Raw genomic sequence first — 144179 nt, forward strand, 5'->3', positions numbered from 1 at the left:
CGGGATGTGCTCGCATGCTGGCAACATGGCCATTCCACTTTTCCCAGGGGTTTTTGAGCTCACCTGGAGAGCAGTAGAGGTGCAAGTTCTGGCCACAGTGGTCAGTGTGGGGAACTGCAAGAGACCTTCTGAAGGCCAATAGCCCTGACTTTGCAGCAATGATGTGCCTACACTTCTATAAATTTGACCATGCAAGGTCAGGAATAACATTACTCCTTGTGAAAAGCAGGAGTACTGAAATCGACTTCAGCAGCCTTTAAGGTCAACATGCCAGGCTTGGTAGTGTGGATGCAACACTTAGAAAATTGATCATATGCACCTAAAGTTGATGTAAGGTCCTAATGTAGACCCGGCCCAGGGAAGCATTCTTACTGGGAACCATAAACTCAAGCCATTGTTTTGATTGCAAGCAATGTACATCTGCAAAAGATTTGTAAGGTGAAGCAGAATTCTTCTAGGAACCAGAAACAACCTTGTGTTACAGTTCACGTTGCACCCAGTGCTTCTCAATGTTCCACTGTTTGAAACTTTGATAGTATGTACATTAAAAAATAGTAGCAGGTTTCATTGAGCATTCAAATAAATCTTGCTTAGTGAATACATTTCTGACAGATATACATCAGTCAGTGATAATGCAGCTTACACATCTCTGTTTTGAAATAATTTGATGCATCTGTTGGCCTGATAAAACCATATCTCTGATTTCACCCTAACCCTTTAGAATGAACCTGCTGCTTTTCAAAAGAATTTATTTTCTGCCTGCAAAACCACAGTGTGTTCTATTGATCACTCAGATTCTTTTGATAGTTCTCTGTTGTTAGAATGAGCAGTGTTTCCATGAGTCATTCAATGAAGGTTGGATTCTCCTGACAAACAGTCAGGAGAGTCCTAGACAAGTGGTGTGCATTAGCCCTACTTTTGTACAAGATGCAATCCCTGAATAGGCTTGCAGTGAGACTACTTCTGATAATCTCTTTTCAGGCTGTCATATTCTGATTCTTGCATTGAAGTAACACCAGCAAAGACTCTGCTGAAGTTTCATTAAATAGCTCTGTGACGTAGTAGGTTGCTGGTTGCTAGGCTTGGGTTGTGAGTGATCTCCACTGTCTGCTGTCTGCAGCATGGCCCAGCAGGGCAGGGGATGAGTCATTATGTAAGGGAGCTTCGAACCTGTCTAACCAGTTATCTCCCAGGGAGCGGAATAATGGGAAGAAGGGGAGTGGAGCCCTGGCTGGGGGCAGGGCTGGAGGTGAGTTAGTTAGGTTTCTGGCTGGTATCATGGAGGAAGCAGCCTAAGCAAGGTGCTGGGATTTAGGGGCCCAGGCTCCCCCATCTCAAGGGGGGCTGAGGCATCCTAGGCCTGCCCTGTAACCAGATTACATCTGTGCTGTATCCTGGAGAAGTAATAAACTCTCACTATTCTACTGGCTGGTGGAGTCTGTCCGTGCCATTACGGGGGTGCAGGAGATGGGAAAACCCCAACACGCAGTCACAAGCTCCACCTTCCTTATTTGTTTTAAGTGGACTGTTCCTAGAATACTTTGTGTACTGCAGGAACCTGGTGAGATGCCGGTATGCAAGCATTCTAATGGCTTTCCTGCATACCACACTGTTGTTTCTCTTCCATCTGTCTGAGGAGTGAGGTGATTGTCGTTATGGCCTTCCACATTATGGCATCGTGTAGTAATATGGACCACAATGAAAATAAAGTGACAAGGTCAGGGTTTTATGGAGAAGGTTGCAAGATGATTTTGTGGGGTTCCGGTTGGCAAGGAGGCTCTTGGTTGGTACAGTTCAGGCTCTTGTTGAATGTGAGAAAGTTTTGGCATTTGGAAGGTGAGGATGGAGTAAGTGCCACTGGCAGGTGCTGATGTAGCCATTTAATTTTCTGGACTCACCACCAGAACCTCTCTCTAGAAGGCTATGGCTATACAGATTCCTCCTTGCTGATCCTCAGTGACACCCTCCTTTTCTTAAAAGCTCAGTTTTGGGGCCCTGCTGCAGTATTCCAATCCTTGGGCCATTTTTTATCTGAATTAGGAATACAATAGGGACAGGGTGGGGAGCCTTTTTTAGATTGGAGGCCACTGACCCACAGAAAAATCAGTTGAGGATCACACAAAAGTGAGAAGCAAAAATCCCCCCAAATCCCTCACTGATGTGGCCCCTGGCTGAGAAGCCACTCCCCACATCCCCCTCACACACCAGAGCCTAAGAGGGCCCAGGATTTTGTGAGCCCCCTCTAGGCTTGGGAGTGGGGCCAAAAATGAGGGATTCAGTGTGTGGGAGGAGGCTGCCAGGAAGTGGGCTTGAGGTGAGGAGTCTGGGAGAGAGGGTGCAGGAGTGGTCCGGGGGGGGGGGGGGATCTAGGTGATAGGGGGGTCACTCAGCAGGCGCAGCTTCCCAGGGATGCATATGACTCCATGTCCCCCACTGCTCCCAGGCATTGGAGGGGAACAGGCTGCTGTTCTGCTTTAGCATTCCCCAGCATGGCGATCTCACAGAGCTACTCATGATACTACTCGCACCAACTGAGCAGGCTGTGGGAGAACTTGGAGGGAATTCAAAGATGTACAGCAGGGGTTGGCAACCTTTTCCAACCAGAGAGCCAAACTACATCGACATTCAGAACAAGTAGTCAACAAAGAGCCAGTATAAGATTAAGAATGCCCATTTGCATGACTGAAAATATACGACTTAATATTATTGATAACTGACATGATGATTAACAATAGCATAAGTGAAATATTGTTCTCACAGACTTTATTTAATGGGACTTCTGTTGCTGCTGGGGTGCAGTTTGTGGATGTGGGAGTGTAGGAGTCAGAGTTGGGGTGTATAAGGGGTTCAGGGTTGGGATGTGTGGGAGGTGCAGGAGGCAGGACACTGGGGGTGGACAGTAGAGTATGTGGGGAACCTTGGGGCTGGATTACCTTACTTTGGGGCTGGGCTGTTGCACCCAGGCAGCAGTGGCTGGATGAGGGACTGGGACAGGATTGCCACAGCTGGATCGTGGCCTCTCCTCCTATCCATGCTGCAGCAGGAGGGGGGCCACTGCCAGCTGCCAGCCCCTCTCACTATTCCAGCTTGGAGCGTGCATGCGTCCCTTACAGCGCACCCTCTGTGGCCCTTTAAATGAGCAAAGTCCCCCAGCCGGCTCTTGCCAGAGTGCAGCCAGTTCTTACCAGGGTGCACCGCCTTACTTTCACCTCTGGTTAAAGGTGAAATAGACAAAAAAATACCATCCTGGTTGTTATGCGCTTTTAAAATTTTGAATTAATTTTTCATTTTGATTTAAAAAGTTGCATGTATTTTGAAAATGACAAAAGAGCCATATTTGGCTTGAGAGCCATGGGTTACTGACCCCTGATGTACAGGGATCAGCTCTGACCTCCCACAACACTGCTCTGTGGTATGCTTACCAACATAGCTTTGCTCTATCTGTTGATGATGGTGCTCACAATGTGGACAGAGGGACTAGCAATTTTTGTTTTGCTGAATTTTGGGTGTCAACATAAGTTTTATCAACGAAACATGGTAGCGCAGACATACCCTACTGATAAAGCATGTTCAGAACCACATACAATGAGAAGATGTTGTCCCTGCCATACATACTAAGGATGTTAAGGATGTGGGTAATTGGCTAATTTTGTAGTTGATACAATTTGTATCGACGACATGATTAATCTATAAGGGAAGGTTCTCAGTCCTGGCTTGTGCCAGGTCCGGGAGCTACCCCTGCTGCAGCTCTGCAGTTGAAATGTAGTAGGAGCCAACCACACAGGCAGTAGGGGTAAATCCCGGACCCTATGTGGCTTGGGACTGAGCAAGGCCAGCTCTGTCTCAGGTCCAGGACCTACTCCAGCTGCAGTTCTGCATTTTAAATATAGTAAGAGTGGCCTGACTGATAGAAGCAGCAGCATGGCAGGGAGGGAGGCAGGCAGCACTGCAGAGATGGTGCTGGAGGAATCAGTTTTTAAGTCGGCTCCTCCCAGCACCGGCTCCTGCTTTCCCCTCCTTGCTGCCTCTGATACAGAGGCGGAGGGGGGGGGGAGAGAGAATGTGAGTAGTCAAGTAATCGACTCAGCTACTCACTTACATCCCTAATACATACTTCCATTATGCTTCCTTTGCTCCGCCACAATAACTTGGTGGGAATAAGCTTCTACCAGCGGCTCTTGACCAATTTGATTGATGATTATATATTTGTATTACAGCGACATTTAGGAAACCCAAATGAAATCGAGACCTCAGTGTAGAGCACTGAGCACAGACATGTGAGCGATACAAGCCACAGAGAACATATAGTTTAAACAGACCAGACTGGCAAAGGGTGGGAGAAAGGAAATATTATTACCACCATTTTATACATAGGGGCTGTGTCTACACTGCACCCCTTTTCCGGAAAAGGGATGCAGATGAGACAAGTCAGAAATGCAAATGAAGCGGGGATTTAATTTTTCCCCGCTTCATTTGTATAAACATGGCTGCCGCTTTTTTCCGGCTCGGGGCTTTGCCGGAAAAAAGCGCCAGTCTAGACGGGGATCTTTCAGAAAATAAAGCCTTTTACAAAAGGTCCCTTATTCCTCTTAGAATTGGGAATAAGGGACCTTTTGGAAAAGGCTTTATTTTCTGAAAGATCCCCGTCTAGACTGGTGCTTTTTTCCGGCAAAGCCCCGAGCCAAAAAAAAACGGCAGTCATGTTTATACAAATGAAGCGGGGAAAATTTAAATCCCCGCTTCATTTGCAATTCCGACTTGTCTCATCTGCATCCCTTTTCCGGAAAAGGGGTGCAGTGTAGACACAGCCAGGGTGTGTCTAGACTACAGGGTTTTGTCGACAAAACTACATCTGCGTCTACACTACCGCTGAGTTCTGTCAACATAACGTCGACAGAACTCAGCAGTTTTGTTGCCACGGTTAAACCTCATTTTACGAGGCATAATGCCTTTGTCGACAGTTCTGTCGACAAAAAGGGCAGTCTGGACGCGGGGGTTTCTTTTGTCGACAGAAGAAGACCTCCAAGGAAACCCCCAGCTGGACAGTCCTTCTTCAGGAAAAACTTCTTCTTGTTCCTGTCTGTAGCCATGTTTTAAAGGCACAAACATCCCTGGCAGGCATTGTGACAGGAAGCTGGCCACAGAAGAAGCCTGTCAGCACACAGCTCTCCCAGCTTCACTTGCACGTGGCCATGTGTGCAGCTCCAGAGCCACGAGGCCCCCAAGGATCTTCAAGGGAGCCAGCCCTGGTGCCACAGCCAAGAAAAAGAGAGCCCCAGTCTGGTCAGGGCCAGAGGTCCTGACATTACTTGAACTGTGGGGGGAGGAGGAAGCGGTCCAGGCCCTGCACACCCGGCACAGGAACGCCAACATCTACGGCCGCATGGCTCAGGGGCTGTCCGATAAAGGGCACCACCCCAGGATACTGCAACAGGTCCGGGCGAAAGTCAAAGAGCTTTGGCAGGGATACATGAAGGCCCGAGGGCAGAGCTCAGCATCAGGTGCAACCCCGCTGCACTGTGCCTATGATAATGAACTTGATCGCATCCTGGGAGGCCAGGAACCTATGTCTGCACCCAGGGGCGGATGTAGGGCAGGGCGAACGGGGCGGCCGCCCTGGGCCCTGCGCTTAGAAAGCCCCGTGCATGAGCCATTGCACATGCGCATGGCGTCACTGCGCATGCACCGTGGCAAAGGGGGGGCCCCGCAGAATTATGCTGCCCAGAGCCCCGCAAAACGGTCATCTGCCCCTGTCTGCACCGGTACTCGTGCAGACAGGGTTGCACACACCGGTGCAGCAAAGCCGGCAGGAGGTCCCCAGGGAAGATGTGGAGGAGGAGGAGGAGCAGACAGAGGACACCCTGATCCTGACTCTGCAGCCTGTCCCGGAGACCCAGGAAGACTCGCAGGCATCCTCCGACGCTGGTGAAGGAACATCTGGTGAGTGCAGTCAGGGTCACAGACACAGAACAGGGGAGGTGGGAGCAGAGAGGATGCAGAGCAATGTTCACGTCTTGGCCCACCTGGACAGCTTGCATCTCTCTGTGCATGTGCAAGCAGGCGGGCAGGTGGTGGGTATGTGGGTGAGGGCCATGGGAGACCTAAGGTGCTGCAGGCCCATGTCCTACTGTGGCTGCACACTGATCTGGCCTGGACATCCATGGTGGGGGGGGGGGGGGGCGAGGATGTAGGAGGTGGAGGTGGACATTTTCCTAGCTACCACGGGGCCGAGGCAGCTGGCAGGACCAGACGTGGCCTACCAGTAACAACATTCCCATCCCTTGTTGTAAGGACTTGTGTGTGAATTCCTAACACTGATCAGTTCTCCCTCTTCTTCTCCACAGCCGAACCTGCTGCTGCTGACTGCCAAGCGACACCTGTGCCACCACTCAGCCAGTCCCACAGCACCCGCAGGCATTGGAAGGCCTATAATGACCTCTTGCGGAGGCATGTGGAGGTGATGGAGAACATTGAGGGGACCATGGCGAAAATGCAGGACACCATGGCCGAAAGAACCAGGGAAGAGGCTCGCTGGCATACTCGCCTGCTTGAGGACTTCCTCCCGCAGTGGAGCGCAATGTGTGCCACAGTCCAGGAGGCCCTGGCTGTGCCAGGTCCTCTTCCCCGGGGACTCCTCCTGACCATCCAGCTCCAGCCCCCTCTGACCCCCCCCTTCCTCTCCCTCAGCCCCTGCCACCCCTCCAGCCCTGCCCCCCTCCCCCCGCTAGAGCAGAGGATGGCAAGGTTCACAGACAAGAGGTGGCAAAGTCTTGCGGCCCGGGCGATATCGCCATTACCCTTAAGTTGTCTGCCCTCCCTCCAGGTTGAAATCCCTGCTCCTACCACAGTTATGAACACAGGTTAATAGTTCCAAAAAAAGTTTATTTTTTAACAGTTGTTGAACAATTCTATATTTTATAACAGTTCCTAATTCTAACGTTACTTGTTAATAAATATATTTTTCATATTTAACATGATGTGTGTGTCTTAACTGTTCGGAGGCTGATGCAGGGATGGATTATGGGAGGGAAGGTTTTTGGGATGGGGGGGCCCAGGCCCATAGGCCCCATTGTGGATACCTTGGGGAGTCATTGGGCTCCAGCTGAGAAGCACTCACACAGAGCCTCCCAGATGTGAACCCCCACCTGATGGGCTTGGCGAAGGGCAGCTGTCTGAGGCTGTGCAAACCGCCTCCTCTCCACTTCAGCCATTGGCCCCCAGCCTGGGAGGAAGGCCTCCCCTTTGCTCTCCACCAGGTTGTGGAGGATGCAACATGCTGCTACCACCTCTGGGATATTGTGTTCCCCCATGTTAAGGTGAGTTAGCAGGCACCTAAACCTTCCCTTCAGCCAGCCAAATGTGCATTGCACCTGTAAATGTGCGTGTGTCCAGTGCGCGTTGAACACTTCCCTGCTCAGGGTCAGATGCCCTGTGTATGGTTTCATAAGCCAGGGCATGAGGGGGTATGCCACAATGCAGACCGGCATCTCTATGTCCCCAGTAGCAAAGCTTCTTCCCCCAGCGAATGTTCCTGTCTGCAGCCTTTCATACAGGTGTGAATTGCAGAAGAACTGAGCATCATGTGCTCGGCCCGACCACCCCACACAAAGGTCCATAAATAGTCCATGGTGGTCAACCAGGGCCTGCAGCACAATGGAAAAGTACCCTTTTGCATTGATATACCGGGCGGCTCGATGGGGTGGTGCACGGAGGGGAATGTGCGTTTCATCAAGCGCTCCTCTGCAGTTTGGGAATCCCAGCCCTGCAAAACCGACCATGGTGGTGTCTAGGTCTCCGAGGCAGACAGTCCAGTTCAGCAGCTGTGAGTTGATGGCCCTCACCACCTGCAGAAATAGACACATACAAACACACACAGAATATGAAGTAAGAGGGATTGCCCAAGTCCTTGGGAGACCCTCCCCCCCCAGACCCCAGTATTCTCCCCCCCCCCCCAGTGATGGCTCCCAGTAGTATGGTGGTGTAAGGCACAGGAGCCCACCCACCCACCCTTTTTCTGTTACAGTCCTTTTATCCCTCATGGACTGTCCCCTCCCCCATCTCCGAGGGACTTACCTCCATCAACACGGCACCAACAGTAGATCTGCCCCCACCAAACTGGTGTCCCACTGACCGGTAGCTGTCAGAAGTGGCCGGCTTCCAAAGGGCAATAGCTACCCTCTTCTCCAGCAGGATGGCAGGGCGCAGGTGGGTGTCCTCTCGTTGCAGGGTGGGGGCGAGCCAGTTGCAGAGCTCCAGGAAGGTGGACTTCTGCATCCTGAAGTTTCGGAGCCAAGCCTGATCATCCCACTGCTCCATTACGAGCCGGTCCCACCGTCCGTACTTGTTTCCATCCTCCAAAATCACCTCTCCGGAAAAAAGTTCGGAGGCAGGAACAGTGCTGCTGCATCCTGAAAGAGGGGCTCCAGTCTGGGCTCAGGATCCGGACCAGACATTAACAGCATGAAAGTCTCATGCAGTTGCAGCAGCATTTGAAGCACTGTGGAGTGGGGCCAGCGCCTGGCCAGGGGCAGCTCTCGCTCCATGGCAAACAAAGGTTTGGAAAAACCTTCCAAAAAAAATCTCACTGCTGTGCTGTGCCAGGAAGCAGGGCACTCCAAGCAAGCACTGCAGAACCTTTGCTGTCCCTCTAGGAGGTAAGCAAGGCAGCTGCAGCAGCACAGCAACGGCTAGTCGGGGGGGTGGGGGGGAGGGTCCCTTTTAGCATGCGTCTCTGCAAAGGGCAGGCAGCAGCACCAGGAAGTACATGCTACCCCTGTGACCTGGCAGAAGCAGTTCCGGGAACTTTCTTCTGTCGACAGACCGTCCAGCAGTCTGGACGCTCTCTGTCGACAAAGCGAATAGTTTTGTCTATTTGTTTGATGTAGTCTAGACGCTCTTTGTCGACAGAAGTTTTATCGACAGATTCTGTCTACAAAACTTCTGTCGACAAAAGCCTGTAGTCTAGACGTACCCATAGGGAACCGAGGCACAAAGAGATACTGGAAGTATCCTGAAATAGTATCCCCTAGCTGCTGTCTAGTCCTACCCTTTGTGGCTTGTCTCTCCAGCTAGTCCATACTACAGATTTTCCCAAACCCACTGTCTGGGTGCCATTCCAGGCAGTCTTCCAAATCCAGACTGTGCCACTTTCCCACCAGCTATGCTGAGTTCCAGCCCAGGAACTCCTCCAATCAGTGGACAACATTTGTACCATCTGACACCTTGCTGCCATTTCCCTGGTATGTTACTTACTCTCCCACTGCAGGCTTTCCTTTCCATCAGCCTTGCAGGTGAACCCTTTCCTCAGAGTCAGGATGCTGGTGTGCTGCACCTGGGTTTCCTCTACTCGCCTCCCTAGAGAATGGCTGACTGCAGGTGCTCCACACTTCACCCTGTCAGCTCTCGTTTCCTGGCTTAATACAAGCCTAACCTATGCTGGCCTTGCAGGGCTTCATCTTGAATTAGGCTTGATGACAAGCCCTCCCTTTCCCCCACAGCTGTCCTCCCAAGTTAATTCGCCCTTTCTGATTTATTTTCAACCCTTCATGACACTCCATCATTAGGGGCAGTCATAGCTGTAGTGTATGAATGCTTCATGGACATTAACCAATTTAGCTAAACAAATTTTTGAGACACAAAATATTGGTTTTACCACATCAGTAAAATGGGAAAATGGGGTACAGAAATTAAGGCCAAAATTGTCATTGCTCCTAATATTGGATGCCCAGTTGTAGCCCCTATGGCCAGATTTTTCTGAGTACTTAGTGTTTTTATATTCAAGGCACAGCTTGTACCAATGCTAGTTAATTTCCCTTTCTAAAGAAGTGCTGGTATGATGGAGACGTGCACATACACGTTTGTCTCTTTTCTGTGCACATACAAACATGGCCCACATAGAGCATTACTAACATCAGGAAATAATTTGTATCACCATGGTGGTGGGGGAACCCAGCACCGCCCTGCAGCCTGTTTCGCTCCACCTCGCTGCCCTCTCCTGGCCCACTGTGCTCCGCTCCTCTGTGACAGCAAGAAGCAGAGTGCTCCAGCTGCAGGGTGCTCAGCTTCCCACCACCGGGGAGAAGCGAGGCACAGCGGGCTGGGAAGGCAGCACAGGGGTGGAGCGGAGCAGGATGTGAGCAGCACAGTGGGGTGGAGTGAGCACAGGCTTCCCCACTGCTGTGATGAGTGCGGGAGGGGATGCCTGCTGCTGCCCTGTGCCAGGCCCCTCAGTAATTCCCTGGTCCACTTTGCTAGAGGGAAGGGCAGGGAGGTGGGAAGGATCATGGTGGGGGTGGAGAAGGGGCCTGGCTTGGGGAAAGAGCAGGACAGAGGAGTTGCCCTGGGACCCCCAAGGACAGCTCTGCTGCCCCTACGAAATAAACCACACTGCTGTGTAGTGTGAATGACTCAGAAGGGTTGCCACATTTCATCCTCTTAGGTGGCTGCATTTCACTAGCCAGGGAGGTTCTTGGGCAAAAATGAAAATCCAGAATGTCAGTGCAAAAGTTGTGCTACAAGGCAACTGTATGGCCTGACAAACCATGGATGATTTCATCTATCTAGGCAGTAGAGAGGAAAAGACGGACATCTGTCCTAAGAACAGGGTTAGCAGTCTCAGACATGAAGGTCCTGCATAGGGACTGGTGCCAAAAGAAAACTGAAATTAGATTTAAAAATATGGATTGATCAAACCTGTTTCCTTTTGATCCTTGTATATGGATCTGAAACATGGAAGTTGCTTTAAAAAGACATCAAGAGGCTAGAGGTGTTTCATATGTGTTTCCTGTAGCAACTATTGGGCATAAAATGATTTAATTTTGTTAGAGGCCTTGAGAACTGGCCTTGAAAGGACTGAAGTTATAATTGGTCATAGCTGGCTGGCATTCTTTCATCATATAGCTCACCTTGGAGATAATGCCCCCTGCATAAGTATAACTGGTAAGCAATAGTTACACCCAAAAAAGTGATTCTTAAAGAAAGATTCAGAGAGAACAGGGTTTTTTGGTGGTAGGCTCATGTTAAAAAAAAAAGTACAAGTTCTACAGCTCTATTTGAAATAGTGCTATCTTTTGATTCCTAGTAGCACAATGCGGTCCTGTGGGATTGACAGTCGGAGAACATACACAAAAAACAGCACAAAAGGTGCAATCTCTCTCTTCCTCTCTCTCTCTCTATATATATATATTAGAGTGCGTCTGTCTGTGTGTCTGTCTGTGAGTTCATTTGTTCAAGAACTGCACCTAAATAGTAAGACTAGGACCATCACATTTGGCATTCAGCTTCCTCTTCTCTTAACTTAAAGCAAGATCAGGGTTTGGTTGTGCCAGGGCTGTATTCCACAAAATGCAAAGTTAGAGGCTGCTGTTTGGAGGGATGCAGTATGAGAGTGGCCACTGGGAGAAGCTGACTCAGCAAGGGAGTGAACAGCAGGGTTAGGGCTTTGCCATCTTGCTTGCCAGCACATCAAGTAAGTAGTCCCCCTGCCCTTGGCTGCAGCACTGGGGAGGGGGAGACCCCACATGGCTGGGGGTGGGGGAGAAAACACTCCTAGCAGCTGGGGGAGAGAAAATGTCCCTGGCAGCCAGGGACACTGGGGGGAGCGAGAATATACCCTTGGAATCCTGGGGGATACTAGGGGGAGGGGAGAAAAGCCTATGCTGGATGAGACCCCCTACCCTGAGCCCCTCCTCATCCTACAACCCTCCCTCTCACACACCCCCAGCCTCCTGCACTGCCCCCCTACCTATGATCCAGTTCTGACTCCTACACCCCACACAGTGCCAGCCCCCGGCCCTGAGGGATATGGGCACTGCCAGGTTGGCCTGCTAGTAGAGTTCATATTTTGAGGAGGGGTGTGAATGAACATGTGCAGACTCTCCCCCAAAACAAATGTGAGCTAATTGGGTTTGCATGTGCACATTCAGATGTGGGATTTGTGTGCAGTGGGAAGTGGGTATAAACCAAAGGTGCACTCAGCTCCAAATTTTTAGCATGTGCATTGTATCAAGCTTAGCTGTGTGTATTGTGAACTTGAAGTAGTTAAATCTTTCAATTCTCTGTCTTGCTGCTGTCGGTCTAGCTTCTTCTTCACTACACAGTACACCAGATTTAATGAAAGTTGCTGTCTTCAGAGACAAGATGCTGTCAGAAATAATTGCTTTCATGAAAGCAGTAGAGAGCTATAGAGAGAAGCTTTAGGAAGGCAAGGCAGAGCTGTAAAGATAGAGCAGTAATCATTAGAAGGACAGGGAAATGAGGGGAGAAAGGAGTAGAAAAAATAGTGTTAGTGCCATAGAAATGTATTTTGCCATACACAATTAGTAAAATGTTGTTTAGGAGGATATGGAATAGGAAGATATGGTTCAGAAGCTTTGCTTCAAATACAGTTCACCAACAAAACTCCTTACGTGAAAATAATTAAGCAAAGAAATGTACTTTAAGTTATCATGTGGGCACAATAAGGCATATTAAGAAGCCTTTTGTATTTAAAGAGTGTCAGTATAGAATTTTAAAACAATTTTACATTTGCAAACATGCCAATATCATCTGATTATAGGTTCAGTGACTGTACCTATTTTTAACATCATTCAGAATGGAGATTTTTAAATGGTGAATGTGGGTATAATATGTCCCACTGCTGTGTGTGTGTATAAATAAACAATCTTAGTCACCCTACACTGGTGAACCTCTGCAGCATAGTGGCTAAGATCGGTCAAAATGCTTTGGATTTGAGATTTCTCCCTTCTATGTGAACTCACCTGGGACCCTAAATGCAGTGAAGAATTCGTTCATGAGAATCCCTGGTATAGTTATTGCCTCTAGATTTCTGATTGGATAAACCTCCGGCAATTTTGTGAAGTAGTCTCTGGATATTTTGTGAAGTACCAGCGTGTCTGGGTCCCAAGCAAGGGCTCAAGAACATCAACAATGTGCTCCAATGGTGCCTCACAAGGTACTCTTGCTTGAATTTCAAGGTTCAATCTTCAAATCAATTTTCAGGTGGGTGCCGCTTGCCCAGTTGCTGTCTCCATTTGCAACCAGTTAGATGGCTCAGTTCTGCATCCTCAATTCCCTAGCTCTTTTAGTGTGTCTGGTCTAGTAACTACTAGGTAAGGGTATTTGCAAGTGCGGTATGCCTACATTACCCCGCTAGTTCGAACTAGCGGGGTAGTGTAGACATACCCTATGAGCCTTGGTCAATTACTCCTATACAGGCAGTTCCCGGGTTACGTCAGTCCGACTTAAGTCGGACCCCTAGATACGAATGGGGGGGGCCCCCCTAGTGTGGGGTGCCTCCCCCACTGTCGCCGCCTTCGGCTGCGCGGGGGGCGCTTCCCCCCAGCAGACCAGGGAGACGCGGAGTGGCTTTTCTCGCTGCGGAGGATGCGGGCGGCGGGACCGCCGAGACGCACCGCGGTCCCGCCGCCGGCATCCTCCGCGGCGAGAAAAGCCGCTCCACGTCTCCCTGATCTGCTGGGGGGGGGGGAAGCTAGTGCGCCCGCCCCCCCAGCAGACCAGGCTTTTCTCGCCGACACCTGGGGTAGAGCAGCTGGGGGGCTGCTGGGTTGGTCCCACAGCGCCGAGGTGCGGCACTACTGGACCAACCCAGCAGCACCCCAGCTGCTCTGCCCCAGGCGTCCCCAAGTCAGCCGCTGCTGAAACTGACCAGTGGCTGACTACAGGAAGCCCGAGGCAGAGCTGCTCTGCCCCGGGCTTCCTGGAATCAGCCGCTGATCAGTTTCAGCAGCGGCTGACTTGGAAACACCTGGGGCAGAGCAGCTGGGGTGCTGCCGGGTTGGTTCAGTAGCACCAAGGAGTGGCACTGCGGGACCAACCCAGCAGCACCCCAGCTGCTCTGCCCCAGGTGTGTCCGATTCAGCCATTGCTGGTCAGTTTCAACAGCGGCTGAATCTGGATGCCAGTTCCGACTTACATACAAATTCAACTTAAGAACAAACCTACAGTCCTTATCTTGTATGTAACCCGTGGACTGCCTGTACAGATCACAGATCCTATCACATGCTCTATAGTCTGGGGTGGCCAGCCCATTCTGGGCAAAGACACAAGATCTCAGTGGATCCAGTGCAAAGAGTTGGGACAAAGTTGTCGTGCAAAAAAAAGTTCTGCCCCTTTAAGAAAACACATTTAGAGGCTTTTTGGCCACATCGGGCTCCTGCTGGCTGATACCATCTTTAATTCCAAATCTTTAATGGCTGCGCTGGATGGCTCCCCTGCCCAGGTCAGCACAGGGAGCCAGGAGGAGAGGGCCATTTTGACGGGTACGGGGGCAGCTTTACGAGCCACAGGGGGGCTTTGCGAGCTGCACCTGGGGGGGGGAGGAAGAGCCACATGTGGCTTGTGAGCCACTGGTTGGCCACGGGTGCTATAGTCAAACATCCATTACTGCTATTCAACTGCCTAGAAGCCCTAGATCAAAACAAAAACTGGGTGAGGGGCAAGGGAGTGTGACCTTTGTACCTCCACTAAGCCTTGCCCTTTCAGCTTTGGTGTTCCCCAGTCATAGACAGTGACACAGGCAGTCCAACCTAGTGGCTGGAGTAGCAGCTGTCAGAATCTGAGTCAGGAGTTAAAGCAAAAGTCAAAGCCAAAGTCAAGAATCAAGAGGAGGCCTGGGATAGGGTGGAGGCAGGGCTGGAGCATGGCCGAGGACCAGGCAATGGAAACAGTTGGAGTAGGGCTGGGAGCAAGGCAGACTTAAGAGATTGCAGCTGCAGGTGAGTGAATTGAGCAGTGACCAGACAGTCCACTCCAGGCGTTAGCTAAGACCTAAGAACAGTTTTGGCAATGCAGCTCAGATAGCAAGGAGATCTGGCAAATTAGGGGTTTCAATTGCAATTATCTGAGTCATTGCAGGCCCTAATTCCGAACAGTCTTTGAGGATGTGTCCTGGAGTCCCTGGGCCTCGTTTCTTATTCACACTAGTTAGCAGTCAGTGCAAGCAGTAACTAACAGAGGCAGGGCTGCTTATTGCTAAGCAGCCAGTGTGAGAGGTGGTGGCTAACTAGCAACAGGTACCATGAACAGCTGCCTACATCTGTGCTTGCACTGCCAGAGCTCAGCAACTGGTCATCCTTGTGGCAAATGTGTGTTCTCTACTAATTTTGATGGATTTTTCCAAACCTTTGTCTAGTACGAGAATTAAACTACAGTATTTATTTTATGATTCAGGGTATCTGGCTTGTATTAAAATATTTGTCATGTTGGGTCAAATTCACCCCTTATGTAAAGCCATTTAAGCCAGCTGAGTTTCATCGGGGATGAAATTGACGTAGGGGCTCAGGAAATCTTGCTTGCAGAAGTAATTCCAACTGGCTTGCATATGAGCAGTTTGATGTGGACTGAAAATTGGCTGAGGGATTGTAAACAAAAGTGTAGCAATTTACTGCAAGGAATCAAGCTGGAAGGAGGTGTCTAGTGAAGTGCCAAAGACACTGATGGTATACAATTTTATTAATGATCTGGAAGAGGAGTTTAAAAGTGTGTAAAGTAAATTTTTAAAATAAAAAGTACTAAGACAAATAACCAAATAGGTCTATAGACGTTAGAAAATGACAGATAAAATGAAATGAATGTGAGGTTGGAAAACCGAGAGACAACTTTTGCCAAGACTGCAGGCATTAGCTAAGAACTCACAAAATCATAACTGGAGAGCAGATCAGTTCACCTGTCTGTTAGTTTTGCTCAAAATAGATGTATAGTTTTTAGAGTCTATGAAATGCTTGTGAGTATATGTATGCATTAATCTCACTCGTAGTGTCCATATGCAATGAGAAAATATGTGAGGATACGTGAACACTATCCAGTTTTGTTGAGGAAACTAACGTTGGCATGCAGAAGTCACCAAAAAAAAAAAAAAGTTGCCAAAGTGTGTTTACACTTGGTTCCCTCTGTCAGCAGATTGTGTCCATAACTTTAGATCCCCCATTGACAGCGGGAGCAATGCACTATGGGTATGTATCCCACAATGACTGGTGACACCATCTGTTGCTAGGTATTGTAGGACCTTGGAACTGGGTGCGGGACATCTTGGGACTGTGCAAAACTTCCTAGTGAAGACTTTGCCTATGTTTGCTTGCTTTAACCTGCATATAACTATTTTTTCCTAATTAATAAACCTTTAGATAGTGTGGCAAGGTCCTCACCTAGGCCTCTCACTCTGGAATCCCTTCTTCATCCACTAATCAACCAGAGACCCTTTCTGGTACAATCATTCATGTCTTTTATTGTTTGTGCCAATTTCCCACCACCTTCTATTTATAGAGCTTTTGTTCACAGCAAAAGCAGCTAGCCTCTCCTTCTGGCTGGGGCACACACTCAGCCACTCTCTGACTACTTCCTCTCCTACCTCCCTTCTAGTTGCCTTATCTAGCCCTCTGGTTAATGAGTCCCACAGCTGTTTCCCTCTAGCTCCTCAGGCATTGGCTTGCTCAGGTGGCTTCAGTTCCCCTTTTCAGCCAGGCTGTAGTGGCAGAGCTCTGGCTTAGCCAGCATATGTCACACACCTCCCCCATTATGAGCCTGCCCTGGCTCTCTCAGAGCCTCTACTCTGATGCCTCAGCGCTCCCTGCAGCTGAATGGGTAGGGTGGCTTGCCAATCCGTAAAACTTTCTTCCTCTGGGGTGGCTCACCCCCCTCCCCTTTTTCTTAAGGGGAAGTGTCTTGCTCCAGGCTGGGTGATCCCTGGAGACCCTGTTTGAAAACAGCCTCTCCTCTCTCCCCCCCTCCGATCCCTTTCTGAAGTACTCCTTCCAACAATCACTTCCCATTCTGTATGTATGAAACTGATTGGTCCTTCCTAAGTGGAGTATTTTGCATGTGGCTTATTAAACTTCATCCTGTTTACTTCAGACCATTCTTCTCAGTAGTGACAGATGGCAGAACAAGGAGCAGTGGTCTCAAGTTATGGTGGAAGAGGTCCAGGTTGGATATTAGGAAAAACTATTTCACTAGGAGGGTAGTGAAGCACTGGAATGGGTTACCTAGGGAAGTAGTGGAGTTTCCATCCCTAGAGGTGTTTAAGTCCCGGCTTGACAAAGCCCTGGCCGGGTTGATTTAGATGGGATTGGTCCTGCGTAGAGCAGGGGTCTGGAATTGATGACCTTCTGATGTCTCTTCCAGTTCTATGATTCTATGATAAGGGGATGGTTTGAGAACATGATCTTGGTAACTAATTGACCATTCATTATCAGTGGGAAATAGGTCAATGGAGGGATGATAGGAGTTACTATAGAGAACTTTCTGGGTGTCTGGCTGGTGAATCTTGCCCACATGCTCAGGGTTTAGCTGATCGCCATATTTGGGGTCAGGAAGGAATTTTCCTCCAGGGAAGATTGGCAGAGACCCTGGAGGTTTTTCACCTTCCTCTGTAGCATGGGGCACAGATCACAGCTGGAGGATTCTCTGCATCTTGGCACCTTCAAAGTATTTGAAGGCTTCAATATCTGAGACATAGGTGAGAGGATTATTCTAGGAGGGGTGGGTGAGATTCTGTGGCCTGCACTGTGCAGGGGGTCAGACTAGATGATCATAATGGTCCCTTCTGACCTTAAAGTCTATGAAATGAAATCGATGAAATTTCTCTAGTTTGTCCAGATCATTTTGAATTAGCTCTTTGACCAGGGGCTTAGCTTCTAGCCCCTTGACTTTCTGCAGGGCCCGATGCACCGAACTGTGGGTTCTGTTCCTGCCTGCTGGGCTAGAGCGCCCCCCATCCGCGGCTAGACACAGTAGTCAAGGCAGGGTACACCACAACACACTGCAGCACAGGGAGGGGCTGCTCTACCTCATTTGGGCTGGAGGCCCCAGCTGGGCTGGAGCAGACCCCCCCATCCTTAGTATGTAGGGTTACCAGGTAGACCCCCCCCCAAAAAAATACTGGACACACTTGATTGTGGGCGGGGGCGAGGATGGACTGGTTGGGAGGAGGGTGGGGCTGGCCGGGAGGAAGGGGGGCAGGAGGCGGGGCTGGTGGTGGGGGGGGAGGTCAGGGGCCGCGGGGTTGGCCGGGAGGAAAGGGGCGGGAGGTCGGACTGGCGGGGGGGGGGGGGGTCGAGGGCCAAGGGGCTGGCCGAGAGAAAGTGTGGCGGGAGGCAGGGCTGGCTGGGAGGTAGGAGGGTGGGAGGTGGGGCTGGTGGGGGGGGGTCAGGGGCCTCAGGGCTGGCTGGGAGGAAGGGGGCTGGGAAGAAGGGGGGGCCGGGAAGAAGGGGGGGCCGGGAAGCAGAGTTGGGGATGATCGGGGGTTGGGGGGGCTAGACGAGAGGAGGGGGGCTGGAGGAAGGGGGGTGGGAAGCAGAGCTGGCGGGGGGGTGCAGCCACTGGCCGCAGCCGGAGTCCAACAGGCCGCGCCCCCGGCAGGCACTCCCTCTAGTTGCTAGTAGAAGCTGAGCGGGGGCGGGGAGAGTGGCTGGGAGCCACTCGCCCCGCTCTGCTTCTGCATGCAGCCAGAGGCTCCCAGCTGGGAGGCGGGGCCGCAATTGGCGCTGGGAGCCTCTGGTTGTGTGCAGAAGCCGGGCGGAGGGAGTGGCTGGGAGTCCGGGCCACTGCCCCCACCCCACCTCACCCCACCCCGCCCGGCTTTTGCACACGACCAAAGGGCTCCCAGCGCCAATCACAGCCCCACCTCCCAGTCGCTCCCCTGCCCCCACCAGGCTTCCGTCTGGCGCTCAGCTGGAAATTCAGAAAATACCGGACATTGCACATGTATTTTCTGAATGTTTCTACCGGACAGAGGGCGCAAATACCGGACTGTCCGGTAGAAAACCGGACACCTGGCAACCCTATTAGTATGGGCTGCTCTAGCAAGGCTGGGTGCCAATTAACTGGTTACTTGGTAAGCATGCCAGTAAGGCAATGCTTACTGGTGAACAGGCTAACCCTTTACATCCCCAATAGAAACTGATATCTCAGGGCATATAATTCATTACGCTGATATTCCGTGAGAGAGGGCTGTAGTCTAGTGGTTGAGACCATTAGCTTGGAGACAAAACATTGTCAGGCCCAAATCTGTTTTAGCCTTTAGTAAACACCTTTATTTCTCTGCCACACAAAAGTAAGGAGTATTGAGAAGTAACAAAAATGATAGTCCTGACCTGCTCTGTTATGGCCAGCAGCTCCAGGGTCAAGGCCCCCCCCCCCTTAGTTTCATAGGTTCTGTCCTATTGCAGCCTTCCACTGCTGTTCAGAAAGCTGCTTGGAAAATTGGTTGGAACGACATGGGCCACCAGTGCCCAAATATTGTTTCAGGTTTGGCACTCTGCTATTTGGCAGTGGAATATAGCACTTTAGGAAGGGCTTGTTCATCTCAAAGGTGATTGACGTACAACTCCATTCCATCATGCATATTATGTGAGGCACACTTAAATCTACTCCTTTACCATGGTTACCAGCTCTCTGTAATATTTCTGCGCCCAGTGTTCGCAGAGAAGGAAGTGTAGCAAAGCTTATGATGAAATTGTGTGATATGCCACAGCTACTGTTAATTAGTGTGTAATTCACCACATGGTCATCTGCCCTTGCCTTGTCCATTGTGGATAAGTTTACCAGGTGACAGATTTACAGTAGAGGATGTGTAGTGGGCTTCATGGTCCACAGAGGAAGTGACAAATAATTATCTTGTCTCAGACTACACTCTGTGTCAACCCAGATTTGATTTATTGCAAAGGCAATGGAGCATTCTGAAAAGGTTTTGTACCAGACATGGAATTTGTGCTGTGATGGAATTCAGAGGTAGTGTAGAGACAGTCAGTGTGGGCAGCCACAAACCATGACAATTATTTGTTGAGAAGTGCAAAATGCTTCAAGTTCTTGGAGGTCTTCGGGCCGTGGACATCATTTAGAATGCTGTGGCTTGGTTTGACCGGATTGCAGATGCCAAATAATAAAAATGCTGCTCAGGAAAGTGTCTCTCTCCTGATCCTCCCACCCAAGAGCTGGGCTTTTACTTATATTTTCCAGCTGGGAATCAGCCGATTAGTTGCTGCTTAGCTGGATCAGCTGATCCCAGCACTTGCCTGTTGGGCTTCTCCTTAGGCCAGGATTTGCTGCACCTTGGTTTTACAGGCCCTTAAAGGGACAGATTGCCCTGCTGTGGAGGAAACTTAATGAGTCATGCTTAAGAGCTATCATAGGATTAAAAGAGGACACCAAAGTGTACATGAATATACAAAACAACATGTCAGCAAAATAATTCCATATGATATTGGTCTGCTTGAAGACCAGGTCCTCTGCTACTTTTTCTGGATTTGCCTACCCCTGGGTGAGGCATCAGAAGAGATGGAGGCTGTCTGTCTTGAGAGTACATATGAACACTCTTGCTCTGTGTGCATGTGCTTATATAAAATACACACACACACACACACTATAAAGCACTGCAAAATGCATGTAAGGCTTGTGTGTATACGGGCAACATCCAAACTAAATAAGGCTTAAGAAAAGGTTGGGTCAGTATTTGGAGATTATCGGCTTTAACATGGCTCTGACATAGAGCTGATTTACAAACACTGTCATGTTTTTACAGCAACATTGTTGAATTTACAGTACAAACAGCACATAGTATAATTTGGAAGAGGGATTTCCAGTTAATACTGTTATATAAACTCTGAGCTTTAACATTATAAAGAATCAGCTTTAACACTATGAATCTGACTTTCAAAATAAATTAAACAATTTGATTGTACAGTTTCTTGTGAATGAAGCTTTGTTAGTAACTATTTCCATTGTTATTTCACTGAATATTATGAATGTCTATCATATGAGCAGAACTTTTGTTTGATTAAAAGATAGTCACCTAATGAGCAGTGCTTGGTAAATACAGCAAGGACATAAGGGTACTCATGTTTCAAAGCCTGTTAAGTGCTAGGTTTACAGTTCTCTCAGAAAGAAATTTTCCTTGTTCATTAGAACTGCTATGAAATGTGCTGGTGATAGCTGATTGGATGCATATATTTGTGGGCTTCTGTGCAATCTCTGTAGTGTCTTGGATGTATAGTGTCATGGATGTATGCTATCCAGCGTCTCAGAAGAATGCCAAAGGTACTAAAGTGATACGTTCAATATTAGCTCTATTAAGCAGGATCTTTTGGTTTGTTACAAAGCCAGGACCGGTTTTATGCTGAGAGAATACTTTGACATGTGAGCAGGTAGAAAATGACCATCTTTGCTGCCGGAGGTCACAGCCTGCCTTCTGGTTCCACAAACAATCTTTCTGCCATACGTCTGCCATTGTACCTTCCACTGACACGGAGGCTCTCTGAGTATGGGTTACCCTGCCTTCAGTATGAAAAGATCAACACTGTCCATAGTGTGAAGTGTGAATCTTGTGGAGTATTTAGTCTAGTTTGACTCTCTTGTTTGGAATGGGGGATGGGCCCTACATCATTCTCTGATGTTCTCTTCTGGTCATGGGTCAAGATTCAATACAGGGGTCTGCGCTGGAGGCCCCTGGTGGTGGTATTCTGGCATGGTTGCTAGGAAAGAGTGGTGGTGAAAACACTGATGCGTGGGGTTCTGAAAGAAGAGCTAAGGACTCCTCTTTGCCCCAGAATTGGCAGGAGCCATGGAAACATGACAGAAATACTATCACTTCTTACTGGCTGTGTCAGCATGTGCAATATATTTCATAAGTCTCTCTTGTGGTCCTTGATGTCCCATAGAAATGTCCAATTTCAAGAGATGAATTTAACATGGAGCAGAAGCAGCCACACAATTGTTTGTTGCCAACTTTCTCTCTTGTGGCCTTGTTTTCTTCTATGTAATCCCCCTCATGAAGGCCCGAAGACAGGGACTCACACTGAGAACCAGCACACCAGCTATCAATTTTTGTTGCTAAATGGAAACTCCCTTAACATCCGTCATTGTAAGCATATACAAATAGCTTGCACCATGTGCTTTTTTCCTGTGCAATTGATGTGGTTTGTGACACATTATTAATAATGTTACTCAAATAGCACCCAAAGACCAAGCTCAGGATTATAGCTCCTTTTTGTGCTGCACAAAAATAGATCTCACCACTACATGTCCTTATTTGATTTTGTGTGTTGTGCAGTACTGTCATTTACAGCTATGGCTACGGATAGCTTCTGTGTAACCTGTCAACTCAATTCCTTTTAAAGTGGTGGCCTTGGAAGGTCTTCAATAAATGATTTTAGAGAATGGGGGGAGAGTTTGTAGGAAAATCTTGTTTGACCAGAAACAAGGAGTCTGGTGGCACCTTAAAGACTAACAAATGTATTAGGGCATAAGCTTTTGTGAGATACAAATCACTTCCTAAGATGCTTGAAGTGAAAAAAGGCAGGAAAACAGAGAAGGGAGTGGAACATCAATGCTAATTAACTCAGGGTGGATGTGGTTCCTCTCCAACAATGATGAGAAGGGGTAGCTGAGTTAGTCTGTAACAGGAAAAACTTAAAAAACAACAGATACAGGCAGTCCCCGGGTTACGTACAAGATAGGGACTATAGGTTTGTTCTTAAGTTGAATCTGTATGTAAGTCGGAACTGGCTCCAGATTCAGCCGCTGCTGCTGAAACTGACCAGAGGCTGACTACAGGAAGCTGGAGGCAGAATTGCTCTGCCCCCAGCTTCCTGGAATCAGCCACTGATCAGTTTCAACAGTGGCTGAATCTCGAGCCTGGGACAGAACAGCTGGGCTGCCAGGTAGGTCCCTGCAGGACCAACCCGGCAGCACCCCAGCTGCTCTACCCCAGGGTCCACAACAAAAGCCTGGTCTGCTGGGGGGGGGGGGGGTGCACTAGCTGCGCCCACCCCAACAGACCAGGGACACGGGAGCAAAGCCACAGCGGCGGCGGGGTGCCGCGCCTCTGAGGTTTTGCTCTGGCAAAGCCTCAGAGGTGCGGCACCCTGCCGCTGCTGCGGCTTTGCTCCCGGTGTCCCTGGTCTGCTGGTGACGGTCCCCAGCAGACCAGGGACACCCGGAGCAAAGCCGGGGAGGCGGAGGGGTCCCGCGCCTCCCCGGCTTTGCTGTGGCAAAGCCTCAGAGGCGCGGGACCCCTCCGCCTCCCCGGCTTTGCTCCGGGTGTCCCTGGTCTGCTGGAGATGGTCCCCAGCAGACATGGGGCACCCGGAGCAGCTTTTCTTGCCCCGGAGGTCGAGGTGGTGGGACCGCTGCGCTCTGGGCGGTCCCGCTGCCTGCGAGCTCCGGGGCGAGAAAGCCCCGTTCGTAAGTGCGTATCCGACATAAGTCGGATCCGCGTAACTTGGGGACTGCCTGTAGTCTAGTAGCAACATAAAGACTAATAAAACATGCAGATGGTATCATGAGCTTTCGTGGGCACAACCCATTTCTTCAGATGACCGGAGTGTTAGAAGTCCAGATCCAAGAATAAATAAGGAAAGGAGGGAGAAGGGGCGGGGGGAGGAAGGAGGGAGGGAGAAGGGAAAAAATGGAGGGGAGGAAGAAAAAAAAGACAGTGAGTAGCCTGAATTGGCCTGAAACAAAACAGTGACTTGGAGATCCATTAATGAGTGTCCAGGAAGATTAAAGTGTTCTCCAACAGGTTTTTGTGTGTTGCCTTTTCGGATATCTGGTTTGTGTCCTTTAATTATTTCCTGTAGAGACCGTCCAGTTTGGCCAATATACATTGCAGTGGGGCATTGCTGATATTCGATTGCATAGATCACATTAGTGGATGTGCAGTTAAATGAGCCTCTGATTTGGTGGCTGTTTGGTCCTGTGATGAAATTGCTTGTGTAGATGTGTGGGCAGAGTTGGTACCAGGGCTGATTGCAGGGGTGGGTTCTTGGATAAGAAGATGAGAATACTTGAAAGGAGAATTACTTATTGTCAAGGGAGCCAACAGGATCACCTGGCCTCGGGGCAGTGGGGGATGGCTAGCTCTGTGCTCCCAGAAGGGGCGGGGCCTTGGGAGGAAGGGGAAGAGCTTGGGCAGCCAGCTCCACCCAGACCATGCTCTTCTGTCATGGCCCTTGCCTTCAGGGCAGGGCAGCGCAAGCTAGTAGCTAGAGTCAATGCAAATCATCCCTGTAGTCGGGGTAATGTGGCCTGGTAGCCAGAGACAATACAAATCTCCCCTTGGTAACAGGGCAGCATGGCCTAATGGCCAGAGTCCATTGGATAACCCCTTGGTTGGAGGGTAGAATGACTCTGTTCAGATCCATTTTCACAGTGTCACATTTGCATATGAATTCTAGCTCAGCCATTTTCACATTGCAGTCTATTTTTTTTTCCGTTTTTTGTTGTTGTTGCTAAGAATGGCAGCTTGCAAGTCAGTAACTGTGTGTCCAGGGAGGTTAAAATGCTTCTCTACTAGGTACCATTCTTGATATCTGATTTGTGTCCATTTATTCTTTTTCATAGATACACTCTGGTTTGTCTAGTGTACATGGCAAAAGGGCATTGTTGGCACATGATGGCATAGATCATACTAGTAGATATGCGAGTGAATGAGCCTTTGATAGTATAGTTGATGTGGTTAGTCCTGCGATGGTGTCACTAGGGTAGATGTGTGGACAGAGCTGGCTGTATCTGCTGTGGGGTGTGAAGTTGGCGGTGAATATTTGTTTCAGGTTGGGCTTCCCATAAGCGAGAACTGACCTGCCTCCCAAGCTCTGTAAGACTGAGGGATCGTCATCTAGGAAAGGTAGTGGATCCTTGATGTTGTGCAGGAGAGGTTTTAGTTGGGGGTTGTATATAGTGGCTAGTGTCATTCTGTTGCTTTTTTTGTTAGGTCTGTCCTGTAGTAGGTGACTTCTGGGTATTCATTTGGCTTCATCAATCTGTTTCTTCACTTCCCCGAGGCCAAATTTAAAATACAAGGAACAGCATTAGGAATGCATAACAACTTACTACTGCTGTCTGGAAATTTGTCTTTTTAAAGGCCCTACCAAATGCACCATCTATTTTGGTCAATTTGTGGACATAGGATTTTAAAAATAATAAATTCCATGATTTCAGCTATCTAAATCTGAAATATCACGATGTTACAATTGTGTGGATCCTGACCCAAAAAGGAGGCTGCAGGCTGTAGTGGAGATTGTGGTACTTCTGTGTTGTTGCTGGCGGTGGTGCTGCCTTCAGAGTTGGGAAACTGGAGAACGGTGCCTGCTGGCCCAAATCTCAGCTCTGAAGGTAAGATGCCGCCAGCTGCAGTGCAGAAGTAAGATGGGGATGGCATGGTATGGTATTGTCACCCTACTTCTGTGCTGATGCCTGCAGAGCAGGTTCTACAGAGCTGGGCCCTCAGTCAGTAGCCACCACTGACTGGCTGCCCAGCTCTGAAGGCAGGAGCACAGAAGTAAGGATGGCATGATATAGTATTGCCACTCATACTTCTGCTCTGCTGCTGCAGGGGCACTGATTTTAGACCTGGGCATGTGGCCAACAGCTGCCAGTCTGACTGTGCAGCTCTGAAGGCAGCTCTGAAGTAAGGGTAGCAATACTGCAATCCACCTAAATAACTGTGTGATCCCTTTGCAACTTCCTTTTGGGTCAAGACTCCCAGTTTGAGAAACACTGGTTTCCCCCATAACATCTATAAAGTATAGGGTAGAAGCAAACAAAAGACCAGATTTCATCTGTAAATTTAGCAGGGACCTATTTATGAGAATTATTGCATACTCTGTATGTAACATGGCATGTTTGTGTAGCTTACTTGTCCTTTTACAATGTGTTTCTAAGCTATTGCTCATACGGGAGAGAATGACAGAACTGTTCACTATGTGTCATCTTGTCACCCTGTATTGGCTGCAGACTGGAGCTGGTATAAACCCTCATGTGATTTCACTAGCATAGAAGTTCCATGGGTTATTGCTAGTCATAATATATTTCTATTTGGGGAGGAAACTAAAATGTGTATGAACTGATGCATGAGATCGTGACTATATTACAGTATCTTAGCTCATTAAAACAAAAGAGGCACTTGTTATGTTTTCCATATACAAAGAGCATAACACATACCTTTCATCTGTAGTACTTGCTCTTTCAGATGCATGAAGACAATAATAAAAAATTGACCAATCTCTCCATGGAAGAGAGCCCCAGTATACTTTTTTCTGTCAACTTGTAATATCCTCCATTCTGAAATGCCATACAGTACTCACCCACACCACCCAAGAGTTAAGTCCCCAGTTTGTGACTAAAAATAATAGATATTAGAAGTAGGAAAATGTATGTTTGTATGTTATCTTCTCCTAGATGTTATCTTTAAGGTGGTACATTTTAGTGCAGCTTAGAGGAGCTGGATGTATGAACCATGGGTAGCTTTATACTGGACATAAAGACAAGTATGTTGCAGAGGAAGGCTATTTGGGTGTTATGATATATAAGTTGTAAGAGATGTGGTTTAAGGTTGGTATAGATGTTAATATTGCCTTAGTTGGTGATTTACTTGGATTTTTGTGATTGCATTCACAAGAAATGCTTTATAGCAACTAACTCGCAGTTAACTAAGATTTTTATAGGTGGGAATCAAAGTTCCCTCTATTTTTGTCTATTTATGTGCTGAATACATTTTGTTTTGTGTACTGAGGTATGTATGAATGTGTACCATCAGTAAAACACACGCTGCCAACTGTGGATATTCTGTTAATCACTTGGGTGGCATTTGAATCTCTCCTAAGTGCCTACCCAAGATCACAGGTTAGAGCAGGAGTGGGGAACCTTTTTTGGGTTCAGGGCCACCGACTCACAGAAAAATCAGTCAGGGGCTAGGGGTTATGGGGAAGCAGCAGAGGGGCTGGAGTGCCAGCACAGGCTCCCCAATGCTGGGGCAGGCCCTAAGCTTTGGGGGCCATATCCAAGCAACCCAGGGGTTGCATCCAGCCCATAGGCCTTAGGTTTCCCACCCCTGGCTTAGAGGGAACACGGGTGGGAATTTAAAGATACAGTACACAGAAAACAGAATAATAACATCTCTCCCTTTGCTTATTTACCTCATGGTATAGCTAGCATTCTAGCATCTGGTATCATTTCTGTCATTGTGAGTGAAGGTTGGTTCTGTCATTTTAAGTAAAAGAATCTATAGTGAGACTATACAGAGCTTTCAAAAACAACATGAAGTTATTTTTTCCGTTTTTATTTAATGATAAGGATTTGTGATTTAATTGTTGATATTGTGGGACAAAGGGAATCTGTGCTTCTTTTTAAACCCACAAAAACTCCTTCCTTCCTCCCTCCCTCCCTCCCGCCCTCAAATGCTATATCTCCCATTCTCTATACAGTCATCCCGTGCACAGGGAGTATAGACAGAAATGCACACCGAGTCAACTAAAGCCTGCACAGTTGTCATGAAATTCAGGAACGCAGTCTACTGCCTGCTTTGTTTACCATGATTTCCGAAGAGAAGAATAACACTTTACTTCCCCATAAAAAAAAAAATTGCACATCCCAGGTGAGGTGAGTGAATGGAATTTTGCAAGGCAGCACTGCCCATTGTTGTTCCCATTGAATATAGAGACACACTATAGATGTACAGGTTGTCCCTGCCTTAACTGGGACTCTCTTCTCCAGCAGATGTTCCTGGACCATAGAACCCAGGTACAGGGAAGTCGGGCCGTGGGGCAGGAGTGGTACAGGGAGCACGGAGACTCAGTTGGGAGCCAGGGGGCAGGACTCAATGGGGAAGGTGGCACAGCAGGGAGCTCTGGCTCTTGCAGCCAGATAGTAGCGGGGGCCCGGCAGCGGCAGTTGCAGAACTCTGGCCCCAGCCATGGCACTGCAGCCATGACCACAGAGCTCTGCACCTGGTCGTGGAGCGCCGGCCCCCATGGCAGCCAGGGAGCTCAAACCCTGGCTGCAGCACTCCAACCCCAGTAGCAGCCACGGCCAGGCAGGCAGCAGTGGGACTAGGCTGCTGGAGCCCTAGCTGGAGGCAGCAGGCCAGCATGGGCCATGCTGGAGGGACATCCTCTGGTCCAGCAAATCCCCTTGTTCAGGACTGCTTAGGTCCCCAGGGTGCTGATGAGGGAGGTCCAGACGGTAGTGAGATAACAGACAGCTCTAAAAACTAGTTACATCTTCACTGCAATAGAAAATCCATGGCACTGAGTCTCATTCTAGCCCAGCTCAGCTGATCTGGGCTTGTGGGGCTAAAATTCCATGGTAGATAGGGTTACAATACATCTGGGATTTCCTGGATATTGCCTTTTTTTTTGTTTTAAATCCTCTGCCTTCTGTCTGGGCAGACTTTTCAAATTACAGATAATGTCCAGGATTTCGGAAGAGCAGATGTTGCAGTTCAGAAATAGCCCTTATTTGTCTGATTACCAGTGGGCCCCTCCCTGCATCCTCAGCCAACTGGTCCAGCTGCTGGATTCTGCCCACCCAAGCCCTGGCTGCCAGCCCTGGTGATCGAGTCTTGCAGGGAGGCGCTGACGAACAGCTATCACTGGGTTCTGGATCCCTGTCATAGGGAGCTATATTACCCCTCACTTCCAGTGAGTACTCCTGCTGCAGTGCCTCCCCCAATGCCTCTCCCAGGGCACACATCTCTCCCACACCTCCCAAATACCCCTCCAGTGCCCACCAGGTATCTCTCCCTCATACCTCCAGAGCCCCCTAGACACCCTCTTCTCCCTCCACCAGCGTCCTCTTTTTGGGAACTTGAAATATAGCAACCGTACATGTAGATATTTGGGCTCAGGCTGCAGCATGGTCTCTGACGCCCAACCCCATTGTGGGATTCCGGAGCCCAGGCTCCACCTTGAACCCAGACATCTACACTGAAGTTTTTAGCCTTGCAAACATATCAGCTGACCTGGGCCAGCTACAGCTGTGCTGCGGGTCTTTTATTGCAACATAGATGTACCCTGAAAGGACAAAACTGATTTGGCATCTTTAAAATGTTTTACAATTATTTCTAGGTATCCCCTCAGCTACTGGACATGGGTCTTGAGAATTGAAAGTTTTTTTTCCCCCAATACACCCTGCCATAGATGCTGACTTATGCTGTAGTTGGGGGATGCTTGACCCCCCCCCCCCACTCCACCATCTCAGGCCCTGCCCCCACTCCACCCATCTCTTCCTGTGCTTGCTCTGCTCCCCACCAACCTCACGTTCCTCTCTCCCCAGCCCTTGCCCAGCCTCTTTTTACACCTCCCCAACCATGCCACATCCTTACACCTTCCCCTCTCTCAGAATTTCTGAACACTATGCAACAGCTGTTTTATGGTGGCAGGAAGAGCTGGGAGGGGGGGAGGAATAGATCAATGGGGCCACCAATGGGCGAGAGGCACTGGGTGAAGGGGGGCAGAGGGGAGAGCTTGGCTGCTGGTGGGTGCTCAGCACTCACTAATTTTTTCCCGCAAGTACTCCAGCCCCAGAGCACCCACAGGGTTGCTGCTGATACACCCTCCCATCCATACCCTTATGAAAAAACTCTTTCTTCCTGTTTGTTATTGAGGAGTCCTATTTGGGGCATAGAGCTCTGTACCAGCTGTCTGAGTGATATGCTGACATCATCCTTCTGTGTGTGGAGCAAGAACTCTTTCAGTGCAACAAAATAAGGGGGCATAATCCTACTTCCATTTAAGTCAATGACTACACTCCCACTCTCTCTGCAGTGGGAGCAGGACTGGCTTCTGTGCTTGTGGATGATTACAGACTGACTCATTTTGCTTGTAAAAACATTTAACTCTTTGCCTTATGCTCTCATGTTCCCGAGAACAGCAATCCTAAAATAGAACGGAAATTGAAGCAAGACATGCCGGTAGGTGGGCAATCAAAACATGTAATCACCACAAGCCAGGTAAGTCAGCAACAGTCTGAAGAAAACAATCATAGGACAAGGGCAGGTATGTAGCTGCTGGTCTGAGTAACTGCACACACCCATGCTATTTGTCTGTACACATGCATATGTACACACAGAAACACTGAGTTTGGGAAGCAGGAAACAAACAGGCAGCAGTAAACAGGAAGGCAGTTGTAATGCTTGGTTTGTTAAGTGAAGAACCTTTTCAAAACCAGTTACATTACATTTGTTTAAAAATTGTAATGGACTGCCATTATAAGTACGTGTACACAAACACACACACATGCTTATTTTAAAGAATCCAGGTACACCCTCTAAAGAATGGAAATATGTACTGTTTACAAGCATTCCTTGTTTTGTATTTGGCATCCGGATCTCTTACTTCCTTTTGAACTATTCTTGCCTGGAAATGAGTTTACTCTGCCAAACTTGTCCACCTTTTCCTGAAAGATTTGATATTAATAGTCCCTCACAAAATGTCTTGTTCCTGTACTCTGATGCAGTCTAATAGTTAGTCTTGGATAGGGATACCAAACATGGCTGCATAACTATTTTTATGTTTGGTTGAAATAATTGACAGTTTATTATTTTTTTTCTGGAAGTTGTAATATATGTAACACAGTAAGTATCTCTAAGTGTTTAGAGGAAAAGTGTGATTAATGTTAATTATGTGACTGATGTCCATGCTTTTGTTTGGGGGAACAAATGACTTTTACTAAAATGCATTGTGTGGCCTGTGCTGTTTCAAAATGCATAGAACTGTAAATTGCCAACGGAGGCTTTTCTCAGCTCTGCTTTTGATTGCCTGTTTTTGTCTCAACATACACAATGTTCACACACTACTTTCATCCCACACAACCTGACAGACCCACAGTTTTAATGTTACAAGTTTTACTTGTAGGATATCAAATTTTCTGGCAACACAGAATCTTTGCAGATGTCTGTGCTGAAATAATTGGCAAGCTGCGTTGCTTTTGACCTAGCATATATAATAGAACCATATATAATAGAATGGGAATATATATAGCATATATAATAGAAGGGGAATTATGCAAAAATGAGGAGGTTAGTTACACAGAAATTAAAAGGTACAGTGACTAGAATAAAATCCCTGCAAGCTTCATGGACACTTTTCAAAGACACCATAGTAGAGGCCCAACTTAAATGTATACTCCAAATTAAAAAATATAGTAAGAAACCTAAAAAAGAGCCACCGTGGCTTAACAACCATGTAAAAGAAGCAATGAGAGATAAAAGGCATCTTTTAAAAAGTGGAAGTCCAATCCTATTTAGGTAAATAGAAAGGAACATAAACATTGTGAAATTATGTGTAAAAATGTGATAAGAAAAGCAAAAAAAGATTTTGAGGAACAGCTAGCCAAAAACCCAAAAAATAATAGCAAAATGTTTTTTAATACATTAGAAGCAGGAAGCCTGCTAAAAAACCAGTGGGGCCCCTGGATGATCGAGATACAAAAGGACAATAAAGCCATTGTGGAGAGACTAAATGATACTTTGCTTCAGTCTTCACGGCTGAGGATGTTAGGGAGATTCCAAAACCTGCACCGTCCTTTGTGGGTGATGAATCTGAGGAACTGTCCCAGATTGAAGTGTCATTAGAGGAGGTTTTGGAACAAATAGAAAAACTTAACAGTAACAAATCACTGGGACGAGATGGCATTCACCCAAGGGTTCTGAAAGAACACAGAAATTGCAGAATTATTAACTTTGGTTTGTAACCTATCCTTTAAATCAGCTTCTGTACCCAAGACCTGGAAGATAGCTAATGTAACACCAATATTTAAAGAGGGCTCTAGAGGCGACCCTGGCAATTATAGGCCAGTAAGTCTAACATCAGTACCGGGCAAATTAGTTGAAACAATAGTAAAGAATCAAATTGTCAGACACGTAGAAGAACATAATTTGTTGGGCAAAAGTCAACACGGTTTCTGTAAAGGGAAATCATGTCTTACTAATCTATTAGGGTATGTCTACACTTGTATCCTAGTTCGAACTAGAGATGCAAATGCAGGCATTCGAAATAGTCAATTAAGCGAGGATTTAAATATCCCACGCTTCATTAGCATGATCTTGCCAGCGTGTTAGTTCGAATCACAGCTGATTCAAACCAGGAAGTGTGCGTTGGGACACGTTAGTTCGAACCAAACCCTTTGGTTCGAACTAATGTTACTCCTCATTTTTTACATCCAAAAAAGAGCTAGATAAATTAATGGAGGTTAGGTCCATACATGGATATTAGCCAGGGGGTAAGGAACGGTGCCCTTGGCCTCTGTCAAAGGCTGGAGAAGGATGGCAGGAGACAAATTGTTTGATCATTGTCTTCTGTCCACCCCTTTTGGGGCACCTGGTACTGGCCACTGTTGGAAGACAGGCTTCTGGGCTAGATGGACCTTTGGTCTGACCCAGTATGGCCATTCTTATGTTCTAACCAAACACAAGCTTGGATAAAAAACATCTTTGGAGAGGCTTGTGACATTTTCTTGTAATGTATTCTTTCTTAGTTTCCATTGTTCAGTTTTTTGGTCTATTTTATTTTAGCAATCAGAATGTTTCTTTTGATAGGGCATGAATGAACCTTGGTAGGGATTACTTGTTCCTTGTTGAAGGGAAAAAACTGTAATTTATATTTTTGTAAGTCTTTTTCCCAAGCAGACTGAGTGTTGTTTGGTTTCCTGGACTTCCCAGTAATTATTATTGCAGACTATAATGGTTAGATTGAATGGACATTGTAAGGATTGTGGCACCAAACATTTCCTTAAAAATTTAATACAATTTTAATTAACTCGTATCCATGTCTGTGCTTCCTATATAGCTGTACACACTGGGAGCCATGTGTTATTCTACTCTCCTAATTCTTAAACAAGTGTGTCACCTATAATGCAAGATACATCTTTATTTGGAAAGTAATGATACCTGCGCGTATCAGCACTGTACCCTCTTTCCCTTACTTTCCTTTGCAGTCTAAAATGGAACGGGGCATTCCTTTGGTCATCTAGAGGACTGAATAATTTTACCAATACCATATGCCTTATTTCCTCTAATAAAATATACCACATCTAACTTAGTTGACTAGTCCAGACCATAAATTCAAGCAGGTTCTACAGGCAGTCCCCGGGTTACGTACAAGATAGGGACTGTAGGTTTGTTCTTAAGTTGAATTTGTATGTAAGTTGGACCTGGCATCCAGATTCAGCCGCTGCTGAAACTGATCAGTTTCAACAGCGGCTGAATCTGGACGCCAGTTCTGACTTACATACAGATTCAACTTAAGAACCCCAGGCATCCCCAAGTCAGCTGCTGCTGAAACTGATCAGCGGCTGATTCCAGGAAGCCCGGGGCAGGGGCTTCCTGTAGTCAGCCACTGGTCAGTTTCAGCAGCGGCTGACTTGGGGACGCCTGGGGCAGAGCAGCTGGGGTGCTGCTGGGTTGGTCCAGTAGCGCCACCTCTCCTTGGCGCTACTGGACCAACCCAGCAGCACCCAAGCTGCTCTGCCCCAGGCGTCCTGATTCAGCCGCTGCTGAAACTGACCAGCAGTGGCTGAATCAGGACGCCTGGGGCAGAACAGCTGGGGCGCTGCCCGGTTGGTCCAGTAGCGCCCAGAGCGGCGCTACGGGACCAACTGGCAGTGCCCCAGCTGCTGTACCACAGGTGTCTGGAGCAAAGCCACGGAGCACGGGGGCAGCGGGACAGCCCAGACGCGCCGTGGCTGTCCGCTGCACGCGTGCTCCGCGGCTTTGCTCTGCTTTGCCCCCCCCCCCGTCCTCCTGGTCTGCAGACCAGAGGGATGGGGGGGGGGAAAGCAGAGCCAAGCCGCGGAGCGCGCAGCCAGCTGATCGCGCGCTCCGCGGCTTGGCTCTGCTTTGCCCCCGCGTCCTCCTGGTCTGCAGACCAGGGGGAGGGGGGGGGCAAAGCAGAGCCAAGCCGCGGAGCGCGCGATCAGCTGACAGCCCAGACGCTCTGGGCTGTCAGCTGGCCGGGCGCTCCGCGGCTTGGCTCTGCTTTGCCCCCCCCCCCGCTGGTCTGCAGACCAGGGGGACGGGGGGGGGGGCAAAGCAGAGCCAAGCCGCGGAGCGCATGGGCAGCGGACAGCCCTGTCCGCTGCCCACGTGTTCCACCGCTTTGCTTCCTCTCCCTGGTCTGCTGGAGACCAGGGAGAGGAACCCCGTTCGTAACTGCGGATCCGACGTAAGTCGGATCCGCGTAACTCGGGGACTGCCTGTATACCTAACTTTTGTGTCACTCTGAAGATTGGCTAGGATTTTTAGAGTGTTATGGTTTTCTTGTTACGCTGCTTGTTAATTTTCTTACTGCCACAACATTATTGATAATTTGGGATTTGATTTCTGTTGTTAGGGACTTGGTTTCACTTATAATTCATCCAACAATAAATTATTTTAATAAGCACCTAAGAAGATGAGGTAATTTTAAACAAATCATTTTTTAAACTGAAAAAACAGAAATCTTCATGTTAACAAACCCACTCCTCTCCCGCATCCCCAATCCCATCATATGTAAAGAGAAAAATATTTTCTGGATAATTTCTCAGATAGCATCAAATGCCCTAGGGAGGAGAAGTGAGGGAAGGGACTGTCAGTTTAGGTGGTAGCTCTTAAGGACAGACTTTGACAACATAGTTTGTTTCTTCTCTCTACATTGGTAAACACCAGAGTGGGTGAAGAGCTATTTAAATAAAAGAGCACATTGGCATAGGAACAAATGGGTATTCATTGGGTATGAAATTTGAGGAAGGTTTCTAACTCTCAGAGTTGTTGCTCAGGGGAAGCAATTAATTTGAAGAGAGAGTGGTACAGATTTAAGAGAGAGATTGAATGATGGGGTGTCAGATTGATTCTGATAATGGGAGACAGGTCTCAGCAGACCTAGGAGGTCACCAGTTTGTTTTATGTTCCTAAAATCTCATGCATTTTGTGTCCTTCCTCTGAAGGTTGGGGGGTGACATGCTTGGAATGGGAAACCACATGTGGCAAGTCAGTGCTCTGAAGTGGTACTAAGAATTCTCTCTCTCAAGGGCTTGGCTGGCTGGTTCTTGCTCACATGCTCAGAGTCTATGTGGTTGCCCCTCCTGTTCTCTGCCTATGGCATGCAATAGCTCAGTCTCCTTGGGATTCCAGTATTTGGGTCTAATTTCAGTTGTTGCATTTAGCATGTGGGTGCTGAGCAGTGTTTGTGGCCTATGAAATACAGGTGAGACAAGATGATCTCTCAGGGCTGGCCCCAAACATTTTAGCACCTGAGGTGGGGAGCTCAAATGATGCCCCCATTTCCCCTCGCTGCACCAGCAGCAGACACAATTTTTTACACTCTGGGTCCTGGCCAGTGCTCTGGGCTGTAGGCTCTTGGGCTATCCTGTGGCACCATCCTAATCAGAGGCAGTGGGGGAAGGAAGGAGCCTGTCTGCATACTGTTGGAGTATGTCTACACCAGCACCCTAGTTCGAACTAGGGTGGTTAATGTAGGCAACCGGCGTTGCAAATGAAGCCTGGGATTTGACTTTCCCGGGCTTCATTTACATATTGCCGGGCGCCGCCATTTTTAAATGTCCGCTAGTTCGGACTCCGTGCCTGCGGCTACACGTGGCATGAACTAGGTAGTTCGGATTAGGCTTCCTATTCCGAACTACTGGTACACCTCGTTCCACGAGGAGTAATGGTAGTTCAGAATAGGAAGCCTAATCCGAACTACCTAGTTTGTGCCGCGTGTAGCCGCAGGCACGGAGTCCGAACTAGCGGACATTTAAAAATGGCGGCGCCTGGCAATATGCAAATTAAGCCCGGGAAATTCAAATCCCGGGCTTCATTTGCAACTCCGGTTGCCTACATTAACCACCCTAGTTCGAACTAGGGTGGTAGTGTAGACATACCCTTGGAGAGCGCATTCCTCTGACAAGGGCCTGGTTCTATAAAGAGCTGGAGTGGGATGTGGCCTTTCAGGCAGATATGGAGGAGCAGAGGGGTTGGAGGGGTGGGTGAAAGAGGAAATCAGGGAGAGGATGGTGAGAGAGGAAGCAAAAAAAGGGCTAAGGGTGGGCAGCAGCGGCAACATGTAATCAAACTCTGCCTGGCCCCTACACTCACTAAGGGCAAATCACAGTATATAGCCAGTGCCAGCCAGAAACAGTCTAGGCTAGAAGCCAAGTCTCCTGAATTAGCAGCAGCCTTCTACTTCCTGAAGGGAGGTTCCAAAGAGGATGGAAAAAGGCTGTTCACGGTAGTGACGGATGGCAGAACAAGGAACAGTGGTCTCAAGTTGTGATGGGAGAGGTCCAGGTTGGATATTAGGAAAAACTATTCACTAGGAGGGTGGTGAAGCACTGGAATGGGTTACCTAGGGAAGTAGTGGAGTCTCCATCCCTAGAAGTGTTTAAGTCTCGGCTTGACAAAGCCCTGCCCGGGTTGATTTAGTTGGGATTGATCCTGCCTAGAGCGGGGGGCTGGACTTGATGACCTTCTGAGGTCTCTTCCAGCTCTATGGTTCTATGATTCTGTGAATTACAGGTATGTGTTATAAAACCTTGGACTACCTGATTTAAACATATTCTGCACCTGTACACCCAGCTTCTGCCCCTGCAGTCATAGCCTGTGTTTAGAAGCCCATGACTCCTGTGATCCCTCCCTGATTTGGGTGGATCTGTAATTGTTAGGGCTAATCTCAGATTTAATTATAAAACAAATAATTTCTTATCCATTTTCATAGGAAAGATAGCCTTGAAAATGTCAACCAGTCATTGGCTTCGCTATCAGTGACTTTTGCTAAAAACTAGGTCCTATGACATCTTAGAGTCTAACAAAACATATATATGTAGCCCCTTACTAAAGGTGCCTCTGCTTATTTTCTGGGAAGACCCTGTGTGCTACAATCTAGCCCCACAATTCCCATGAGCCCTGGAGGAAAACAGGAAGGAAGTGACTTTTGTTTTGGAGATCTGAGGCTCTCCACGTGTGCGGAGGAAGACTCAGCAGCCAATGGACTCTTCCCTTTGTTTTTTGGAACAAAAGGGAGCCAGGCTGTTGTGGAAGAGTTTTTATCCAGTTCAGGAGCTGTTATGTTGCAGTTACAGAATGAGACAGCGAGCCTTTGGAACTGGGATGTAGCAGGCTGCTTCTGATTGCCCTAGAGGGGAGGCCCTTTGGCTGAACTTATGGCTAGAAGCTTCTCTGCATCCAGCACACAGAAGGAGACTGTGAGTAACCGAGCATCTTTGGGAAAATGCTGCCTGGGACAGAGCTCAGAGATTCAGACTAACTCTGGGTTCAAAGAGAGGCTGAGAGGCCAACCCGGTGAACCAGAGCTGCTGCATAGCTTGGACCCACCTACACACTACCTACAGAGAATCTCCATTACAGCTGCAGTTCTTCAAGTGTGCCCACGCAAGCAAGAATCTGGGACTCTGAGTCCAGGGGTGTGCACACTCTGGGGTGGGATAAATATTGGCAGTGCAAGTGGCAGCTAGATACGTTCTTTTTACTTTTGTTTACTTTGTTAATTGATGTTATTCACTGTTAATTTGTTAAATCCTATTTCTTTATGTTAAGTAAAGGTTGTTCATTCTAATGCAATCTAGTAGATGTATATTATTTATGATTTATAATTGTTGTTCTGGAGTTAGATCCAGTTCATTGCTGGAATAAGTTTATTCCTGGAGGTTTCCAAGGCATACCAGCAAGTGTGTACTGGGCTAGTCAGGTGGAGGCACTGCCACTGTACATTCTTTATGAGCAAAGGACTACAGCAAGGGGGCGGATAGGTTTTCTCCGACCAAACAACATCACCACTGGGGTACTTAGGATTTCCTTTTATGTCAAGATCATCAGGTGCCCAGGCACACCTGTGAATGTGATCTGCTCCTGAGTAACCCAAGGAGGAAAAGGGAGTTTATATATATATATAAAATATCATGAGCTTTCATAAGCAAAACCACTTTTTTCATTTTGCTCACGAAAGCTCATCTCTCTCTATAATAAAAAAACCCACAACTTTTCCTGCAGGGGAACAGACTGATGTCATCACAACACTATGAGTCCTGCCTGCCTCTTTCCTCCTTCCCCCCTACACCATCTCCCAGCTCAAGCCTGACTTCACTGCTTTCCCTCACCACTTGGAATTGCTATTTTAAACCAAGCAACTACTCCTCTTCTTCCAGCTAGGCTTGTGTGCTGGCAGTGGGCTCTTGGGGACTCCCCCACTACCAGGCTCTTGGGGAGCTTAAGCACGGTGCCCGATCGTCAGGAGTCTGGCTGCCCCACCCCAGCGGCTGCCAGGGCACCCCTGAGCTGCCCAGGGGAATTGCTGCACTGACCTGTTGGCTCCTTTACTTCCGCTCTCAGCAGGCGGGCACCCTGGGCTCTGTGGGCAGGCCTGAGGCAGCGAGCAGCACAGGCAGGACTGCACGGGGTAGAGGCCGGGACAACGGCCCCTCACACTGCTGCTTTCCCCACCTCAGCAGGCTGCAATGTCCCCCAGCACTTGCGCCTCGCTGGGCCCCATACACTGCCCCGACCACTAGTGTTCCCTCTGAGATGCAGGCAGCTCAGCTTCACAGGTGATTAATCAGACCTGCCCAGTCAGAGGCTTAGGGCTCCATGCAGGGAGCAGACTGACTGGGTGGGGCTGGTTAATCACTTGTGAAGCTGTGCTGCCTCCCAGCTTAGAGGAAACACTGCCAGCAACATGGGTTAGAGCCGGGCCTGGCGCACACCGTGGACAGTGGTGTGTGTGTCAGGGTTGGGGGGAGGAAGAGAAAGGGCTGGCGTGGCCGCAGTCTGGCCCTCCCTGATGGCTGGGGGGAGAGCTAGGGTTGCTTACCCCCTGGGAGAGGAGGGTTGGTGACCGCAGTGAGCAGGGTACAGCTCCCTAGTGATACTATATATATATGTTAGCCTCTAAGGTGTCAAAGTTACAGACTAACATGGGTGTGTATAATAATGAGAGACAGGAAAGGCTGTGTAGGTCTGCTAAAATAGAGGTGATAGGTAGGCAGAGTAAAAATAGATAAGCCAGAGGAAATCTACAGCTTCACATGGGAGAGGACAAAGAACAGTGAACAGGATGTGGGGGGATATGAAATAGGAAGATGAGGAGAAAAGGTGAAAATACCTGTACCTTTCAAAGAAAGAAGAGAGGAAGGAATGGGTTGGACATGGAAGAAGAGAAAGATGATAGAGAAACAGGTGAATAGAAATGGCTATAAAAGACATGCAATGTCTAAGTTAGCGATTGTAATGTCATTTATTTTTTCTCATTTTACTTTACTTCTCTGGCACATGTTTTCAGGAACAGGACAGTTTCACTGTTTTGCACTCCTGTTACATTAACATTATTACTGACTACTCTGGGACCTATGGCTGGCTAATTAGAGGAAAACAACCCACCTCTTTGGGTGGAGGCTTTGGTGTTATACTACCTTGCCTGTGTAAAGGTTAAGAGGAAAGAGGTCAGTGTAACACGCGGGGCTGGGGAGGCTAGAGCCATGCGTCCTCTTCCTACCAAGTACTCCAGGGCTGGGGAGGCTGAGGCCATGTGCCTACTCTACCCTCTTCCCTGTGCTGGGGGGTGGGCAGGGAGGCGCCTTGGCTCCTGTGGGAGGCTGGGAAGGCAAGCCCTCGGCACTACCTTCACTGACCCCCCCCCATGGGTACCATGAAGGAACACTCACCTGACCTCAGTGGTCAGAGGTTTTCTAGAAGATTCTGGCAATATACTTGAAGAATTGCAGTTATTGGTGGCACACCTGTCTTTTTGGAAAATGTTTTTAAGCTAATTTGAAAATTGTGATAAGTCTCCCGTGCTCAGTGAGCAATTCAGAAAGGAATTATTGATTTGACAGCTAATTATTTTTCTTTATTACAGTTCTGACAGTACTGTTACAGCTATTCTTTCCGTGTGAGCAGCTTAATTAGAAGAAATGACACTATATGGTGTCCAGTAAACCCCTTGTCACATAATATTACTTTTATAGCAGATATAGTTGACATTTGAGTTCATTCCTGTCGAGCGCCTTCAGAAATTTTGGCGCTTTAAACACTCAGTAAGAGCAGAACCATGTCCACAAGACATCTCTCTGATGGGTCAAGTGCTGATTCAGAGGAAAATTCTCAAGTGCTGGAGGCAGCCACGACCAGTTTCCCAGGGGCTGGAGTTGGCACCTGCTGAAGGTAGGGAGGATAAGGCAGCCAGTGTGCTGGAGCCTGGCCGCGGTGCAGCCCCAGAGCAAGCTGCCCGCCCCGGAAAATATCACAGCTTAGTCTCAGAACAGAGGATGATCACTTGGCCTTTCTTTATTCATCAGAAAGGTTGACACATAGAAGGGGAAAATGAATAAAATATTTCTTCATGATAACCACAGTTGTCAGGTTTAAATTTTAAATGGAATTGTTCAAGATTATTTTAATATTTGGCTCCCTGCCCATCCCAGAAGCACTCACGAGTTTCCAGCCCCTTCACTAAAATATTAATTTTTCACTGCTGATTAGTTTCCTGCTGTGCATTGAATAATTTCTGACTCTGTTGAAAAAAGCAACAATTTTTAGTTAATCTGATGTAAATAAAACAATTGCTCTGAAGTGATTGATTTTTTTCTTTAAACGTGAAAGGCAGATGCACAATATGCAGTTTCTTAATTTTTTGTATTCACTCTCATCAAAATTGTAAACAGAAACTAATCAGAGAGAGTATTATTGGATTTTCCTATTTGTTGGGGGAAATTGCATGGCAAGGCCATATGCTGTTTGAATCCACACTGTATCAGAAATTCAATGAGTTGCTGTATGCTCCGAGACATAGTGTTGTACCTTTATAGGCACATGAGGCCTTTTAGCATTCAAGCTAATTATTCAAATTAATTACTTCTGATAAGGAACAGTGAGGAAGGCAGGTAGCTAATGATTGTGCAGACATTAAAGGGGCTGTATCAGGCCCATACACAGGAATTTCTGGGATGTGTGTGCTTTTTTTGTAGATGTGGATGGCAAGGGTGTGAATGCACCCTCATGGTCCCCCAAGTAAGCAGGAAATCAGCCCCAGCCTTACCCTGGCTGGCCAGAGCATGGGGGAGGGAGGCTCAGGCAGCGCGCTGCTCCTTCCTTCTCCTGGCCGGTCAGAGCATGCTTACTTAGGGGATCAGGGGGTTGGCTTTCACACCCCACCTTGCTTATGTGCCTGTTTTGTATTATTTCTCTTTTCTGAAGTATGGAAATAAGAAAAGCTTTTGCTATGAAACTTTAGTGCAGCTCATATTATGTTAGGTGCATTAGAACTCCTGATCTGTTTGTGACAGTGTGGTGAATTAATACTATTTACCTAACTCATTTTGAACATGCAGTTACAGGTCTGTTTTGTTTCTTTGATGAAGACTTGTACGGCTAGGCTCGGCTTCTTTGATGTTAATCTAATTCTTCAGAGTTTTATTGTACTTCCAAGCAACAGACATGAGTTCATTGCAAGATGGTAAATAATAAACATCCATTTTTATGCCTTTTACAAAACTGAAGCCAAATGGCTTCCTTGTAATTGGAGCTATACTAAAAATGTCAATCTCTCTTTTCTTAAGGTGTAGTTATCCTGCAAGATGCATGTTTTAGGATCTCAGAATGCCCGCCAATAAATTTAGCCTTGAAATTGACTTTTGGTGGCATGTATATGGGGTGTGTGGGATACTATTGTCATTTTCTTTGTATGTCAAATGTGTACCATATCTGTCTTTCTGCCCTTTAATTTTACAAAGGTGGTTATAATTTTAAGAGGTTAATCAGGGATCATTCTAATCATCAGTGGTCTCTCTTGTGGGATTCTGTATAAATTAATTATTGTAAATGCAAATTGGACTATATTCAACCCTGGTGCCTTGGGTTTGATAATTGTGAAATCTAGTTGAATAGTAAAACAGACTTCCTTGTATCATTTCTTTTTCCCCATGCTTCTTCTCCTCATATCCAGCAGTATGGAATGATGGGCTTTCCACCTGCTTGGTGAATGACAAACGGACTAATGGACATTTAGCCTTTTTCCTGTCAGAGGCATTCTCTCCCACAGCACTTCAACAAGAGATTCATTTGACTTCTGTAGATAACTGAAAATTGATAAAAACATTAAATATACAAAAAACTTCTTCCTCTCTCCAAGCTACAGAATGCATGTGCATCTTTCTAGTAATAGTAATTGGCATTTGCCATGTTCAAAGATCTTTCACAACAAGATTGAGAAGAGGCGGTTAATATTATTATCATCCACATTTTACCCATAAAGAAACTGAGTCACCAGGGGACAATATTCATGTAAAGAACCTGCTTAGTGCTTTACAGCAGCAGTTCCTAACCTGGTCCACTCACTGGTCGCCGGGCTGCCGTGACTGCCGGAGCTCAAGCTAGCTGTTCACGATGGCTCAGCTCCGGCAGTCTGGCCAGTGCTCCACGCTCTCCCTCCTCTACCCATGGGGGCACAAAATACACCTGGGGAGGGAAGGGGCATGAAGGAGGAGCTATGCTCATCTGAGGAGCAGTAACAGCCTGTGTGAGCAGCAGTAACAGCCATGCTCCCTGGGGGGCAGCCTCGCTCTGGGGAGTGTTCAGGTGGGGAGGGTAAAGGGGTGCTGGTTGAGGGTGTGGTGGAGTCATGGGGCAAGAGGGTGTTGGCATGGGCTATCGGGGTCTGTGGTTAAAAGGGGCGCAGGGATGCAGGTCATAGGGTGTTAGGCACTGGGGAGCATGGGTCTGGGTTGGGGCTATGCAGTCAGGCAACGTATTTGTATATTTGCATATTCATTATTTGCATAATTAATATTCAAATAAAATGCTACTGGTCCACCAAAAGTTTGTGAATGGGTTTGCTGGTCCTTGGCATAAAAAAGATTGGAAACCACTGCTGTACTGGATTGGGAGCCAACTCACATGTCTGAAGCCAGACAGGGAGTTGGTGTCAAGCAAGGATTAGACTTAGAAATTCTCAGCACTTTGCCCAATCAATTCTTCGATTGTTTCCTCCAGCAGGATCAAAAAAAGTTAAGGTAAGCATTTCAAATGAGTGTGCCTAAAGTTAGGTGCTTAAATCCATATTTAGGCACCAAATTAAGCAGACTGATTTTCAACTGCTGAAAATTATTAGTTTTAAAAATTATGATGATTAGTTTTGTTCATAAGAGTATGCAAAATGTCTAGCATTCTAAGTGCGTCTGATATAAATTACAAAAAAGTTGGCTCAAACAAACAACTAATCTTTTTGTAAAAGCACACGTTAAGCCCTGGAAGACAGAGTTCCAGCTTGGCACAAACCTCAAGCTATAAGGAGTTCTGGTTTGGGGTTCCAATGGGACCATGGGAGCTGTATGTTGGGCAGCAATACATAGTAGGATAGGGTGAAGGATATCAATAAGCTCCCTTCTCTCACAAGGACAAGAGATTGGAAAGAGTGCTCCTCAGCAGAGTGCATCCTGGGAGGAGCTGTGGGAAGGAGCCGGAGAATGGGCAGAAGAGAAGTTTCAGAGCAGCAATGGGTATCCTAAGCAGCTTAAAAGCAGGTTCCCCCCAACACCATCTTTGCGGTGCTGCCTCCCGCGCAGCCCCCCCCCATGCTACTGCCTCTATCAGAGGCAGCGACATGGTGCTGGAGGATAGGGGGGCTGCTGCGAAGCAGCCTCTGCTCGCGGTGGGCCCAGGATCAATGCAGGCAGAGGCTGCTCTGCATCCCAAAGAGCAGCCTCTGTTTGCTGCCAGCCCCATCCGCCACACACAGGGACTGCTTTGCAGCAGCAGCTCCTGTCCCAAAGAGTCTCAGCATGGAGCTGGAACACCCCATGGATAGCGACTGCTGGACTCGGCATGAGCCAGGGTTGAACAAGCCTGGCTCGGTCCTGGCTCACGCTGGATCCGGGAGCTACTCCTCACTGTGGCTTTGCAGTTTAAATGTAGTAGGAGCCGAGCTGACTGCACAGGAGCTCCTGGACCCGGCACAAGACAGGACTGAGGCATCCTCTCTTATTGACTAATTGTGTAGTAGACAGAATTTCTGTTGACTACACAATTAGTCAATTACTCGCTTCCTAACATCCCTAATCAAGAGTCTGTATCTTAATGCATCAAGAGGCTTGCCATTTTTGGCCCAAGTGATTACCAATATTTTGGATCTTGTGGTTTGTTTCATTAGGAGGAAAAATTGTGACAAGGCGATGCAGTCTTTGATGCAATCCTGTTTATCATATCTATAGTAGCCCAATGTCTGTGACTCTGTAACGCTGAAATGCTGGCTGTTGCCTCTGGACGGCTCTGTTGCCTGAGTCACATCCTTCACCTCCTGCAGTTGCGCTGGGCTGACTTCTGCGCCGCTCAGCCGGGCCGCCGTGGGGAAGCAAGCAGCACAAGCAGCTGTTTGGGCGCCGCAGTCCCCATGCAGCACCCCGTGCTGCATCATGAGGAGTGCAGGGCCCAAACGGCAGCTTGCGCCGCTTGCTCCCTCGCGACGGCCTGGCTGAGCGGCGCAGAAGTCAGCTGAGTGCCACAGCAGAAGGGGAAGGGGGGCGGGGCAGTGACGTACATGGCCAGGGGCAGGGCCTGGCTGTGAGCGTCACTGCCCCACCCCCCTTCGCGCCCCCCCTCACCTCCCACCATGGCGCTCGGCTGACTTCTGCGCCGCTCGGCTGGGCTACCACAGGGGAGACCAAATGGCTGCTTGCTCCCCCATGGCAGCCTGGCTGAGCGGCGCAGAAGTTCGCTGAGCGCCATGGCGGGAGGTGAAGGGGGTCAGGGCGGTGACGTACATGCCCAGAGGGCAAGGCCTGGACGAGCGTGCACCCCTGACAGAGACAGAGGAGAGCGGAGAGAGAGTGAGAGGCAGGAGGAGAGCTGAGAGAGAGAGGGGGAGGCAGTAGAAGGAAGAGAGAGAGAGAGAGAGAGAGAGACAGAGCGAGAGATCGGAGGCTCAGGAGAGAAGACCGACGTGTAGGAGAGAACTGAAAATCCCATCTTATGACGGGCTAATTGGCTAGTTTACAAAGAATGAACATAAATTCTTGTTTTCCCCAAACACAGCAGGAATCAACAGGAGGCAACTTCTTTGATTACAATTCCAAGCCTCTTTTCAGCCAGCGCTTTTTCTCTCCAGGCCATGTTTCCTAGACCTTCTCTTGCTGTCTTTTTGGCTGCTTCTTTCTTCCTGTTAACTGTCTGCTTCTGCTCCCAAACAAATAACTATGCCAACCAAAACCCAGTAAAACCCTTTTGCCCATATAGCTTGGTCACTGACCAGCCGCTCAGCCAGGCTATATATCTTCTAAACACAAGGAGGAGATTCTCCCTCAAGCCCCAGTGCATGTAGATCTCATTCATGGTGCATTTATGCCCTGCACAGGAGTTCAGAAAACATGTCCAGTAGTGTCCCCTAAGGTTGTGGATGCATCCCATGTACTCTAATATTGTCCCTTCTCATAAGGGGCAGTGCAGTCCCACCTGCTAGCCAGTTCCTTCTGACTGCTCTGCCAAAAAATGTGAACTGCTGTGTCCTTTCTTCTTAATTGGATCTGTTTTATAGGCCCTTTATTTTCTGCCCATTGTTTTTTAAGCCAGTTGGCTGTTAGTAGGAGGTGGTGGGGTTTTTTTTGTTTGTTTTTTGTAATTAATTAGTTGCTGACACCACACTGCAGCCATTAAGCTTCAGCCATGCTCACTGGGTTATAAATCTTATCCATCACATAGAAGAGTGATTCCACTGGAAGGTTAACATGATGTGCAGGTATAGTACCAGAGAACGTCTAAGTGTACGATTTGCCAGGCATTCAAGAAACGCACACAGACGTTTTCCCATGGTATGTATCAAGGCTCAAGATTTTCCTGATGGAGAAATCCATGGCAGCAGCTTCTAAACTAGAGACTTTGAAAGGCCAGGGAAAAGCAGCCCACTTCTGCTCTGGTCACGCCTCAAATGGTCCAGAGATGAGAAATCACACTGAGCCTTAGAGGTTCAAGAGAAACCCCACAGCAGGCAAATGTCCTGCTGGAGCAGTCAGAAACCCCTGTGCCTACAGGAGAAAGGAGCATGTCTCCAAGGAGCCATCTTACTACTGACCTGAATCCTAGAAACTACATAAGAAAAATATGGGTGGCAGGTAGCATAGCCTGGGGAAAGCTGTGCCTTCCCAAGCAGCCTGGTGTAGCTCTGCCCCTCGGTTTCTTCTTGCCATTTGCTTGGTGCTGGATTGGGGGCACTTTGGCTGCACTGCCCAGCAGGCACTCTGGGGCTGAGGAAGTGTAGGGGGCCAGTGGTCATGGGGCATGTGTACTCTGTATTCCTACAGAAGAGGGCAGAAAGGGAGAGGAGGGGCTCCTTCACCTTCCCCCACCCTCCCATGAACAAAAAGTCAGAAAGTGGTGCCAAAAGAGTCAATGATGGCACTGAGGTACTCTGTTTCCCATGCACTGAAACCACATTCACTGACATGTGCCAGTACCAGTACTCAGCACATCCTTGGCACTGACAGAAGCAACTTTTAGTGGCTCATGGTTGTCCCTGTCTATACTGGTATCAGAGCATCAGAAATACACTCTCATTGAGGTGCTCTTGACTAGGGGATTCAGTACCCAAGAGGGCACCTCTGAACACCTCTGATTCTACTCTGGTGCTAACAGTACCAAGTGGATCATACTTTATAATCCCAGAGCAGATTAGAGTTAGTCCAGAGCCAAAATCTTCTATATTAAAGGCCTCTCCTGCCTCTGCTTCTCCAAGATCTTATTTGTAGCAAGAACCTATGGTTCATGAAATAGTTTTACAGTCTGCTGCTACTGAGATTAAGGAACTTTCCACTCCTAAATAGATTATTGCCTCTCCTGGGCCAGCTCCTCCATTAGAGAATTTTTCTTCATCCTCTTAGCTGAGTCTGGTTAAAAACCTCCACCAATTCCTACCAATTGAACTAAACATCACAACAACCTTCCTTCATGACTTAGGACTCCAGTTAGGAGTTCACCAAGTGATACTTAATCTTGTTGATGCCAGTACCTTGGAATTCTGTATGTTGCCCATATAGATGTCAGCTGTGGCACTGTTGTCCTCCTTGGTACAATGCAAGTTAACAATTTCATTCTCTCTGCACTTAAGAAACCAGATTCCCATGGAGAGATTTCCTTGCCCATTTTTGCCCAGAGTCTACATTTTTTGAAACCCAGCAACCTCTGTCTGAAGAAGAGGTAGAACAGACCTGGGGTGAGCCTTCTCCAGCAAATTTTTATATTTTCTTGAAGAAATATTTGGGTCTTCTGCTCATCTTACTGTAGGTGGCTGTGGTGTGCCCAGGCACGACCAGGACTGTGAGTTTGCTTTTTGTTCCTTCCTACAGTAAGAGGAAGATTTACTTGTGCTTAACTAGATGTCAGTTCCCTAATACCACCAATCTGATAGCCACCCAAACAATCTTCTTGGGCCTCTACCAGGCTGTACTGTGCCTTGCAGGTTAACAGTAACTGTACCCCAACCCCTGAGCTCTTCTGAAGTGTCTCCCTGTAATATCCAGCATCTGTCATTGGACATTCACAGAAATTATCAGATGTTTCCAAAGGGACAGTATACACATGGCTTGACTAGTACAACTCGGTCCTTTGTAACATCACAGCCCTGAGAGCTGTTTAGTATGAAAGCATAGATTTGTAATCGAAGGCTCAGATCTAAGAAATCAGTGAATAAGAATAAGGGAAATAGAAATGGTTACATATAAAACAAAAAGTATAACAAGCTTCTTTGAGTCTAAACTCAAGTTTAAAAGGCTAAAATCCTTATCTAAAGTAGTTTTTCATCTAAAGCAAGTTCCCAGAATCACTGACTAACATGGCTGGAATTCCCACATTCATGCATACAAAAAGTGCTATCCTCTTACCACCTTCCTATAGTACGAAATTTCATTGTTTTCGCCCAGAGTCAGGATGATGCGCTTTCCCCAAGGTAATCTATATAGGCAGACATCCTTTTGTCTGGCAAAACCTGTTTGCCAATCCTTCATGGGACACAGATGCTAAAATATATTTGCATTCACATATCTCACAATGATTATGAGGATCACCATGACAAAAGCTTTCATTAGACACCTCACTCAACCCTTTTTGAGTAAATACTATAAAAGCAGTGTGTTAGAAGTAGTAAGTTTGTCAGGCCTGACAGGACTGACATTGCTGTTATAGAACAATGAACCTTTTGCCAGTTGGCGTCGAGGGACTCTGGGGCTATGTCTAGACCGCTTTCAGAAGAAGCTTTTCCGAAAGAGATCTTCTGAAAGAGGGCGTCTACACTGCAAAAGCGCATCGAAAAAGCAATCTGCTTTTTTGAAAGATAGCGTCAACACTGAGGCTACCTCCAGACTGCATCCCTCTGTTGGCAGAGGGATGCAAATCAAGCACTTCGAAAGTGCAAATGAGCTCGGGATTTAAATATCCCACTCTTCATTTGCATACTCACGTTTGGGCGCTGTGCCGATCATGCACCCTTTCAAAAGTGAAAGTAAAGTCTAGCCGCAGCTCTGCCGACAGCAGGGAGCTTTTTCGGCAGATCCTGTACAGGATCTGTCGAAAAAGCTCCCCGCTGTGATCGGCACAGCACCCGAATGTGAGTATGCAAATGAAGCCTGGGATATTTAAATCCCAAGCTCATTTGCACTTTCGAAGTGCTTGATTTGCATCTCTCTGCCGACAGAGGGATGCAGTCTGGAAGTAGCCTGAATGGACGCTATCTCGCATTTCAGCTATGATTATTATGGACGGAGTGGCCACCAAGGCTCCTGTGCTTTTTCCTCTTTCCTCTTCTTTCTAAAGAACTCCCTCTTCCCTGTCCACACACACCTTTTTCCAAAAGAGCTCTTTCAGAAAAAGGCTTCTTTCTCAGAGAATGAGGATTACCAATGTCGGAAAAACCCCTCTGTTCTTTCTATTTTCTTTCAGAAGAACGCGATTGCAGTTTGGATGTAATTGAAGTTTTTTTTGGAAAAATGGCTGTTTTTCTGAAAAAAAACTCTGTAGTGTAGACATATCCTTAGGGTATGTCTATACTTGCCCCCTAGTTCAAACTAGGGAGGCTAATGTAGGCATTCGAAGTTGCAAATCAAGCCTGGGATTTAAATATCCCGTGTTTGATTTGCATCTTCCCGGACGGTCGCCATTTTTTAAATTCACAAGTCCGGACTAACTGCCCACGTCTAAATGCGGCAGGGACCTGGTATTTCGAATTAAAGCCCCTAAATCAAACTACCTGTTAAACCTGCAAGGAGGTTTATTTTTCCTCAAAATAGGACAGTGTTTCCCAAATGGTGTTCCAGGGAACCCCGGGGTTCCACAATGCGAAAATAAGGGTTCTGCAAAAAATTCCATTACAATAACATTTTATGATTAAAAAAAAATTAATATTTAAGCATTTATGAATTTTCTTGAAAACAATTTTCATTTGTGTTTGCCACAATACGTGTCCCTGTGTAATGCCAGTGTAGCTGGAGATTGGGGATGATGATGTTACTACTCAGCGCTGCACGCGCAGTCAGTGGTGCGATCGCCCATTACATACCACCGTAAATCCACATACTCACTCTCAGGGAGCGTAACTCACATGGGTGGCTGAATATGAATATACTGGGTTATATTAGTTATTGAGCTTTATTTTGTACACAAATGTGATTTTTGTTTTTAAATATGTGCAATTAAACTAAATGTTGATCTCAAGACCTTGTTTAGAATTTGTTTATTATTATCCTTACTTATTTGTGGTCTACTTTTTCAGCTTCATATATAGGACTGTTATTAGAGGTTCCTCAAAATTATTTCGCATTTAAAAGGGTTCCATGGCCAAATAAAATTGGGAAACACTGAAATAGGATCACCTTACCCATTGATGAGGGCATTCTCAAGCCAACTAAAGAATTGTGGGCAACACTAGGTTATATAATGGCAACTTCAAAACGAGCAGATTGGAAAAATCAGGTTCCTCCAAGGGCTTTGAATGTTTTTATACTGACCTAGCTCTTTCATTGCTAATGGCCACTGCTATTAATAAAAAAATCTAAGCAGGCTTTGAGGTCTACTCTGAGGGAAAAAAAGAGAGAACCACAAGAACTGTATTTTTTTTAAATCATTTTCTTCCCTTCAGGTTAGCATTTCTAAGTATCACACAATGCTGACTCTGTAACACTACATACAGTGGAACACAATGGATATTTAGAACCGTTGGGGGAACTTGATATTTCCAGTGTGCTCATTTTGAAGTTGCTTTTTTCAAGACAAACTCCTGCAGAATGAAGAGACAAGTTTATGTCCATCTGCTCTAAAAGTTTGTTGGTTTCAAAAATATTTCTGAAAGCAGCATTAGGCTCAGTGGATTCATTCACATACACACAAGTCCTGCAATTGGTGTCATAGTTACCAGTCTTATTGGTGCTCGTGCCAGCCTATTGGCCAGTTAGGCTGGGCACAAGAAAGGAGCCAAGTTCTATCAGTCACAATCCATTTGCTGCAGAGTTGTCTTCACTAGCCCAAAGCTTCATGGCTACATACACCACTTCTAAGGTTGTAAGTCCCAACTTCACTCTTTGAGTCTGCTGTGTTATGCTGCAGTCATCTAATTGTTGATAGGGGTACACCTCAAGGCTGCTTCCATTGTCATGCTCCATCAATGCTTTGATGAATATCCAGAGAGTGGCTACAGTTGGTTATTCTTATTCACAGATCTCATTTACAGGTGTAACCCCCTTTTTCCTCCGCGGGTTACTCGGGAGTAGGTCACACTCACAGCTGTGCCTGGGCACCTGATGGTCTTGACATAAAAGAAAATCCTAAGTACCCCAGTGGTGATGTTGTTTGGTTGGGGAAAACCTATCCACCCCCTTGCTGTAGTCCTTTGCTCATAAAGAATGTACAGTGGTGGTGCCTCCACCTGGCTGCCCCTGTACACACTTACTTGTGTGCCTTGGAAACCTCCAGGAATACACTTATTCCAGCAATGAACTGGATCTAACTCCGGAACAACAATTACAAATCATAAATAATATACATCTAATAGAGTGCATTAGAATGAACAACCTTTACTTAACGTAAAGAAATAGGATTTAACAAATTAACAGTGAATAACATCAATTAACAAAGTAAACAAAAGTAAAAAGAACGTATCTAGCTGCCACTTGCACTGCCAATATTTATCCCACCCCAGAGTGTGCACACCCCTGGACTCAGAGTCCCAGATTCTTGCTTGCGTGGGCACACTTGAAGAACTGCAGCTGTAATGGAGATTCTCTGTAGGTAGTGTGTAGGTGGGTCCAAGCTATGCAGCAGCTCTGGTTCACCGGGTTGGCCTCTCAGCCTCTCTTTGAACCCAGAGTTAGTCTGAATCTCTGAGCTCTGTCCCAGGCAGCATTTTCCCAAAGATCTCCTTCTGTGTGCTGGATGCAGAGTAGCTTCTAGCCACAAGTACAGCCAAAAGGACTCCTCTCTAGGGCAATCAGAAGCATCCTGCTAGATCCCAGTTCCAAAGGCTCGCCGATCCAGTCTGTAACTGCAACATAACAGCTCCTGAACGGGATAAAAACTCCTCCACAGCAGCCTGCCTCCCTTTTGTTCCAAAAAACAAAGGGAAGAGTCCATTGGCTGCTGAGTCTTCCTCCGCACATGTGGAGAGCCTCAGATCTCCAAAACAAAAGTCACTTCCTTCCTGTTTTCCTCCAGGGCTCATGGGAATTGTAGTCTGTGGGGCTAGATTGCAGCACACAGGATCTTCCCAGAAAATAAGCAGAGGCCCCTTTAGTAAGGGGACTATGCAGGATTTTAATGCCATTGCATTAGGGTAATCAATTCTGCCCCTCTTTGGCCATCCTGAATTTGACCAATGCCTGAGTTCACATCTCCTTGGTAACCATTATGACCATTTAGTGTTGGCATTTTCTGTCTCTTGTCTTCACACATTCACACATTCCTTACTTATACAAAGTCAGTTCATTTTAGAGAAAACAGTGTCTCATAATTTATCAGGCAAGATTTCTTATAGACGTACGAAGTTAAAAACCAATTTATTCTATAAACAGTTTCTTACTAACTTATAATACCTAACACAAAATATATTTTAATACCTGGCAGCTGCTATAAACCAAAGCTTATGAAAGAAATTATATATAACTACATAAAACAAAGCCATAAAATAAAGCTCATGTAGTTCCTAAAACTGTGTGTCAAGCCTACAAAGGGGCTTCCCAACCCAATGTTTCAGGTGCCCATTTGGTGGCGAGGTGAAGTAGGAGGTGACATTGGAGGTGACCTTGTATTGTGAGATCAAGTGAGCTGCAAGTAGAGTCCTTAATTTTAAAAGGGCAAACTTAAGGGAATTGGGAAAGTGGATTGGATGTGGGGGAGGCTTGGAATTACTTTAAATCAAAGAGGCAGAAACCATCTGGAGACTGCATCCCAAGCAAGGAATAAAAATTTCTATGGAAGGGCTGCAGACCAAGCTGGATGAACAAGCATCTTAATCAGGAGATTAAGAGACACAAAAAAGCCTACAAAGAATTGAAGATGGGATGGATCAGCAAGAAAAGGTACCTTTTGGAGGTCAGAAAGCATTGGGATAAGTGAGAACTGCCAAAATCCAAACACAGTTGGACCTTATAAAGGGAATTAAAATCAATAGTAAAAGATCCTATAGCCAAATAAATAAAAAGAAAACAAGTAAAGAAGTGGGACCGCTAAACACTGAGGATGGGATGGAGATTAAAGATAGTCTTGGCATGGCCCAACACCTAAACAAATACTTGGCCACGATTTTTAATAAGAGTAATGAAATATGTATGGGTAGTGGCATAGTGGCTAATGGAAACACGGATATGAAAGTAGAAATTACTACAATCAAGGTGGAAATCCAATTCGAACAGCTTAAAGGGACTAATTGGAGGGCCCAGATAATCTCCATCTAAGAATATTAATTGAATTGGCTTCCTCAGTCGCATGTTTCAGCAGGGTCCCATTTATAGACATATGTGGAACAGGTACATCCATTCACACATTTACTAGATGTTATTCCCTGGAGGACATATGCTCAGGTTGGAAGAGCAGTCTATTTTCTGTTCAGCTACACGCCTATCTTCCATCTTTGAAGAGTCAAATTGTTGTTAGTCATCCTGAGTGAGAGCCACAAGCACAGGTGCTCCAAGAAAGAAGGGTTACATGTGGTTTCCGTGACTTGGCCTCCTTCCCCACAGATCCAAGTTTTTATCCGTGAGGCCAAGGAATAAGTGATTGGTGGTGAGGTCAGAAGGGGGAAGAGTGGTAGTATGCAGGGTGCATGCATGACCCCTAGTATTCACTTTTAGAGAAGTTCAGCATAATCTTGTGCAGGGTACAAGCAAACCATGAGTGGGATCCACAGGCACAAACCATCTCGGAGAATCCCGGTTCTGTAAGGAGAAATCTTTCTTTCTACTTTGCATAAGTTTGCAGCTATGTTATCAGTTTGTCCTATTCTCATCAATTCCATGCCTTCATTTCAGCTATCTTCATTCCACACCCACTCCATCCTGTCTTACATGTGCTACCCAGACACAGCTTAATCCAGTACCTATCCTACACATTTCTCCCTTACGTCGCTGCTCAATCAGCGCACAAAGACACTGACTGCACGCCCTCTGCACACTCATCCTCACACTCTATGCTCATCCATTCTATCTGCACCCTTGCCCACTCCACAAATCCATTCATTTTCCACTCAGTCCAGTAGCATGTGCATATGTCTCTTACACGTCACATTCGTTCATTCTGTGTGCCTATCTCATCACAAATAGGGCTCCAGAGTATTAAACCTGCCTTCCAGCAGATTGCTCTGGAGGGACAACCCAGCCACTGATTGTCCCCCCTCCACATGCCTCTGACCTTTTCAGTCCCCCTATGTGCTACTGATGCCTGATGTGTCTCTAATCCTCAAATCCTCCCATGTCCCTCTGATCCCTTGATCACTCCCACATGCACATATCCCACAGATAGTCCCTGCTCTCCCCAGTGACCTAATCGATCTCCATGATCTCTGTGGGTATGTCTACACTACCCCGCTAGTTCGAACTAGCGGGGTAATGTATGCATACCGCACTTGCTAATGAAGCCCAGGATTTGAATTTCCCGGGCTTCATTAGCATAAGCGGGGAGCCGCCATTTTTAAATCCCCGCTGCTTCGAACCCCGTGTAGCGCGGCTACACGGGGCTCGAACTAGGTAGTTCGGACTAGGGTCCTATTCCGAACTACCGGTACTCCTCGTGAAACGAGGTGTACCGGTAGTTCGGAATAGGCACCCTAGTCCGAACTACCTAGTTCGAGCCCCGTGTAGCCGCGCTACACGGGGTTCGAAGCAGCGGGGATTTAAAAATGGCGGCTCCCCGCTTATGCTAATGAAGCCCGGGAAATTCAAATCCCGGGCTTCATTAGCAAGTGCGGTATGCATACATTACCCTCCTAGTTCGAACTAGGAGGGTAGTGTAGACATACCCTGTCTCGGAGAGCATGTCATGAGGCCAGTGCTTGTCTCTCAGGCAAGAAGTTCCGAAACGTGGGCCAAACCAACCCCTCAAATTCTGCTTGGAAACAAGAACAGTTGCAGAATAAACTGGCTGCTGCATTCTACACTCATTTACTTTTTTTTGTTCATTTAAAACGTAATTTAACACATTCACACTGCAATAATCCAGTCCTGAAATGATAAGAGTCTGGGTCACAGTTGGGTCAGCACCGGAGAGCATTGGTCATATAACAAGGATCTTCAGTGCACCTGAAAGTCTTTGGCTTTGGGGAGCAAGGAGAAATGAGGCTGTTTTTCTAGTTTTTGTTTTCTTTGACTCTATGGAAGTCCAGTATGTGATAAAGAAATTTAATTGTTTGCTTGGAACTGAAGATACCAGATTTAAAGTATTTTAGTCCTCCATCATCATACTGGAAATTATGTTTCCTTTCTAATTCCATCACCACTAAAGTACCAAATGTGTGTTATACAAACATACTGTCAATCCTTCTCCCCACCCACACACCCACCCGTGAAGCATTCTGCCTAAACCAGTAATAACAATAATATGACAAAGTAGGTCGTCTGCTATTCTGAGTGTACAGAATATGAAATTCAGCCATTGAGCAATGGATGAATATAAATTAAGCAAGATAAATTGACTATCAAATCAAATTGCTTTTGAGCAGAAGTTCTATTGGATTTTAAAATGAATTGCTTTTCCATTAATTTGTACTGAAGTGGTACTGTTAAAGTGCTGCTTTACTATGAGCTATGTATAGCTCCATTTACTGGGTGCAGTCTCTAAGTGGCCAATTAACATCATAATCTAACTGAAAGTGATTGTAGAGGAAGTATCATTGATTCTAGTTTGAAGTCATATAATTATATTGTGTGTTAAGGCTCTGTCATTGTTGCCTAATGTACAAGCCTGGTAGGTTTTTTCAGCATGCCCATTTTTTTGACTTAATACATTTTTTGCTGGAACTAAATAGAACATATTAGCTTGTATTTTAAGTATGCAGAAAGGCATTCTACATTAATTATTTGCTCTATATAGAGCCAGAGAACACTTACTATTCCTGCAGACAAACAGGGAGGCTGGGAAAGAGGAATTTCCAACAAATGGTCTCAAATGTAGATTTAAAAAGGAAAATTAGAAAAATGGTTCTACCAATTTAAATAAAATGAAGAACCCACAAGGATCATTTTGCCATCGCTGCTCTCATGAAGCTCTGTGAAATGTGGCTGAACACATACTATTGGCAATAGTTCTTGCTATAAATCTGACTTTGTCGTTATTATCAATGAAATACAAGATGGCGGTAGATGCAGAAGATTGCACTCATGGGAAATGATTATGGAATATCTTGAATATGTCACAACATGAAGATAGTTCACCACAATAGACTCTTTAAATACATTTCCCTCAAATCTAACTTGTTTTTAAAAAAACATTTCTGTTACAACATAGGAATATGTTTGGACCAGCAATCCATCTAGTCCAGTGTCCTGTCTTTGAGGCTATGTCTACACTACAGAGGTTTTTTTTGGGATACCAGAGGTATCCCAGAAAAACTGTGCCATGTCCAGGGAACATGTCCACTTTTTCAGATCAGTTTCCAGAAAAGTGGGTGCATTCTTTTGGAAGCCCTGTATTCCTCATTTTATGAAGAATAGGGGCTCTTCTGAAGGAGGAGGTTTTTCCCCACATTTAGCCCTCTGTAGATGAGCCAAATGTCAGAAAAGCCTCTTCCGAAAAAAGAATCAGAAAAAGAACTGCAGTGCAGACATAGCCTGACAGTGGCCACTTCTGACAGAGTTGCACAAACCAGGCAATAGGCAGTTATGGAATAAGCTGCTCAAAGAGAATGTTTACTCCTAGAGGTTGATTTATGGCATAAAAGCACAAAGGTTTATGGAAGTGGGTATGTGACAGTCTGACCCCAGCCCGCACTCAGGTAGGAGCTGCAGCTACAACCACCCTGGAAGACCTGGGAGGCACGTCCCTGTGGCGTCTCCGTTGGGATGCTGCATTCCCCGCACCTGGCGCAGGGCAGGAGCAGGCGGTGTTTCCCAGCCACGCCGGCAAGCCCGAGCACACCGGGGGTGCGGCAAGCCAGAACGCAGCCCCGCCTCCTACATCGTGATGTAGGAGGGCCGGCAACGCCGGGGGCAGGGCGGACACCAGAGACGTGAGCCCCGGCGGGCCATTTAAAGCTGGGACCGGGGCCAGAGCAAGGAGGAAGACGCCAGGAGGGCAATCCCTCCCCCCCCGGCTGAGGAGCAAGACCCGGACTCCGGGGGAGGATGCAGGCAGGTTGACACAGGCCACCGCTGGGGAGGTAAGAGCTGAGAGGCCATGGTCCCGCCAGACTGGTGTGGGGGAGGCTAGGAAGCAGCCCGGGGCAAGGCCGTACTGGCGCCCGTGGGCTGACGCGTTATGGGGTGGGACCCCGTCAGCTGGGTGAGGGCTAAAGACCCAAACCCTTAGGGCCCCGGGCTGGGACCCAGTGGAGAGGGAGGGCCTGGGTCCCCCTAGCCCCCATCCCCCTTCCTCACTTCCTTGGTTCTGCCGAGCGATACGCACCGGAACCTCAACGTACGTGGGCTTGCAGGGCCATAACCCTGGCGTGGGAGGGTTACGCGCTTGCGCCCAAACTAGAAGCCGTCACACTGCCACAGACGGAATAACCTAAAGACGGCGGGCTCGCAGGGCCGTAACCCCGACGTGGGAGGGTTACCTGCTCGCGCCCAAACTAGAAGCCGTTACAGGGTATACAAGGAAACGCAGATAATCTTACTATATCTAGCTGGGTTGAGATTTTACAAGCATATAAAGAGTACAGTAAAAGGAGTAATCTGTTTTATATCATTGCATCAGGGTAAAGATTCCTAATATTTTGAAAAGTATTATTTGTAATCAACAAAATGATTCTTCACTGGTGGTATACAGTGACACTTCAGAAACTTTTGGGACCTCTTCTGATTTCTGTGGCTGTGTGATCTGTATCTCTTTTTCTATGTTATTATTTGCTGATTAATTGCTGCTTTCTTTCACATGCATGATTTGATTCTTTAGACAAAGCAATCTTTTTTTCTATACTTGATCTTCTCATCTCATCCACCCATCATAACATTTTAGAAGTCTGATTTTCAGTTTAGTATGTAAACTTGTATGCTTACCCCTCTCTTTCCTCCGTGGGTTATTGGGGAGCAGGCCATTCTCACCTGTGTGCCTGGGCACCTGATATTTTTAACATAAAAGGAGATCCTGAGTACCCAAGTGGTGATGTTGGATAGTTGAAGATTCCCTATCCATCCCCTTGCTCAAGTCCTTTGTTTCTAAAGGAATATATCAATTTGGAGGCCCCTCAACTCTCTCCCTGCACTGTCTGGAAGAGAGCAACTATTTCCTTCCTTTTCCCAAGGGCTTATGGGAGTTGTAGTCTCTTGGGCTAGATTGCAGCTCAAAGGATCCTCCCAGTAAAAGTCAGAGCCAACACTTATAAATGCACATCTCTCTTTTCCTGATTATCTAAATTCAGAGGAAGAAACAGAAGCATCCAATGCATTTTTTCAGTGTTGTCACAATACAAAAGAGGTGAGCCATTTAGCAGATCAAAGGGAAAAAAGGAAAGGAAGAAGCTATCAGCTTTGTTCTCTATGCTTTCATCAAAAATCCTCAACATTTTGAAGGAACATTGATCTTGTGCTAGTCAGTGAGAACTGTATGCAGAAATGTTGGTGATGGCAAGCAGTGAGGTTATAGTAGCATTGTGAAAATAAGGATTATAGAATTAAAAGCTGATGTTTACTACATCAAATATTTAGTTTTAAATACAGTGGCTTCCAGCTCCAGTACTCTACATTGTAAACAAAAGGAATTCTGTAAGTTGATATTACTGACAATCAGTGTAATGCAAGAATAATGCAATTGCATATCTCTTTAAAGACTGTCAATATGATATTCAATGCAGGTTACCATAGAGATGCACAATTGTTTTATTTTCTCATTGACATGAGATGTGCAGTGAATTTCAATACTTCACATCAGTGGCAAGTCAATACAACTGTAGTTGTTCACATTAATGCTACTCCTAGTAATTCTGCAGGTGATGTGTAGAAACCCTTCTTGTTATCCTTCACATCCCTTGTTAGCCACAACTCCAGTTGTGCTTTTGCCTTCCTGATTATGCCCTGCAAGTAGGAATAAGAGATCCTCCGGAAAAGGGCTTTATTCCGGAGGATCGCGCCAGTCTAGACGCTCTTTTCCGGCTTTTCCCCAAGCCGGAAAAAAAGCGGCAGCCATGGTTATTTAAATCCTGCGGGGGATATTTAAATCCCCCGCGGATTTCCCTATTCTGACTTGCCTGCTTTGCATGCCTCTTCCGGAGAAGGGGCCAGTCTAGACGTAGCCAGCCTGTATGGTTAAAAGATTGTGCTCAATCTAGACAGCAAATGCTATGATGGTAGGTTTCCTGTAAGTCTTAACTTGTATCAGCTCACTTTATTTCATTTCCAGATATTATCAGTCCACCACTTTTTATGTAGGAAAAGAAATATGGGCAGTGACTAGATACTAATATTCCTTCATATTTCATTACAGGGTTTGTTTGAATTTTGTCCTCTGAAATAATCTGCTAAGAGACTTTTCCATTTAGGTAATAAATCGAAGGGGTGCTTTTCACAATTATTTCTGTCCCTCAGCCAATAGTTGTGAAATCTTTGTAACCTGGAATTTCATTAAAATAGGTTGGAAGAGTTCAATAAACTGGAACATTCTTAAGAAATGTAACCCTTTCCCACTCATTCCTGCAACATGCACATAATTGAGATTTTTCTTACAAAATAACTTTTCAATGTTCACACATTTTGTAGGAGCTAAAGCTGCTTCCTGTGTTGGAGTCTTCAAAAAACATTAAATATTAACCTCTGTGGGTTTTTGCAATACTCAAAAGAAATTGAATCAATCAGATAAGGCACCCGATAGATAGGAAACACAGCAAATGGTCTGACAGGAGTGCTTGTTAACCCAGACAAGTTGTTATCCTACAGACTTGTGCAGAGCAAATTCTGATTTTGTTTCAGGGAGAGGGAAGCCCCACTTCAGTGCCCCATTATCCATTGTTCCAAATGCTGTGACCCCCATAGTCTTTACTAGGGTATGAGGTATTCACTGCTTCACTGGCAGGGTTCAGTACTCTACAGGCTAGTCTATAATGGCAACTTTGGACAGGTTTCCTAGGTAAGCTCTTCCACCAAGGGATGAGTAAATTCTTAAGAAATGATTTTTTATACTTCATAATGGGATTTTTTTTTACTTCCTGGAAGAACCATGTTCTATTCTGCTGCATAAATTAAGTGTGCTTTGTGTTAGCTGGGACAAAAGCTAAGCACTTTAGGAAAACGCTTCATGCTTGCTTATTTGGCGCCATGTAGCATGTTTTGATAGACTGAATATCTCTCTCACAATCACGAGTGCTGACTGAGGGGTTAACTCAAGTACCTAGCAAAGGTGTCGGGCAGACTGTAACAATGCAGGTAGGAATTTCAAATTGGAAGAGGGGTTTTTCTCTCTTCTCTCTGTTTAAGATCAGAGCAGTTTCTCCAAGGTATTGAGGGAAATGAGAGACGCTTCTCACTCCAAGAACAGACTTCTTAATGTGTAAGTAGGGAAAAGTTTAGATAGTTCAGCAGGGTTTATTGTTTTCCTTGTTTGGGGGGTTGGAAATTATGTCTGAGCTGGTTAATTGGTTTTTTTTTCTTTTTTTGAAACTCAGTATTACAGCCCAGGGGCTTTCCCTGAGTAACTATATTAATGGTGGCTCTTTCCATCTAGACAATTTACTATGCTTGCAACTGTAGTTTTGTTTTGATAATAAAAGATTGTTTCTTTTTTCTAATTAACTGGTATTGGTTGATTCTTGTTTCCTGTAAGGTCTGACTTTGTGTACCTGCATACCTCTGACTGAAGGGTCAGCTACCAGAGAGTTCAGCTTGTTTTTCTCTTTTCTTTTTCAAGCTCTTTTGGGGAAAAAGAGCTTGGGGTACCCCTCAGGTTGGTTTCAAGTGTCCACCCTGTTTACGTTTTTTATTTTGGGGATCAAAGCACTTGCTGGTGGCAGTGGGTCCCCCAAAATCTGGGTATTAGGATTTTGTGGGGGGAAGTTTTTGTACCAGAGCCTGTAAAGGCAAGGTTTTGGAGTGCTCTTGCAGGCCCCCAACTTCTGCATTCATCGCGCCAGAGCGGGGAACAGCCTTGACAATATCAAAGTTATTTTAAAGCGGGGGCAAGCAAAATACAGCCCTCAGGCTGGATCCAGCCAACAGGAACCTCTGCTAGGCTCTCTGCTTGCTCTGCCCTCACATGCTGTCAGAGCAGCTCTCTGAACACCATGAGCTTGGAGGGAGAGGGAAGAGGCTTTGCATACTGTCCCTCCCCCCCAACACAATCTCACAGCTCCCACTGGCCAGGTCCAGCCAATAGGAGCTGTCTGTTTGCAGGACAGGAAGCATGCGAAGTACCCCTCCCCATCTGGGCTCACAGTGTTCAGAGTCAGAAGTGGCCCCTGTAGCTGGTGCAGGGGCATGGAAGGCAGGGACCCTGGCTAAGGAATCAGTTGGGCTGCTGGCCAGGAGACACCCAAGTAAGTGTCTCCTGGCCAGAGCCTGCCTCTGGCACCCACCCCACCCTCCCCCAACCCTCTATCACCCTCCTGCACCCCTACTCCCTTCCAGACTCTCACCCCAATCTCCTGAACCCCTCCTACACACCTGCCCCAGGTCAAAATCCCCTCTAAAACCCCACACTTCCTTCTGTGTCCCTCCTCCAGATCAAAATCCTCTCCAGCACCTGCCCAGACTCTGCACCCCCTTCTGTACCTCAGTCTCCTGCCACAGGTCACAACCCCCTCCTTTACCCAAACTCCCTTCCAGGTCCCACCCACCCCCCTCCTGCAGCCCTACCCCTTACCTCAAGCTCCCTTCTGCACCCAACCTCTATCCCAGACACCTCACACCTCCTCCATTCATATCATGGAAGAGTGCGGCCCTTGAGTACTCACCAGATTCTTGAAGTGGCCCACCCCATCAAAAATAATTCCCCACCCTATTTTAAAGTTTGCTTTGTCTGTCCTGTGGATCCTGTCAGACAAGAATATATTGTATATTTTAATGTGACCCACATCGTAGGGATGTTAGATATCAGGTAATTGAACAGTCATATAACTGCTTAAAATCTTAGCAGTTACATGACTATTTGATAGCCCCAGGAGTGGAGCCGGCAACCAGTGCATGACTGGCCCCACAGAGCTGGTGCTGTGGGGAGCCGGCTTTTAAACTGGCTCTCCGCCCCCAGCACTCGCTCCTTCTCCCCCCCTGCTGCCTCTGATACAGAGGCAGCAAAGGGGGAGGGGGAAATGCATGTAGTTGACAAAATTAACCGATAAGCCTAGGCTTATCGGTTAATCATATAGTCTACTATATGTTGACATCCTTACCACATAGCTGAGATTTAAATAAATGCCTGTATTGATAACCTTCCTCTACCAATTTTTTTAGTCTAGATTTCTTTCAATACACTTTCTTTTAATTTTCATTAGTTGAGGTTAGAAGCTGCAGGTAGCAGTGGAAGTTCCTTTCCTCCCATTCCTTCAACTTTAAGTTGCTCCCGTGACTCACATTCCCTCAAACGTTAACTAAGGTCCTTGGCACAGTAAGTCAGAGGATACGTTAAGGGAAGTTTTATCTTACTGGACTTGAATACACACTGAAAAACTGGCACCCCTATAATAGGTATGGAGCAAATCCCTTTGTTGCTAAAGGTTCCTCACTTTGCATGTTGTTGCGTTGTGGCTTGTAGAATATAAATAATAACTGTATCAAGTGTTCACCTGCTTTAGAAGTTTGTAATAATGAATGAAAAGATGTGGGGTCTTCTGATTTTGTACTAGTTTCATACTGGTGTACCTCCTTTGATGTGCCATTTACAGCATAGTCTAGCACAGGGGTTGGCAACCTTTCAGAAGTGGTGTGCCAAGATTTAACTTATTCACTTCTATTTACAGATCTATGTGCTGGAGTAAGTGGGAAGTGGAGAGGGCAGAGGCAGGCTGGGTACTGTTACCATATTATTGGAACCAGAAGCAGTTAGGGAGAACAGTTTAATTTAAATTATTAAACAGATGAAGCGTTTTAGCTTTCTCATGTGAGTTTATCAAACTTCATTTTAAATAAAGTAAAATATTAATTTATGTCCAAAGGTTTCAATGTTTTCTTTATTTATGGCAGGAGTGGGGAAGCTTTTTTGAGTCAGGGGCCACTGACCCACAGAAAAATCAATTGGGGATCACACAAGTGAGAAGCAAAAAAACTCCTCCAAAACCCTCACAATCCTCACTAAGGCTACGTCTGACTGCAGGCTTCTTTCAGAAGAAGCTTTTCCAGAAGAGATCTTCCACAAAAATTTCTTCTAAAAGAGAGCGTCTATACTGCCAAAGTGCATTGAAAAAGCGATCTACTTTTTCAAAAGATAGCGCCCACACTGAATGGACGCTATCTCGCATTTAAGCTGTGATTACTATGGATGGAGTGGCCACCAGAGCACCTGTGCTTTTTCCTCTTTCCTCTTCTTTCGAAAGAACTCCCTCTTCCCCATCCACACACGCCTTTTTCTGAAAGAGCTCTTTTGGGAAAAGGCTTCCTCCTTGTAGAAAGAGGGTTACCAATGTCAGAAAAAACCCTCTGTTCTTTTGATTTTTTTTCTTGAAAGAATGCATTTACAGTGTGGACCTAAGTGAACATGTTCTTCCAAACATGTTTTTCCAAAAAAGCTCTGTAGTGTAGACGTAGCCTGATGTGGTCCCCAACTGAGACAACTCACTCCTCTGGTGCTCCAGCCTGACGGGGTGAGGGGAAGGGACAGGGAGGACTGATGTTCAGGTTTTCCCATAGGCCAGATTTACTTTTCTGGGGTTCCAGAGTTAGTGGATTTTATGGACTCCCTTAGGCTCTGGAGTTGGGACAAAAATGAGGGGTTCACTGTGCGAGACAGGGCTGCCAGCAAGTGGGGTAGGGATGGGCTGCAGGATCTGGGTGGGAAGTGGGGTGCAGAAGGGGGAGAGTTTGTGACATCTGGGTGGGAGGTAGAGTGCAGAGGCAGGGTGGAAGTAAGGATGTTAAGTATCGGGTAATTGACTAATTGAATAGTTGTTGCATCCTATTCTATTAGTCGATAGGATGCCTCCACCCTGTTGCTACACTTCAATGGTGAAAGCATGAAAGCCCGGGGTCAGCTGGGGACTCCCCCACTGACCCTGGGCTCATGTGGCACTGCTGCTTTGAAGTATCCCCCTTCCTCCCCCACATCTTGTTGCCTCTATTTGATAGAGGCAGCAAGCGGGAGGAAGCAAGTAGTCAACTATCCTGTTGACTATCCGATAAGCATTTGCTTATCAGATAGTCAACTAGTCCTTCACATCCTTAGCTGGAAGTAGTGTGTCTGGCCAGGTGGAGGGAACAGGAGCAAGGGAGAATGTAGTTTGCGGCCAGGAGGGAGGGTGCAGGAGCAGGATGGGGGTAGGGTGTCTGGCCAGGAAGGGGCGTCTGGCCAGGAGGGACAGTGTAGGAGCAAGGGAGGATGTCAGAGCAAGCTGGGAGTGTGGAGTCTTGTGGGGTGGGAGGGAAGTGAGTGAGCAGGATTGGGGTTTGAGGGTCTGGGCATGAGAGGGGATGCTTACCTGGCTTCCTGCCCCCTTGCAATGGGGAAAGCCTCACATGTTATTGCACTGCTGTTCCCTCAGTGGTGTGGGGAGGGGAGGGAGCTCAGTGCCCCTCTGCCCTGCAACACCAGCTCTATCTTCCCGCTCGGTGGGCATGGGGCGGTGTGAAGAAAGCCCTGACCTTCCCCACCAGACACGGCTCACAGCAGAGAGTGGCAGTGCGAGTGGCTACATGCGCTGCCGGAGGGGAGGGGTGGAGTGGAGAGAGAGAGCAGCAGCGCATGGAGCACACCTGCTGAGCCCAAGTGCACCCCTCCTTACAGCGCTCAGCTGGGCTCCATGCAGCCCCTCCCTGGGATGTAGTGGCAGCTCCAAGGCTCTGAGGTCTGGGAGTAGCTCTGCCGGGTTTTGTCTTTGTAACCCTTCTGCCAGGTAGGGCTGGCAGCAGCCAGGGTCAGGTTCAATATCTAGGGATCCATCTCACACAGAACCGGCTTGAGCCCCCACCCAGTAGCCTGGAAAATTCACACACCCCTGGATGCCTCTGAGAGGCAGTGCTTCCCCACTCGCAAGCACAGAGTCTGTGTGTGGAAAATAAACTTTTAATGGAAGAGAAAGAGAAGTGACATGGCATTAACTTGAGAAAATACCACAGAGTTCATAAACCCCCACGAGTAGCCATCCCAGCTCCAAGGGATTGAGCAATGTCCTTTGCCTCTCAGGCTCATCAGTCCAACAATATAAGGGTTCCATTCACTTACCCAAACTTTCTCTGTACCCCACTTCAAACGCCCCACTTACAGCTCTGTCCAGTCAGTGTGGACCCAGACACATCACCCTGATGACTCCACTCAGTGAGCCAGAGGCCATGCCACCTTTGAGCTGCTCCTGTGGTCTGCTGGTGCTGTCTGCCGCCACTCCCACCAGCCATTCCACTGGCCGCCTGCCGCTGCTCCCACCAGCCAGCCACCAGTCATTCCACCAGCCATTCCACTGGCCGCCTGCCGCTGCTCCCACCAGCCAGCCACCAGTCATTCCACCAGCCATTCCACTGGCCACCTGCCGCTGCTCCCACCAGCCATTCCACTGGCTGCCTGCTGCCGCTTCTACCAGCCACCCGTCAGTCATCCCCGCCAGCCGTTCCGCTGGCCGCCTGCCACCTCTCCTACTGGCCGCCTGCCAGTTATTCCCGCCAACCGTTCCACTGGCCACCTGTCACCTCTCCTACTGGCCACCTGCTGGTCATTCCCGCCAGTCGTTCCGCTGGCCACCTGCCGCCTCTCCTACTGGTCGCCTGCCGGTTATTCCCGCCAACCGTTCCACTGGCCACCTGTCACCTCTCCTACTGGCCACCTGCTGGTCATTCCCGCCAGTCGTTCCGCTGGCCACCTGCCGCCTCTCCTACTGGCCGCCTGCCGGTTGTTCCTGCCAACCGTTCTGCTGACCACCTGCCGCCTCTCCTACTGGCTGCCCACTGGTCGTTCCTGCGAGCTGCTCCACTGGCCCCCTGCCCCGACTGGCCACCCACTGGTCATTCCCGCCAGCTGCTCCACTGGCTGCAATGGGTCTGGCTCCAGGCCAAACCAGTGACTTCAGCTCTTAGTAATTTCCACTATTTAGCTACCATCTAGGCTGGCAAGAGATTCCAGCTTCCACTGGACTGGCAAAAAGACTCCTGATGGAGTCTGCTTTAGGTCTATCCTTAGCCCAAAGGGGAAAGAGGCAGGTTGAACCAGTCTTATAGTTCACACCTGGCAGGCATGAAGCCAGCTTGCTCAAGCCCTTTCCCCTCAACTCCGTTCACTCAACTCTGGAATGGGGAGGCTTGTTCATCTGAGACCTCTTACATTGATGGTGTCTCTCCTGCAAGCACTGGTGTTTACAGTTCCCACATTTAAGGGTAGCATGATTTGTGACCCCCCCACAAACAGCCCAAATTAATTATAATACATCACATGCCATTCTAACAACTGATCCTCCATCAGCCCTGGCTTAATTGGATTTACATAACCACACTTCAGATTCTTTCCCCATTCTTTCCCCTGCTTACACCTTGGACCTGGCCACCCTCTTCCCCTCACTTCCAGTGTGTTGGTGGTGGCTGTAACAACAAACAGTTGCCTGGAGATGGAGGAGGAAGCAGTGTAGCTGGACTGGGCCCTGTGCGGCAGAGGCAGTCCTGTGGGGGGAGGGGCCACACAGCACACAGTGGTGCAGCAGCCACGGTGGGTGGCAGGGGCTCTCTGGGACTTGAAAAATGCTCTGGACTCCAGAAACCGCATGCCACTGGAAGCCACCCTGGCTGCCCGCTGGCAAAGCACCCGGAGTGCCTGTGTTCTCTGTGGGGAGGGGGAGGTAGGGAGGCCATTGTTGCTGCGCCGCGCTAGCGTGAGCCTGTCCCAGCCAGGGGAGGGAAATGGCAACGTGCAGAGCCAGGAGTGGAGCTAGTGTTCCCCGCACACCAGATTGGGCGGGGAGGCTCATGTGCCAGTGAAAATCATCTTGCGTGCCACTTATGACACGTATGCCATAGGTTGCCAACACCCGCTATAGAAAATACACTGACTGCTACAATGGAAGTGTCAAGAAAGTGACTTCATGAGCTCATTTCACCAAATGGCTATAACATAGCCCGAAATTAGCTAATAATTGCTCCCTTTCCCATTTCTGATACAGAATCTCATCTATTCAGTGGAAGGCTGTTCAACACCTTGCTAAAGCCAGTAGGAAAAAATAGGTCATTGGTGCCAGAAAGACAGATAATCAGAATGGCCCGAGGCTCATTCTCAGCACTGTGCATGTTATTTCCATTCTTGCCTTTCTATTTGTTGCTTCTTGATCACTTGTCAGTTTTATACACAGCACTATCAGGAGCCTGGCTCATTCATATGTAACTAATTTATTGAATTATTGTATTACTGAATGTAGAAAGATGCTGAACCTCTTCAGTTCAATAAGGAATGGAAGCTCTCGGTACCTACTTCTAAAATTAGGAGGTGGAAAATGAATTCAAGAACTACTGGATGGAGAGGAGGATGGGGGGAAGGGATTAAAAGCCAAGAAGTATCATGCCCTCTAATGCAGCATATCCTTTGCAACATCCTCTTCAATAATAAATTTTAAATTAAGCTGTGCTGGGGCAAGGGAGAAGCAGAGGAGATATCTTTGTTATGAATCCTGCTAGAAAGCACATATTGCTGAAGAAAATAAGGCTAGGTTACAGAAAAGCATATTACTTTAATTTTTCTCTTAATTGAATTGCTTTCACTCCTCTAACTTGTTTCTATTCATGGCTATGTCTACACTTGCGGCTTCTTGCACAAGTATGGCCGTTCTTGCGCAAGAATCCGCAGAGCGTCCACACTGCCCACCCGCTCTTGTGCAAGGAAATTTACAGTACGGTGTGGTGAGAGAGCGCTTCTTGCACAAGAGCTATGCTCTTTTTTAACAGGTGTAAGCCCTCTTGTGCAGGAGCTCTTGCACAAGAGGGCAGTGTGGATGCTCAGCAGGGATTTCTTGCACAAGAAAGCCCTATGGCTAAACTGGCTCTTTTTTGAGCCCTGTTCTAGCCTTCACCACATCCCCTGGCAAGGAGTTCCATAGGTTGACTGTGCACTGAGTGAAGAAAAACTTCCTTTTGTTTGTTTTAAACCTACTGTCTATTAATTGCATTTGGTGACCCCTAGTTCTTATATTGTAGGAATAAGTAAATAACTTTTCCTTATTCACTTTTTCCACACCAGTCATGATTTTATAAACCTCTTTCATATCCCCCCGAAGTCTTCTCTTTTCTAAGATGAAAAGTCCAAGTCTTTTTAATCTCTCTTCATATGGGACCCATTCCAAACCCCTAATAATTTTTGTTGCCCTTTTCTGAACCTTTTCCAATGCCAATAGATCTTTTTTGAGATGAGGCAACCGCATCAGCACACAGTATTCAAGATGTGGGCGTACCATGGTTTTATATAGCGGCAATAAGATATTTTCTGTCTTATTCTTTCTCCCTTTTTTAATGACTCCTAACATTCTATTTGCCTTTTTGACTTCCAATACACACTGAGTGGATGTTTTCAGAGAACTATCCACAATGACTCCAAGATCTCTCTCTTGAGCCTTGCAGGAGGAGGAAAGTTGGCACCTTTGACAGAGCAGTACTGCGCAAGATTAGGGGAATTAAAGCAAGTAAGGACTGCTAAGGCCCTAAGATAATGATGGAGAAGGTTCTGGGGTTGTGAGGAAGTGGTGGGTGAGACATGAGCAAGAGCCAGCATACTCACAAGGTGACCAGTGGGAGGCACTAGCATGGTGAGTCTCACTCCATCACAGTGACTTGTTAACATTTTGGTCAACGCATCTTACATTTCTTCTTACAAGACACACAGCAGATTTTCTTTGGGCTGCACTGACAATAGACCCATTCATAGAGCTGGAGCATCTAGTCCCATGAACATCCCAGTGCAAGAGGAGAGTGACACAGATAGAAGCTCCATGCCACTTGCTTTTTTCTGATTCTGACACACGGAGGTTTAAAACAAACAAAAGGAAGTTTTTCTTCACTCAGTGCACAGTCAACCTATGGCACTTCTTGCCAGGGGATGCGGTAAAGGCTAGAACAGGGTTCAAAAAAGAGCTAAATAGATTCATGGAGGTTAGGTCCAGCCAGCCCACTCTCCTACTTAAGAATGTCCTACTTCTCAGGACATCCACTATATCAGGTGTTTCGGAAAAAGGTGTGTGTGGATGGGGAAGAAGGTTTTTTTCCGAAAGAAGTGGCCTCCAGGAAAAATCACAGGTGCCTTAGTGGCCACTCCATCCATAGTAATCACAGCTTAAATGCGAGATAGCGTCCAATGAATGTGGACGCTATCTTTTGAAAAAGCAGATCGCTTTTTCAATGCACTTTTGCTGTGTGGACACTCTCTTTTGGAAGAAATGTTTTCAGAAGATCTCTTCCAGAAAAGCTTCTTCCAAAAGAAGTCTGCAGTCTAGACATAGCCTGAGGTATCAATTGTATACAAATGATGAACATGAGGAGTGCCAGGGTATCACAGTGATGCAATTGCAAAAAAAAAAAAAAGGCTAATATCAGTCAGCAATGTCCTGTGCAAGACACAGGAGATGATTGTTCCTCTCTATTCTGCACTAGTGAGGCCTAGCTGGAGTACCCTGTCCAGTTCTGGGCACTTCACTGTAGGAAAGATGAGGACAAATTGGATACAACACAACTGATAAAAGGTTTAGAAAACCTGACCGATGAGGAAAGGTTAAGAAACTAAGGGTATGTCTACACTACCACCCTAGTTTGAACTAGGGTGGTAATGTAGGTAACCGGAGTTGCAAATGAAGCCTGGGATTTGAATTTCCCGGGCTTCATTTGCATATTGCCGGGCGCCGCCATTTTTAAATGTCCGCTAGTGCATACTCCGTGCCCCGCAGCTACACGTGGCACGGACTAGGTAGTTCGGATTAGGCTTCCTATTCCGAACTACTGTTACTCCTCGTTCCACGAGGAAATTCAAATCCCGGGCTTCATTTGCAACTCTGGTTGCCTACATTAACACCCTAGTTCGAACTCGGGTGGTAGTGTAGACATACCCTAAGGCTGCCAGATGGCTTAACCAAAAATACTGAACCCCCCCACCAAAAAAAACGGGAAAAATTTTTGTTGAAAAAAGGGGGGAAGACCAAAGTTGTTGAGCAACAACAACAAAAAGGACCCAGAGAGTTTTTAAGCAAAAAAAAAAAAAAAAAAAAAAAAAAAGAACAGCATGGCCCCTTTAAAAACAGGAGGGGCTGGGCTCTGCCTCGTCTAACAGGCTGCTCCAGGCCAGACAGCTCCCCTGTAGAACCAGGTAAGTAGGGGGTGCTGGGCCCGATTGCTGACTGTGTGTAGGGTCGCCAGGTGTCCGGTATTGACCTGGACAGTCTGGTATGTTTTACCCCTGGCCAGGAAGAAATCAGAAAATACTAGACATTTTAAGTGTCTGGGATTTTCTGAATTTTTTTACTGGACAGGAGCTGAAAATACCGGACTGTCCGGGTCCATATCAGACACCTGGCAACCCTATAAGAAACTGGGGCTGTTTAGTGTTGAGAAAAGAAGATCTGCTAAATGTCTTCAAATGTGTTAGGGGCTGTTATAAAGAGGACAGAAAGTAATGGCTTAGTCTGCAGCCAGGGACACTTATAATTTTTCCTAACTATAAGGATAATGTCAGGGAGTCTAGCTACCCCATGTTGGTTTAGTCTCTAATGAGTTAACAAAGCAATTGCCTGTCTGCTCAGTCAGAGCTGATTGGCAGCCCCACAGCAGCTGCAAGGATAAAAGGGCTGTAAGTAGGCGAGTGGGCTGGCTGTCAGAGGGATTGTGGAGAGAGGACCTTTCCAGCAGACTAGTGAGAAGCTGCCAAACAAACCAGCCCACCAAAGAGGGAGAAGCAGGGAAAGACTACAGAGGTAGGCGAGTCTCAGAGGGGAAGCTGTGATAGTCTGTATCGGCAAAAACAATGAGAAGTCCTGTGGCTCTTTAAAGACTAATAGATTTATTTGGGTATACGTTTTTGCGGGCAAAACCCCCACTTTGTCAGATGCATCTGATGAAATGGGTTTTTGCTCATGAAAGCTTATGCCCAAATTAATCTGTTACAAGTAGGCAATAGATCAGGGAAAAGCAAGGGAGTGGGAAGGATTAGTTCTGGCTCTCCCAAACAAGAATGGTGTGTTCTTAACCTGTTACTTAATAGCATCTATAAAATAACACTGAAAACATCTTCCAAATGTGCTTTTCATACTATCTATTCATACTATTGTTTGTGTTGCATTTCTTACTATTTGGATTCTGAAATTGGACTTTTCAGATCTTGGGGTTTTTTTTATCAGTTTTGACAAATTTTCTCCTCCGGCACTAAATTACCATGCTAAGTACTGGTGTGTCTGTTGCTGGATTGGTGTGTCTGTGGTTGGATTGGTGCACTTCTCTACAACCACCTCTTTAGAGTGCCCTCCAGAGGGGAGGGCTGCCCCCAGAGCAGAATAGTAAATATGACCGCAATTCTCCCTTAAGCAGTCTCTAGCAGTACCCCTAGTGTATTTTCCATTCTTTTGCCTCCCTCTGGTTGTTCTCCACTGCTGGCAGGATTCATCTATGATCTTGGTCCAGTGCTCACTTCCCATTCCATCAGGCCCCTCTCTCAGCAGGCTACCTACAGGCCTACTGTCAGCCTTTCCTCCTCTAGCTTTGGGATACATGCAGGCAGTACCACAGCGCCAGTGGCACAGAAGTAAGGACGGCCATGTGAAAAGTGATATCTGTCCATTGCACTCTTCACAGCAGACTTTTAGCACCCTGTTGCTGCCCTTACTTTTACACTGCTGCTGCCACCCCAGGGCTGACAGCTGGAGCACTGCTGTCTCCAGGTGAGGGATTGATTGGGGGGAGGGAGGGGCAAAGGAGTGCTCTGAACCCAGGCTGCTTCCCCATGAGGGATTGTGGGGGCAGAGGATGAGTCCAAGAACAGGTAGAGGGGGAGGAGGGTGTCATGGTATCAGTCCCCTGGTGGCTCTCCAGCTGTCCCCTTTATTCCTGCCTTCTGGATGTGCATGGCTCTTCTGCATGAGCCCCAGCCACTTGGGGCTGACAAGCAGAGCTCTTTAAAAAATCAAACCCACACAGCTTGTGCTTTACTTGACATTTTCCTGGGCTTCTCTTGGGAGGCCTCCATCACTTGAGAACCACTGCTTCAGGCACACCTTTTACACAGCCTACCATTAACAACTGAAGAGAAATTCTTCTGCCGTTGCTTCCCTAGTACAGGATATGTAGGGTGACTGCTAATTGAAGCTGTGGAATCCCTTTTTGTTCCTACTTACTGCACCTTTAAAGGCCAAAGGCTACTACAACTACTCCTGAAGTCTAAAATTAAACCAATCCGTGAGTGCTCAGTAGGCCTAGCAAACTTACTGGAAAGCTGTAGTTCTTCCTCAGGTCCTAGACCTATTCCACCACTAACAGATGGACCTGAGCTGATTAGCAGCTGCACAGCAGCTGAAAGAATAAAGGGCTGTAAGTAGACCAGTGAGCTGGCGGTTGGAGGGTTTGTGGGGAGAGGACTTCGTCAGTAGACTAATGAAGAATTTCGCTCAACCTTATTGTGCAGATCACATCATTCTTATCTTCCCGCTGGTGAAGAGAGAGGTGTGAATAGTGTCCCTGGATGAAAGACTCATAGTTTGGAACATACTCAACTGAGCAACACGTTAAAAAATTGTGCCATAGAGAACAATGCTGCACTGGAAGGGAGATTTTTAATGACGCTTAACTTTTTTCAATTCAAGTTTGCTTCTCTCTACCCTGTAGAGAGATCAGCTCAAGCTAGTTCCCTAACAACAAAGAGAGGTTGGCTCAACTGATTAAGAGAGCTTTAAACTAGGAATTTTGGGGAGACGGTTGGGAGATGCCCAGGTAATCTCTACGCTGGATTTTAACAGTGAGAGGGAGGAAAACGAAGTAAGAAAGGATATAGCTGGGGGTAGGAGAATGTACATGAGGAAGGGTGAGGTGGATACTAGTCTAATAGGTCATATTGGAGCTATAACGTCCGTGCCAAATTGGGTAAAGAATGTGAATGAGGCCAAACAGCAAAAATTAAGATGTTTGTACACCAATGTGAGGAGCCTAGGTAACAAAAAGGAAGAACTAGAGCTATTGGTCCGGGAAGTGAAACCAGATATTATAGGAATAACAGAAACATGGTGGAATACTAGGCATGACTGGAGTACAGGTATTGAAGGGTATGTGCTGTTCAGGAAAGACAGAAATAAGGGTAAAGGTGGTGGAGTCGCATTGTATATTAAAGATGAGGTAGATTGTAAAGAAATAAAAAGTGATGGAATGGAGAAGACAGAGTCTGTTTGGGCAAAAATCACATTGGGGAAGAAAACTATCAGATCCTCCCCTGGGATAGTGCTTGGGGTGTGTTATAGACCACCAGGATCCAATTTGGATATGGATAGAGACCTCTTAGAATCATAGAATAATCATAGAATAATAGGACTGGAAGGGACCTCGAGAGGTCATCGAGTCCAGCCCCCCGCCCTCAAGGCAGGATCAAGCTCTTTAATGTTTTTAATGAAGTAAATACTCATGGAAACTGCATAATCATGGGAGATTTCAATTTTCCAGATATAGACTGGAGAACAAGTGCTAGTAATAATAATAGGGCTCAGATTTTCCTAGATGTGTTAGCTGATGAATTCCTTCATCAAGTAGTTGCTGAACCAACAAGGGGGGATGCTATTTTAGATTTGGTTTTGGTGAGTAGCGAGGACCTCATAGATGAAATGGTTGTAGGAGACAACCTTGGCTCGAGTGATCATGAGCTAATTCAGTTCAAATTAAATGGAAGGATAAACAAAAATAAATCTGAGACTAGGGTTTTTGATTTCAAAAGGGCTAATTTTAGTAAATTAAGGAAATTAGGGAAGTTGATTGGACTAAAGAAATCATGGATCTTAAAGTGGAGGAGGCCTGGAATTATTTTAAGTTAAAGTTGCAGAAGCAGTCAGAAGCCTGTATCCCTAGAAAAGGGAAAAAATTTATAGGCAGGTGTGTTAGACCAAGTTGGATGAGCAAGCATCTCAGAGAGGTGATTAAGAAAAAGCAGAAAGCATATAAGGAGTGGAAAATGGGAAGGATCAGTAAAGAAAGCTACCTTATTGAGGTTAGAGCATGTAGGGACAAAGTGAGAAAGGCTAAAAGTCAGGTAGAGTTGGACCTTGCAAAGGGAATTAAAACCAATAGTAAAAGGTTTTATAGCCATATAAATAGGAAAAAAACAAAAAAAGAAGTAGGACCGCTAATTACTAAGGATGGAGTGGAGGTTAAGGATAATCTAGGAATGGCCCAATATTTGAACAAATACTTTGCTTCAGTCTTTAATGAGGCTAATGAAGAGCTTAGGGATAATGGTAACTTAACAAATGAGACTAAAGATATGGAGGTAGATATTACCATATCCGAGGTAAAAGCCAAACTTGAACAGCTTAATGGGAGTAAATCGGGGGGCCCAGATAATCTTCATCCAAGAATATTGAAGGAACTGGCACATGAACTTGCAAGTCCATTAGCAAAATTTTTTAATAAATCTCTAAACTCAGGGGTTGTACCATTTGACTGGAGAATTGCTAATATAGTTCCGATTTTTAAGAAAGGGAAAAAAAGCGACCCGGGTAACTATAGGCCTGTTAGTTTGACATCTGTAGTATGTAAAATCCTGGAAAAAATTTTGAAGGAGAAAGTAGTTAGAGACATTGAGGCTAATGGCAATTGGGACAAATTACAACATGGTTTTACAAAAGGTAGATTGTGCCAAACCAACCTGATCTCCTTTTTTGAGAAAGTAACAGATTTTTTAGATAAAGGAAATGCAGTGGATCTAATCTACCTCGACTTTAGTAAGGCATTTGATACAGTACCACATGGGGAATTATTTGCTAAATTGGAAAAGATAGGGATTAATATGAAAGTTGAGAGGTGGATAAGCAAGTGGTTAAAGGGGAGACTACAGCCGGTCATATTGAAAGGTGAACTGTCAGGTTGGAGGAAGGTTACTAGCGGAGTTGCTCAGGGATCAGTTTTGGAGCCAATTTTATTTAATCTTTTTATTGCTGATCTTGGCACCAAAAGTGGAAGTGTCCTAATAAAATTTGCGGATGACACAAAGTTGGGAGCTATTGCCAATTCAGAAAAGGATCGGGATATCATATAGGAAGATCTGGATGATCTTGTAAATTGGAGTGATAGCAATAGGATGAAATTTAATAGTGAGAAGTATAAGGTTATGCATTTAGGGATTAATAACAAGAATTTTAGTTATAAGCTGGGGACACATCAGTTGGAAGTAACGGAGGAGGAGAAGGACCTTAGAGTCCTGGTTGATTATAAAATGACTATGAGCCACCATTGTGACATGGCCGTGAAAAAGGCTAATACGATCTTGGGATGTATTAGGCGAGGTATTTCCAGTAGGGATAAGGAGGTGTTAGTGCCATTATACAAGGCATTGGTGAGACCCCATTTGGAATACTGTGTGCAGTTCTGGTCTCCCATGTTTAAGAAGGATGAATTCAAACTGGAACAGGTACAAAGAAGGGCCACTAGGATGATCCGAGGAATGGAAAACCTGTCTTATGAAAGGAGACTCAAGGAGCTTGGCTTGTTTACCTTAACCAAAAGAAGGCTGAGGGGGGACATGATTGCACTTTTTAAATATATTAGAGGGATAAATACCAGGGAAGGAGAGGAATTATTTAAGCTTAATACCAATGTGGACAGAAGAACAAATGGATATAAGCTGGCTAGTAGGAAGTTTAGACTTGAGATTAGACGAAGGTTTCTAACCATTAGAGGAGTGAGGTTCTGGAATGGCCTTCCAAGGGGGCAAAAGATCTATCTGGTTTCAAGATTAAACTAGATGGTTTTATGAAGGGGATGGTTTGATGAGATAACATGATCTTGGTAACTAATTGACCATTCATTATCAGTGGGAATAGGTCAATGGAGGGATGATAGGAGTTACTATAGAGAACTTTCTGGGTGTCTGGCTGATGAGTCTTGCCCACAAGCTCAGGGTTTAGCTGATCGCCATATTTGGGGTCGGGAAGGAATTTTCCTCCAGGGTAGATTGGCAGAGGCCCTGGAGGTTTTTCACCTTCCTCTGTAGCATGGGGCACAGATCACAGCTAGAGGATTCTCTGCATCTTGGGGTCTTCAAAGTATATGAAGGCTTCAGTATCTGAGATATAAGTGAGAGGATTATTCTGGGAGGGATGGGTGAGATTCTGTGGCCTGCGCTGTGCAGGGGGTCAGACTAGATGATCGTGGTGGTCCCTTCTGACCTTGGAGTCTGTGAGTCTTCCAATACAAGTGTACACAAACTTTCAAGGCAAATGTAAAGACTATATAACCTATTATATGATGTGTAAAGGAAAGGCAGCCTTATGTTTTCCTTGTCATTAACTTGCCTGTGGTCAGTACCTTTCATTTGGAACTTACAGGCTGATTGCTGGTCTTTGCGCATAGACGTTGTAAAAAGCAGGCTGCTGTTGTCATTGGCTAGTTGGCTACCTACCAGGGCAGTGTTTATACCTGTAATCCAGGAACAAATTGCTGAACTTAAACCAAATCTGAAATGTACTGGAAAAAATGGTCATTGTGCAATAAGCCAAGCAAAATAAATTTATGGCTAGATTTTAAAAACTTGCAGGTGCAGTCATTTGTGAGCAGAACTTTTAGTTGGGTATCCAAAGATCTGCTTTGTGTTTAGGTACTTGTGTCTAAAATGAACTAAATTTCACCTATCAATAACTATACCTGCTAAACTGCAGATACAGAAAGAGGCCTGAAAAAAGCTAGACTGAAAATCAGACTCTGAACCTCTGATAGGGTCTGTCGCTTTAATGAGAGAAGAGACTGTAGTAGAAGCTGGTATTTGGCCAGTGACCATCTGTAAAATATTTTAGAACTCTGAAGCACTTAAAAGAAATGAATGCAGCTGCCAGAATGCAATGTACAGTAGAACCTTTGAGATTTTACATCTATGGCCTTTAATGTAATATTTCTTTTTAAGTAGTACATAACCACCAAATTAACTAGCACAGATGAAGTTCTACCTGATTGAAACAAATTCACTTTAACAAATCTATTTTAGTGCTCAGAAATAATTGAAAATGTAAAAGAAAGATCAGACTCAGACTCTCCTTTTGAAAAAAAACAAACCCTATTCGAAAAGGAAAAATAATCACTTTAAGCAGAGTTTTGTAAATATAAGTGGTTGATTTGATTAAATTCAAAGTGCTGTAAGTGGGCCTTGGACATATACCATAAGCACAATGAGATGTAATATTTTCTTACCTTGGACTCATGGTAGCCTAAATATTTGTTTTCAGCAAAATTCTGACCTCTTCAAGGGCACTTGTTACACTAACTCATTTAGAACACAATAGTGTATATTGTATAAATCATAGTGGCGGTGATGTCAAACTAAGTACCTTCAATTCTGAGGTCCCTTCTACACGTTTATTGAAGTGTAATGGAGTTTGAGTGGGCTAATGTGGTCAAAGCTACATATTATTAAAAGAGCCTTCACACCTCTACACAAATTCTTTTTGATCAGTACAAAGACCATTCCCCCATCACGGTGATTTAAAACACACGCTTGCCCCAGCATTTCCTAGTAAACAGCAGAGCAGTGAAAAGGCACTTGTGACCTAGCTTCTCTCCTCTTTTCTCCCAAAGTCAGAACATGGAGCCATGGCATTCTTCAGACCACTCCCCTGCTATGGCTGGGGGAATATGAATCTCTGGGACCATCATTGTAGTTTTCTATACCTTTGGTGGGGAGCAGTGGCACCTCAAATCCCCTGCCTTGGACTGAGGATGGCAGAGGTATGAAGTTTATGTATACTTTTTCCCTCTCCTCAGACCTAGGGAGTGCAGTGATGTGTGCTCTTTTCTCCCCTCCCCCTATCATGGTAAAAACTCAACACCCTTCTTTCTCTTCTGGCTGGGGCCTGGCAACAGTAACAGTCTGCTGAGAATTCTGCTGAGAAGGCTGCCCTGGCCCCTACAGCCTTTGCACAAGTGTTCATCCTGATGCTTTAGGATAGATTTCAGTTTGATGCTGATGCCCGAGGCATAGTGGAGTTCCCCCCATTTGAAGAAGTTCCTTCAGTAGCAGGCTTTTCCCCTGGGAGGTCCATTGTTTAAGCCAACTCCATTATGCCAATGAATTATGGAAGTTACACAAACTATACTCTGGAGTTTTCTGTTGCCTTACAAAATGTAGGTAGAATTTATTACTTTAATTTTCTTGTTGTTGTGATGTAGGGCATGACAGTGCGGGTCAACTGACTTAGCCTAATGAAACAAGAGACCGATTACAACGTTTTAGAAGTACGGCATCTTTGAATCCCAGATGAATCTTGTAAGTTGTCAAGGCAGTGAAGAGCTCTTCATGTTTTGATGTTCAGAGAGCCTTACTGTTCCTGTGGCCTGCATCAGGACAGTGTTGTCAATTCATAATTTTTTGGGGGTGGTGGTGAGGATGATTTTGGTTGGTCCCTCAATGATGTGTTCCAGCCTTCTAGTAAATTTTAGCCCTTTGGCCACCTATCCCAGTGGCCCTTATTAGAATAAGCTTATAGCTAAATCACTTTTTCTCTGGCTTCACCATCAAGCAACTGAACTCAGCCCTGTTCTGCATGTCTACCTGCTTATAGGTTCAAGGAAACAGTAGAGATTTTCACAAGTTAGTAGCTCTCTTAGGCAAACCACATACCTAGTACCAAAGAGGGGCCCTGATCTCTGAGTAGACTAGTTGGCAAACAATGCAAAGGACTGGGGTATGAAAGAATAATAGTCTGTCTACACTGCAATTAGACACATGGGGTATGTCTAGACTACAGACTTTTGTCGACAGAGGCTTTGTCGACAGATACTGTCGACAAAGCTTCTGTCGACAAAGAGCATCTAGACTACATCCAGTTCTGTCGACAGAGCAAGCCACTTTGTCAACATGAGTGTAGATGCAAAGGACAGTGTAGATGCAATACTGCCTTCTGTTGACTGATCTCTGTCAACAGAAGGTGTTATTCCTCTTGGAATGAGGTTTACCACCGTCGACAAAACTGCCGAGTTCTGTCAATGTTATGTCGACAGAACTCAGCGGTAGTGTAGACCCAGGGATAGTTTTGTCGACAAAAGTCCACTTTTGTCAACAAAACCCTGTAGTCTAGACACACCCATGCAGCTGGCCTATGTCATCTGATTTGGGCTTGTGGTAAGGGGCTATGAGGTGGGAATGGCCACTGAAGACCTGAGAGCCCAAGTCAGTTGGCATGGGCCTGCTGTAGTTTTTAATTGGAGGACAGAGGATCTTGCAACATAGCTTCTCTCCTTTTCTCTTCTATACAAGCCAGAACACAGAACCATGGGGAGAACTTAGAAACCTCAGTTCACATGTGGTTTGGTTCATTAATAACTAAACCAATTCTCCAAATTTCTTTGGGTCCTTGGGCATATTGCACTCCCTCAGGGTTTGCACATCTAATTTGTAATTTCTCAAAATAGGTATGATGATGGAACAGAAGCAGAGAATGTATTGGGTTTTTCTGATGTGGACCATGATGTCTCTGCTGAACCAGAAAGGGACTGCCTTGAGAATTTCTAAAACACCTTCACTCTTGTTCTGACTCTATATACACAAGATTGCAAATTCATTTCCCATGCATAAACACTCACAGCAGGTCATAGAGTTCATGTAGGCAGCTTTCTTTTCATTCTTGTGCTGTATGAAATGGGAAGTGAATTGCAAAGGACACAGAGCATTAGAAACACTTTTCATGTGTGCCTAATACAGGTGTTGGAGCAAGGTCTCCTATTGTTAGTTTAGTTCCTTCCAGTGAGAAACCCGGCATGAGAAACCTGTTGGTATTTCCACATTAATATGAGTGGAAAAAGTTTGTCTAGATCAAACACTTTATTGAAACCCTGATCTACTGATTTTTTTTTCTTTGTAACTCTAGGAAATGGTTACTTCCCTAGCAATTCCTGTTGATTGGCATAAAATAGTTTATGAAAGATCTATTTGGATTGCTAGGGTCACATTAAATGCTGTGTTATCACAGAACAGGTATCAAAAGGATGTAATTAAATCCTAATGCATACTGTAACTTCACAGCAGCTGATCTGCAAGCTCTAATTTATTCTATGTGGGCACATCTATATGGCAGGGCAAAAGTCAAATTAAGATAAGCAACTTCAGCTATGTCAGTTGCGTAGATGAATTTGAAATAACTTAATTCGGCTTTTGGCGCTATCTACATAGGAGGAAGTCAAAAGAAGACCACTCTTCCTTCGACTTCCCTTGCTCCTCATGAAATGAGGTTTACAGGAGTTGGAGTAAGAAGTCCTCCATATCAACATTATTTCAAAATAATGGCTTGCTGTGTAGATGTGCATTTTGTTATTTTAAAATAACGTCAGTTATTCCAAAATAACGCTGTTCTGTAGACATATCCTGGATGAAGTACTTCACTTGATTTACATATATTGATATGGTCTTGCAAAGTGATTTCCATGGGTATCTAAGCAACTTGTGGGTAGCTCTTCTTGTTTAACATAGGGCTGTTTGTGTATCCCTGTAAAAATTATATAGGTTTATATAATTAAATATAGCATCATTCTGTCTGTGAATTACACATGCTTTAGTATTTGTTTCTGGTGTTATGATGCTGTAAGTTTGGTTTTGGGGAATGCATTTCCCCAGTATCTTTGAATGTTTTTGTTGTGACACTTTCAGTAGTCTCCCTTACTGTATCATGTAAATTTAGATGGAACACGTATTTAAAGTATTTTCCCCCTAACTCTATGGAGATGTTGCTTTCTTGTCAGATACACTGAGCATTATCAGATGGGGCTTTGGTTTTGTTCCACAGGACAAAATACGTTAACAGTTCACAAATAAGAAATCAGACATAAGGGAATGCCAAAGTAAAGATTCTATTTGCAATCTTAAATCCTCCTTCTATTGCAGATGCATTATGCATACAGCCTTTATTTATATGGCTGCTTATGACTTCTCAAATGTATTAGGCTCTTGGCTGGTTTCCAGTGCATTTTTCAAAATCTACAAGAAGCTTTTTTGGGCCCCTTCACTCCTTTAAAGGTCAGCAGTAACCCTGTTTCCAGCCAAGACGCTCCTAACAATTTGTAGTAATATTTTTTACTGGACATTTGTGACCAACTAAGATAGCTCCATGCACATCTGCAGTGCATCTTTGCTTCATTAACTATGGGATGGAGGTAGAGAAACCAACTAGGCCATGTACAAAACCTGATATTTCAAAATGCCAGGGTATGTCTACACTGCTACCCTAGTTCAAACTAGGGTGGCTAATGTAGGCATTCGAAGTTGCAAATGAAGCCCGGGATTTAAATATCCCGGGCTTCATTTGCATCTTGCCAGGCGCCACCATTTTTAAATCCCCCTTAGTGCGGACTCCGTGCCCACGGCTACATGCGGCATGGAGTAGGTAGTTCGAATTAGTAATGGTAGTTCGAATTCGTAATGGTAGTTCGTGTAGCCGCAGGCACGGAGTCCGCACTAAGGGGGATTTAAAAATGGTGGCACTCGGCAAGATGCAAATGAAGCCTGGGATATTTAAATCCCGGGCTTCATTTGCAACTTCGAATGCCTACATTAGCCAGCCTAGTTCGAACTAGGGTGGCAGTGTAGACATACCCCCATATACTGGTCAAATCAAAACCTATTTTCTTTAGAACAAGGATATTTGCCCAAATAGGTTCTTGTATGGGTGCCCATCTTCTTGTTGTGATTACTGGCCACAGCTTCACAACAGTTTATTTTAATGCTAACTTTTAAGGCTTTACCTGCCAGTTGCTTATGTTATAAGGTTGTTCAAAACAAGTCACAAGAATTTTTATGAATTTTTTTCACACACACACACACACACACACACACACACACACACACACACACACACACACAGAGTCAAAAGTAGCATCAAGTTTCAAGATAATAGCTTCTGTATTTCCTCCTCTGTGATCCCTTAAGACCCCCACTTACAGGATTGAGCTTCTAGCCATCATTTCTGGGGTGCCAGAAGCTTGGCCTGGGTGATAGGGGAGGCATCACTTGATGGTTACCTGTTCTGATCATTCCCTCTGAAGCACCCTACACTGGCCACTGTCAGTACACAGGATACAGGGCTAGACAGAACTTTGGTCTGACCTAATATGGCCATTCTTATTATCTTCCTCTCATGCCTGTGGATGTTAAATCTATAAAGTACTCTGCCATATGCTGTGATCTTCCCTGCAAGCCAAGCTGCCTTAAAGGCTAGAACATGCACTTTGCTTTCTGTCTCTCCTCACAGCATAGCTTCAAAGTATTGAGCTTTGTACATAACTAGAGGTGAGGAATTTGCAATAACCTCTCCTTTGGAATTCTCCAGGAAATCCATGTAACACTTATTGTCCCAAAATGTCATGCTTGCCTAGCACATTTTCAATACAATCTTTTGAAGTTCCAGGTCCCTCATCTATCTCATCTTGCCCCAGCGAGGTTGTATGCAATCCTGGCCCATGGTAGTATAAGGTAATAGTAATCAGGTCCGCCAAGCATACCTGTCATGAGTGGCTCAGTCATTTTTGTTCAGTGATTTATTTTTTAAAAATTCACTTTTAGGCATTGAGCATATGTGGAAATTTCCGTTCAAAAGGGTGAAAGTTTTTCAGTTGAGTGAATGGAAACAGTGTTAAAATGGAAATAATTTTGCAACTGCAATTGCAAATATTCTTTAAAATAATGGAAGATTAGGATTGAAAGAGACTTCAGGAACCCTCAACCAATCCCCTGCTCAAAGCAGGACCAACCGCAACTAAATCATGCCAGTCAGGGGTTTGTCAAGTATGGCCTTGAAAACCTCTAGAGATAGAGTCCACCACCTCCTTAGGCAACCCATTCCAGTGCTTCATCATCTTCCTAGTGAAACAGATTTTCCTAATTTCCAACCTAGACCTCCCCCATTGCAATTTGAGACCATTGCTCCTCATTCTGTAATCAGTCACCACTGAGAATAGCTACTCTCCATCCTCTATGGAATCCCCCTTCAGGTAGTTGAAGGATGTTATCAAATCCCCCCTCACTCTTCTCTTCCACACACTAAATAAGACTAGTTCCCTTATCAAGATTCATGTACCCCTTAATCATGTTTGTTTGCCTTCTGCTGGATATGCTCTAGTTTGTCCACGCACATTCTTACCGAGGGGCCAAACCTAGATGCAATACTCCAGATGTGGCCTCAATCTGCTGGCAATGCTCCTACAACGTAGTTCAATTTGCCACTAGCCTTCTTGGCTAGAAGGGCACACTGTTGACTCCTATCCAGCTTCTCATTTACTGTAGCCCACAGGTCCTTTTCTGCACAACTGCAGCCTCAATTGGTCCCCAGCCTATAGCAGTGCTTGAGATTCTTGCATCCTAAGTGCTGGACTCTTCACTTGTGCTTGTTGAACCTCATCAAATTGTTTTGACCCAATCCTCCATCTCATTCTCCCCCCAGCTTAGTGTTATCCATGAACTAGCTGAGGGTGCAATCCAACCCATCATCCAAATCATTAATGCAGATGTTGAATAAAAACATCCCTGGACCAACCCCTGGGGCACACTGCTCGATATCAGCCATTGATCACTACCCATTGAACCAGATTATCTAGCAAGCTTTTTATCCACCTTATAGTCCATTCATCCAATCCATACTTTATCTTGCTGGCAAGAATACTGAACATAAACGTATAAGAACGGCCGTACTGGGTCAGACCAAAGGTCCATCTAGCCCAGTAGCCTGTCTGCCGACAGTGGCCAGCACCAGGTGCCCCAGAGAGGGTGGACCAAAGACAATGATCAAGCGATTTGTCTCCTGCCATTCTTCTCCAGCCTCTGACAAACAGAGGCCAGGGACACCATTTCTATCCCCTGGCTAATAACCTTTTATGGACCTCACCTTCATGAAATTATATAGCTTCTCTTTAAACTCTGTTATAGTCCTAGCCTTCACAGCCTCCTCTGGCAAGGAGTTCCACAGGTTGACTACATGCTGTGTGAAGAAGAACTTCCTTTTATTAGTTTTAAACCTGCTACTCATTAATTTCATTTGGTGTCCTCTAGTTCTTCTATTATGGGAACTAATAAATAACTTTTCTTCATTCGCCCTTTCCACACCACTCATGATTTTATATACCTCTATCATATCCCCACTCAGTCTCCTCTTTTCTAAGCTGAAAAGTCCCAGTTGCTTTAACCTCTCTTCATATGGAACCCGTTCCAAACCCCTAATCATTTTAATTGCTCTTTTCTGAACCCTTTCCGAGGCCAAAATATCTTTTTTTGAGGTAAGGAGACCACATCTGTACACAGTATTCAAGATGTGGGTGTACCATAGTTTTATACAGGGGCAGTAAGATATTCTGTGTCTTATTTTCTATCCCTTTCTTAATAATTCCTAGCATCCTATTTGCCTTTTTGACCACCTCTGCACACCGTGTGGAAGTTTTCAGAACTATCCACAATAACTCCAAGATCTCTTTCCTGATTTGTCATAACCAAATTAACCCCCATCATATTGTATGTATAGTTGGGGTTATTTTTCCCAATGTGCATTACTTTACACTTATCCACATTAAATTTCATTTGCCATGTTGTTGCCCAATCACTCAGTTTGGTGAGAACTTTTTGGAGTCCCTTACAGTCTGCTTCTGTCTTGACTATCCTAAACAATTTGGTATCATCTGCAAACTTTACCACCTCACTGCTTACCCCTTTCTCCAGATCATTTATGAATAAGTTGAAAAGGATTGGTCCCAGGATTGCCCCTTGGGGGACACCACTAGTTACCCCTCTCCATTCTGAAAATTTACCATTTATTCCTATCCTTTGTTTCTTGTCTTTTAACCAGTTCTCAATCCAAGAAAGGACCTTCCCTCTTTTCCCAGGGGAATGTAATTTACACAAGAGCCTTTGGTGAGGGACCTTGTTAAAGGCTTTCTGAAAATCTAAGTATACTATATCTACTGGATCCCCCTTGTCTGCATGTTCATTAAGCCCTTCAAAGAACTCTAAGGGTACGTCTACACTACAGCGCTAGTTCGAACTAACTTAGTTCGAATTAGTTAATTCGAACTAAGCTAGTTCGAACTAACGCATCTAGAACTAAAAACTAGTTCGAACTAGCGTTTTGCTAGTTCGAACTAGTAAGTCCACATTGAGTGGACTCTGAACAGGGCTTAAGGATGGCCGGAAGCAGTGCCGGCAGGGCATAAAAGGAGGACTTAGAGCATGGAGATGCTGTCTCAGGCTAGCCGAGGGCTGCGCTTAAAGGGTCCCGACCCCCACCCCGGACACACAGTTCTAAGGGGTGCCCCGCTTGCAAAGAAGTTCTGGCTTGGAGTGCCCTGAGTGCCCACACTGGGCACATCACACCACTCGGCCATCAGCCCGGCTGCACTTGCCGCAGGCTGCCATCTGCGGAGAGGGAGTAATTGGGGGGCTGCAGGAGAGCTTCCACCCCCAGAAGCCCGCAGAGCCAGCCCAGTCCTCCCCATCGGGGGCTCGTACCCCATTCCTCCCTCACCTCCTTCCACTTACCCTTCCTTAGCCCCCCTTCTTATTGATGTACAAAATAAAGATAACGTTTCTTCCAACATTGACTCTGTCTTTATTGAAAAAAAACTGGGGGAGACTGGGAAAAGGAGGTGGGAGAGGGGAAGAGAAAGGCTGGGAGAGGGGAGGGCAACTAACATGATCAGGGGTTGGGAACAGGTCCCATATGAAGAGAGGCTACAGAGACTGGGACTTCTCAGCTTAGAAAAGAGGAGACGGAGGGGGGACAGGATAGAGGGCTCTAAAAGCAGGAGTTGGGTGGAGAGGGTGCATACAGAAAAGTTCTTCATTAGTTCCCATAAAGAAGGACTAGAGGACACCAAAGGAAAGGAATGGGTAGCAGGCTTGAAACTAGTAAGAGAAAGTTGTTCTTCTTCCCAAAGCAAATAGTTAACCTGTGGAACTCCTTGCTGCAGGAGGCTGTGAAGGCTACAACTAGAACAGAGTTTAAAGGGAAGTGAGATAAAGTGATGGAGGTTGGGTCCATGGAGTCCTATTAGCCAGAGGGTAGGAGTGGTGTCCCTGCCCAAAGTTTGTGGAAGGCTGGAGAGGGATGGCACGAGACAAATGGCTTGGTCATTGTCTTCGGTCCATCCCCTCCAGGGTCCCTAGGGTTGGCCGCTGTTGGCAGACAGGCTACTGGGCTAGATGGACCTTTGGTCTGACCCAGTACGGCCATTGTAAGCTCAGGGCTCAGGGTCGGGGGTCTCAGTGGACCCCCTTGATTTTCATGCACACCTGGTCCTGGGTGGCCAGGCTGGCAGCTCTCCTGCCCTAGACGGCCACTTTCCTGTGCCTAGTGAGGAGATCGTGGACGAGGTCCACGATGTCCGCACTAGCCCAGGAAGGTGCCCGCCTCTTGCGGTCCAGGGCAAGCTCCCGGGAGCCGCCAGCCTGGTCCCGGCAAGAGGGGGTGGGCTGGGGGGCATCGGGTGGGTGGCTCTGTGCCGTGCCAGGTGCAGGGTCTGCTAGCTGGGTGCTGGCAGGCTTGCACCTGGCACGGGCACCGTAGCCAGCCCGTGCCCCTTTAAGGGGTCCGGGGCCGGGAGGGGGGCATAGAGTTTCCCTGGTGTTGGCCAGAGTGGCCACCAGGGAAACCTGGGGAGGGCTAGCCTCCCACTAGTTCGAACTAAAGGGCTACACAGCCCTTAGTTCGAACTAGCTAGTTCGAACTAGGCGTTAGTCCTCGTAAAATGAGGTTTTCCTAGTTCGAACTAAGCGCTCCGCTAGTTCGATTCAAATTCGAACTAGCGGAGCGCTAGTGTAGCGCCTATTAAAGTTAGTTCGAACTAACGTCCGTTAGTTCGAACTAACTTTGTAGTGTAGACATACCCTAATAGATTAGTAAGACATGATTTCCTTTGACAGAAACCATTTTGACTTTTGTCCAACAAATTATGTTCTTCTACGTGCCTCACAATTTTATTCTTAACTATTGTTTCGACTAATTTGCCCGGTACTGAAGTTAGACTTACCAGTCTGTAATTGCCAGGATCGCCTCTAGAGCCCTTTTTAAATATTGCTGTCATGTTGGCTACCTTCCAATCATTAGGTATGGAAGCCAATTTAAAGGGTAGGTTACAAACCACAGATGATAGTTCAGCAATTTCCAATTTGAGTTCTTTTAGAACCCTTGGATGAATGCCATCCGGTCCCGGAGATTTGTTAACATTAAGTTTTTCTATTTGTTCCAAAACCTCCTCTAATGACACTTCAATCCGGGACAGTTCTTCAGATTCATCATCCACAAAGGACAATGAAGATTTGGGAATCTCCCTAACGTCCTCAGCAGTGAAGACTGAAGCAAAGAAATCATTTTGGGTATGTCTACACTGCATCCCTAGTTCGAACTAGGGATGCAAATGGAGACAATCGAAGTAGTTAATGAAGCGGGGATTTAAATATCCCGCGCTCCATTAACATGATCTCGCCGGCGCGCTAGTTCGAATCACAGCTGATTCGAACCAGGAAGTGCGCGCCGGGACGCGTTAGTTCGGACTAAAGCCCTTAGTCCGAACTAATGTTACTCATTTTTTGAGGAGTAACATTAGTTCGGACTAAGGGCTTTAGTCCGAACTAACGCGTCCCGGCGCGCACTTCCTGGTTCGAATCAGCTGTGATTCGAACTAGCGCGCCGGCGAGATCATGTTAATGGAGCGCGGGATATTTAAATCCCCGCTTCATTAACTACTTCGATTGTCTCCATTTGCATCCCTAGTTCGAACTAGAGATGCAGTGTAGACGTACCCTTTTATTCTTGATTGCTCCTTTTATATCTCAATCGTCTAGGGGACCCACAGATTTTTTTAGCACGCTTCCTGCTTCTAATGTATTTAAAAACATTTTGTTATTTCTTTTTGAGTTTTTGGCTAGCTGTTCCTCAAACTTTTTTTGCTTTTCTTATTACATTTTTACACTTGATTTGACAGTATTTACGTTCCTTTCTATTTATCTCACTAGGATTGGACTTCCACTTCTTAAAAGATGCCTTTTTGTCCCTCACTGCTTCTTTTACATGGTGGTTAAGCCACGATGACTCTTTTTAGGTCTCTTGCTATGTTTTTTAATTTGGGGTATACATTTAATTTGGGCCTCTATTATGGTGTCTTTAAAAAGTTTCCATGCAGCTTGCAGGGATTTGGCTCTAGTCATTGTGCCTTTTAATTTCTGTTTAACTAACCTCCTCATTTTTGTGTAATTCCCCTTTTTGAAATTAAATGCCAGAGTGCTGGACTGCTGAGGTGTTCTTCCCACCACAGGAATGTTAAATGTTATTATATTATGGTCACTATTCCTAAGCGATCCCGTAACAGTTATCTCCTGGACCTGATCCTGCACTCCACTCAGGACTAAATCGAGAATTGCCTCTCCCCTTATGGGTTCCTGTACCAGCTGCTCCAAAAAGCAGTCATTTAAGCCATTGAGAAATTTTATCTCTGCTTCTCTTCCTGAGGTGACATGTATCCAGTCAATATGGGGATAATTAAAATCCCCCATTATTATAGAGTTCTTTATTTTGGTAGCCTCTCTAATCTCCCTCAGCATTTCAATGTCAGTATCGCTGTCCTGGTCAGGTGGTCGGTAATATATCCCTACTCTAATTTCTTATTATTGGAGCATGGAATTACTATCCATAGTGATTCTATTGAACATGGTGATCCATATAATATTTTTATTTCATTTGATTCTACATTATCTTTCACATACAGTGCCACTCCACTACTCTCACGGCCCCATCTATCCTGATATATTTTATATCCCGGTATGGTTGTGTCCCACAGATTTTCCTCATTCCACCAGGTTTCAGTGATGCCTATTATGTCAATCTCCTCCATTAATACAAGGTGCTCTAGTTTACCCATCTTATTAGTCAAACTTCTAGCATTTGTGTAGAAGCACTTTAAAAATTTGCCACTGCTTATTTGTCTGTCCTTCCCTGATGCATTGTATTCCTTTATATACAATTGTTTGTCTGCTCTATACTGTGGGAGTATACTGTCTGAGCTTTGCTAAAGACAAGGCATATCACGTCCACTGCTTTCCCTTTATACACAAAACCAGTTATCTCATTATAGAAGGCAATTATGTTTGCCAGGCATGGCTCACTCTTGGTGAATCCATATTCACTGATTTTGATCCGCTTCCACTTCTCAAAGTGTTTCAAAATGGATTCCTTGAGGATGGATCCATGTTTTTTCTGGGGACTGAGGTGAGAATGACCAGTCTGTAGTTCCCTGGTTCCTCCTTACTTTTTTTGAAGATGGGCACTACATTTGCCTCTTTCCAATTGTCTGGGATCAGGAGCGGCCCAAGGCCAGCTGCAGCAGCTGGCGCTCTAGGCGGGGCGGTGCAATCGGTGCCCCTGCCTACACGGCCATCAATGGCCATGACGTCATCATCGGGCGCCCAGGCCAGCAGCGCCCTAGGCAGGCTCAGCTAGGCTCACGGGCCGCCCCTGTCCGGGATCTGCCCTGATTACAAGTTCTCAAAGATAATGGCTAAGGATTCAGCAATCACATCAGCCAACTCTCTCAGCACCCTCAGATACATTAAATCTGGCCCCATTGACTTGTACATGTCCAGCTCTTGTAAATAGTCCTTAAACTGTTTTTGCCATTGAGGATTACTCACCCCCACTTGATACTGTGCTACCAAGTATAATAATCTGGGAGTTGACCTTGCCCTGAAGACTAAGACAAAAAAACATTGAGTACTTCAGCGTTTTCCACATCTGTCACTAGGTTATCCCCTCCATAAGGGTCACACACTTTCCCTTTCTCCTTGTTGTTAGCATACCTGTAGAAACCATTGTTATCCTTCACATCCCTTACTACCTGCAACTTTAATTGCACTATGGCCTTCCTGATTAGGCCTCTGAATGCTTGAGCTATATTTCTATACCCCCCCCCCCCCATCATCTCTCCAACTTTCCATTTCTTGTAAGCTTCCTTCTTGTGTTTAAGCTCACCAAATATTTCTCTAAGTCAAACTAATTGCTTACCATATTTTCTGTTCTTTTTGCACATTGGCAGGGTTTGTACCTGAGCCCTCAATAAGGCTTCTTTAAAATACAACCAGTTCTCCTGGCTTGTTTCCCCCTCACATTAGTCTCTCAGGGGATCCTGTCAATCAGTTCTCTGAGGGAATCAAAGTCTTCTTTTCTGAAGTCCAGGGTCCATTTTCCGCTGCTCTCCCTTCTTTCTTTTGTTAGGATCCTGAATTAAACAATTTCATGATCACTGCTGCCTAGCCTGCCACTTCTGCTTCCCCTATCAGTTCTTCCCTCTTAGTGAGCTTCTGGTCAAGAGGAGCATGGCTCCTGCTTGATTCCTCTAGCACTTGCACCAGGAATCTGTCCCCAACACTCTCACCAAAACCTTCCTGGATTGCCTGTGTACTGCTCCCCCAACAGATGTCAGGCTGACTGAAGTCCTCCATGAGAACAGGGGCCTGTTATCTGGAAGCTTCAGTTGTACAGAGAAATTCTCATCATCCTGATCTGGTGGTCAGCAGCAGACACACAGCATGATATCGTCCTTGTGGTTCTTGCCTCCAATCTTAACCCAAAGACTCTCAACAGGGTTTGCATGCAGGGTCCATGCATCCTTGTGTTTTTAAACCTTTCTGGTCAGCTCCATTTGTTACAGACAGTTGGAACTTTTACTTGGTTGTATGTCATTGTAACTCCATTGACTTCTATTGAGTAATGACCCACGTCTTTAGCAAATTGCTGGAATGTGTACAGCAGTGCCACAAAGTACACAGTAAAGCCATATATGAGTATCATTATGATCCTGTCTGCCAGAGATCCCCAAACTGCGTGACATGCCTCCCTAGCAGGGCATGGAGGAACTTTTAGGATGGCATGACTGTGGCCTGGGCCAACCTTGTAGGGAGGGAGTACCATCCAGCTCTGCTCCCAGCTGCTGGTCCTGGAACTTGGGCTTTGTCTCTGCTGCTGCCCCCAGCACCTGGTTCCAGTTCTGGGGTGGTGGGAGACTTAAACAAGGGTCGGGAGGCTTGAGATTAAAAGTTTGGGGATCATTTGTGCAAGTATATTTATTTCCAGTGCAACCAAAGTGTTGGGTAGTACAAAAGCTATTTCAAAATATTTCTGCTACTTTATCCTTGTGCCAGAATATGTCTTTCTAGCCTGGCTGAGGTGCCTTTTCTGTGGTTGGGTAGAAGACCTGCATTTGGCAATTATTTGACACTTTTATTTAATAAGTGGTGTGTAGACTACAGGATTGTTAATCCCTGTGACTGGTATTAAAGTACTTCACCTTAAAAAAAAACCTTTGTCTAATATGAAGACTACAGGGTGGGACCAATATACTTTAATACACAGCAATAGGCAAATTCTATATAAAGAATCTTGAGACAAGTCTCTCTTTAACTTAAATTAACAGGCTGGGAATCAGATTGTTTGGAAAAAATGCAGTATTGAAGGGAAAGACTCCAGCCTCCTCATTCCTTTTGTTTAACTTGCTGTAATAGTGAACTGCTTCAGTTCAGTTCTGGGTGAGATGATTGACGAGAAGTGATTTTTTTTCAGGTGACATTTGCAGTAAGCACATGGTGCCTTGCCTACACAGTAGGTAGTAATCAGCATGGCCTTCAAGAGACTTTGGGAAGTGGTTCTAAAAATAATTTTCTGAACCGTCTACTAAGACCGTTCCAGGTATCGGAGGGAATTTGGGTAAGTGTATGTTCTGCCTATAGATAGGCTTGGAAGGATTAGACTGATCAGTAAATGTGAGTTCACATCAATTTCAATGTACACACTTAAGGTAATAGGGGAATTCCATTGATCAAAACTTAGATGGACAAAGTAAGAAAGATGCTGCTTGAGAGCTCAGTTTGATTTAGTGATATTCACTCTGCATGTTTTGACATACGATGTTGACAATTTGTGGTTTTAACTGTTATAAAGCTTTAATGACAGCAAATGCCGAGATTCAAAAGTTAAACAATTGCCTGACCCCACCCATAATTTTGCACAGTTGTCAAACTTTACATAGATAAAAAATGTAAATTGCTTAAATAAAATGCATAAAAATAGAACTCTGCCAAGCTTATATATAAGCTAACTGCTGTAGACCATAGAACAGTGAGGCTATACGGAGATCTAAGGTAAGAAATGGAGAAACCAAAGTAAAGTAATTTTAAAAATCCTGCAGGCTTACGACCCATGTTCCTTACTATGCTGCTGTATACTGCTGTCCATACACACTGGAATGAGCAAAATGGATAAATGAGTGTAGCTTCCTTGCTTCAGCCTTTAATATTTGTATATGAATATATCCGTTGTTCTGCAACTGTAATCCTGAAATAGTGTTTTTAATGAATCAGAAAGAAAGCTGAAGCTTACAGTAGATGAATGCAGTGGATCTGTTAATGACAAAGAAGAGGCTTGGAAGTAAACACAGAAAAATAACATTGTTTCCCAGCATTGGCAAAATGGACATCTGTTTGAATGTCTTTGGGCTTGACTCTCTTCCACAGAAGCCAGGATCAAACCCTTGATGAAATACAGGCAGAAACAGAGCAATTTGTATGAGTTACCTGTTTAATTGTGCAGCACACAGAAACCAACAAGACCATTGTAGAAGTCTTTAGGGCAGGCACATCCTTCTAGTGCAACAGAGACCTGGAGCACTACTATACAAATTCTAGAATGATCAGGTTTGCACGCCTGAAATATTCTTGCACTTAAGATGCTTAAATGTATATTTTACTATTTCATGTGTTGGTAAAGATTCAGTTTCATGAAACCGTAGTTCTTCTAAACCCCCCAAAAAAGCTGACTGCAAACAAGTACAAATGACCAGATATTTCACTTTTCATATAAAGTGAAAATGGAGGCTTCTGTGTATGAATCTGTCTGACTAGGGACCAAATGTTTAAAGTATGTAGGCATGTAAACGTGCAAATAGGCAACTAGTCCTTGAAGATCCAACTAAGTACCTAACTTCCACTGATCTTATTTTGAAAAAGTATCTCAGCAGTTCTCAGCCTTTTCCAGGTGGGGACCCATTTTGACAATTCAGGAAGATTTGGTGACCCATGGCAATTCAAAAACAGGGGGAGGAAGGGAGGCAGAACCACCTGGGGAGACACTTGGTGATCCTTTTAAAATGTAATGGCAACACATATTTGGGTCCCGGCCCATAGGTTGGGAAACCCTGGTCCAGCTGAACTGCTGGTTTGGCCCAGGTTTCACAGTCGCTGGTTTGGCTGCTGCTGCTGAGACCCTCTCCTCTTCTAGACTCTAGAACAGCAGGCTCCTGCTTCTACCTCTTCTGGTGACTGGGCCTCATGGCCCAACCATTCTGACTGGGTTTCAGGCTACAATCCCCTGGTGTGCAGTCATGCTCCTTAGATAGCTTGGGCGTCTTGGCACCTCCAAACATTTCCCTGCAGGAGCCTTTGCTGAGTGGATGGACACTCACATGTTTCTGGATATAGTAGTATAGTGCCAGCGTGACCACAGACAGATGGTGTATGCAAAGTCATTCTGCACGGGGCAGGTTAATCTTCAAAATGGTGCCTCATGTGCAGCATGACCTTGCATGTACCTTATGTGTGAGGTCATTCTGCACAAGTTGTGCCACTTTCCAACCTTGCTTGAGTGACCTCAAGTACCAAATCACACTGGAGGGGGAGTAGATCAGCATATTTTTAAACATGGCATCCCCCATCCAATACCAGACACAACCATGTCCAGTTTTGTCTGAGTACTGGATTAGGGGTCAACCCTAGAAAAGCAGGACTATCTGGTTTAATACTGGAAGAGTAGAGTTGCCAGGTGTCCAGTTTTCATCTGGACCGTCCAGTATCTGTGGGCTCCATCCGGTTAAAAAAAAACAGGAAATACCGGACATGTGCAATGTCCAATATTTCCTGTTTCCCTGGGACAGAAGCCCGGCAGGGACAATATTCCCGTGCCGTGTCTTGCGGGGGCGGGGGAGTGAGGAGCACAGCAGAGTCTAGCGAAGGGGGAGCAGGAGGGAGCAGTTGCCGGGCACCTCACTAGAGGGGCGCCAGGCTTGGGTGGGAGTGGAGTGCACACTGCTCTGGCCCACGTGACCAGCAGAGACCAGGAGCTGGCCACGTGATGCCTCCCTCTATACAATGCGAGCCAAGGCAGCCGGGCCGGGTGGCAGGAGCGGCCACTTTAAAAGTCAGATTGTTCCTCCATGCCTGGCTCTGCGGGGGAGGAGGGGTGAGATTTGATTGGAGTGGGGGCTCCTGATGTTGGGGATGCCTGCCTCAGGGGGAGAGCACTGGGATGGGAGAACACTGGGGGAGGGCCTGGGTCTGAGGCAGTGGTGAGTGCATTGGGATGGGGAGACTAGAGGGCCTGGCACAGGGGAGGGGTGGTGCATTGATGGCTAATGTGAGGTCCCAAACTGGAGGGAGTGGTGCAACTTTTGTTTAACAGCTTTGGTTCCCCCCTTTTTATTCCCCCTTTACAGAATTTTTTCCTGGTGCCCTTTTTTTTTTTTTTGACAGGGAGGGGGGTGTTCGGTATTTTTTGTTAAACCATCTGGCAACCCTATGGACGAGTGACCAGCTAAAGTAAGAATATTCAGTGGTATAGAGAATAATTATGAGGTGAGCATTCTTCTTGAGTCCTAGGAAGACATGACTTAGCCTTGGTGTCCCCCATTCTTTCTAGGCACCAACTTACAACTTGCCTACTGAAGGTCCCTGACTCTTAATGAATCTGAATGAGAGTGTGTTGCATGCACTTCCCTGCAATGTATACCTCTCCCATAATGTCCACATTAATGAAATTATATTCTGTGAGGTGCTCAACATGCAGTCTTGAAAGAGGGCTTAAAACTAGCAAAAGCACAGCTCATTAAGAATATGCCAAGTTTTAGTGTTCAAATGTCAGTAATGTTTTACTTTTCAGTAGCCTTATTAAAAAAACAAGTGTGGTTAGCTTTTTGGAAAACTGTTTAGAAATTTACAAAGGTAATACGAGCATAGTACTAACAAATAAAACATCTTAAAACACAAATTTCCCCTTCCTATATTAATCCTTGTCACGAGAGAGTCTAGCCAAGGCTAGGTTATTTCAAAATTTGAAATGTATGTTTGTCCAATGAATTGTATTCATTCTCTCTGAACTCTGTGTGACTAGATTTAGCTATTTATTCATCTATTTTTAATTGACTTGGAAGTGATGAGCAAGTGTGGGAAGTGTTGTGTTTTTTGCTTTGATTCAGGAATCTTGACTCCTCTCCCTGCTCTGCCCAGTAAATTGTTTCATCAAACTGCAGCAAGGGAGGTTTAGGTTGGACATTAGGAAAAACTTCCTAACTGTTAGGATGGTTAAACATTGGAATAAGTTGCCTAGGGAGGTTGTAGTCACTTCCCATTCTGTATGTGTGAAACTTGATTGTTCCTTCCTAAGTGGAGTACTTAGCATTTGTCCTTTTTAAACTTCATCCTATTTACCTCAGACCATTTCTCCAGTTTGTCCAGATCTAACTTTTCTAAGTAATTTTTAACTTGTTCTTTTTTTATTTTAACTTGTAAACCTATGCCATTTCTACTAGCATTCACTATTTTAAGCATCCCTTCACCATCAAACTTCTTGGTGAAGACTGAACAAAGAAGTCTTCCATTTCCAAGTTTCCTGCTATTGTTTAATAAGTGATTTATTTTTTCAGACTCAGATCTTGAAAATAAGGACGGTTTCCAATATTAGGGCTTGAATTGTTCTGGAACACTATTTGCTCACTTTTTTTTATGTTCTCCTGATAGTGTTAGTACTATCACTAAACTATCCCCAAGTGAGTTCCCGCACTTCTTTTTTAAAAAAAGTGGTCATGGGTTTGAACTGATAGTTAAAGGAAGATGAAGCCCATAGGCAACTTTTTGACGCGGTAATGGCTTCTTTTTCACCGAGCAACTTCTGTTTGAGAAGGAAACCTCAGGTAAAATTTTCAAACAAATCTGAAGTTCTTTAAGCTTCAGAGATATCCATGTGGACTTCTCAGTTCAAAGCATGGAGTAATTTTTTTTAAGACCTGCATGCTCCATAAACCTAGTTACAGGCTCATTAATATTAGGTCTTAGCCTTAGTTATTAAAAATGCAGAGTTGGAGCATCTCAGGAGCATTGCTGGTAGTGAAGCAAGAATAAATATATTTTGCCCTTTCAGAAATAAAAAAATCCTCATATGCACAGAGCTAAAGTTATTGATGGGCTTTATGCATGACCAAGCCTGAAAAATGCCTATCCAATGATTGAGTGCCCCTCCTTTTCCTTTTCTTAACCCCTCTTTTCAACTGAAAACAAACAAAACCTCCTTGCCAGTGCATGTACATTAAAAATATCAATAGAATAGGAATTCTGTTTGTGAAATGTAGCCATGCACACAACCACAGAGGAACTGTATGATTTTAACGTGACTTATCCAATGGCTACCGTGTAAAGCTCTGATTCTGAAACCTCTTTGGTCTGCCTGGGATCAAATCTGAGGATGGAGTGCCAATCTCAGAGAAGCCTGACAAAATATGGTTCTAGCAATTAGGTGTGTGGGTATCTTTAAACTAATATTGGTTGAAATTTATATTTATGGAGCTATGTTTTTATTGCTATGGGTTATCAGTCATTGTCAGTTATCCTTTGCTCGGTTTCCTTGTAAACAAAGTCATTTGTGTCTCTTGTGTCTCTTTATGAGCTGTGCATGATTGCGTAGCGCCAAAGAAGAAATCTAGCAAATTAGTGGGACAGATGGGCAAATCATCCAGAGTGGTTTTGTTTTGTCTTTGTTTTGTAGCATTAACAAGGCAGGTAAGCAGTTTCCCCATCCTCAGATCAGATATACTGGCCAGTTAGATGCAGAATAGCAACTTGAATAGTAAAAAGTGATTAAATTTAACTGTTCCCCACCAAACAGTTATTTTCACAACATATTGGTTTAATACAATTTTTCAAAACCTTGCTTAAAGACAGGTAAAACCCTTTACATGCTGTTTAGTAAATGTGAATTGCCACATGGAATGAAAACTGACTGTAAACCATAAACAAAAGAGAATAACGAAAATGTAGGCAATTGAAGGGGATGCCATCTGGGATATCACTAAAAGGATAAATATAGTGCCAAGCTATAAAAGGGAAAATAATGTAACCTGGGGAATTATAGAACAGTCAGCTTAACTTTTGAACCTGGAAAAATAATGGAGCAAATAATTAAGCATTCAGTTTGTGAACAACTAGAAAGTAATATAAGTAATCATCAGCATGGATTTGTCAAGAACAAATCGTGTGAAACCAAATTAGTAGCTTTATTTGATAGGGTAACAAGCCTTGTGGATGGGGAGGAAGTGGTATATGTGGTGTATCTTGACTTTAGTAAGGCTTTTGATAGTTTCACATGGTCAGTGTTTCCTCTAAGCTGCCCTGCAGCACAGCTTCACGGGTGATTAATCAGCCCTGCCCAGACAGTCAGCTCCATGCATGGAGCCCTGAGCCTCTGCCTCTGAGTAGGCAGGGCTGACTAATCACCTGTGAACCTGTGCTGCCCCATAACTTAGAGGGAACACTATACATGACCCTCTAATAAACAAACTAGGGAACTATCATTTTGCTATGTGTGCGTGGGTGTTCTCTCTGAATGCTGCACTGGCTCTGGCCAGATAGCCTGAACAGCAGGCTCCAATAAAACTGCCCAAAAGGACCACAGACTTGGATCAGTAGCAAAGGCTCTTGGCCAGGTTTATTGTCAACACACCATGGTTCAGGTTTTCTTTCTAATACAGTCTGAAGTAAATAGGCTGAAATTCAAAATGAACCATTGCAAAGTAGCCTATTTAGAAGAGAACAATCAGTTACACACATACATAGAAATGTCTGCCTTCGAAGAATTACTGCAAAAAGAGATCTGGGTAACATAGTTGACCACAAGCTAAATGTGAGTCAACAGTGTAGCACTGTTGAATAAAAGAGTAAACCTCATTGTGGGATGTATTAGCTGGAGTGTTATCAGCAAGACATGAGAAGTAAATCTTTGTTCTACTCTAGTTGAAACCTAATGGCTACATCTACATTGGCATGATTTTCCGGAAATGCTTTTAACGGAAAACTTTTCTGTTAAAAGCATTTTCAGAAAAGCGCGTCTAGATTGGCAGGACGCTTTTCCGCAAAAGCACTTTTTGTGGAAAAGCGTCCATGGCCAATCTAGACGTGCTTTTCCGCAAAAAAGCCCTGATCGCCATTTTCGCGATTGGGGCTTTTTTGCGGAAAACAAATCTCTGCTGTCTACACTGGCCCTTTTGCGCAAAAGTTTTTCAGAAAAAGACTTTTGCCCGAACGGGAGCAGCATAGTATTTCCGCAAAAGCACTGACAATCTTACATGAGATCATCAGTGCTTTTCCGGAAAAAGTAGCCAGTCTAGACACAGCCAATCGGTGTGCAGTATTGTGTCCAGTTCTGGGGTCACTTTTTAGGAAAGATGTGAACCAATTGGAGAAAGTCCAGAGAAGAGCAACAAAAAGGATTAACCGTCTAGAAAACATGACTTATGAGGGAAGATTGAAAAAACTGGGTTTGCTTAGCAGGGAGAAGAGAAGACTTGAAGATAAATTTCAAGTACATACAAGGTTGTTACAAGAAGAGAGAAAAACTGTTCCTGTTAACTTCTGAGGCTAGGACTTGAAACAATGGATTTAAATTGCAGCAAGAGTGGTTTAGGTTGTACTCTAGGAAAAACATTCTTGCTGTCAGGGTGGTTAAGCATTGGATTAAAATGTCTAGGAAGGCCGTGGAAGCATAATCATTGGAGATTTTGAAGAGCAGGTTAGACAAACACCTGGCAGGTTTGGTCTAGAATACTTAGTCCTACCTTGTACAGGGGATTCCTTGAGATTCCTTCCAGTGCTACAATTCTATTAAACTGATTTTAGGATACATTTTTTGAACTTTTCATGAGTGATCAGGTATAAAGAGTAATATTTAAATTCACTCACGATACTCAATCTGGAGGAATTGTGAATACCATTGAGGACAGAGGAAAAAACACAAAGGAATCTAGAGAGATTAGAAAATGGGATTCAGATTGGAAAAATGTGAGTTAATGCTTCTTGGACAAAATAATCCAAAACCAGGCAATCAATAGAAAGGATAGGTCTGGGAAGAATTAATGACACATCCAGGTAATTATGGACAGCAAATTAAAGAGAGGTTAATACTGCCATCCCAACCATTTTAAAAAAAATCATGAGTACGTCTCTGAAAATCATGATAATGGTTTAAAAATCATGAGGTTTTAAAAAGTACATTTTGGATTTCTGTATTTACCACAAGGGCTAGAAACTTAATTTTTTAATTTTTTTTTATAAATGAAAGCTAAGAGTCTTTTACATGACTCCAGCAGTAAGAAATCCACCAATGTTATGAGAGTTATGATTTAGAACTGTGAAAATTGGCAACTTGTTATATAAATGCCTTTTATACAAAAAGGCCCTAGATCATGGAGCAAGGAAGTGAGTCATTTTCTGTATTCTATAGATGTAGCTGCATCTCAAATACTCTGTTCAGTTCTGAGCATCACTTTATCAGAAATATACTTGCAAGTTGAAGGGAGCTCAGTGAATGGCAATAAAACAATGTAAGAGGTTGAAAGGAACTGATTTACAAAGAAAGATCATGAGATATACGTAGCTTAGCTAAGTGTAGACTAAAAGTAACAGGATAACTAAGAAAAATGTAGCAATCTAAGTACATTTTTGTTCTATATCTCAGTTTAAGAAAACAAAACAGGTATATGGAAAATTTTGAATAATTGTTTCTTTTTGCAGTACATAAAGCAGAATTATTAGTATTTACAAATAGGGTAATGTGCAGATTTTTAGCTAAGAATTTTCTTTAGTTTTGTATTACCGTATGCATGTTTTATAGACTTGTAATAGTTCATCCCTAATTTATGCTCAAAGGAGGACAGGCACAGCAGTGTGCATTAAAAGGGGAGGGGCTAACTCAGAACAGGTCTGTAAAAAACCAGCTCCTAAACAACCAGAGAACTTAGTGAAGAGGGGCGTTTGAGGAAGGGGGGAAGGGTGAGAGGCATGCCTTCCCAGTCCCACTCCTGAGCAGACCCTGTGACAGACTGAGAGCACATACAGTATGAGCTACCAAGATAAGAGGAATTTTGCCTCCCAAATTCCCAGTGCAGCTGTGAGGAAGAAGCTGAGAGAGTATAATCTAAGTACTGGAAGAGTGCCAGGAAAAAACACCATAGAAAAGAAACACAAGGGTGGGAGGAAAGGGGGGAAAAAGAAGCAATTCCCCCATACACCTAACAAAGGTACTCTAAACTTAGACCAATAACACCTCCAACAAAACTCTCTTCAAGAGAAAAAATAATGAAGGCAGAAGTCCAGCAGCAGAGTGGGGACTATCCAGTCTATTGCACGGAATGGTGCATCTATAATTGCCTGTCTCATGATGGCAAATACGTGCATGTGATGCAATCAACTTGTGGCCCTGAGATACCGTTTGGGTTCTTGAGGCCAGAGTGGTTGAATTGGAGGAGCTAAGGGAGACAGAAATACACAGAAGAGGCTTTCAGGTCTAGGTGTGAAAAAAATTTCAGGGGGCTGAGCAGCCTCCGATAGCCCCCCATCAGCTCCTTCCTCTTACCTCAGTGCCTCCCACCTGTTGTTGATCAGCTGTTCCATGGGGTGCTGCAAGGGAGGGGGCAAACATGCTTGGAGGAATGGGTGGGAAGAGGTGGGGCGGGATGGGGCCTTAGAGTTGCAGACTTGATGCTCTTACAAAGAACTGCAAACCATTCTCAGGCTATGTCTAGACTGCAGAGCTTTTCCGGGATAAGGACAGTTTCCGAAAATGCAGACGTGTTCTTTCAGTATCCCTGTATTCCTCTCGGTGAGAGGAATAAGGGATGTTCTGAAAGAGGAGTTTTTCCAAAATTTGGCCCCGTGTAGATAGGTAAAATTTTGGAGAAGCTTCTTTGCGGCGGGGAAGGGGGAGAACAGAAAAAGATACGCAAATTGCGAACCACAATTTGTGTATCTTTTTTTGATTTTTCAGTGTAGACATAGTCTGAGTGGTGGCCCCTCCACTCCTTAATATCCAAGGAGCTCTTTGGGGGAATATGAGAATGAGGAATAGGAGGTGGAAGAGGAGGAATATGGAGGACAGGTGATCGGGGGAGGGGGGATGCAGCAATGAAGCTAGCCAGGACCTGTTTCTGAATCTGGGCAATATAGCCAGTTCTGCACAGGGACTGTTACTTTTTTTTGGCTTATGTTAGAAGAGGTATTGAAACAACCAATCCTACAGGCTGTACCTACCATGGCTGGGACTTTCACTTTGCTCTATGAATTCCTAGAAGTGAGACTGAAGTGCTTGCAACTTGTATGCATCAAGGGGAGTGAATTTAGTATACCAAATTTCCATTGATCTTGTGAATACTCTTGCAATAACACCTCTAGAACATAAGAACATAAGAACGGCCGTACTGGGTCAGACCAAAGGTCCATCTAGCCCAGTATCCTGTCTTCCGACAGTGGCCAGCACCAGGTGCCCCAGAGGGGGTGGACCGAAGACAATGATCAAGCCATTTGTCTCCTGCCATCCCTCTCCAGCCTCTGACAAACAGAGGCCAAGGACACCATTTTATCCCCTGGCTAATAGCCTTTTATGGACCTAACCTCCATGAATTTATCCAGCTTCTCTTTAAACTCTATTATAGTCCTAGCCTTCACAGCCTCCTCTGGCAAGGAGTTCCACAGGTTGACAACACGTTGTGTGAAGAAGAACTTTATTTTATTAGTTTTAAACCTGCTACCCATTAATTTCATTTGGTGTCCTCTAGTTCTTCTATTATGGGAACTAATAAATAACTTTTCTTTATCAGCCCTCTCCACACCACTCATGATTTTATAGACCTCTATCATATCCCCCCTCAGTCTCCTCTTTTCTAAACTGAAAAGTCCCAGTCTCTTTAGCCTCTCCTCATATGGGACTCTGTGTTGTATCTTTTTGTAGCAGGAAATGTGGCTTTGAGTGTCTCTCCATTCACACCAGAGAAGTGGCTCAGTCAGATGAGGAGAAGGAAGAGGGGGACATGGAATGACATGTTCTAAGAAATCATCCATTCTCTGCTGGTTTGGATACTAAGCACAGAGACTGGAGGATGGCACTTGCAGAACGCATGGCCAGGGATAGATCGGAGAAGAGACAGGCACAGGAAAAGGAGAGGGATGTGCAGCCGGAGGTACGAGTGCTTCTCCAGCAGCAAACAGTTGTGAGCTCACTTCCCTCTGCAGCCCTTGGAGTGAGGGCAGATCAGCTCAGTTCTGGGAAGGCTCAGTTTAAAGGACTTGCCACAGCACACAGGTGCACAGCCCCAGTGGCACCTGAATGCCAGATAACTCCGTCATACATGGCACAAAGTTTTATACAGAGCAGTCTTGTATTGTCCATCCTCTTTCTTATGTGTAAAAGAGATGCACAGCTGCTTGCCCCCCTCCAGGTAACAATTATTTACACTGCATTTATTATTAAACAAAAGTGATTTTATTAAATATAAAAAGTAGGATTTAAGTGGAGATATGTAAGAACACACTGAACAAAGTAAGTTACTAAGCAAAATAAAACAAAACATGCCAGCTAAGCCTAATCACTGGGAAACTTGTTACATGCCCTACCTCACCCCAACTGTATTTCCAGTCAGCATCTTTTACAGACTGGAAAGCCTCCCAGTCTGGGCTTGATCCTTCCCCCTGTTCACTTTTAGGTGTTTCCAGAAGCCATCTTGGGTGATAAGCAGGAGTGCCCTGAGGCCTGGCAGCTGCCCCTATTGTTTGGCTTTTCACCTTTATAGAGATTTTGCCCAAAGCAGGAATCTTTTGTGTTTGGTTTAAACTTTTCTCACTTTCAGTGGAAATATATAGAGTCCAAGATGGGCCCCAGAATCAGGTGACCTAAACACATGTCTTAGTGGGGACCTTGAGCCCCTCCTTTAGGTTGGTTCACAGGAAAAATAAACTATTTACAGATCATTGTTCTTACTAATGAGCCATCAAGTTTCTGAAATATCTTTAATGGCGCTCACTTAGCATGTCTACATCTGTAACACTGGTTAATATTTCATATTTCTAACTTCAAATGCAGGAATATTGCATGCACACAAATAGAGTATACACATCCAGCAGATTATAATGTTTCTAATGATACCTTACAAGATGCATTTTGCATAAAACATTTTCTGATTATGCATATTCATATTCACAAGCATATTTGCATACAGAATCGGCTAGCCCTATGACAACCCCATATCCTCTGTACTTCCACAGAGGACTCTTCACTATCACTTTGACTTTTTTCCCACAATAAATTGTGAGGCCTGCTTGATAGGAATGCATTTGAAAAGTACTGCATTTCACAGAATTCAGTATCATTCCAGAAATGATCACAGAAATATGATTCTCTCAGCACTATACCAAAGATTTGTTATGACAGTTTCTCTAATACAACATTCCAGTAAAGACAACTGTCACCGTTTGGCATTAAAGAATGTCTAAAAGTTTTCTCTACATACCAAGTTCATTTATCGAGATGCCCAGATATGAATTTCATGAAAGCAGTATGGAAGGGACTACTATCAGTTGTCTCAGTATAAGATCAGATAAACATCAGTTGGAGTTGTAGTGCTTTTTATTCTTGTAATTAAATTTTGTGTTTCTGTATATCTTATTACATGTTGTGGTGTTTTAGGAAAGATCAGCTTACCACATCCAAATGTAATTAAAACTTTCGGAATGTCGTGTCAGGCAGCTGTTATGTGTGTGCAGTACAGGCAGTCCCTGGGTTACGTACAAGATAGGGACTGTAGGTTTGTACTTAAGTCGCATTTGTACTTAAGTCGGAACTGGTATCCAGATTCAGCCGCTGCTGAAACTGACCAGCGGCTGACTACAGGAAGCCCGATGCAGAGTTGCTCTGCCCCGGGCTTCCTGGAATCAGCTGCTGATCAGTTTCAACAGCAGCTGAATCTGGACGCCTGGGACAGAGCAGCTGGGGCGCTGCTGGGTAGGTCTCCGCAGCGCCGCACCTCAGCGCTGTGGGGACCAACCCGGCAGCACCCCAGGTGCTCTACCCCAGATGTCCCCAAGTCAGCTGCTGCTGAAACTGATCAGCGGCTGATTCCAGGAAGCCCGGGGCAGAGCAACTCTGCCTCGGGCTTCCTGTAGTCAGCCACTGGTTAGTTTCAGCAGTGGCTGACTTGGGGACGCCTGGGGCAGAGCAGCTGGGGTGCTGCCGGTTTGGTCCAGTAGCGCCAAAGAGCGGCGCTGCGGGACCAACCGGCAGCGCCCCAGCTGCTCTGCCCCAGGAGTCCTGAGAAAAGCCTGGTCTGCTGGGGGGGGGTGCACTAGCTGCGCCCCCCCACCCCAGCAGACCATGGAGAGGCGGGCGGCGGGACCGAGACGCACTGCGGTCCCGCCGCCCGGGTCCTCCGCGACTTTGCTCCGCGTCTCCCTGGTCTGCTGCCCCCCCCGCAGCAGACCAAGGAGACGCGGAGCAGCTTTTCTCGCCCCGGAGGACGAGGGCGGCAGGACCTTGGCGCGTCTGGGCGGTCCCGCCGCCAGCATCCTCCGGGGCGAGAAAAGCCCGGTTCGTAAGTGCGGATCCGACATAAGTCGGATCCACGTAACTCGGGGACTGCCTGTATACTTTGTTTCACAACATTTTTGGAATCTACTTTTTTCAGAATTTTTTTTAAAGAGTTTTTCTTTAAAAAGTTTCTGGAATAGGATTCAGGTCAAAATGAAGATATGGACCTGACAGCTATTGACCTGAGGGAACTATGTATGAGAAGAAGGCAAACTGGGTTTGGTTCTTCACAGATATAATTAAATTACAGTATATAAAAGTAACCTCGCATTCATTGCATAGCCTGGTTGTTCCTGCCATGTCAGTGATTTAAGGCTTCCTGCTTACTTAATCTTGTAAGCAAGGAATGTTGCTAATCCCTGAAGGTTACATGTACCACCATGTCCTGTTTGTCTAGCTCATGGCTAGACTGGAAATAGCAGCACATAAAGGCCAATTTTGCATGCTTCAATACCCAAATGGCGATTTAGGCATTCATTATTCAAAAAATTACAACAGCATTTTTGTATATTCTGTCAAAAATATAAATAATCACATAACTGTACTTGGATGTTTCCTAAAGTAAACTTGCTTTCCTCCATCTTTTACAATGTGTGTATAGATGCAAAAAATATGGGGAGGATATAATTGTGTATTTTATTTTAAAGCAGGTGACTTAAAGACGTTTGTCTTTCTGTTACTTGTATCAGACCTGCTACTGTGCCTTGTTCAGATCTAAAACTGGTTTATACTGTTTATCAGTTCAAGGGTCATATTTGCTTGGTTTCTATGAACGGACTTAGATTTGTAGTGTCTGGCTGAGCACATGTGGATTTGGGAGGATGGAGGGGAAGGTGTTTCTCCTTGTGGTACTGACTCCCTCTGCCTCTGTGCTTGTGCTCTCCTTCTGATGTGGGGAAGGGAAACGCTAGGTCAGTGATATGGCTTTGGGAGGAAAGGAGGGCCAGAGGAGCAGTGTGAGGGAAAGGCCTTCCCACCACAGGACTGGAATTTCCCTTCTTTGAAGATCCCAGTTTAACAGATTGGAGAGGCCTTTCCTCTGGACTGTACCCACGCTCCTCCCCCAACAGCACAATCTGAGTGAAATTCAGTGAGGTTCACCTTGCAGTTTCCTGACCATGCTAATTGTTCCCAGAGGTATTTCTACATCAGAGAATTAATCAATCTAGTGAGTAAAATCTTACTCTGGAGATTGAGAGAGGATAACGTGTCTTCCAGTGTGTGAGACATATTGTAGGCACTACAGATTGTGCCAACTAGAGTGCAAAACTCTTTAATCTTATGGCTTTCTCATGTGATCTACACAAAAACTAGGTTTTAGGGAATCTTCATAGCACTGGAGGGCTGTTAGACATATTAATTAATTAATCCTAAGTGCTTTGAGGTCCATGACACAAAGATCTAGAAGTGCATAATATTTACTATGAACAACTACAATTGCTTTTCCATATCACTAAAGCACCTAAAAATAATGTGTGCTTGCTATACTCATTTGATATTTAAGTTTGTGTCATGGTCTTAATGCATTGATGTTGGGGCCAAATTGTGACCTCTGCTCACAATTTGAATATATGAGCTTAGTGTCAGATTTCTGGGGCTGGGCAGTATGGATTCCTTTCAGTCCAGTTATGTTGAGGGGTGAGGAGCTACGTACATTTGGACCCCTTTTGAGGGTTTGTCCCTGCTCTGTCCTCAAAGTGCTTAGTAGTGATGGAGTCCTGTGGATTAGAGTCCCATTACCTACAGGGGATACACTTCTCCCTTGTGTGGGTTCTCTGCATTCTGCCCCTACCTATAAAGTACAACCTTAGAAATTCTGTTGCTGCTTTGGGGAATGAAGGGAATAGGATTTGGCCATAAATCTGCAAGTTTTCCTGGAATAATGGAGCCTTCATCATATTTCTTAAAAGTATTTCCTGCTGTTAGTACTCATGTAATCCCTGCATGACATGGCTCAAATTGATTCCCTTCCCAAAAGATGAATCATAAACTCTAATGTTGAGGGACATCTCCTACTGTGTGAATTGAGGATGGGGTTTCCTTGGTTGACTCAGTTTATTTCATGGAGCCATATGGTCCACATAGAAATATTCTGGGGCTATCTGTTGGAAATGGGCTCCACCATGGATAACACAAAGGTACACTGGCTGAAGATTTCCTAACACTGCCAATGGTTCCAAAGACTAAGGGGAGAGTCTCTATGGAAGTCATATACAGATTAGAACCTCAGCCCCATCAGCTGTATGAAACAGGAGCTCCCAAAGCTGCTTTCTCTGTAGAGTGAGACTGAAAACCCCTACTCCAAATAATTTTTTTCTTTAAAAATAGTCATCTTATTTCGGTGTCTCTTAAATCTAAGGGTATGGAAGGGATTACTCCAGCACAAGGGCTAGGAGGAATGTAAACACAAGATCCTAATTAAAATTTAAAAATTGATTTTAGTTAAATCTGTACAATTCCTTGTGTAGACTGAGCCCAAGACTGTTAGTTTTTCTGAGTCAGGACAATTACTTATGTGATTTGTACAGCAAGAAGCACATCTGTATAGCTTCAGAAATAATCTTGAAAGCATTATAGCCCTTAAAAGTAGATCAAAGAAAAAGAAAAACAGGATGAAAAGAAAGCTTAAAGAAAAAAGACTACAAAGGCCCTTGATTTTTGTATTTTGCTATTAGATATATTATGCTACAATTAATGTTGATGTTTTGATGAGATCTAAGTATCACTTTCTGTCACAAGTATAGAAGAATAACTTTTGGACAATATAAAAATAGTAGAGCGAACAAAAGTATAGATAATTTAACTGTTGGCTTGGCTGGTATGATATGAAACCATTCCTTCAATTCAAATTCAGTGACTGTTTAGAGGCATTTCATTCTGGATGTTTTAGTCTAAACATATAACAAGGATATGTAAAGAAAGGTTTCTTTAAAAGATGAGACAGAATACGTGGTTTGGCCTAGAATATTAATACATACTGGCATACATGTATACTGATTTTGTTTGCTATGACTCTTATAAAAACTAGTCTTTCTTGGTGCTCTGGTCAATACATGTTCTGCTACAATGTAAAATTTGTCACAAAACAAATCTTCAAATGTTTCACCCTGGCGCTGAGGACATTCAATTTCCTTATTGATATGTTTTAAAAAAAATAGATATATTGTTTTAATTTTTCCTAGTTTGCAGGCAATACAATTTGAACCTAGATTTTTTTTGGCATCTTGCAAAGTAAACAGGCACTTAGGCTACTGTGACTGTACTGATGTCTATATTACATATATTCCTATTGGCTGGGTCTAGACTGGCAAGTTGACTGCATCTAGACTGGAAAAACTTGCCAGCTGTCTATACTGGCCACTTGAATTTCCGCAAGAACATTGACTTCCTACTGTCTGAAATCAGTGCTTCTTGTGGAAATGCTATGTTGCTCCCGTTCGGGCAAAAGTCCTTTTGCGCAAAAGGGCCAGTGTAGACAGCTCAGATTTGTTTTGCGCAAAAAATCCCCGATTGCGAAAATGGTGATTGGGGCTTTTTTGCGCAAAAGCGCGTCTAGATTGGCACGGACGCTTTTCCGGAAAAAGTGCTTTTGTGGAAAAGCGTCTGTGCCAATGTATATGCACTTTTCTGCAAATGCTTTTAAGAGAAAACTTTTCCATTAAAAGCATTTGCAGAAAATCGTGCCAGTCTAGACGTAGCCATTCTGTTTTTGTTTGTCCCCATTTATGTTTGAGGCTCATATATGTATCAGACTAAGAGAACTCAATATATGCCAATGTAAAAATTGCCTTTAACACAAAGCTGTTTTTTTAAGTGAATACATTTTTAATATAGCACCAGATATCTCTACATATAGGCTACACGGCTATAGTGAAAGAAAAATGGGGGTTAGGGTAAGGACCCAAAGCACAGTAGCATTTTTGAACTTACATATTTTCTGGGAAAAGCCATAGGAAAGAAGAATGTTTGTTCAATATCTTCTTGGGGTAACAGCTGAATAATTTCAGGGGCTTGGTTTTGCACTCTTTCTCTCATACTGGTACAGCTGAGAGCAGGCTGGGTTTATGGCTTAAATCAGTGGTTCCCAACCCTTTTGATACCAGGAACCGGAAAACCCAATCACAAACTTTTGGAAGACTGGTAATTTTGCATATTTGCATAAGGAATATGCAAATATTCAAATAAATGTTATCCGTCCACCAAAAGCCCCGGCCTCAAGATTATCCAGTGCCATCCCTAACCCCTAGAGCCCCTCCTTCTCCACTACCCCCCCTCCCAGCGCCGGCCACTGACCCCAGAGTCCCCTGCACCAAACCTCCCCATGCTAGCCTCCCTCCGTCAGAGCCTCCCAGTGCTAGCTCCCCACCCCTTAGAGCCTCCCCACCACCAGACCCCCACCAGTGCCAGCCTCCTGTTTCCAGAGCCCCTGTGATGGGGCAGACAGAGCCCATCTTCCACTAGAGTCCATTCAGCACACTGGCCAGCAGCGGGGACAGTGGAGAGGGCCTCCAAGCAGGGCAGAAGGGCAGCTGGCCCTGCAGCCAATCAGGGTTTGGCAGCCTGGTATATAAGGAGCTGCTGAGTGAAAGTCAGTTAGTTCCTTCCTGGAGCTCGACCTGGCCAGAGCTCTGGGCTGGCTGGCAGCATCAGCACCTGGGCCAGCTCCAAGTGGGAGCTGGACCTTTTCAAGGAACCAAGGCTAGATCCTGCAACAGGAGGCTAGCCTGTGGCGGCATGGAAGAACCCTGGGCAAGGGGGGAATCCTGGACCTCTACCGCCCATTGGATTTACCTCACCCTGAGTGGGCAAGGTCATTGTTGTGAGCCCTCTTGTAGCCACTAAGGGGTGCTGCTGACAGGACTGAACCTGTTGCAGCCCCACTGCACCCAACCTCCCCCCCTCCAAGCCTTCCCCCAATACCGGTGTAACCCACATGCCTAGTGTCCCAGGTTCAAATCTGCCCAGTGGTGGTTACACGCACTCCCAGTCCCCAATATTAGCTCCACAGCCAGAGCTCCCCAGCACTAGCCCTGTCACTTAGCCCTGCACTGTCTCCCAGCTGAAGGCTGGTGCCCGGGTTGTGGCTGTTTTGAGGCTACTATGCCAGGCTCTGTGCAGCCCACCTGCCATGCAGCAAAGTGCTATTTCATGGCCGGGAAGAGACCCCACCCCAGACCAGGCGAGAGCCCATCCCCTGACACATGCACGGGACCGGCGGTGTCTGTGGCACAGGTGATAGGGAGGGCATACATTTCTGGTGGCTCGAGACTTCCTCCCCAGGCTGTTAATAGTTGGGATCTAGAGACGCAGGGTCACTCAGCTCATTAGAAGCTGGAGGGGTGGCTTGGCAGAGTGCTATAGCCCAGCAGCTAGGGGTTCACAGCCCATGGACCAGTGGTTGGGAACCAATGGCATAATTACCCTACCATTTATATTACTCCTGAATTGGGCTGGAATATTTCCATGCAATGCTGCTACCCATGTACATGAGGTTGGAACTGTGCACAAATGCAGGCAGAACTGAAGGAAAGAATGTTTGGGGCTATGGTAAGACCACCTGCTATTTTGGCACAAAAGTCAATGAATCAGATCAGATTAACCTGAAATACTCCATACACCTAAGTACCCAGAGGCACCACCAACCAACTTTCCATTGGCCAACTCTTGCACTTATTCCTTCTGGTTTGTTGAGGGATTATTGCCTGCAATAGTTTCTCAAACAGTGAGGGAGTTGTAAATTCACACTATTAATAGTAATCCTCTTTCATAACAGGCTCAGATCCTGAGCCAGAGCGACTGCTCTCACTTTCCCCCAACCTTTTAAGACTACAAGCTCTTTAGCACTTGCTATCTCTACAACAGCTTGTCTTAGTCTTTTAATAGTTTAGTGGGGGAGGAAGAGGAGGCAGGGATAGGATGCTAGTGCTATCCTAGGTGTCACTGAATAATGCATATGGCTGATTTTCTCACTCACCGTTGCTATTCTCTTCATCCTTGTTCTCTTGGTGGACAGCACCTCAGAGAATAATCAGAACAGCAGCAATGAAAATTTAATTTCAGGTCCAATGTACTTAATTTGAAAAATAGCCCAAGCAGTTATCTTTGTTTTCTCTTTTTAGACTATTGGGGAGCTGTACTGATGGTGGGTATACTGAGCCAATTTGCCAGAAAATATGTACAGTGTGAAAAAGCCCTGCGCTGGGCTCTCAGAGAACATGAACAGTTTAGTGTTGTATACTTTGAGCTATAAATCATCACACAAGCTTCAGATCAGGCTCAGAAAAAAATAGCCATGAAAATTAAAAGTCTCTAGGCACAGTGAAAAATAAATATAAGGTTTTTTATAAGCAATTATTAGTACTTTTTAACACCTCCAGCCTTGATCTCTACCAGCAGACACCCCCTCTTCCTCCTTACCACTTCTTTCCTCTGGATCAGCTGTTCAGTTTCAATTAGAAAGCAAAGAGTCAGAAGCTTCTCGCTCTTGCTTGAATTTTTCAGTGTAAAATTAAACCCAAGCAACTGATTGAGCAACGGGGAAGCAGTGGATGAATTTCTAGTTTTAAGAGGGGAAGGAAGAAGGTAAATTAATATTGTGTGGTGGGAGAGACCATCTGAGACCATAACTCTTGATTAGCTGGAGACCGCTGACTTTGTTGTCCTTTCTGCATGCAACTACTTAAAATACTTTCAAATAAAAAAGTGTTAAGTGTCTTTGGTTTTCTGTGAGATCTTAAATGATATTTTTGTTGTTAATTTTTCCTTTCTCCCAATTCAGCACCACTCAGATTAACCGAATTATCACACAAGAAGCTTGTGTTACAAAAATGAATTGTTTACACTCTACAGGTATTGGTGGACAAATGGTAAAGGCATCGACTAGGAATCCATTGGATTTTCCTTGACCTTTGGCAGTTCCATTTATACTTCTAGGAAATGGCTAGGCAGGTACACACAGCAAATATGCTTCTATTACTGTTGCTTCATCCTTTTCACTGCACCTGTTCATTGTATCTTGTCACTAACTAAGACTGTAAAAGTTTTGGATAGGGCAGTTTTACTACATGCTTTTACAGTATATTGGGGTTTTGATTCCTTAGTGGGGTCTCTAGGGCCATGTCTATGCTACGAAAGTATTTTGAAATTATTACATTGTCTTAACTCCTGCTTTAACAAAATTGAAGCAGCATGCCCACACTAAAGGGAAGCCTCGAAATTAGCCCAAGGCAGGCTCCATTAACGTGGACAAGCTACCTTGACTTAGAGCTCCAGGAAGCACTGGGGAGTAATTAGTTTGAAGTACTCTGGGGAATAATTATTTTGAAAAAGCAGCACTGGAGCATCCACACTGCTGTTATTTCAAAATAATTATTTTGGAATTAGCGCTATTCCCGATGAAAAGCAGGAGCACAGATTTTGAATTTTGTGGCCCGTTATTTCAAAATAATGGGCTTGGCAGAGTGGATGCTCCGTTTAGAAATTCGACCTTGGGTAGAAGGTAATTTCAAAATAAAGTCCTAGTGTAGCTCAGAGCTAGGTGATACAGTAATACACCTTTTTAATCCTCACGGAAGAGTTGGTTAGGTAAATAGTCTGAACTTCCGAATGCGAGAACAGTAGGTGCTGTGTGGTTGCTAAAACATAGTATTGCCATAGCCATATTTAGAAGTAGCTATGTAACTCTGAATTTAGATACAAGTACTTTTCAACTATACTGAGAAGACTTGTTTAATAACTAACCCATAAAGCTTTGGAAAATCTCCCCTAAAGTTTGGTTATTCATCCAAATCCAGTTGGATCTCTGAAGTTTGTTCTGCTCCTTTTCTGCATCCAATTATATCCTTCTTTCCTTTCCCCAATAACTCATCCCTGACTTTGCACAGTCCTTTCAAATCACCTGGGTACAAGTCGTCATTCTGGCTAATTTTTCTGAAGTCAACTGACTGGGCTCAATTCCATAAGTAGGGAGCTCTGTAGAAATCAATGTAGTTCCAGCGGTAAAGTACCCATGTAAATAAAAATCAGAATTGGGTTTGCTGATGCTGTTATCTGTCTTCCTTTCCTGCTTCACTTTGCTTTTCTCTTATCCTGTCCTTTTATTTAGGTTTCTATCCAAGACAATTGGATCTTTCAAAAATATTCAGTACCGGGGCTAAGGTTCAAAGCTTGTTCTTATTAACTGCAAATTGCCCATTCTTCTGCTTAAAACAGCAATGCCATATATTCCATGTAAACATTAAATGAATGGTTTCACGCATTATAAAGAGGGTGATAAATTGAGGGTGCTTCTTATTATGGGCTAATAGCTGCTAATAACAATATATTTTCATCCAATATGAATCAGCCTGAACTCTGTTGGCTTTCTCCAGATTTAAATTTTCTTCTCCCATGACTTCAGGCCTGGGGCTATCCATTTCTCAGGCAAAACTAAATTTCAAAAGAAGCAGGAAGTCTGGTGCCCTATGTCCTCAGTGGTCCAGTTATGGGTGGTTCAGTAGACTTGGGCCAAACAAAAATTACATACAATTAAACTTTTTCCTAGAGGCCTTGGAACTAACTTTTAAAGGTATTTAAGAACCTTAAGATGCAGAGAGGCACTGATGAGATTTTCAAATCATTCAAGTGCCTGGGAGTTAGGTGTCTAGGAGCTTTTGGAAATCCCCAGGGGTGCCTCTTTGCATCTTTAAGTGCCTAGAATCGTCTTTTATAAACCTGGCCCCATGGGCCTTCTTGAGCCACAGGTTCATGCTTTGCCTCCAGATCTGTTCTGTAGTATCTGTTGGGCTGGCCCAGTAGTTATTTGGGAGAAAGTTAACGGCAAATGGGAAGCTAATGGTCATCAAGCCAGTTTTCTCTGAGACAAGTGTCAAAAATTCAAGGTTCCATGTGTGCTTCAAGTGAATTAGAGAGCAGGACATTTGTGAAAAACACAGTGGTCGTCTTTATGTTTTCTATTTCACTTGGATCCTCTGTTTAATGGCCTATTGGCATTTTGGGTGGCTCGTTACATGTCTCTTGGACGAATTAATATATCATCAAAATTTGGACCAAAATATGAATATCCTTCTGTGCATAGATTTTAAATGGATGGCCTAGTAGCCATTTTAAAACAATGCCTGGACAATGTGAAAACCCATTCTATGTGTGGTTTATATGCTAGAAATTAGCAGTAAATTCTTCATCCTTTGATATCTTGTTGTTTCATGTTTGCAAAAGAACTGCATGGTATTTGAAACATGTTTATGAATGTCTCATTAATTTACCCATTGTAAAGTTAAATATTCACTTTTGACTGATCTCATTTGCAAGCTGGCTATTGCTGCACTACTTCTTGTGACAAGATACCATCTGATTTCTTGGAAGGATTCAGGGTCTCCAGCTGGATCTGTGAGTGACTTTTATAATCTGTAAGACATTGCTTTTAATAAGTAAACTGGGGAAAGAAAACTAATTGTTTACAATATAAAATAGATTGCTGCTTAGTGCTGTTTTATGATTTTTTTATTTTTAGTGGCTACGGATTGTCTTTGTTTTCAGAGCACTGGGAAAGGGACCAATTGACTATCAATCCATAGTTATGTTGCTGATTGGGGAGGGAAGAGAGCCAGCCCTTCCCCCAAGCAGCTTGATAACTTTCTTATTTTTAATTCCCATTCTAAGGTAATCTTCCTGCAGAGGTGCCACTTAGGGAGAATTTTTATTTGGTTTCCAGGGACTTATAAAAAAAGATGAGAGATTTTGAAATGATCCTTGAAAGTAGCTGGCTGCTTCCTGAAAATAGGCAATAAACTTTCTTAATCAAAATAAACATTTTTTGCTCTTCACACCTAAAAAAAAAAGTTTATATTAAAAAAATGTTTTGGAATCTGCCCCCACCTTTGTAGTTTTTCTTAAGATTTAGCCTTTTACAATTCCATTACTGTATAATTAGAATATTAGCATAATCAAAACTAGATGCCCAGTTAAGGCAGGAGCATAATTATCATCATAAATAATTGCATGACGTCAGAAGCATCTTGTTTAAAAAAAGAATGTTGCCGTATACAGAATAAAGAATGTTCATTTCTTTGAAATGTTTTTCCATGAATTATAAATTCAGTGCAAAATTCCAAGCTCCTTAGTCATTTTTATTTTAGATTCATTCAAGCTAACTCCTTTTGACTTCTCTTGCATGTCTGTAAGAAATACCTGCTTTTTTTGTCTGTTTTTTTAATTTTCACACTATGGCAATTTCAGTGTGATTTACTAATGATTACAGAATATTACTGAGGGCCATAGAATGAATGTATATATATTTTTTTTGCTTGGCCATACTACATAACTATAGTTTTGTTACCTTGTCATTGTCCCAGAAACAAAATGTTTTAATTTGTATAGTATATAAACACAATTTTACCATAAAATATATTTGGGTTAAGTTTAAATTTCAGCATAAGCAGTCACTTTTGGCAGCTGTTGCGATTTTTTGCAGTGCTTGTAGTTTAGCTCTCTCATTGTTATGCATGGTATTTATATGCATAACTCATTAATGTGAATTACCTGTGCAAATTTTCCAGGAACTGGTGGCATGCTAGTGGACATGAAGTAGTTCATTAGATTTAGCTATTAATATTGGGTATGATTACTGGTCTACACTACACCCTTATGTCCGTGTATAATTATGTTTTTCTGGGTCTGGAAAAATCCACAGACCTGAGCAGTGCCCACTTAACTCCTGGTGTGAACAACACTATGTCAATGGTAAGGTGTCTCCATTTGATATAACTACTTCCTCTGGGGGAGCTGTAGTACCCATGCTGATGGGAGAAGTGTTCACACTAGAGGTTTGGTCAACATAGCTATTGTTGGTCAGGATGTGTGGTTTTTTTCACACCCCTGGCTGATGTAGCTATAGTGATACAATTTATGAGTATAGATCAAGCCAGGTACACATACATTTGATCTGGTCCAAGCTATTCCCTATGCTGGGGTTTACCTTTATCACTATCTTAAATAACAGTAAACCCAGAAACATGAGCCTAAGTCTTCTTCTGAGCATTGTTGTTCATAGGGTTTATTTCTGCAGAACTGTTTTTTCCGCAAAAGAGACATCCAAACCCTTTTATACACCTGGGTTGGAGCTAATAGTACTCCCCCTGCTCTGAGAAAAAAGACTTCTGCTTTTTGCTAACAAATAGGTAGGATCTTGGATTCTGGTGCCCTGTTGCAATAGTATCCAATATGTATTTCCATTACTTTGCATTTCCACTGTAGTATAACCTATCTTCAATTTAATAATTTGCTATCATAATTGGTCAGCTGTGATTTCTAAACTAAATTTGAGAATAAAATGTGGCACTAAAAATATTTGTAACAAGTGTGTGTGTACCAAAAGTTGGAAGATTTCATTTGGAAGCAAGAGAGGCCATTCACTACAGAATTTACTTCTGACTTCATAAAAAAATCTTGCTACCTTAACTAAAGCTTGTAGACAATATGTTGATTTTTAGGAAGGAACTTCACTAGAGCACTCTTTGTAGTAGCTCTTAGGAATGCTGTTCAAAAGAACTGCTCACTTTCCCAATTATTTTCACTTCTCCCTGCTTCTTCATGCTTCCATGGCTTGCCCTAGGGTGCATACTAGGGAAGATGAAAAGGAAACTGTTCACATGAATCGCCTGTTTTTCTGTATTAATTGGAATCTTCTTAGTGAATTTGCAGCATGCCTCAGGATTCATTGTTAAATTTGGGCTACTGGTTAGGGCATTAGTTTCCCTGACCTGGCCTGGATACTGACAGGAGATGCAACATGAAAGCTGATCAATGCCTCCCATTAATTGGAATAAATGGAGGCATCTAGGCACAGTCCCTCATGGGCAGTGGGCTGACTGTGCAGCATGTGCTCTAGCAAGAATAGCAACTGGGCCATACTACAATTTCAGCCTCTCTTTCTGCCATTTCCTTGTGGATGTTTGTCACCTAAAGCTCCATTTGGCTCAGAGCGCTTACTGTTTCCTTCCAAAACCTCCCTGCTACCTTTGTGACCATTCTCAGACTGAGGGGGGGCATCAGCTTGTTAGCAACCGAAGCATCTCCTCTAGGCTATGCCAGCCTTCCTTTTGCCTTATAGGTTAATAATGGCTGTGCCCCAGTCCCCGAGTCCCTTTGAAGCATTCTCCTGTAGAGTCCAACTCATTATCCATTGAATAGTCACAGAAATACCAGCTCTGATTTCCATCTAGGGAACAATGTACCCTGCAGCTTGTATAATTCAGCTCAGGATCAGCACCTGGATTAATATCACAGTGCTGAGGTGCATTTATAGGAAAAACAAGGTTGTTACCAAAGATTCAGGATTTAAGAGTCTGTGAATAAACATATTGGCAACAAAAGGTTACACTTAAAACAAAATCAAAACAAACTTTCTAGTCACTAAACTTCTATTGTCTGGTGCATGCCAAACAAGTGCAACAATTCTTCCAGGAGGGCCTTAAAGTGTCCTTCCAAGAAAGTCTAAGCAAAAATCACAGAATCACAGGACTGGAAGGAACCTTAAGAGGTTCTCTAGTCCAGACCCCTGCACTAATAGCAGGAATAAATTTACCTAGACCATCTCTGACAGGTGTTTGTCTAACATGCTCTTTAACATCTCCAATGATGGAGATTCCACAATATCCCTAGGTGATTTATTCCAGTGCTTAGCCACCCTGACAGGAAATGTTTCATATTGTCCAACTTAAACTTCGCTTGCTGTAATTTAAGCCCATTGCTTCTTCTCCTATCCTCAGGTTAAGAAGAACAATTTCCCCCTCCCCCTTGTAAAAACCTTTTATGTACATGAAAATAGTTATCATACCCCCTCTCAGTCATGTTTTCTGGACCTTTAATAATTTTTGTTGCTCTTCTCTGGAATTTCTCCAATTTCTCTACATCTTTCCTGAAATGTGGTGCCCAGAACTGGACACAGTACTCCAGCTGAGGCCTAATCAGTATGGAGTAGAGCGGAAGAATTACTTCTCATGTCTTGGTTATGACAGTTTTGTTAATACATCCCAGAATGTTTGCTTCTGTTTTCTGCAACAGTGTCACACTGACTCCTATTTAACTTGTGGTGCATGATGACCCCTAGATCATTTCTGCAATACTCATTGCTAGGCAGTCATTTCCCATTTTGTAGGTGTGAAACTGATTGTTGCATGTTAGGTGTAATAGGTTGTATTTGTCCTTATTGAATTTCATCCTATTTACCTCAGACAATTTCTCCAGTTTATCCAGATCATTTTGAATTGTAATCCCATCCTCTAGAATTTTTGCAGCCTGTCTCAGCTGAGTATTATAGTATTGTTGTCTAATTTTATAAGAGTACTCTCTCTGCCATTATCTAAATCATGGATGAAGATATTGAACAGACACAGACCTGATACCTGCAGGACTCCACTTGTTATGCCTTTTCAGCATGACACTATGCCATTGATAACTCTTTATCCAACCAGTTATGCACCAACCTTTTAGAGTAGTTCCATTTAGGTTGTATTTCATTTGCTTGTTTATTAGAAAGTTATGTGAGACGGTATCAAAAGCTTTACTAAAGTTGAGATATACTAGGTCTACCACTCTTCTGATTTTTAGATCACTGAAGATTTCCTGGTTATGTCAGGGTAGTTTCTTGCTATACTTTCCTGTGCAGTGGGATAGTTTGCTCTTGTGCCTTTAACATCTCTTTGAAAAAATGCCAACTCTCTTGAACTGTTTTTCCCTTTAGGCTTGCTTCCATGGGATCTTACCTACCAACTACTTGAGTTTGCTAAAGTTGGCCTCCTTGAAATCCACTGTCTTTATTTTGGTGTTCTTCTTCCTACCATTCCATAAAATCATGAATGCTATCATTTCATGATCATATTCACCCAACCTGTTTTCCATGTTGAAATTCTCAATCAGTTTTCCCTATTTGTCAAAATCAAATTTAGAACAGCCTTCCCTAGTAGTTTTCTCCACCTGATGAAATAAACATATCTCCAATACATTTTAAGAACTTGTTGTATAATCTGTGCCTTGCTGTGTTATTTTCCCAACAGATGTCTGCATAGTTGAAGTCTCCCATCACCCCAAGTCCTGTGTTTTGGATGATTTTGTTAGTAGTTTTAAAGTCTCATCCATCTCTTCTTCCTGGTTATGTGGTCTGAGCTAGACCCCTACCATGACATCACCATTGTTTTTTACCTCCTTTAACCTTACCCAGAGATTGTCTCCTGTTTCTATCTCAACCTCAATCAAATTTTGTATTTTTTAATATATAAGGCAACAGTTCCTGCCTTTTTCCTGCCTGTCCTTCAGAGCAGACTGTACCCTTCTATATCAATACTCCAGTCATGCGTATTATCCCACCAAATCTCTGTGACGCCAGCTATGTTATGGTTCTAATGCAACATCAGAGTATAATGTTATGAACATGTTCCAGAAAAGGAAGTTTTATACAAACCCATCATTAAAAGCTTCCTTGAGGGAGCCCGGCAAGATCTTAGAGTACAACCTGTGGAGGTAGCATTTTGTATTCATTATAGCATTTCTCTCCAATCAGAAGAAGATTTGAAGATAGCAGTTTTCTCTGAGATCACTTGTTAGTGGTAGCAGACAAATGTCATGCCCCCACAAAGTTCTCTCCAGTTGAGATAACTTTCACATCCTGATGGATTAAATTTTACTTTCCAAATGACAGATTGTGTTAAATGTACTCTGAGGGGAAAGTATTGTACTTTAAAGTCAGACAAGCAGTCCTCACAACAGTTGGAAAAGTCATTCCTAAAGCAAATTCAAACATTCTTCCTTCCGTTATACATCACAGTCCAGTCCTTAGGAACACTGACAGTCTCAGGAAAGAGTAGACATGGCTACTCCACTAAAGATCTCCAGTGTGGCCTCATGGGCATCAGTACATAAATTCGCCAAATTCCACCTATTGGTCATCCAGTTGGGGAAAAAACACTTCTTCATATCTTGCAATCCAAGGGAAGGAGGAATATATATATATATATGACCTGAGTGGTCCCAAACAACAGAGTTTTCTGGACCAGCAGGCCCACTGCCCCCAGCCCTATTCTCTACCACAGGCCCACTGCCCCCAGCCCTGTTTGGGCTGTGCTTCCTGCCCGAGGTGGGTCCATACTCTCCAGCCAAGCTGAGATCATGCTTTTGCCATTGGCCCAGACCGCACTCTTGGGCTCCAGTCTGGGCTGCACTCCTGGGTGCTGGACATGCTGCTTCTGGCCCGGGTGGGGCTGCGCACCCAGCTATGCTGGCCTGGCTAGGACGGTGCTTCAAGCCCTCACTGGCCCTGCTGCCTCCAGCTGGATAGGGCTTCATTCCCCACCACACCGGCCCTGCTACTGCCAAGACTGTGCTCCCTACCACCAGCCCAGCCTCTGAACCTGGCCAGCTGGGGCTTTCTGGTCCAGCAACATCTGTGGTCCTTCTGGATCACAGATGTTGCCAGACCTGAGAGTCCCAGATTTTAGAGGTGAAAACTGTACGTCATTTTGGGTGTCCATATTTCAAGGATGATCCTGCTTCCTGTGCTGGAGGCACACTACTGTGAATATACCAACAGATCTGTAGACCTTAGCAGGATGAAGAAAAGGAAAATTCTGTTTACCTGAAAAAAAATTTTCTTTGAATAATAAGGTCCAGAAATATGGCACATGCTAGAGAGAAATTGAACATCTAAAAGAGAGATGGAAATTGACATTCCGAAATTTGACCTTTTCCTCATGCTTTGTAGTAGGAGAAATAGCTGTGCTTTCCCCTCAAAATATATTTAAAACTATCTAATTTGGAAAGTAGAATTTAATTAACTGGAATGTGAAAGTTCTCTCACCTAAAGGGAACTTTCTCTGCTACCACAGACAAGTCTAGTTCTGCATCCAACCTGTAAACAAAATAATGTACCTTCGTAATGGATTGGTATACCTTTTTACTTGAAGAAAGGGACATTTTCAGATAGGTTTTCCATTTACTAGCTAGGAGGTCTAGATGTTTTGAAATTTTGTTACATTTATCATATCATTTCAGAACCTTAAATACCTTATTTTTGGAGTGATCTTTCCTTTGGAAAGATTCTTGGGATTTTTGATGCTTAATTATGGTATTTTGTAAAGTGAGGGATTGTTCTAGGAATTTAGTACAGAGCATGGGGAGATATTTATACAGCTCTTATAAATCAGTCAGCATTTCACAAGGCCCCAAGACTTGCTCTTATTGATTTCAATGGTGCAGGATCAGGATCATAATGCAACCTTAAGAGATTCTCTCCTCTCAAACCCTCAGACTTTCAAAGAGTTTTGAGCCCTACACTAATGGTAGATACTTTATTCAAATGTCATAGATAGTGATGGTTGGTAGATTTGTGTTTTGTGCGGGTATTTGTAGTGGAAAATAAGATAGAGGCAGATCCAAATCTAGTATAAATCCTTGTAGCTCCATTGCTGTCAAGTGATTCCCAAACTGGCCATTTGATGCAAGGTGAAAGTAAGCTAGTGAATTCTGGTGCAGAGCACCAGTAAGAGACTGGCCAGCTGGGGGCAGGGCTTTGGTTGCTGCCGGCATTCTCAGCAGTGTGGCCACAGTGCACCCAGTCTCCTGCCCCAGTGCTCAGGCTGCCAAGCAGTGTGGTCCCCACTGTCCAGCCAGCCTTAGGCATCTGGCAGCCAGCCCTAGGCATCTGGCAGCCTGCACAGTGGCCATACTCCCAGCCCCGAGCTCCCCTCCCCCACACACCTCCAAACCCCTGCCCTGATCTCCCCCACACTCTACTACTCCTTGCCCTGATTCTAGCACCCCTACGCCTTCTACGCCCCTCCCCACGCTGAGTCCTCCACAACCCAACCCCTTGCCCTGAGCCATCCCCCCCAACCTCCTGACCTCCCCCATATGAGGGTACCTGTAAGAATTTTAAGTTATTTTCACCCCCGATCCACACTGATTCACATCAGCTGAGAGAGCATCCCATAAATTTTTAGCTCTATTCATTTGGGAGTAGAGGTCCACGTGAAGAGATTGGTAATTGTATATTTTAAATAATTTAATTCTTCTATTAAGCAATAAAAAGAAATAAAAGCCCATCTGTTTATTACATGATTTTTGCAGCATGTAAGAGTCAGATCTGCTTTTATAGAAAAGAAGACTCTAATTTAGTTGACTAGAAAATGTAATATAATTTTGAGTATCCATGAATACTTAAATGGGATGTAGGTAATGACATCAACTCTGGCTTAGTGGGACACTGGGGGTACGTCTACACTGCAGGCTTATTTCGAAATAAGCTATTCTGGAATAGTTATTGCGAAATAGATTATTTCAAAATAGTATGTCTACACTGCAGGTAACCCTCAAAATTAGTCCGAGGCAGGCTTCCCTAATGTAGATGTGCTATCTCGATTTAGAGCCCAAGGAGGAATAACTTAGAATGGCCCTGGTGAGGGGCTATTTCGAAATAGCAGCAGTAGAGCATCTACACATACCTTATTTTGAAATAGCTATTTTGGAATAGGCGTTATTCGTCGTAGAATGAGGTTTACAGATTTCAGAATAAGCCATCTGTTTCAATTATTTTGAAATAATTGAACGGCTGTGTAGATGCTCGCATTGTTATTTTGAAATAACACTAGTTATCTCGAAATAACAGTGGAGTGTAGACTCACCCAGAGAGAGTTATAACTGTTTTGGTCTTTGGGAATGGTGCTTCCAATTTCATTGCAAACAATTGTATTTTTATCTCCCATTATTGTCTAAATATGCTGGTGTAATCAAGTTTTCTGACAAAAGAGAGAATGCATTCTCTAAGCCTCTGCAATGCTGAGACAGATTTTAAAGTAATTTAAGAGAAGCCATGGATGGATCTTCCAAAAAAAAGCCTTTCTTATTACATTGGAGTGATTGAAATGTACATATTAAAGACACCACTCACTAAGTTAACTCGATCTTGAACTAATATTTCACAGATGTTTGAGAGTTATTAAAAATCCCGTTTCAAGACCAAGAATAGATTTCAGTTCTGAAGTGTAGCAAATCAGTTAGATGAGCATGAAGGAAGGGTAATATTACCTGGACTGTCTCCTCAGTGTTAGGTTATTTTCAAATAGGCACAGGCAGACCTGTATCCAGTGGAGTCTTACTCCATTCCTAATCTGCCTCAATGCAATTTTAGGCACTGAGATGAAAGGAATCTTTTTCTGCTCAAGACCCAATTAATAATTTAATCTCCCTCCGGTGAATACTTAAACACTACAGCCAGAACCTGACCAGAGGGTATAAAGGTATCTTTCTGCAACTTTTCTACCCCCCTGGATGGGGGCAGCTGGCATTGTTTTCATCTCCATTCCAAAATAGATCTGCCTCATTGCTGACAATAATGACTTCCCATGGGCTGTTCCCCGGGCATAATATTGCCATTATTATTCAGCATGCTTTCGTCATGCTCTTCACTGCCCTGGCACATCTTCAGGACATCTTCTTCCGAAGGGGCCAAGAGTGGGTTATAGATGCCTTGCAGGAATTCCTCTAGGGAAGGGGAATCCCCAACTGGCCATATTAGCCAGCTGGCCTAATCACCGTGAGCTGCATTTTTTTGTTATCTCCATGAACAGCACCACTTGCCTTTAGGAAACCAAGCACAGCAGTAATATGCTGTCATTATTTTAATTAAGGGCCCTGACAGTAATTACCCCCTCTTAGCTTGTGTTAATAGCTGAATACAAAGTGTGCATACTTTTACAAAGGGAATGGCCTGGCAATCAATTGATTTGTTTGCATTTTTATAAAAAAATGCTTTCTCATAACCAAGAAAGGAGGTAAACCCTAACAAGCTTAGTGTGGGGGATATATTTATAAGTTGGGCAAAACCTCATTGAAGCTGGCAGGTGTAACAAGCACCTTTCATTCAGGATTCAGCTCTTCTATGGAATAGAAAGCTGGAGCAATGCAGGGCTCCAGCCAACTCAGATCGATATGCAAGACTGAAGTAGGAGTTGAGCTATTTGAGACAAGGGTGGGGTTTCCAGCTGTGTGTAAGACAGGGCTTTGGGATAAAGTAGTGGTTGAAAAGAGGCTTAGAATTATGAGTGAAGAAATTGGTTCCTGCTGTTTGATTCCAGCGTGTTCAGAGAGACAGGACTTCTAGCATATGTTTTGTAAACAAATACTGTACCATGAATTTCTACTCCTGGAGATAACCTAGGATCCTGAATTTTGAATAATTACTCAAGTCAAAAGAGGTAACACTGTTAACATCTACAATTCACTTAGTTTGTATATCTGTGCCCCTTTTTCAAGGAAGTCTTTAACGGAAACACAGGCAGGCACATTGGCAAAATGTATTTGTTTATTTAAGAATCTACACAAAGCTACTTAAGTATGTGCTTGTACCACTTTTCCTTTGAGATACATAGCAGATATGTGAATTAGATGAGTGACATTTCATTATAATGCTTATTCTGAAGGGATCACGCAGTGGAGGTAATTAATTGCTTGAGAATTACATTTAAATATATATTTGATACTTTTTCTAGAACTGGCACAAAATCATGCTACTCTTCATTTTGATTAAATCTTTTAGCTCATAACTGGCTTCAGATTTGCATTAACTCTATAGCTGGTGAAAAAACTTCAGTGTGCTAAAGAGATCAAACAACTGAATCAGATCCCCCTCCCCCCCCGACATTTTTCACCTTCAGTATACCCTCTGATTTCCACAGAACATTTGTCATTGTTCAAGAACATACATTGTGCTTCCAGATCTATAATTAATGACAGCTCAATAGAATAGTGTCAAGCCTGACAACATCTGATAAAAATGGAAAGTCCTGACTGCAGTGGGGGTTTTATAGACATTGCACATTTCTTTTTGTGCTAATTCCCTTCTGGGGAAGGAACTACCCATGTAATGAAAGTTGAACTTTGGGTTGGCATTCCCACCTCTCACCCACAAGAGGTTCAAATGGAGAACACTGGAGACAAGGTAAGAAATCCTCACACAGCTTTTTTCAGCCAGCCAGGTCACTGCTCTGTCATGCTTCTGGCCAAATGTTTATTATGAGGGAGGTGGCAACACTGAAGACAATGGAGCAAAACTTCTCAGTACTGTATGTGAAGCAGGATGTGACCGTGCTCCCCTCCTTTGTTTACACTTTCAGCAGAAGTTCCAGGGAATTTAAAAATGGCAAAGGGAGGAGCATATCCAGCAAGCAAGCCCAAGAAGCAGAAGAGACCCAGACAATTCATAACTAAGGCTAAAGACAAATTGCAAGTGCTCTTAGGAAACCCCTATTTTGTCACTTCCTAGGAGCATATGGGAGGTGTTTCATAATGGTGGTAGTTTTCTGCAGAGGGGCATGGTGACAAATAAAGGAGATTTAAATTATATGCTTTGTTGGTCTGTTTAAAAAATATTAGGTTAACCCTAGGAAGAGGAGCAGGCCTCAACATGGCCAGCCAACACAATTTTGAAGGTGTTAGACTGCAAGTTTGTCTGCACACAACCTCACTCCAAAATAAGAAATAAATAAATAAATCAGTTGTAATTCACACCTGCTGTCCATGCAGGGCACTCTGAGTTTGGAACACAATACTTATTTTGATTTAGCATAGACCAATTCTTTATTGACATAACAAAAAAGATGTTTGTTACATTGACTTAGTTATTTTGGTGCCAGACAGTCTATATTATATTCTAAATAGCATTTCAACTTGTGTCAACTAACACACCAAACAAAACAAGGCCCAAGTGTAGCCATAACATGTTTCTAAAGGTATGGTCGGTGCCAACATCCCTTATGGCTATGCCTATACAAGGTTGGCCCTCCCTGGTCTGGCATCCTCAGGACCTGAGCTGTCCGGGACCAAGGAGATTACTGGACCAGGGGAGATCAGTGCTCCCCTGCTGGCTGCCCGGCTCCCCGGCTTCTCTCTTGGGGCTCCCTGCCTTGTTGCTGGCCTGCCACAGTTCCTTACCCTGCTGCCCAAGGTCTCCTGGGGTTTCCTGCAGGGACAGCTTGGGTGCTGCCGGTCCTGCTGCTGCCGGGGTTTTCCGAGCTGGGACCACCCAGCCACCACACTGCTAGGGCCACCCTGCTGCTGCTGGGGATTCCAGTCATCTGCCTCCACCAGCCCTGCTTCAACTGGGGTTTCCCTGGCAGATGCTGCCTGATTATCCCAGCCCTGCTGCCACCGGGGGTTTCTTGGGGTTCCTGGCCAGGGCCACCTGGCCACAGGCAGCCCAGTGCAGCTGAGGGTTGCCAGCTGAGGCTGAGACTCCCAGGCCATGTGGCCCCACTAATACTGAGGGTTCCTTGGTCCAGGTGGGAGCTCCTGGGCCACAGCCTGGCCCTGCTGACACTGGGGGTTCTGGGCCAAGACAGGGCTCCCTAGATGCCTCCTGGCCCAAGCAGGGCACCTCAGCCCCTGCCTTGCTCCAGGGCTCATTGGTCCAGCAACATCCCTGGCCCTGCTGTACCACGGATAGTGCCAGACCAAAGAATCCCAGATTTGAGAAGTTCAACCAGTACTTAAACTGGTACAATAGCACGGCACAGCAACTCTGCTGTAGTGATTTATTGTAGCCATTCGCTGCAGCACCAGGAGGGAATCTCCCATCTCTGCAGTTAATCCACTTCCCCAAGAGAGGGATCCAGGTCAACAGAAGAATTCTTCTCTCCACGTATCGCTTGCTACACTGGGGGTTAGGTGGGTATATCTATGTCACTCGGGGATGTAGATTTTCATGCCTCTGAGCAGTTCAGCTGGGTTGACTTACCTTTTTATTGGGACCTAGCTTCAATTAAAACATGGCAGCTGCCATGTTTTCTAAAAGAGCATCATGCTTTCCTCTAGTCTAGGCAAGCCCGAAGGGCCAGATTTTCAAATATATTTAAGTATCTAAAGATGTGGCTAAGTGAGAGACGTATAATGGGACTGAGCCACCTAACTCTCAGGAGTTTAAAAATCTAATGTAGTTAGGCACTTTTGAAAATCCCATGAGGCATATTTGCATCTTTAGGTGCCTAAAGAGACTAATTAACTTGACATGGCCAGGAACCACAGGCAATTGCTTGTTTTGGTGTTTGTGCAAGAAATGGTTCTGATAAAGTAAGAACCAGCCATAATGTTTGGCTAAATCTCAACCCTTATGCCTTGTGCACTTCTGCTAATTAAATGTTTTGGAAAATATCTCTGCACTGACTTAAATATGAGAGAGCATCCAAAGAAGAAGGGTGCCAGAAAAAAGAGAAAAAAGTAATGGCAAGTAAAACAGCTAGACAACTGCTTGGGTGGCTGTTGCCTCAGTCACAGAAGGGCAATTAAGAAAGCGAGGATCAATATAATAGATTAGTAAGGGAACAGAATAAACACAAAGCAATGAAAAAAGGTATGGTGTATAGAAGGGAAACTTTTCACAGCAAGGGGACTGGTTGTAAAGACAGAGAATATAATTCTATGGGGGACAACATCATAATTCAGTGTGCTGGGACCAAGGAGAGAAAATTACTGCGGGCAGGGTAACAGCAGGACCCCTGATCCAGCACAAACACACCTCCAATGCTACATTTCCAGCTAAAGTGAAAGTCACCCACCCTTTTCCTGACTGCTTCTGTTGTGGAATCTGAGGTTGCTGGCACCTTATATGTATAGGGCTACAAGTGCAGGCAGCTGTCCACCAGCCTAAGTGTCTCATCTCTGCTTCTATGATCTTAGAGTAGGATGAAATGCTCACAAACCCCCAGCTGCAGGAAGCCTTTGAGTGGTGAGCTACTGAGAGGGGATAGGGGTAAAACAAGCAGAATGGGCAAAGTCAACACAAATATACAAAAGTGCCAAAAAGAAATGCAAATGTGAAAAGGAAAATACAGAAAAGAAAAAAATTGGCCAGGAGAAATTAAAAACCAAGGGAAGATAAACTGGGATTGATAAAGGAGACATAGGGCTTGTCTATAGGTACAAGTGATCATAACTTCATCGCAATTATAAAGTGGAAGCATAAAAAAGGCAGAACAATTCATACATACACGTGTGTGTGTTTTTGTGTGTGTGCGCTTGGTTCTGTAATACAACCAGTTAACAAACCTGAAAATTGTTGAGCCAAATCAGTTGGAAGGAAGAATTTAAATTGAAAAATGTGAATGATAATTTGGAATTATTTAAAAATACTTTAAGTTCACAGAAACCCACAAATGAGGAATAAGACTGTGCTGGTTAAGTGAAGAGAAGGCAGTTGTGAAAAAAAATGTAACACATGGAAGAAAGGGGAAGTTGATAGTAATGAGTACGAACCAGAAGTTAGGAATTGTAGAAATTGAAAAAGTAAGCAAAAGGACACAAGAAGAATTTTATGGCCAGCAGAATTAAAGTAAATAAAAAAGTTTTAAAAATATATTAGGAACAAAAAGAATCCTGTCAGTGGTGTTGGTCCATTGCTAAATGGGCATAGTACAATTATCAATAATAATGTAGAAGAGGCAGAAGTGTTCAGTAAATATTTCTGTTCTGTATTTGAGGAAAATACAGATGATATAGTCTCAGTATATGGTGATTCAGGTTGTACCTCCCTTAACTGGGACTCCCTGGTCTGGCAATATCCGTGGACCACGGTGTGGACCACGGATGTTCCTGGACCAAGGAGCCCAGGAAAAGGGAGATCTGGCGGTGGGGGCAGGAGTGCCCTACGAGACACCAGCAACTCAGCCGGGAGCTCAGAGCGTGTGTGTGTGTGGTGGGAGGTTGGATGGCATGGTGGGGAGCTCCCTAGCCCCTGCAGAGCTCCCTGGCCCTAGCGGCCGGGGAGCTCTAGCCTGGCCATGACTGTGGACCTCCGGCCCCTGCCTGGAAGCTCTAACCTGGCCAGGGACCTCCGACCCCAGTGGCAGCCAGAGAGCTCTGGTCTCATCCCTGTCTAGGGAACTCCAGCCCCCGCCCGAGCCCCAGCGGCCATCAAGGAACTCTGGCCTGGGCTGCAGAGTTCCAGCCCCACTCCTCCGCCATGGCTGCAGAGTTCTGGCCCCAGCTCTTCCCCAGCTGTGCAGCTCTGGCCATGGTGCTCTGGCTGCAGCAGCAGTGGGGCTGCAGAGAGCCCTGGGGGGCTGAGGCAGCAGCGGGGGCAGCAGGAGCTCTAGCCTGGTGGCAGCATGGCCATGAGAGGAGGAACTTTTCTTGGTCCAGCAAATCCCCTCGTCCAAGATCAGTCAGGTCCCGAGGGTGCCAGAACAGCGAGATCCAACCTGTAGCTCTTTCCACTCCACTAGTACGGTATCTCTGGAGGATATGAAACAGAAGCTGCTAACATAAGACATTTTAAAATTAGCAGATCTAAATAAGTGGGATCAAAGAGTTTTAAAGAGCTGGGTGAGGAGCTCACTGGCCAGATAATGTTGATTTTTCAGAAAGACTTGGAGTACGGGGCAGGTTCCAGAAAACTGGATGAAAGCTAATGTTTGGCCATTATTTAAAAAGGGTATACCCTTTAAAAAGGGTATACCACGGGGTGATGTGAGTAATCAAGCCTGACATCAATCCCTGACAAGGTAATGGCGCTACTCATATGGAACTTGATAAATAAAGAATTAAAGGAGGGTAATTTAATGCAGTGTAAATAACACAAGCAGGTATCCTCACCCTGGGCCAGTTGAAGCTTTCATGGCTAGGATTCAGCCTAGATAGAGTTTACTACAGTAATCTATTCTGATGGTAACAAAAGGATAATGTGCTATGGGGAGGTTCTCATTCAAAAGTGAAGGTCCCAGCCTCCTGCTAGGAAAAGCTAGGAAAAAAGCATTTTTAGCACTGAATATCAAAATCAGTATACACTGTGAAAATAGTAGCAAAATGCACACTGATCCCAAACTCCTTCTTCCCTTAATATGCCTACAAAACTCCCATTAATTTCCATATATGGGCAGAACAAGAGACATGGAAAAATGTACTGTCCTAACTATAACAGTATAACTATGTAAAAATCTGTACCAGTGTGTGTGCCCCTGTAGACATTCTTATCCCAGAATTAGTGTCTTTACTTTCAAAGTGACATAAGCTAACCATAAAAAGCACTCTGATTTCAGGATAACTGTTCCAAGTGGGGCATTTACACTGATATAACTACAGCAGAATAATAATACTGGCAAGTACCTGTGCCAGGCAATTTTCCCATGTTGACAAGCCCTATGTGCTTTTTTTTCTCCCCTCTTCTAAGTTTAGATGGTAACCGATAGAAAAATAGCCTTAAGAAAAGTCTTATTCAGAACCTTTCACTAACATTTTTATCCCATTACAGTCACGCACACGCAAATAACCCAAACACTATAGGGCAAAGGTCACAACTAGAATTTAAACAGTGCAAGATTATTCTTCAACAGATCATTTACATTTGGTTCCGATTCCAGTAAACAGATGCCATATTATATTGTACTACTGTTCAAAACCCCCAACGAAATTAAAAGCAGAAATTCTCCAATACAATAAAAATAAGGCTGCAACAGCAACCCACAAATGAAAAAGGGAACATCTCACTGTTTATACAATGATGCTATAGTGTGTATAATATACGCACAATATTAGCAACATAAGAATTGCTAAATACTAGTAAGGGACAGAATAACCTGTTCATAAATTAAATAAAACCCTTAGGCTATGTCTACACTGGCGGCTTCTTGCGCAAGAACATCTTGTGAAAGGGTTCTTGTGCAAGAAAACGTCCACACTGCCATGTACGAGCTGTGCTTTTGCACAAGAGCGCCCATGGCAGTGCGGATGCTCTCTTGCGCAAGAAAGCTGTGATGGCCAGTTTAGCCATAGGGCTTTCTTGCGCAAGAAATCCCTGCCGAGCGTCCACACTGCCCTCTTGTGCAAGAGCTCCTGTGCAAGAGGGCTTACACCTGTTAAAAAAGAGCATACCTCTTGTGCAAGAACCCCTCTCTTACCACACTGTACTGTAAATTTCCTTGCACAAGAGCGGGCGGGCTGTGTGGATGCTCTGCGGATTCTTGCACAAGAATGACCATACTTGCGCAAGATGCCGCGAGTTTAAATATAGTCTTACTATAGATAATCGACTTAGGCCCAGAAGCATAAGGGTTTATATTCTGTAGTTGTTTACATCCTACCTAATGGATAATAAGAACATTCATAGTTACATGTGTAGGCCCATTTACTATAGAAGCCTCTGACCTTCCCTGGTAAGATTCTGAGCATTGCAATCTAGCCTTACAGACTGCAGCTCCCATGATGCCTTGTGAAAAGGGGGGAAAACTACTTGTCTTCCAAGAGTTCGAGGACACAGAGAGCAGGTGGTAGGCTTCATTTGGAGAGAGGAGTCAGATTAGACCTCTTTCCAGACTAGAGCTGCTGCTGGAAGCTAGAGCCTGCCGGGACTTTGATCTAGCAGAGAGCTTCAGAGTCTGTTGCTGATTGTCCCTGAAGAAGAGAGACTCTTGCTGTGCTTCAAGCTGATTGAGAAGGGCCTGCTCGGAAGGAACTGTGAGGAACTGGGATTGTTTGGGAAAGTGCTTGCAATGAAGGAGCACAGCAGAGAGACTGAATCTGAGCCTGAGGCCTGACAGAGTGATTTGCCCAGTGAACCAGGCCCCAGAGCTTCTGGCGTTTGGTGGGGCCAGCTCCAGTTTTCAGAGCGGTTATGCAGCTTGTGGCATTGGCTGGACTGACTCACAAAGCCATTGGCTGTGCTGTCTCTCCTCCAGCTGCAGATCTTCAAACGCGCCCACGCAAACAAGCGTCTGGGACTCTGAAATCTAGAGGAGTGTATACTCAGGGGTGTGGTATACTATGGGGCAGTGCAAATTCCAGTTAGAGAAATTTCATTTGTTATTGTATACTTTATTTATTAATTGATTTTATTCAACTGCACACTATGCATTTAAGTTAGGAGAGATGTCTACTCTGAGTCTGTTAAGCCCTGTTGCTTTAAGTTGCAAAGTAAAGGTGTGTTCATTCTAATTTAAGTAAATTATATGTATGTTTGTTGGTTTTGAGTTAGATCCATGCCACAGATTTTTATTGGAATGGGTTTATTCCTGGAGATTCCCAACACATGTCATTGAGTGTGTACAGGGGCCAGCCAGGTGGAGGCACCACTAATTCAGAGTTGCTTTTGAAGTAAGGGAATGTAGCAAAGGGATGGATAGAGGATTTCCATTTATCCAGCATCACCACTGGGATACTCAGGATCTCCTCTAATACCTACAGCCTCAGATACTCAGGTACAGAGGTAGGTAAGTGGTGTCTGCTCCTGAGTAACCCAAGGAGGAAAGCGGGATGGTTACACATGTAAGTGCCCCATCCTTTGAGTCCTACTAAGCTCTTGGACTCAGTGATATCTTGCTCAAGTGTGTTCCACAGGTTAGATACGCATTGTGGGTTTTTTTTAAACAGTATTTCTTTTGGGCCATCACTCTACTTCATGATGGTTTTCTAGCAGCCTATGCTGCCCTGTCAAGTATTGTTCCTCCCTTCCACTCCCGCCCTCTCACTATGACAGCTCTACAGTTAAGGTATTCCCCAAGATTTGTCCTGTGGAATATATTTTTCTGTTCATTGCAACACCTTTCTGGAACCTATGTGAAACTGAGGAAAGATGACAAGGGCTCAAGAGCTGGGTTCTTTGCCTGATTCAGCCATCAATTTCATGTGTGACATTGGGCACCAGTCAATTAATCTCTTGGCCCCACTGTCCCCACCTGTAAATTGTGTGTTGTGGAGTTGCTGCACTTCCCCATCAAGGTGCATAACTGTACCTCAGCTTCCCCACCTTTTTGGGCTGATGGGCCACCATCTTCCCTTTGTGGATGGGCAATTCAGAGTTTGAACAGTTAGCCCTCCTCACTTTACAACCACCTCTTTCGGGGATTAAAAAAAATGAAGTACCAAATCACAAGAAGTATGGTGCTGCCCTCTCTGGGCTCCATAGCCTTTGTCCTTCGTGGCACAGGTGTCCTCTCATCCTTCTGCCACCACAACTACTGTGTAGGGGAGCCTGGTTCCTCCCTCAATTTTCAGACTCCAACCCAGAGACCATAAAGTACTGATGTGATGTGTCTCTTTTATTTAAACTATTCTGCTCCTCCCTGGGACACTTCCTATGCACCCTGACTCCTCCTCCATCCTCTTCAGGCCTCCTCCAGTAAGCACCTCAGAGGCTCCATCAAAAAACCACCTAAGACCTGGGAGCTTTCCCCAGACTCAGTCAAACTCCAGAACCCTGCAGCCCCATATTTCTTGCTCCTTGCATGTCTCTGCCTCTTGTGAGCCCAGGCTGTTCATTATCTATTCCTAGTACAGTCATATGACCCTTCTGGAACTTCCTCTCCCATTCATCTTTCTTATAACTACCTCTTCCGCAAGGTCTGAAATAGGCACCCTAGCACCCATGTTTGTTCACCATGTAGCAACATCTTGTGGCAACAGGAAAAATAATAATTCCTTATCTCATGTAAGTGTACTTAAGCTAAATTCATTAATATTTGTGAAATGCTCAAGATACTATGGTGATGGTAACTTTGAAAGAACTGATTGCTGTAGAACCATTAAAGACAACAGTCCCTGAAATAGACAGATGCTATAGAACATGCATTTAAAGAAGATAAATTCATTCCTGCTTGACTGCAGGAAGACTGAAGATAATTTTGTATTACACTTTTCTGTCCTTAAGATGGAATGATTTGACATAACACATCAAGCAGTGCACATGCAGGGTGCAGTGTACATTGGGAAAGAGGTTGTTTTTTAATTACACTAAGCTTATTCAATCATGTTAATGTCAATATTGCCATCTGTCTATCTCAGCAAGGGTTAGTTTTGCATTTATTTCCAGGTACAGGCAGTCCCCGGGTTACGTACAAGATAGGGACTGTAGGTTTGTTCTTAAGTTGAATCTGTATGTAAGTTGGAACTGGCGTCCAGATTCAGCCGCTGCTGAAACTGATCAGTTTCAACAGCGGCTGAATCTGGACGCCAGTTCTGACTTACATAGAGATTCAACTTAAGAACCCCAGGCATCCCCAAGTCAGCTGCTGCTGAAACTGATCAGCGGCTGATTCCAGGAAGCCCGGGGCAGGGGCTTCCTGTAGTCAGCCACTGGTCAGTTTCAGCAGCGGCTGACTTGGGGACGCCTGGGGCCGAACAGCTGGGGTGCTCCTGGGTTGGTCCAGTAGCGCCGCCGCTCCTCGGCGCTACTGGACCAACCCAGCAGCACCCAAGCTGCTCTGCCCCAGGCGTCCTGATTCAGCCGCTGCTGAATCTGACCAGCAGTGGCTGAATCAGGACGCCTGGGGCAGAACAGCTGGGGTGCTGCCCGGTTGGTCCAGTAGCGCCCAGAGCGGCGCTACGGGACCTACTGGCAGCGCTCCAGCTGCTGTACCACAGGTGTCCGGAGCAAGCCACGGAGCACGGGGGCAGCGGGACAGCCCAGACGCGCCGTGGCTGTCCTGCTGCCCTCGGGCTCCGTGGCTTTGCTCTGCTTTGCTCCCCGTCCCCCTGGTCTGCAGACCAGCGGGATGGGGAGCAAAGCGGCGGAACACGCGGGCAGCGGACAGCCCAGACGCGTCTGGGCTGTCTGCTGCCCGCGTGCTCCGCCGCTTTGCTCTGCTTTGCCCCCGCGTCCTCCTGGTCTGCAGACCAGGGGAACGGGGGGGGAGGGGGGGGCAAAGCAGAGCCAAGCCGCGGAGGATGCGGCCAGCTGACAGCTGTCAGCTGACCGCACGCTCCGCGGCTTGGCTCTGCTTTGCTCTGCTTTGCCCCGTCCCCCCCCCCGTCCCCCTGGACTGCAGACCAGGAAGACGGGGGGGGGGGGGCAAAGCAGAGCAAAGCAGAGCCAAGCCGCGGAGCGCATGGGCAGCGGACAGCCCTGTCCGCTGCCCACGTGTTCCGCTGCTTTGCTTCCTCTCCCTGGTCTGCTAGAGACCAGGGAGAGGAACGGCCCCGTTCGTAACTGCGGATCCGACATAAGTCGGATCCGCGTAACTTGGGGACTGCCTGTATAGCAATCCTTGTTCTGAAAATTGAAAAGGAGATGGACCATGTTAGGGAGTTTGATTGCATTTTTGCAAAATTAACCTCATTCCCCAAGAACATAAGGATAGTATATAAAGTTGACACAGGTTTGTCTGTCTCAGGGTCACAAAGAACATTTTCAGTATGCAAACTGATTCTGAACAAGGATAACAATGACACTGCCAACTCCTTGAACAGTACCTACTACAAAGAGTTGAACATGTGATACTTTTTTCATTAGTATTGTATTTCAGTGAGTATAAATGTGGGTTCTATACTAATGCAGTCTAACTACTAAACCATTCCCTTTAAAGACTACTTTTGTGTGCCTAGATCAAAAAGTACAATATGTCTTTTTTTAAAATAGAAAGCGGGCATCCCTCCTAATGAATTCAGTGTTTGTACTCCTTTTTAAAAAGCCCTGTTTGAAGTCCTACATTGATACATCTGTGTCTTTTAATAGTATTTTTATCTAGAAGATGCCAAATTAAACTCCTGATTGGACACACACAATAGTCAAACCTAGATATCACTTCTTGCTGTTAGTTTTGTGTTTCTAGATTGTTTGTTTATTTACTTCAACAAGTAGTAGATGGTATTTTGTTTTACTTGGAACGTATGGGCAAAGGTAGACTATATATTTTAAAAATGTGCATCTATTTGTCTGTCTGTTCAAGAACTCCTCCTAAAGGGTAGAAGCTAGAATCACCAAATTTGGCATGCAGCTTCCTCTTCTCCTAACTTAAAGCAAGGCCAGGGTTTGGTTGTGCCAGGACTCTTTTCCATAACATGGAAAGTGGGGTTTGGGGGGGGGGGGGACAGAGAGAGGAGGAACACAATACTGAGAGTGGCCACTAGGAGCAGCCAGTCTGCAGGGGAGAGCTATATGCAGAGTGGCCACTGGGAGCAGCTGCACCAACAAGACAGTGACCAGCAGAGCTGGGACTCAGCCATCTTGCCCTGTCCCAAATGTCTCTCCTCTCCCTCCCCCCCCCCCCCCCCACCCCAGCTACAGTGCAGAACAGGGGAAAGGAAAGGCCCTTGGTTGCTGGGAGGGGCTAGAGTGGGAGAAAGACCCACCAGATTGGACCCCTCCACGCTAAGCCCCTTCTCACCCCCATCCTTGACTCTCACACCCTTCCACACCCCCAGCCTCCTGCCCTGCCCGCCCCACATCCCCATGGCCCTGTCCTGACTCCTGCACTAAGACAAACTACAGACAAAAGCTCCACTCTGGAATTGGGCCTCATGTTGGGGACTGTCCAGATATAAAGAGATGCTCCCAAGGAGCCTCGCTGGTTTGTAGAGCAGCATCTTCAGTGGCCTTTCCAGATGATGCAACAGGCAAATGGAAGTTGCTTGTTGCAAAGGCAACCTTATTAATGGAGAGGGGATGAGAGAAGAACAGCTGGAAGTAAAGGCAGCCCATAAAAATAAAGCTTGCAGGCTTGGATTACCTGCTGGGAGCTTTGATAGCGTGTTGGTGAGCACTGTGAAAAACTCTGAGATGGATAGATCTGGCACCTCCATTCATTGCATGGCTTTTGAGCCATGCGTCAAGTTAAAATGAAAATGTTAAAGTAGATTTTGGGGCACAAGTCCCCTCATCTTAGAATTGCTGTTGGAGATTCCCCACATTCTACAAACTTGTGCCTTCTAAACACAAGCTTCACCAACCTGCGTGACCAGTTGTATTGTATTGTTTATTGACTCATGGTTCATAAACCCAGGGGAATAAGGTTCTTAGAGGGAGAATGTGAATGGAGTCTGATGTACTCCTATTCCTGAAATAGTTCTCCAGGTCAGGGTTGAAACAGGTTGTTGTAGATGTGCTGCCGCCTGCATTTGTGCCTTCCTTTGATTAAACAGAGGGCTCCGATCTCCAGCACAGCACAAAATGCTCTTTAAAAAGTACTTTAAAAACAAGCCCCTTGAAAGGGGGCAAAGAGTCTTGCTGGGCTCATGGCTGCTGTGTCTGGGGAAAACCCCATAGACTAGGATCCATATTGCGCCATGGGAGAAAAAAATAGTAAATAAGAACACGGGACTCTTCCACAATTGACAATGGAAGCGATCAGCTAATTAGCTTCCAAAAGGCTGTTCCTTCTGAGGTCAGACAGCAGATGTGTGTGTCACAAGCCTGCTCTTGGAGGAAGTAGCAGAAAAGCCTCTGAACTTTTGCTCAGACTTGACTTGGAGGAACTAATCTTTGTTGAAGTGGTTGCCCTACCACTGCTCGCTTCCTCATTTAAAATATGCATCTGTGTAGGCCAAATACTGTTGGCAGCTTCTGACAGGTTGCAGAAAAGTTGTCAAACAAGATCTGCTTTCCTTCCCTAACCAGCATTTGCCAGAGGTCAGTAGATATAACCACGTTTCCAGCCCCCATAATGGGTCGTCAGTCTGGTGTACACAAGAAGCTGCTTACTGCCCAGATATGTGTACAAAAACACAACTCATTAGCAAATATCCTTAGGACTGGAGTGATACTGATACTTGGGAAAACACATGAGATTTAAACCTGGAAATGTACAATGTTTTGTTTTGATTTGATTGCTAAATTCTTGCATTCAGAAAGTTTAAATCTCACATTTAAATGGAAATAAGAGATGCAGAGTGATTTCATTCAAATTTCCTTAGGTCTGCAGCCACAGAACTACATGCTGTGATCCCATTAACTTTCACAAGTTAAGCAGGTTGTGCTGAACGGGAGACCCCGAAGAGTAAGTGTACACATCAAAGAAAACTTGTGCCTGTCTATGCATCTGACTTAGGCCGTCAGAGTGTTTCATTACTGTGTAGACTTCCTGGGGTTCAGCCTGGAACTGTCAGACCATTGTGTCCCCTTAATGCTCCAGTCGGCGCTGTCTCTCACAGTGCTTTGCTAGTGACAAGCAGCAAACTCATTCAGGCCCTGTTATCACTCAGAACAACCTTATGTAGTTTGCTCAGCTAGATTGCATGAATACTTCCAGAGCCACTCATGAATCATACAGAGAAAGTCACCAGCCAAATCTCCCCAGCTGCCAACCTTGTAACTCAGGAATATACCACCTTGAACTGCTTAAGACTCTTTCTTGGGTAACACAAGTTTATTAACTGGTTCACAATTTCATCAGTGGAAAGTGGTATACCTTTGTAGAACTCAAACAAAAAACAGGACTGTGTAGAACGTTAAAGACTAACAAGAGTGCTTTCGTGGGCCAGACCCACTTCCTCAGACCAAATTGTGGAAGAAAATTGCAATGACCATATATACCAAAGTGATACAATTTAAAAAAAGTGAACACGTAAAAAAAGGACAAATCAAATTTCAGAACAGAGGGGAAGGAGAGGAGGTAAATGTCTGCGAGCTAATGATATTAGAGGTGATAATTGGGGAAGCTATCTTTGTAATGGGTAAGATAATTAGCGTCTTTATTCAAATTTGAGTGTCAAGTGTCGAATTTAAGCATGAATGACAGTTCAGAGGATTCTCTTTGAAGTGAAGTCTTAAAAGGTCTTTGAAGCAGGATGCAGGTAATCAAGTCGTTGAGACAATGTCCTTTCTGGTTGAAATGACAAGAAACTGTTTTTTCTTTGTGATCTGACAGGATCACAAAGAAAAAACAGTTTCTTGCCATTTCAACCAGAAAGGACATTGTCTCAACGACTTGATTACCTGCATCCTGCTTTAAAGACCTTTTAAGACTTCACTTCAAAGAGAATCCTCTGAACTGTCATTCATGCTTAAATTCGACACTTGACACTCAAATTTGAATAAAGACGCTAATTATCTTACCCATTACAAAGATAGCTTCCCCAATTATCACCTCTAATATCATTAGCTCGCAGACATTTACCTCTTCCCCTTCCTCCCCTCCATCCCCCTTCTGTTCTGAAATTTGATTTGTCCTTTTCATATGTGTTCATTTTTTTTTTATTTGTATCCTTTGGTATATATGGCTGTGACAATTTTCTTCCACTATTTGATCTGAGGAAGTGGTCTGGCCCATGAAAGCTCATCACCTATTAAACCATCTTGTTAGTCTTTAAAGTGCTACACAGTCCTGTTTTTTGTTTCAGCTGCACCAGACTAACACGGCTACATTTCTACCACTTTTGTAGAAGTCAGCCTTTGTAGAACTCAGCAATTTACCAAACTCTTCAGGAAAACTCATTTTAAAAATAAATAGTAAAACAAATGTATTGATTATAAAAGAGTGTAAGTGATTATAAGTGATAGTTATCAAAGACAGCAAAATAAACACATACTCTAAATCTTAAACCTAAGACATTAGGCAGTATTTAGATCAAGCAGTTTTCTCACTCCACTGGATGTTACAGTACATAAAACACAGGTTCCATCCTTGAAACCTGGGCTAGTTTCCTCCACTGGATTTTTCAGTCTTCTGAGCATCTTTGTTGCTTGCAGCATAGGTGGGGGGAGGAGATCTGTTTTATATATTTAGTCCATGGACTTGGATAACATAAGTCTAGGCATGTCCAGTGGGTACTGCTGCGTCACAATCCCCCAAGTGTATCTCTTATGAGCGAGTCGTTGAATTGTAACTCCTTTGCTGGACAATGGCGGACCATATATGTTCAGCACACCTATGGGCGTAGGTTACCTCCCTTGTCATTGTCTCTGGAGAGCTGGTTGTTTGAAATATATCTAAAGCTCAGGACCTGCACGTTTATGGCTATTAAAGATTTTTTTGTGTGAGCTGGGATGCTTTAATCATTGTGTCCTGGCAAAATCCTGCGTTGGTTGGTTATATTTTCAATACCTAAATCCACCCTGTACTTTAAGTTGGATACTTTATTTCTTCTACTAAAATTGTTGTGTATTGTTACTGTACCGTTAGGACCTAGACAAATTGGAGGATTGGGCCAAAAGAAATCTGATGAAGTTCAACAAGGACAAGTGCAGAGTCCTGCACTTGGGACAGAAGAATCCCAGGTAGGGTTACAGGTTGGAGACCGACTGGCTAAGCATCAATTCAACAAAAAAAGACTCGGGGATTACAGTAGATGAGAAGCTGGATATGAGTCAACGGTGTGCCCTTGTAGCCAAGAAGGCTAAGAGCATGTTAGAGTGCATTAGGAGGAACACTGCTAGCCGATCTAGAGACGTGATTATTCGCCTTTATTCAGCACTGGTGAGGCCACAACTGGAGTATTGCGTCCAATTCTGGGCCCCCAATTACAGAAAGGATGTGGACCTTTGGAGAGAGTCCAACAGGGGGCAACAAAAATGATTAGAGGGCTGGAGCACATGACTTACGAGAAGAGGCTGAGGGATTTGGGCTTACTTAGTCTACAGAAGAGAAGAACAGAGGACATTTTATAGCAGCCTTTAACTACCTGAAGGGGGGTTCCAAAGGAGATGGAGAGAGGCTGTTTTTCGTAGTGATAGATGACAAACAAGGAGCAATGGTCTCAAGTTGCAGTAGGGGAGGTCTAGGTTGGATATTAGGAAAAACTGTTTCACTAGGAGGGTGATGAAGTACTGGAATGGGTTACCTAGGGAGCTATTGGAATCTCCGTCCGTAGAGGTTTTTAAGTCCTGGCTGGGATGATTTAGTTGGGGTTGTCCCACTTTGGGCAGGAGTTGGACTTGATAAGCTTCTGAGGTCTCTTCCAACCCTTTGATTCTGTGCTTCTATAACCAGGGAAATGCATGTGCTTAGAACTGGGCACATAAACAGCTGTCATGTTCTTCCCAAGAGATGGCTGTACACTTATTGATGGCTGAACTAGAATATCTCATATCCTTTAACTGCCTTGTAGGGATGTTGTGACCCTTAATTAATTATTTTTCAAAACACCGTAGGATCCTTTAGAACAGTGGTTTTCAACCTGTGGTCATAGACCCCTAAAGGCACTCAGATGTGTCTGGGGTCTACAAAAGGTCCTCGTTACCATAGAAGAGTGGTTTTCAACCTGTAATCCTTGGGGATTTACAGACTGTTTCGAAGATTTCCAAAGGGGTCTGCAGCTGCATGTAACACTTTTTTTAGGAGCTCACAAATGAAAAAAAGGTTTGGAAGTGGACTGCTTTGGAAATGCAAAGTTGTTTTTGTTTGTTGAGGTTGCACTTTCAAGAGAAAAGGGAATAAGAGTACAAATAAGATTTTTTTTGCATAACTACCTTTGAACTTGTGACTGGCTCGTGAGGCTTTCCATTGTATGTCACTCATGATTTATGTTTAATATATTGACATGATGTGTTTATTTTGTTCAGGTATTTATTTTGGAAAGAGTTTTGTTTGCATTTCTCTTTTAATATGAAGTACACACATGCTGACATTTGCTTTGCTGGGATTGATGCATTTCTCCTCCCTTTCTCCTTCCTCTAATGCAGGTGCGGGGAACCTTTTATGGGCTAGGGGCCGCTGACCCACACAGAAATCAGTCAGGAGCCACACAAAAGTGAGAAGCAAAACAAATGAACAAAGCCTCAGTGACGTGACCGCCAACTGAGAAGGAGAAAGACACTCCCCACATTCCTCTCACACACCAGAGCCTGGGGGGACCCAGACTACTAGATTTTGTGTGCTCCAGTCCAATGGGGAGGAAGGGGTCTGGAGAGCCCACACAGGCTTCTCAATGCTGGGGGGTGCGCCGAGCCTCAGATCCAGGCAAGCTAGACGGCCCCCGGGCCTTAGGTTCTCCATCCCTTCCCTAATGCTTTCACGTCTACTGAAACCTGATTTGTGCTTTGACAACTCAAAATTCTCCTTTTTAGTTCCATGTTCACTCTGGCCAGCTCTTGTTCCCTTTATTTATGCAACGTTGCCAACCCTAGCTTAGAAAAGTGGAGATAGATGACCCTTCTGGTTCCTCCTCCTCTCTGGCTGGACTTCTAAAAGTGATGTGGGTTGGTAAAACATAAGCGTCTGGGGGAGCACGCACACATGTGTATGTGTTTGTGTATGTGAGAGATAGACAAACACACACACATATACACTCCATAGAGACATTGAAGAAAAAAATGCAGGAGGGAATATTTAAATGCTGGTATCTCACTCTGTCTGCCTTGTTCCACCATCCCCTCTGGCTTTAGATAAGTATATTCATGGGCAGCTGGGGTTGGGGTAGGCAGGCCCCCAGTCCCACCTACAACTCTGCCTCCTCTGCTGAGGCTCTGCCCTCTGAGAGGAGGAGGCGGGGCAGCGCAGTGAGCATGCGCCCCCTCCCCCGGAAGGAGGTAGGACAGTGTGCCAAGCACACCCTCCTTCCCCAGGGAGGGGAGGAGGCAGGGCAGTGCACTGAGCACTGGGGAGGGGAAGAGAGATGAGGGGGCACATGTGCATGACCTGTCTCCCCTGTCTCTCCTCAGCACTGGGGAAGGGAAGGAGGCCACACAGAGCAGCTCCCGGAGCACTGGTCAAGGAGGAAGCCGCATGGTACCAGCTTCTCTGGCCAGGAGCAGGGGGAGGGTGGGCGCTGGGGGCAGCAATACTCTGCCACCAGAACACCCTACAGCAGGCTTTCTGGGGGTAGAGTGTGGGTGTGGCCATGCCTGGTGGTTTGGAAAGGCAAAGTCTTCCCCTGCGTAGGCTACCAGATGCCTATGAGTATTTATGGATATTGTGCTTGTTTATACAAATCTGTACAAGCTTGCATATCTTCTTGGATTAGGTTTGATGATGGTACTTAGGCAGTACTGATGCAATTTTGTTCAGCAACAAAAGAGTTAACTGATACTCATACTGACATCGCAATGTGCACATGTGGAAACTGATGTACAGACTGCCAATTGCAGCCCCAGGCCAAGCTGGCCCCAACTTGTACTGCCTTCACTTCCATTGTGTGTACTAACTCTGGGGCTGAGTTTTGTCCAGAGAGGCTTGTTCAGCTTGTTCGAAGTCCCACGCCAGCTTGGCCATAGAACTGGAATTAAAACCTCTCTCTGGTTTTGGAGTCTGACTCCAATATGTCACTGTCAGGACAACGATGATTGTGTTATTGATATCCAGCATTTTAGATAAATTATGGCAGTGCCACTGCTCAGTTCTGAATTGTCTGGTTACATCTCTCCTTATAATGTGCTCTGATAAACAGAAATGGCATTAGTTCTGTAGGACGAAAAACAGCAAATTCCACTAATTGCTGTTACTAAACTGTGCAAATGAGACTGACGCAGAGATTCTCCACAGTAGACTTATGCTATACAATATGCACAGTTGACTATGCAAAAACCTAAGAATCTGGCATATTGTGAACCATTTTTGTTGACAGGGCACCTTAAAACTCTTTCACTTGAGATTTTGTTTGTAAGCAGAATGGCAACCAGTAGCAGAGCTTTCCAAATTTTCATTCATCCTCAGGGGTTGGGTTTCTCCAAGGGAATGCCCTTTTGGGTGTGGGAGAATGTTTCATGGACAGCATCTGAAAAAAGTAAATCCTTTGTTTAGGGACCTTTCACGCATAGCAATATAAGAAATAACAGTACCAGAACAGATGTGAAGTCTCAGCAATAATACAACCGCAAGGTCAAGAATTTAGCAAGATTCAAAGAGGGACTGGACATTTTTATGACTAAGAAAAGAATAACCAGAGATGTAATAGTAAATATTTTAAAAAGGTTAGGAAGGGATATAAAACCTCATTATTCAAGGCTTACACAATCTCCGACTGTTAGGTCAGGTCTACACTGTAATGTTTTTGTCAAAATACCTATGTCAGGGACAGATGGGAGAAAAACATTGCTAAAAAATCCCCATAGCTATGCCAGCAAAACCTATTTGTAGTGTAGACAAGGACTGAGGGGTTAGAAGGACTTAGCTGTATGAGGCTAATTGGGGGTTTCCTGGGAGGTAGATTGTGCTACATCTGCCTCCCGCAGGGCTTCTTGTCTGCTTATCTGCTGGTGGCCTCTGCTGGTGACAGAATGGTGGACTAGATGGCCCATGAGACTGATCCAATATGACAATTCCTTGCTCCAGATTTTGCCACCCTTACTCATGCTGACTGGAACCTTAATCCATACATTTCCCAAGTGGTTTCAGGGGAACTGTTTGAGGCCTGAGCATGAATAAGAATAGCAGAATGTGGCCAATATTGTCTAGAAGGAATAGTAAGTGTGAGACATAGCAATAGGCTCTTATATTATTTTGCTATACTGCCTGGGCGCATGGGTACAAATAATTGGTAGGCGTGTGATGAAATTGGTACTGACAAATTTGACTAAGTACAAATCCCTTCTCCCTATTCTCCAGTCCAACATCTGTCCCAGGTTTGGTGAGGTTTGTAGTATGTATTTGTGGAAAGCAGGTCATTTAAAAGTCTGCTCATAAATACTAATTATATAGAGAAGTCTTATAAATAATTCTGACCCTTTACCACTAACCTCTAAAATAACTGGTTTTGTTTGCCATAAAGAAGGGTTATTTGATCCTTTAGAATAGTCTTGTCTCTGTCCCATAATTCTCTCAGTTAATTATTGATTACAGCTAGACAAGTTGCATTGTTCAGGGAAACTTTATAAGTGAAGGAATTAACTGTGTGTGTTGAAGATACTTCAGACATAGTGACAGTATTGGAGCTACATTACATTCTTCTATATTCATGTAATAGGGTCTCTGGTGGTATCACCAATCAAAGTAACTACACAATTTAATATTATGCTACATTCTCTCCAATACTGGTATAAAAGTCATTTGCATTATAACAGATAGCACAACTGGCAAGGGAGTAGGAATTTTAGCACTGAACCATTTTACTCCAAATCTGTGAGATATAATGCACTCTGAACTCTGGTTCTGATTCTTCTTACACCTTTTACACACCCAT

Source organism: Pelodiscus sinensis, chromosome 2 (assembly GCF_052426305.1).
Source record: "Pelodiscus sinensis isolate ZL-2025 chromosome 2, ASM5242630v1, whole genome shotgun sequence".
Taxonomy (NCBI): domain Eukaryota; kingdom Metazoa; phylum Chordata; order Testudines; family Trionychidae; genus Pelodiscus; species Pelodiscus sinensis.